Source organism: Vanellus vanellus (genome assembly GCF_965231255.1).
Source record: "Vanellus vanellus genome assembly, chromosome: 12".
NCBI classification, from domain to species: Eukaryota; Metazoa; Chordata; class Aves; order Charadriiformes; family Charadriidae; genus Vanellus; species Vanellus vanellus.
The window spans coordinates 17,620,025-17,764,203 of record NC_138917.1 but is presented as its reverse complement, the minus strand read 5'-3'; the positions used below and the strand labels follow the sequence as shown (position 1 = coordinate 17,764,203).

Sequence of the window (144,179 nt, the reverse complement as noted above, 5' to 3'; positions counted from 1 at the left end):
CGATCACAATGAGAAGCTGGCCCAGGCATGCCAGTCTGTGAACGTGCATCTGCATCACGACTTGCAACACCAGCTCAGCCTTCCATTTTGCTGTATTTATCAATTCTACCAGTTGGCTGATGTTGGTTTCTGACAGCCCTCCCTGTTAACACCGTGAAAAGGGAGTACATGGACCAAAAAATAGAGCCCCGGCAGCTCTACGAGTGCAGTAGGTAGAGTTAACCGTTATCGCAATAAGGTTATTGGGGAGACAAGTTCGCTGCAGCACAAAGGGCACAGTTACATTGACGTGTTCCCTGAATCATTAGGGAGGTTAAGTGACTTCCTGACAATTACTTCAATGTTGCATTGAAAAATACTATTCTGTTTAAGCTGAGTGATCCTGTAATGATCTACAGTGTTTTGAGGCCAGAGAAGCAGACAAAAATAATAGCAGTAAAAAGAAATTAAGAGCTTTCTTTTGGAAAGTCATAATTTTACTTCATAATTCTGCTTTTACAATAGATACAGTGTGACAGATAATTTTAAAATGCTGCGGGAAGGGATAGATATTTAAAATGTCCTAATAGTACCGAAGCAAAAAGTGTAGAAAAGATATTTTCCAGACTGTGCCCCTTTCTCTTAAAATCCACAAAGAGCATCACTGTTAGAATGGAAAATGAGTATTTACTTTGGAAAATTGCTTGCTCTTTAAATAAGTCATGTTGCACAGGGTAGAATGGAATAACACACATCATAAATTAATGCTGTTAAAATGAATACTTGATATGAATCCTGGGAAACGTTCTTTGCCATCAGTGTTTGAAAAAAAAGTAGGAGCTGTGCAGAAGCCAAACCAATTTGCATTGCTTGAAAACATGTAGGTTTCCCACTACTGATGAATTAGCAAACACTTTGGATCAGCTCCATCTTGTAGTGTTGTTAGTGTTTACCTAAAAAGCAATAGTGCAAGAAGGTACAGTATGTGATTTGGAAGTCAATCAATACTGAAGTTCAATAAAGAATTGTAAGTTAGAAGAGCAAAAAGAAATTAAATTCTGTGGACCTAAACACCTGATGTGTATCCTATCACAGGCCAACAACGGTTGTCTAATACCTGGTTTCCGTGCGCTTGTGAGAAGACATTTCTTTTATTTCATAAAAGTTCTTTATACCTGCTAGGCCAAACTGTCAAATACAGGATCTCCTCTCCAGTTTTGGATCTGTTCTCATTATTGTCAGCTGTTTTCTTTTTTTCTTCTTCTCCTGATTCCATTCCATTTATTTCTCATGCTATTGTCTCGCCATTGTCCCCACGAATGGCTGAGTTTTTAGTACCCGAAATACTCAGATTTAAAAATTTTTATACTTTGTGATAAATTGATCAAGGGCTACTTTCTGCCTTTTCTATATGAGTTAGTGTTTTATTTTTCCACTAAGAAAAAAAGTGCTCTTTATGCTAACCAATGTAAATTGTGCATATTTGGTTTGAATGGCCCACTTGAGCCCCACTGCCACTGAAAAAGAGAAACATCCAATGACATTCCTGGGCCATGTGACTTCAACATTTAGGAAAGAAATGTAACAGACCTTTGCTTTTTTTATGCGTAGGATCACATTTTCCCAGGTTTTTAACTAAGCAATTCCTGTACTGTCTAGCACGATAATTGCCACATTGGAATGTTTCATGATCAGCATTTAAAAATTGGTCTGATGACAGTAAAAGTAGCTGGTAAAGATGGAGGAGACAAAAAAATCTCTGCAGGTTTCTTCCATAGAATCTTTCCAGGGCTGTGGTGTATGTGGCTGGAAACCTCAAACAGGAGAAACTGGGAAGCCCCTTAGTTCACTCCCCAAGTTATCCCCTTCCCCTCCACTCCGTGACCCTAAACTTGTCTTTATCTGCCCGGCAGCCTAAACTCACGCCTTCAGCTTTACAGCCATGACGAGTAATGTTTGAAACATAAGTACCTGGGAATTACTATACTGAAGGAGAGCTCTGGTATGGCTTAGTCCAATGTTCTGACTAATAGGGGTCATTTGTGAAGTGCTCATTAAGGTTGTCTTAATAGCTGAAACATGGAGATTTAAATCACTTCAAGTAATTCTTTGTCAACATTAAGTAAAATTCCTAGTTTCAACCACTGTGTATCTCAAGAATTTATCTGTGTGAAATCTAATCCCTCTGTGAATCTTGTTAAATTTATGGCCTTAGCAAAATGCCGTGGCAAGAAGTTCCAAAATCTAATTATGTGTTGTGTGAGAAAAATTATTTTCCTTTTATCAGTTCGTAATTTGCCCCATTTCAATTTAATAACTACCTCATTTTATTGTATTATGGAAGAGAAGAAGAAAAGCTCCCAGTTGACCTTCTTTATAGCTTTCATTACTCCTTAATACACTTTTTGTCATGCCTGTTCCTATTTGTCTTCTTTTCAAGAAAATAAACAAATTAAGAGTTTAAAAAGCAATTTATCCTTATCTAAGAGTTTTTCTTTGCTTCCATCATATTTGTCTGCTTCTGTGAACCCCATTTCTTCGATATTCCTTATGAGGTGCAGAAAATCTATAGGGCGTGTAATCCACATTATTTCATTCTTTTCCTTATATAGTAAAACTTTTTTTTTTTCTTTTTTCAAGCTCTTGTTCCAGCTACAGGCCATTTTTCAGGTCTTCACAATGTTGGTTAGGTGCCTTTCCCGTAATATATCGGCTCAGAACATGCTAAGATGAATGACTAATTTCCATTATCTCCACAATGTACATTAATTTTCATTTATCAGTATTGAATTTTTTCTGCAGTGGCTTTGACCTAGATTATTAAGCCATTTGAAAGATACTTATAGTTATCTCAGGACTTAAGAAACCTAAATAACTTTTTTCTCTGTAAATTTTACTGCCTTGTTTATTTTTAATTCATTAAGTATACCAAACACCAGATTTTGTCATCCTTGGGCATCATGACTGTTTTGTCAAAACAAGAAGTCCGAACAGATTTGGAGCTTGATAGAATTGTGAAAAAATCTACATTCTTTCATAACCGTTTAACTGAAGCACAGAATAAATTCTTTTCTAGTATTTGGAGACGTGCATTTTGGGACTAAATGAAGGAACTGGCTCTGGCATTATACTGACAAGATCCCAAGATGGACTTTCCAACCTGGTTTGGCTGACCAGGAGTGGACTCAAGATTTGTTAGCAGTCATCCACTGCCACGATCTCTTTTATCAGGATTGCACTGAAATGGCCTTAGAGTGGACTCTACCTCTGAGCTATATGTAAAGTAAATGAGCCAGTACAACTTAGTGATTTATTGTACGTTCTGCCAAATTTATTTGTCCACCCCCACCCACCCCCCTCTCCCAAATTTCTGGCAGATTTTATTCAAAACCCTTAGGAAACAGAACTGGAAATTTTGTGTTGAGCTTTGAGTGTATCCTGATTAAGGGCCCTTTCTGAGTTCAAGATCCTTTGCAGTTGTTTCTATATTCTGCCTTTGAAATGCCAGGGAAAGGATGCCAGGGTGTCTTCATCATCCCGATGGTAGAAATTCACTATAGCTCAGCAAAAAGGCACTGAACTGCTTACCGGGACTCCGAGAGAGCCCTTTCCTTGGTCATATTTCATGCGACACATAGATTACCTTCTTGACTTCTTATATTTCCTAAGTCTAAATGGTGTGCTATTTGTCCGATGTGCATCTTAGTCAGGATTCAGCATATTTCTTATGAATTGATTTAACAATTTTTGTCATCTGTTTATAGGATTTAAGGGGTCTAAATCTATCTGTCACTGAGCTGCACTGTTCCTTACCACTTAGTGCTACTTTTTCTTCCCCTTCTTTGGCTCTCTAGTGTGGCTGGTACATCTTTGGCACTAAATCTGGCCCTGCTGCTCCCTCGACAGCCTCATTAACTTTATCCTGAGGTGTGGATTTTTGTCAGTAGCCTTTTCTGAACCCAATCTCATCAGCAGATCAATTGTAATTGTGCTCTGAAATGCTCCTTGTTGCCATTATTAAAGCTACGGTATTTATCCATTTGGTTTTTGGTACTTGGGTGCAAATCGTACTTGTTCCTCCTGCTTTACAACCTCCTGACATAAGCGGTTATTTTTAGGCGTGTAACTTAGGTTGTGAGCACCTGATGTATAAGAACTGCTTACAGAGCAGGAGCGTGTCATTACAGAGTGTGTACCTGCAGTATATGAGCGTTCCCATGAATTCCTCATTTTATTCTTCACTGACACTGTATATGCTTAGTTTCAAGGGCATCTCAGAGTGGCAGTGGGGGTGGGATGTAGAAGGCAGCTTGCTGCTGACAACTCTGGCATAAGCATTCTTTGTAACGTACATAATTTGGATACCAGGCTGAATTTTCAATGGTAATTAACAGGTTGAGTAACCTCAGCAGTTGTTTATAAAGTATCTGCAGAAGTTGTTCTCTAGGGGGTGGGCATTTTAGTATTGAGCAATTTATACTCTGGCAGATACACTCTGTAAGCAGCGTTTTACCTAGATGCAAATTCACATTAAATTAATATTGAGTTAGGTACAGGCAGGTTCCTCATAAAAGCATTAGAAGTGGAATTATTACAAAAGAGAACTCTGTGATAAATTTGGAACAAAATGAGAACTCTAAAAATAACAGGTTTAATATTTCACATATGCATTTTCTGGGGAAAAATATTGGTAAAAATATTTGTAATTAATGCTCCTATGTTCCAGCAAAAGTGGACCTATTGCAGAAGAGAAGTGCACAGAAAGCATGTTTTGAATACATAATACTAGATCCACTGAGCTTCAAAATATGCCAACATTTGGCGTGTTTCTAAGGGAATTATGTGAGCATTTGTATATGTAAATCATGTAAAATGACTACTGCAATAATTTTTTCTCTTTTTTTTTTTTTTTTTTTTTTTTTTTTCAGAAACTCTTGAAGTTGGCTTGGTAGAATTAGTGGCAAAATAATGTTTCTGCACACAAAATGGTCAGAAAGTTGTTAGTGTATTTAGGCCAGAGAGTGAAATACAGTCGTAGCCAGTTTGTGAAGTCTTGTAGCTTTAAATGGTGATCAAAATTGCCTCCAAACATAACGACCCAGGACTAATGAAATGTATACCATAAGCCACAGTCTCAGAGGCATCTTCTTCAAACCTGCTAAATAGGTGTGAGGACCATAGGGTTTGGGTTCTGTTTCAGGCTTGGAGGAAAACTCTGTGTGTTCTGGAATAATTTAATGCAACATAATTGTAATTTACTTCTCTGACTCACTTGGCTGTTTGGAAGACTCTGTAAGCAGAGAGAAAGTCTCCCTACAGCGAAGACCCAGAAACAAAACCTCACAGTGGCTGCCTGTGTTGCTATTGACACCTGCATCTGGCCTCTGCGGATGGTTTGTTTCAGATTTGAAGCTAAAAGAGCTAAATCAGCTGGCCAGTTTCAACAAGGGAGAAACCAGCTAGGTACAACCCTGTTTTGAAATGCTAATAATAACCTTTAATAGATTTCAACTAACAATTGGTATAATTTAGACAAAGTGCTGCTGCGGAGGTAAGAAGAGCTGACCAAGTTACAGCAAATCAGGCACCATGATGTGTTTCAAAAGCACTTGCATCAAACTATCTAGATTCAAGCAGATATCACTATTGATTATCACTTATTCTACTGTGAGTACTAAAGAAGATAGCAAAATGCTCCAACATATACCAAAAAGCATCATAGATTTTCTCTTTCGGGTTTTTGTGACTGGGAATAAAATGTACTTCAGTGTGTTTGTATGGAAACGTATAAAAGAAAGGAAATGGAGCAGGCTGGATTTATTCTCAGGGGAAAAAAGCTTAGGAGGTGCAGCCTAATAATGTCTCTTAAAATGTCTTAAGGTATAATAAAGAGGGGTTGAAAAAAGTCAGAGGTATTAAAACAAAGAGTTTTCATACGCATGTATTCAGCAGTACAGAAGTAATAACGTGAGTATGCTATGAGTCTTTAAATCCAATGGCATTACTGGACAAAATACTACACAAGATGAAAAAACTGAAGTTTAGATTTTCAGTTTGATCTATTGTGTTGCGATATCCTACAATGATGCTACATTGACAGAGATGTCCTTTTTGTACAGGTAAACAAGTATCACTTGCGTGGTATCCGTATTAAAAAATTTTGTGCTGTGTGAGGTTGTTGAAGTTTTACTGGGATAAAATACTAAGCATTTAGACCTAGAGCAGTTATCTATTTCTTGTTGTTCTTGGGAATAAAGGGGAACATATCTGTGTCCTGCCTTAGGTGTCTAGGGGTGTACCTGTTAGAATTATGAAAAGTCTCCATGGTGGTTTGAAAACAGCTAGATTATAATCACAGCCTTGTTTATGCTGGCTACCAGAAGGGCAAAAAGAGGCTACAGTTAAGAGAGTATTTAGCAATGAGTTGAGAATGTGAATGGATACTTTTGTGTGATTTTGTTGGTGTGCAGTGGGCTGACAGGGAAGGATGCAGCGTCTGTCCGTCTGCCAAGAAATATGCATTCTCAGGTCTTGGTATAACTCCTGTCTCCTTGGTCCATTGTTATTTTTATATTCTACTGCTACGCTTTATGGCTTCATGCAGCACGTGTGCTATAGGGGACCAAAGAATGTGGTTTCATACTGAAGTACAACATGGTATTATCTGATGTGATCTGTTTTTTCTTGCGATTCAAGCCCATTTAAAGACGATGTGTAATACTGCCAAGCTTGAATTGACTGCTGTCACTCATGGATATTTATCATGCCACTGCTTTGGTTTCTTGTATTGTATTCCACATAGCTAATCTGGTCAGCAGCAATATTACGGCAGTGGTGGTGTTGGGAGGACAAAATTAAATAAAGACCAAATTCTAGATTTCAGACCAGATCTTAAAAATTGCCTATGCTTGCTTCCATTTTGGGAAATCTGGGAGGCCTGAAATGATAGCCGTGAAGTACAAACGTAACTTAGTGCAGAAGGGGACTATTGTGGAAGTCCATATATTCTCAAGCAGTATAGAAAAGAGGAATAAGAAGCAGTTATTTTCTGAACTACGCTGTTGCCCCATGACACTGATCAAGTGGCAAGTTTAACAGAAATCAGAGGAAGTGCTCACTCCTTTTATGCTGAATAATCCACTTGTAGAACTCATTAAGATAAGATATTGTGGAAGCCAACGGTATAAATGAATTCATAAAGATGTAACACAGATTCATGGAATTAAGTCCAGCTGTTATTAAATGCGGTGGTCCACATGGAAACTCCAGCTCAGAAAGTTTTACTTGGGAGGTATACCTTGGCGAGGACCCCTCCAGAGAGCCCCTGGTTCCTGGGCTTCAGTTATCCCCTTGGTCAATGTCATCGCCAAGAATTTTACTCTGATTCAGTGTAGCCATTCGAATCTCTGTACAATATCATATACTGTAAACAGTATCCTAGTTTGCAACTATAAAGATACCATCTTTGGGTTCTACGTGGCTCTTTTACGCGCGTGAAGTTACAAATTTGATAAGTCCTTCTGCAGTCGCTGAATTCCATACTCGCCGCGCCCTTTCTATTGTTTCAGAGTGTGTTAGCCACGCATCTATTGTACAGATGCAATATGTACATTATCTCCCTTAAACATAGGTGCAGAAGCTTATAAACTGCCATTCTGATGTTCCTGACTGGGAAACTTGCCCTCCAATACACACATTTGGTACTCATACATTATCTTTTGGCTTCCTATCCACATGCCCATCTGTTCCGATGGCATTGTGCCTGCTCACAAGATGGTGTGCCAGCTTCACTAGACAATGATGCCAATCAAATAAGAGTTGCTGCAAGTGCTTTCTCTTCTAAAAGTAGCCCCTCTCAAGTGAAAGCAATGCTATAATGGTGCCACTTGTCTCCTTTTTCCTGTTTACACCTGCTGACACTTATCCTCCAAGATAGCGTTAGAATAGCAAAAGAGAGGAAGAAATGCCATGTGGGGTGACTCTGGATTGTCAGAAAATACAGGCAGAATCACAGGAACAACTTCAGAAAGCCATTTTAAACACACTAACCACGTTGACCATGATGCAGATCCAAAAGAAGGCAGAAAGAAGTATTTAACTGGAAAAAAGTGTTTGCGAATAAGTGTATTCCTGGCAAAAAAAAAAATCATACTAACAAAAAAAAAATAACAAACCACCAAACCTTTATATATATATTACTTATATATGTACAAGTTTGGAACAGTAACCTATAAAGCTGAAAGGTCCAAGTGTAGGTAAACCTCTTTATTCTGTTGCCTGTCAGCGGAGGGTACCTGCTCCACTCAGAAGAAAGTGAGAACCGTACCTCAGCAAAATCTGACATACAAGTCAAATTGTCTGACAGTTTGTTATAAGATGTATAACCGGCTGGGACTGGAAAGAACCCACTTTCTTCCTTTCCATTTGTTATATTAGCAAAAATATGAGTTCAGTATTTCACATCTGAATGTCTAGTGCCACTTCCCATGTTTTCTGCTTTCTTTTGAAAGGATATCAACTCTGAGAGCACAAGCTCAGACAGAATATATAGGTATGTCTATATAGTCTGCAAAGTTCTCAAAGGAGTTAGTATCCAGAAATTAGTCTGAGAACAAAACAATGATAAACCAAGACTTGAGATGACAAATATTTTGTGCATTTGTGCTATTTTAAAATGATTATGGAATATAACTGAATACTTGCTAAAGTAATTATGAAAACTCTGATCAAATCAAGACTCTTTTCAAGAATATCGTGTAATTGTTTCCTTCAGAACGTTTGCTCAACTCGGTATTTTCCCCGTCCCTAAATGGACGTAGTAGTACCTTATTTTTAAACTGTGAAGTCAAGAGCTAATTATTGAATTTGCATAGCATATGGTAAGAAACCATGAAGCAGTTCCTGAGGTGCACAAACCTTGCATTATTAATCCACAGAATTACTGGGGAAAAATTAATCTTACACAGAAATAAAGAATAGCTCTCAGTTCTTGCTTACGACGATCATCTTGATACTTGAAAGCCCCTTAATAGCCCATTAGCAACCCATTATAGTGATCTTTCTGCTAAGGTGACCATCTCCTATAATGACAGACGTGATTAAAAAGAATACAGCTTCATAGCTTTCAGATTGATTAGCAGTCAATACGGAATGCGGGCATTCAAATGGCAGAAAGAGAAGGAACTTGGATTATTGTTTCTAAGAACAAGCTGGGGAGAAAGAAAATAAAAGCTGACTAAAGGCCAAGTAACTTTTCGCTATTCATGTATAGTGCAGCCCATAGAGCCACGTGGTTTCAAATTCTCAAATGTGCGTGTAAAATACTGCAACAGAAGCGGGACTCTTGTTACCATTAAACAGCAACTGAAGATATCAGTCTCTGCACGGGGTCCTCATAACTTTTCAAATTATTTTTATCGTTATTTATTTTCTAGTGGAATACTGATGCTGCAGAACAAAACAGGAGAGGTATGTATATGGAAAAGGACAGTTTCTGCGCTCTTACAGTCAACACAGACAGTAAGAAGGGCTAGAGATTAAACAGTCACTGAAGGTGAAGTGAGCTGCCTAAAGTGTCCAGAAAATTAAATATCAGATCTAGAAATACAATCTGGCTTCTGAGTTCCTGCCATATGTCCAATCTGGGTCAAACCATTACCTTTTGGGGGCAATAGGTGGGATAATGTCTAATTAGCTAATATTTTGAAGTGATTGGACCTGGGTAACTAGTGACAGGACCCAACACCTATACAGAGATAAAAAGGTCCATGAACTCCGACTGGCTCTGCAAGAGAAATACAAAGTTTTATGTTCACAGTTGAAATTTATCTAGGAGAGTATCTGATATTATATAAACACACTGTTCACAAGTAAAGGTGTTTCACAATTTAAGAGTCCTCTTTAGTCATAGAAAATGCTTAAAATCTCTATTATATGAAAAATCCTGAAAGCCAACTTTTAAATTTCACTCTACAGAGAGCAATAAAAGTCAATCATTGACCCAGAAAAGATCAAATAAAGCTTTACTTATAATTTACATTCAAACAACTTGCATCAAACGTTTTCTGAAGGGGAGAGATGTGAATGACTCATTGGAAAGTGTAATCTAGAATAACCCTTGACCTTCTGTGCTCTCATTCAGGCTGCTGCTACCCGCGGCTGTTCATTTTGTGCGAACGCAGCTCCGTTCTTCTAAGGCAGGCTGGAATCCGTTGCGTACGAGCATTATTGGGACGTGGGATTAACACACTGTAAACAAGATTTATCTCATCGCAACTCGTAGCAACAGACTGCTACCTAGAACTGTAAATTGTCACGAAGCTGTCTCCTTAATCCTTTCTGCATTCATTTTTATTAGATTTCTTACCGCTTCCTTCACTCATGTTTGCAGATTATTAAAAGTAAGAGTTTGGGAAAATGCAGTCTTTTGAGCTGTCAACTCTGACACTGCTGCATAGACAGAATACGTATAAATAAAACCCCTCCTAATATTTGCTTTAGTATTTTCTAGCATAGTATTGTGTGTAATTGTGCTGTTAGCTGCAGGTCCCCAGGTGAGATTGGAAGTGATTTTGTCTCCCTTATCATGGTTTGATGACTTTCATAATACCAAAGGAACACTTGTTTATTGGAATGGCAGGCTGGGAAAACTACCAGGTTGATGTTGAAATCACTTTGGTTTGTTAAACTCTTACCTTCATTTCCATTTTAACTCTTCAGGCTTTCTGAGTTTGTCAGCAATAAAGCACCTACAGCAATAAAAATGAAGTAATGGGAAGAACAAGGGAATCCTGTTCAGGGCAGGGGAGGAGCAGGAAGTTTGTCCACTCCATAGAGAGATAAGGGAGAGACGCACAGCATATCCTGCTATAATCAGAGTTCTTCTGTAGCTGTGTAGCAGCTTGGAGAAGTCTTGCCCCGGAAGGAGAACACTCCCCCTACTCCAGCTTTTGCTTTGGGATAATCTTTCCATCATTCTTTTAGGATAAGATAGCAACCCTTTCTCATTGCAATTTCTCTGCCACTTATGCCAGGAATTCCTCTCTAGAATATTTGATCCTTTCATCAGATGGCCGAAGTGCCTTCATAGCGCCCATTTCCCACAGCAGGTAACTGACAAAGGTAACAAAAATTTTTGTTTCTAGCTCCTGCACAGCTTTTCTTCTCTAGAAAGCAACAGCACCCCAGCCCGAAAAAAAAAAAAAAAAAAAGGTATTTCTTCTTGCTTGCTGGGTTTTTATGGGTTTCCCATTCCTGATTCACAGCTGTCTTTCCTCCAGGGTAGAAGACCACCCCTGTAAATGGCTTTGCCTGCTGTGACTCCTTAGGGAATTGTTACAGGCTGTATTTCTTCTAAGCCCCATCAAGGGACTTATATAAACCTCCTTACACTGCAAGTAGTTAGTGTATCATTTGTAGTAAGCTGTTAGGAATAACGCACCACTGCTTCAACCCAAAATCTAATTAATCACAGAAGTGAGAACAAGTGAGCAATTGAATGGAGATGAAAAGCATAATTTACACAAATGCCTAATTATTGTCAGATTATCACAAATTTCAAAATCTCTTATGTATCTAAGTCACTTTTGAAAGTGGGAATGCAGCTCCTATGTCACTTACATACTTTTGGAAAAGTTATATACCAGTTCCTATTTCTTCCATTGAATCTATTACGTGTTGAATGGTTTATTCGCAGCTATCCGAAATAGTACAGACTGGCACAGCACAGGGTCATTAAATGTTAGGCCAATGTTGAACTGGACCAACTGAAATGCATGTTCTTGCCTGAGAAGGGAGAAAAGGAGGTTTTACTGTGCTTTGCACATGTATGTTTTATGATAAATGATATTCACATGATTTACGTTAATTTATGAGAGACCCAGTGTGTCTAGTGGTGTCAGGATAATTAGACAGAAATATGGTATGGTTTACAATGAACAGACTTCTGTATTCTTTTAGGAGCGAGGCTGGATACGAAAAGGTAAATGATCAGATTCATTATATGTGGCTTTACACGTCTTTGAATTCTGACTGAATTTGCAAAACGGAAAGGGCAACATCATGTCTTGGGGTGCACTAAAATAAGCAAAGCTTTGGAAATACGCATCTTTACCGGCTTCGGGGAGTTCTGAAGAGCGAAAGAGCTAGGCGGCTGGCTAGTCTTCCTCAAAGGGGCGTTTTTCCAACGGTGTGCTACCTTAATTTTTACTTGCGGTTTGATGAAGGTTTTGAGATACAAAATTGCTTTATTGCCTGATTGCCTTGCAAGGGGGTAACTCCACTGAGGTCGGTAGCAAGGGTAGGCTAAAGCTGGCATAGCCGTAGCAGAGCCCAGGTAGCATTTCCTTGTGTTTGCCCACGGGCTTGAAGGCTGGTGCCATATTGGACAGAAGAACACATCAGAGGGACGGGGCAGGAACTGGAGCGGGATGTTCTCATCAGCCAGTTAGTCCATGCTTCTGGGAAAACTTCGCAGGGATCTTGGACACATGAGCAGACCCTGGAGCAGAGCAGGTCTCTAGAAGAGTTGAGGCACATATTTGTCTCATTCTACTTCTGCCCGCGCTAGCGCTGCACAGGCTTTAGCCCCAATTGCTCCATGGTCAGATTTAGGCTCCGTGCTAACGCCTTCTCAGTGACACCGCATGAAGCACATTTGGGAAACTAATCTAAACGGAAGTTATGTAATTATGGAATAGTTTGCAAACGTCCTTACTGGTCTGTGTTTGCTGTTGCAGTCGGGCATGCTGGGCTGGATATGCTATGGGCAGTTTAATGTATCATTAATTCTACTGTTGAACAAAGAGGAATTAAAGTAATAAGGCAAAGAGACTAGCGGTTAGGTTCCTCTGCAGTCTAAAAGAAGAAATAATGATGCCAAAGACATTAAATTGTAATACCTTTTAAAGAATGCAAATTTTAAGAAGGAAGGAGCCATGGTCTTCGAGGTGGCAGTGGATGGAATGAGAGGACTCAGTGGCAAAACAAATTTTTAAATGAAAAAACTGTTTCCAGTTTTTTCCATTCTTGTTGTCATGCTTAGAAGATATTACAGAGCTGGAAGAGGGCCTAAAAAGAGCAATCTGAAACAGTTCTCAGGGATTTGAGGAACTTAATTACAGAAAGGGAAATCAGGAAAACTAAATCCATGAAAAAAAGAAAATAAAAGGTGACTCTACTGGTGTATTTAAAATCCTGAAGGAACAGAAAGCATTGACGTTAGAAGATACTTTCTAATTGTGGCAAATACAGGTAGTTGGGGATGGGAATCACTGCTGGAAAAAGGTCAGTATGAAAGAATCAGGGACAAATTTATTCACATGTGGAACATAATGAAAAAAGAACAAATAAATAGAAGGATCTGACAGTGCTAACAGTTGTGTGGTAACTGGAAAAGGAATAGGAAAGCATATATAGACATTCCTGTCGCATTTTTCAGCCTTTTTTTTTCCACAGCAGATAAAGCGTAGAAGTAAACTCTCTCTTTTTAATGTGAGAAAATGAGTGTGTTCAGTGGGTAGGGCATTCTTGTTTCCTATGTTATATTTCTGATTCTGCCATGGCCCTGCAGGATGATTTGGATCAGCAGTTTTCCTGTACATACGTGCTTTGCAAAGTAGGTTGAAAGTTGTGGGTTTGGGATACTAGAGACCAATCACATTATAGGGTTATCCGGATCCAGAAGATTTTCTTGTGTCGCAAATTCCTGGTGGGCGTATTTCCTGTTTTCTCGTGTACCCCGAGGAACCACAAGAAACACTGGGTAGTCTGTACTCTCATCTCTCTTAATGCTTGGCAACATTCCTCAGCCACTCTGTATATCTATGAGCATAATGCATTGCTTAGCCTTTACCTCTGTTATGTTTATATAATCATTATCCTGGCTTTCAGTAGAAGTTTATGCCAGTGCTCCACTTGCATGGAAGCATTTTCTTCATTTAATGTCATTTCTTTTCTAAAATAATTAATTTTGAAAATGAGGTCCGTATTTTATATTTCCTGGTCAGTTCTTGCTCAGCCCTGGAACACACACTTTCCCTCCCAGTGACCAGTGTAGTTGTGTTTTGCTTTCTGTAGCCTGGGAAGAAGTTTGGAACAGTATCCATTCCTCCAAGTATTTTTCTTTAAGTTTTTGCTCTGAGTTGGTCTTTTCTTAGTTTGCCTTAAATGTAACAATTAGCACCTCTCAATAAGAGAGAGTTTCAACGAATACCAATATGATTCAGTAATACTAACTTTATTTTCCATTTCTCACCCTTATCAAACAGTAGAGCTTCAATTTTTGTTACTAACTACTTAAGTTTCTATAGATTGCAAGGAACCTATAAATCATCTTTGAACCTGTTGCTCTAAATCGCCAATATTATTGGTGAGGGGAGGGCTTTGCTTTCAAAAAGCTTTTGTTCTCACTCTCAGTGAAATTGCTCATAGCATTTTAAATGTGAACTACAAACTAACAGAGTTTCTCCTTAGCAACTGCTGTTTCTGCCAGTGTACGAGCTGTATTCTGAGATTTGAATATGCAAAATGACTAGGTCAGGCTGTCTTGAGGATATAAAAAATATTGGATGAAGTTAAATTTTGCCTGAAATGAAATTTGCAGAAAATCAAATATCTGTTGTTTAGTTCTAAGCAGATGTTGAAGAGGTTTTCCTGGATGCCGTCCTTATTGATAGTATGTCTTTTGATCTGAAGCCAAATAAGAAATCTGGATGTTAGTCTGGATTTGGAAATTTTCTTTAAATAAACGTATTAGTTAAGTATGTAAATCTGCTTATCATCACTTAAGGAACGTTGCCAGAGTAAGAAACATCTGGAGCACAATATCAGCTAACTTATTAATTCCCATTTTTAGTATGTTTCATCCAGAGTATTGTAGGAGTCTGTTATCTCAATTGCTTAAGTCAGCTTTATCTAAAAGGCAATTAGTTGTAAGTTCTGTTGTTTACATTTAGACTCATACGAAATCCAGGGAGTATGGTTTTATAGGCCTAGTTACTTAGCTTTCCGGATCCGCTCGGAAGTAGGCCAATACACACCGTGGTACGAGTAAATCAGAGCTGAAATAATCGTGGCTTTGAAACACCAGTGCTTTCTTTCACAGGAGACAGATTCTGAAAATTAATTGTTACCGTTAAGGATTATGAATTACATGGTCCGCTTTATTTATCTGAACTCATCACCGTGTAATTCCAAGAAAGGATTATTTGACCTGTTCTTGATAAGGACATAAGTACAGATATCAATACAGCCTTCTGCCGTAAAGCTTCCTCAGTTTCATGACCGAGTTTCCCCTTGAGCTTAAAAAAGGTTCTCAGTCTAGTTCAAGTTTGAAATCTACAGCAAAGCATTTGAATGTTAGCATTTCCAAAACTGTCAGATGCTGAGTGTGTTACAGTGCACTTTTGCTAGCACAGATGATAGGTTTTATTAACCCCTGACACGTGCCTTGTAGTCATTGAAGTCAGAATGGCTGAGGGTTGAACCTTTGTATGTGCAAAGCCTAGTAAATTAAGGAAACCTTGCTTAAGGAAATGTTACGTGTTGGTGGTGAGAAATTAGCATAAATATCTACACACAAAACCCCCATGTTGAAACTACGAGTCAAAGCCTTAGCACTGCACAAGCAAGCACGGAATTTGCACTCCTCCATAATTACCATGGAACATACCTAGTGCGCATACTGTGTTCGGCTGTGCGGTTACGATGGCTATGGGGGGGAAAAAGTGCATAAATTTCTCTGTGTGTGAATTGCATGCACATAATTCTGAAGCCCAGGTAGCAAGACTTATTTTAAGAATATAAATATCCCTCTGTTTCATTTTTTTTGGAGTGAAGTTTGATGGTAATGGTGTTGATAAAACTTTGCAGACCTGCTGGAATTTAGGAAATGTATGAGCTGCGACTAATATCCTAAACAGATCCAGCCCTTTCTAGGAACTTGCTAACAATGTAAGGTAGTTCAGGTATTCGTACCTTAAAATTAAAGACTGTTTTAGCTGCGTGCTGCTGCACGAGGATGTTTGTTTCGCCTTTACTCCGAGAGAAGAGGGGTTAGGCCCGTACCAGAGCGCTGTGGGAACGCCCTTTTCTCAAGCGCTCTTCAATGTCCGGTGGAGTCCCAGTCCGCTCTGGTGTCCTTGGGCAGACTGCGTAACAATTTGTGATTACATAGTGCTCGGTGTGGCATCTGCTGATCGATTTAAATGCAGTCTTACAGACAGACCATCATGATCAGTACCACTATTTTTAATAACTTGATTATATGTAACGGCTTTGGAGCCGGGATTGCTTTGCTGTCGGTTGTACTTGTCATTGTGGAAGGGAATACTGGTTCAGAGTTTGAATTCCTTGGTGCTGCCATAAAATGAAAGCTAAATAATAATATTCATCATAGCTTGGAAATATGTCGGGTGATGACTTTGTTTTTAAAGGTGATTTTCTGTCTAATTCTTGCTGCTTCTCTGACTATGGAAAGTTACATCAGGGAAAAAAAAAGAGTTGACCAGTTTTTGATATATACCAGGAAAAACTGAAATATCTTACGGTGAATCCATGAAAGAATTTTAATATTAACTGAGCAAACAAAGCTCGTGGGTATGAGCCTCTGTTACTGTTTAAATGATCGTTATGTTTCAGTATTTTAATAAGTGGAAGTCGCTTCCCAATGTACCTACTGTGTGAGTTAAGCTGTTCCGAGTCTTTTTCCTGACTCAAATCAATTAAGTACATAGTGTGTCTGGATATCATTGTTTGTGTATTTATACAGTTGCAATCTCCCTCTAGAGAGTGTATACGTTAGAAGAGACTGTTTCTCAAAGGAACAGACAAAATAGAACTGGAGGGCAAGAAATTACTAGCACAGTGTTGAAAAAGCATTTCCTACCTGAAAGGTAGAAAGTGTCTTAATTTGTATCATATCCAGTAATTATATATTGTGTTACTCAGCATGTCATGTACTTGTTTTATTTCCTTATAATAAGTTACGTTTCTATATAATAGATTATCATTTTTTACCGGTAAAGTTGAAAAAACAAGGGGAGTATAATAATATATACAAAACAAAAGTATTATTTATTCATACAGAAATGTTTCCAATCACTTATTTTTTAAAGGAATCTCAGTGTTCGAGTGAGAGAAACCTCTCATATTATTTTAAAAACCTTCTCACGTGCATCTCTGCATTGGAAAAGAGCAGCGGAGTCAAAGTAATCTTTAAACTGGCTTTCTTATATACAGGTAAAATATATTTAACAGGGAACGTTACTGCTATTTTCTGTTGTGATTTTATTTAATTAATGTTATTTCATCTGTGTAGAGATGACATGCTGGGTTGGGTTTATAATGCATCTGTTATGGTGAATCCATAACTTCAGGTGAGATACAGCAGTAGACACAAGCTGAAACCTGTTCTTTGAATCAGATTACACCCATGTGTAGGCTTATTTGTAGTTATGTTAGTTTGGACCCTCTCCTCCTTCTCCTGTATTCCCTTTCTTTAAAAAGCAAAGCAGCTTACCCAAATCATAGGGGAAAGCTAATAAATATTATGTAAAGAAACAGTTATCTGAAAAGAAAGAAATCTGTGATACGGTTAATAGTTTTTCATCTACTTTGGGTGAAAGACGTGAACTTGGCTGGTGTTCTCCTTGCCTTATTTGTTCTGGAAGAAGCATAATAGGAGGTGGTGAGTCATTAGTGTGTTATAGGAAAAATGCAGCTCGGTAGTGCACTCTATTTGTGAAGCAGATTTGCTGAAATGTGTACTGTTAGGAAAATACCATGGCATAGGCAGTGAAAGGTCTAAGAATACTTTTCCAACCCCTAAATGATCATTTGTGCGTGTGTAAACGATCACCAATGTAGCTTTTAGGCTGAAAAGTTTTGACAGGAGCGTTCAAACAACTTCCATGGAGCACTGCAAAGACAAATACTCTTTCTAATGTCATTGGGGGTTACAGATTGTTATTTGCTGAATGAAAATGAAAACGCTTTCACTCACACAGACCACAGAATTTCATCACATTCTTGTATCTCGAATAAGCTGTTGAAAAGGAAGATACTTACTGGAATTCAGAAAGAATTTTCTTGAGTTCTTATGGTGGTTATAGGCCCTCTTTCTCTGCTGCATCTCTCAGCAGGTGTCAGCACTGAAAATGCGGACCTAACATTTTCACGTGGAGTTTTCTCTGTTATATTATTATTTTTTAAGAATAATAAGTAGTGTTTTTTGTTGAATCCAAGGAAGAAATTTGTTGTGACTGTAGAATGTGATTCTGTAGAGGAACAATGTATAGTAGCAAATAGCCAACGAATCATACTTTCCAAACAAAAACTAGCATATAAAAAAGATCAAGGTTTATTATGCCTCACTTACTATCAAAGAAAAATGCACTGGCAGATGCAGCGTTAGCAAATTCATGGTGCACTGTTCACTTTTCCACAGCAGATGAATGACTGTCATTGATAGACTGGTCAGACAGGCTAGAACAAAATAACATTTATCTTTTACAGATCGAGGATTCACCTGTTTTTTTTTCCAAGAAAAACATGAAAGCTGGAATGAAGCTTTATTGGAAGTGATGCACCTTCATTGTCAATAGCAGGAAAATGGCTAGTGGAGTGACAGAAGGTAAGCTCAATGTTCATGTTTGATATTTTATTGCTAAAAGGCATGGAATTCTTTTGAGTCATTCTTACTTTTAAGAGCAAGATTGAGCAAGACTCAGTGTTCAGTACCAAGTGACGAGGCCAAATGATTTTTCAAAATTTACTGCCTGGAACAAAATCATTTAACTGCTCGGTATATCTCAGGGTGTGTGCCATTGGACTCAGCAATGTGGAAAATAACCATGAGGTCTTTCTTTTACCATCTTTTCTCCTTCTAGATGGATGGTATTTTTCCTTACGGTATACCTAATGACTCTTTATGTTTGAGGGACATTCCTCAGTATGGTTAAAATATTCTTAAAAACCACAGGTTATCTCTGTACTTTAGAAAGAGCCCATCCACATTGGTAGAAAACATCTTTGATCCACATGCCTCCTCCCACAGTTAGACTGTACCTTTTAAGTTCAGGAGGAATGCCATAGTAAAATTTTAGTGTAAGGATAGGTTTTGTGGACTTTGGTTGTCTTCCAATCTCTCAATTTTCTTGACATAAAAAGTACCCTGCCTATATAATGCACTACTGTAAATTCAGAAACAAGGTAATTCCTAAAAAATAAATTTGAGCGATAAGTGCCTGCTTTGGTCTGATTGCAGAAAAAGTTGAAAAAAATCTTTGCCTTTGAGTTCCTACTGTGCAGACTAACTCATCTCGTTGTTCACATTAGTGCATTTCTTTTGTAATACTAAATGTAAATCGGGGTTGGAGAATTTGATCCAGTGATAGCTCCAATGGGTACTCACTAAATTTATAGTAGGAAGAGGCAATAACATAAAACTATATGAAACAAGCAGAAGATGAAGTTGGTGGTCTTATAAATCTAATCTTATCCAAAGAATTCCAAATCAAACAAGGACTTGCAGAAAAAAACCAACCCTCTTTACATAAATATCTATTATTCTAAAAAAAAAAAAAATAGGGCACTTAAAAAAAAATTAAGGGAAAAATTTTGTTTGCTGCCATGCTTTTTAAAGTGTATGGCCTTTGCAGTGAAGAAATCCAGTATAGAAAGCAACTTTTGTGCTGAGAGCTGAATAAACAGTGAGCTAATTGTGTTTCACTTACAAACTATTAAATTTGTGATAACCCTATTTAAACACCACGATTCTCTACTGTATTATCTGATATAATTCTTTATTTGCGGTATGGCCACGTCCTTTTAACGTATGTTGTCACATCTCTGATAAAATGGAATTGAGAGCGATGACAAAACCAGAAACATCTGGGAAAGGAAACCAGAAAAACTAAGTGTCAGATAGCAATCAATGGACCACTTACGGCAATTATGCTTGGGAAATGAAAGTAGTTGGTATGATGTAATTTGCAGATGATCGGGCTGGTGAAGGGAGTCAATGCTGCTTGCCTTAGGCTGTTACGGAGATGTCTGTCCCAGAAATGCCACACATTCAGGGGAAGCTGTCAGCTCCCTGAGGTACCACCCGCTTCAGAGGAGACAGAAGAGGGCGTACGCCCTGTGGCAGCGCCGTCCATTAGAGCAGTCTGTGTAAGCTGCACTGTAAAGAAATGAGCAAACTGGAACAGAATGAAATCTGAATTGTAAAGCACGGAGAAGTTCTCCTTCCTGTCAGTTTAAGCTTCCTGGCTCAGTCCAATCTCGACACCTCTCCGGCGACAGATAACTGACTCTGTTTCGCCAGGTCTGTCCTTTCCCATTTGTCCAAGTTTACTTTTTTTGTCATTTCAACTTAGCCCGTTTTCCTTCTTTATGTTTTCTAGTGCAATTAACTTAGTGATTTTGCTCTCTTCCTTTTCACATCATATCAACTAATCACTTGCCTCTATTTCTGCTGCCTCACTTTGGCTCACGTTTCTCCTATGCAAAAATACAGCTTTATGCTTCCCCTCCTCTTAGAGCCCCCCCCCCCCTTATTATTTATTAATGGATTGCACAACTCTTCACCAAGAACCTTGACATATCTTAAAGACATTCAATAATTAAGCCCCACAATGGGCATCCCTATAAAGGATGCAATTATATTATCTGTTTGCCAGATGGCTAACCAGGAGCAGACATAAGCTAGGTAAATTGCCTTGGGTTAAAAGTTGGGGAAAGGCAGCACTGGGAATAGAATCCAGAGTCAGCTGAGTTTCTTTGCCAAAAGCTTGTAGTACTATGAAGTACATATACCAGCTGTTGGGGAATCGCTGTGCTGGCCCAGAATTGTCCTGTTCTAGCTTAAAGCTTAAGATCTATTATTGAATAGGCTTTCAAACTCAGTCCTTGCCCTTTTCTTTCCTAAGGGGACAACAGAAACATCTGAACTTGTAAACTTAAAATAAAAGTCTGCCTATGTTTTCAGGTCTCTCCTGTACGAGTTCTGTACGTTAGTGAGGTCTATGCATAGCTGGATGTTTTTATTCTAAACTGCGTATTACTAGCAAAACTGTTTCAAGAAGAGAAGGTCATTGTCTGTCTGTCTATCTGTCAATCTATCTGCCTGTCTTAGAGTGAGCCAGTCAGACAGCCTGTCCATAGCATCAAAAAGCCAGGCTAGATTTGTTATCTGTGCGACCATCTGGACTACATACTGAATTCTCTGTCACCATTAAACAGATGAATCACACTTTGTAAATAGTGACTTTAAGGGTTTTGGGGTTTTTTTTTTTGCTAGAGCTACTTGTTTTGTGAGGCTGGAAAATTCTTCAGCAGTCCTTGTAAGATTAGGTCTCAATGTCCATGTTCATCCCATTATCATGTGCATGACCCTCTTCGGTATGTAGAATATTGAACAGAATCCAACCTGTAGAACATTCGAGATGCAGGGTTTGCCGCACATTTATGGAAGTGTTAACGTGGCGCTCTTAGGATTTTCATAAAATATGTTAGGATCATTTTAAGCCTTTGGGGGGTGGGACAGTGTGACATTGCAGACTCATAGTCATTCCACGATCAATTAATACACTGTGATCTTGAAATCTCATTTTTGAGTAGACATTCTCAATTTTGATGCTGGGAATTAATCTACAATGGATAATTCTTATGATGGACAAAAGTACCGATTCTCTGCTGCAAGAGCTACAGGCCAAAGCGTGGTCACTTCTACGAGGTTGGTCCCATCACCAGGCATTGTGTCCCTGCTCTCACTGTCCTAAACTGCACCGCGCCTGTGGAGGGAGAGCTGGTGTGCAAAATATGTCATTATTCAGCCGTAAACATGAAGAAATGCCTTTTGATCATTTTGCCTTTTGTTTTCTGGTGCCTGCCTTGAAATATTTGTGGGTTCCTGGAGGCTTTCTAGTATGAACACTGAGGCAGTAGTCTCCAAGTGTTTGGTACTCTCAGCACATTTCCAAATCTTCAGGAATTAGTGCGTTGCAGTGCCCGAGGTGGTGCCTTGCAGTAGGGCTAGCTGCAGTATCTTGCATAAACTCAGTGGAGTTGCAGATCTTTAGAGGGGCCATTTGAGGTTTTGGCATGAGAAGGATTGAATGCTGAAATATAGATTGTCTTTCTATTTTGTGGAGAAAAAAAAAAGCCCGTCCATATGAAATTGTGCTCATTACCGAGGAAAATAAATTCTTGTCTGTCAAGCAAATGGCCAGCCTTTAGAAGTGGTTAGACTTGCACATCAATTACAGGGGAAAAACAACACCTGTGTACACTAATTATTTCTTTAATGGAAGGCTTTTCAGATATAGGGTCAAATTCTCCACTTGCATCAATTGTATGCCAGAAAAATTCCATTGTTGTCAGTGGAATAACTACTGATTTACACTGGTAGGTGTTAGAGTAAATTAGGTGAATAGTATGTTACGGAGCACAACAGGAGTGTCATCGTAATAGGTGACAGCTTTAACTTTTAAATAGATACTTTATATATTCTTACATGATCAATGTCCCTTTAAATACTGTTTGAGTTGAGTAGAGTTTTGTTTCTTGTCTTTATCTCATGTTTGTTGACTTTCTACTCTCTTTACTACTGTCAAAAACATTTTGATGCTATAAATAAGAGCATGGATTAAATACATTCTTTGTGACAAGCAATGTGCGATGTATTCACTTCTTTCTTCTAGAAGATATATTATCTTTTTTATTGTTTTGAATCTGCACTCTTCCATTCTGAAGATCAGAAGTACATCTGAGACCCAGTTATGAAAAAATGATGTGTCTGTGTGTGTATATATATACACACATATACATGTATATATATTCTGCTCGTGACAGATATATGCTTGCACCTGAAAATATCCACATTCATACAAACTACAATTGTAAGGAAGTTTCAGACTCTGTGTTGTTGTTTTTCATGAACTAGAGGGGTTCTGTATGACATTGTGATACAAGATCTTGTGTTATGATGAGATTGCATACGATTAACAGGATAAATCAATCAGGCTTTAAGTATTCGTTCTGGCTAAAGAGTTAGGTGTACAAAGGATCAAAACCGGAGAGGTCATCACGCTGTGGTTGTACCTCCCTGTGCCCAGGCACTCGAGGAGTTGCGTCCCAGTTGCCACCGCAGCCAAGCTCTCTGCAACACGTCTGATGTTCTGGCAGGGCTGTTTGATTTATACAGATATGGCAAAGTCTTTTGCAAGTGTGAGTTGACTTGAGTGAAACTACGTCTCTTTGCATTAAAGGAAAACTTCACCTATGATGTGCATTATACCCATCGCATGGGGAGACCGACACTTTGTGAAAATCTGACCTCTTCGCTCCCTGTGGTGCACAGTACAGTAGGAATTCACTTTAAATAAAACGAGGATACACACAGGGGGAAGCATCAAGGGCAGTTAGGGTATACATTTTAGGTGCAGACAGCAGACTGTCATATTTTCAAGTCGTACATTTTCACCAAATACCATATTAGGCCAGTGATTTGCAGGCAGGAGACAGACAGACAGAGAGGCCCTGTGTAATTGTCCTGAGGCTTGCAAAGTCCAGTGACTGCGAGGTCTAGTCTCATCTCCGGCAGTTCTATTTTATATTTGTCCTCATTATTGAGCATGCTTCATATTCTCTTCCTCAGCTCACTGCAGTTTCATTTCTTCATTTTATGTATCAGGAAGCCGGACAAAGTCAGCTCAACTGGCAGCAGAATTCAGACTTTTATTAAGTCAGATAGAAATCATGTCACTCAGTCATCTGGAAAGATGGTGAGAATTTGTGGGTTTGGCATGATGGTCTTTTTTAATTGCTGTGGATTTCTGATCTTCTACATTTCCCTGCAGTTTAGCATATAGTTGTGAACAGGCAACACGAGTGTCAAACTCCCCTCTAGTGGTTGCTCTACACAGAATAAACATTAATTTAGCTTGATGACAAGTATTTAACTCTGGATTAAAAAAGATGACAATTCATGTGAGATTCCGATGATTGTACATAGCAAAATATATTTTTTGTCTTTCTTCCTCTTTTAATGATTTAGTTACTTCACATGTTGAAATACTGTAATTAAAACATGAATCATTGTCAAAACAAACAAAAACAAAGAAAAAAAAGAATTATGGCACTATACTCTGCAAAATGTGAATGTGCCACCTATTGGTGATGGCTTTGCGCTTCTTGATCGCTCGTGCCAACAGGTCAGCAGCAATGTCACGATGAACACTGTCTTTTGCCCCACACAACACAATAGAGCCACACGCAGCGCTCTGCATAGTTGTATTAATGCAGTGCTAGTGCTGCAATAATATAAAAGCAAGAATTGAGCAATAAGTGTGAAATAAAGAACTGAGTGTTAAAAATGTGCAAAGAATAGAGTGACTCATTAAGTGTCATTAAGATTAAAGAGTTCCATTTCTTGCTAACAGAGTTCTCAGCAGCAGATTGTGAAACCAGAAATACACTCTACAAGGCAGAAGTTTTTTGCTATGTGTGAAGAGGAAAGATATGGTGAACTTGTATGTTTCTCAGCCATCTGAGCTGTAAATTTGCACCTCTACAATCCTCTCAGAGAATCTGTTAATAACTTTTTGGAAGCTATTCTGCTCGAATCTTACAAGGCAGTAAGATTGGACCCTGCCTGCACAGGGTCCGTGCCTGGAAGGGAAAAAGCCTAGGGACATGTGACTTTGCAAACTCTTTTGTGAAGGTTTTATTTCCCAGTTTTCAAAAAGAGCCTTCATTCATCCTTTACGCGTATTCAGAATTATATTTCTGTTGCTTATGTGTTTTACACAGGTACCTCTGGTCTTCTGTAAGTGCCAGTAATTACACTTGCGCGTGCAGACGTGGAGACTATATTTTAAAACTGCAGTTCTTCAGATTTAATTTTCTTACGGTTTATATGGCAGTTACCAATTTTGCCTACTCTCCAGGATAATAGCTGGTCACTGGTTATGGTAGAGTACCACCTCTGCTGTTTAGTAAAAATTTTTGAAACGTGTTTTTGCTCATAATCTTGCTGTTTCCTTGCAGCTTAGTTTTGATGGTGGTTTGTGTTTTTTTTGTTTGTGTTTTTTTTTTTTTTTTTTTTTTTTGTGAGTGGCTCAGCTTAGTAAAAGGACAGAGTCAACCCTGACTGGCTGCAATAAGCTAAGCACTGGTGTGTGACATTAAATGTACACACTAGAATGTAAGATGTCAATGAAAACAAACCCAGTTCTGGAGAGATAAGGTAATAACGATAGCTAGCACACAGCAAGCACGATTAAAATATATCACAGTATAATATTTGACTAATCATCTAAAAATATTGTTTTTCCTTAAACTCGAGATTTGTCAGAATAACAAAACAACCCAGCAACCTAGATAAAACTTGGAATGAAGAACCAAAAAAGCACATTTGCAAATATGGGGTATGTTGTCGTACCCATAAACATTGTAAAGCAATAGCTGTGTCAGGTCCTCTTAAAAATAATATGCTTTCATCTTATGTCTTAATGTAAGACCGTCTTTTATAGCAGATGTTCTGGGAGCGCTCCCTCCCTTACGCAATGACAGAAGCATACCAATGCTCCTAGAGAGGTTTACCTTTCAGAACTGACAAGTGTTAAAAGAAAAGGGGGGTGAGAACAGGTTTATAATCTACATCACGGATATGTGGGAAAGGGTTTTAAAATATACTGTGTAAGGGAGAGGAGAAAAATCCGACACATTAAATAAAACCTGTATAAATAGTAACAGTGAAGTCATACAATGATCTTTAGCAAAATAAGCCCTGCTGAAGCAGACCATGAGCAGTGAGAGCCTGCTATTTCTTATGGGAAGCAGTGATAAAGAAATTACATACTTATTTGAGAGGAACATAAATAAAGATTAATAGGTTAATGAGTTATTTTCCTTTCATTACTATACTATTGTACTTTATTATAATTGCTTTGCACTCATTTAATTAAATTTGAACTAGGGCCAACACAAGATAATTTGTTTTCCCTGTACTAAACAATGAGTATGCAGATTGGAAGTACTGAAGCAGTAATCAGCGCTCTGTTTGCAACACTTTTCTACTCTGAGTAGACATTATAATTGATAATTTGATTGTTGCAGCACTCCGTGCAATATATTTTAAAGCAACATTAACATAATGGAAATTATGTTGTGTGCCTAATCCTAGCTTTTCACTGTGTAAGTATACGAATCCCATTCTGTAATGAATTAGGGCTCTATCCACCAAACATTTGTACAACCTTTCCATGCCTCATTTTGGAACAGAGCTATCTGCTTCTAGTCTCCATTCAATGTCTTCCCTATCAAGTTATATCACTTAAGTTGTACGCAAAAAGAGCAAGAGTCACAAGCTAAGATAGCTAAGCTAAGCATTTCAGTAAAACCTGATTTGTTCTGACATAAATCTGTCATTAAAATTAAGTAGTTTTTGTATAGTCCCTGTACAATTCTTGCATTGTTTCAAAGAAAGATGCTTATCCAGTCCATTAGGATTTATCTTTCCATTGTCTTTTTCCAGCTTCTGAGAAACCTGCTAGCAATTGACCCGAGTAGCAAAAACATGACGTGACTCAGATATCAAGGTAGGACTTTTCAATGTCTCTGATATAAACAAAGTCGCCTCAGGCTCCCTTTTTTCCATTTTTATATATATTGGACTTATTTAAGAAATGGAGAGTATCATCTGTGCATGTTCCACAGGAATAAAAAGAAAGGCTGGGCTTCTGTTTGATCTTCTCTTTTATCCCAGTCACATGCCCAACATGCACTTTTAATATTTAGCTTTGTGTTGTCCCCAGTACCTGCTGCGGAGTTAGCCTCTATATGTCCTGACCGAATGAAGTCCTGAGAGCTATGGGACAATCCTGAGCAGTTGTGTGTGACCTCAGCCGTCACCAAGGTTACCTTGCCTTTCAAGTTTGGGTCATGCAAAAGCAGTGGAAAAACAAAGTGAAGTGTGATGGCTTATAAAACTCTGCCAACGTTGAACTTTATTTGTTTTCTGACAAAATAAGAGTGGCTTTGCTTGCGTAAATGTTTGAGTCACCTCATTTAATATTTGCCTATTTACTTTTATGTCCTGAAGTGTCCCTGTATTAAAAAGGTGAGTTGTGGGTTTGCAAAATAAGTTCAACTTGTTCGAGAAAAGTGTTGTAGAGTATTTCACTTACTGTCTTTTAGGACTGAGCTTGCGGAGTCTCCTATGATCTTTCTTGTGCAAGGAATCCTACTGAAGAATAATCAGGATTAGCATTTTAGAGAAGAAGTCATGATGACGTTAAACGCACCTATCGGTCTGGTTGGAGAACAGTGCCAGTGAGTGTGGAGTGGTCCAGGTTGCCTGCGGAGACTTCTTTTGTTCTCGACCATGTTTCCAAAGGAAGTTTTTGAAGGAGACAGGAGGTCTGACTGACAGGCTTGACTTCATTATTTAGGTTTTTTTTGGTTCTAGTGTGTCATTCTTTTTTCTTTTGCTAATGATTATTTAACATCATTATAAAGCCCAGTATGTTAGGAGAGATGCCAGTATAATAATCCTGGAGCTGAGAGAAAATTAGAATTGGGACAGGAGAAATAAACAGCGTTACATGTACTTAAAAAGGTGTCAGAGAATGCTCCCTGCATCACCACCTGGCTCTAAACCCACCGATCCTCTGAGAGGTTTTCTCTCTCCCTTGCTGTGGTCTGAGACTATGTGCCACACTTTGATCCTTTTGGAACTTCTGCAATTTTCCAGCCAGGGTACGTACTGGAGGAATCCTGCCCCAGATAGTCTCTCTCTCACATACTGGGTTTTCACTAATTTCGGTCCTCAAGTTCTCTTTAAAGTCCAGAAGGAATGAGGTGGTCTTTGTGTCAGTAAAATGAGATGGAGCTGACCGCCAGTGGTGGTGAGGCACCGTGCGCTGGGAAGGAGCCTGGAAACCAGGCCCCCTTCTGTACGTTAGGACATAGGGAGCTCCTCTTCCTCATTCAAAGCCTGTAGGCAGGTTTCTTTCCCACAGCTAATAGCACAAAGCACAGAAGCCTTTGTAACTTGTCTACTGCTAGGCCTAACCAAAAAGTAAGACTCTCCTGAGTCTTAATAAAGGTTGCAAACATCCTCAGTACGGTTCAGTTTTGCATTTCAGCAGCTTTTGAGTTTCCCAGAGACAGGCTTTGCCAGAGCAAGGAGACATGGAAGACACAGCATCGTTCAGTCTTCACCTCCAGGAGTGGTGGGATTTTTCCCTATTGCTTTAGAATTTGTTGCAGTGGGTTACGCCTTCAGAAAAACTAATTTATATGTCTCAAGTAGAAAGTGGATCATAAGTGCTCTCTCTTTTTATACAAAGCCACTGCTATCAGCCCACAAGGCAAATCCAGGGAGGTTTCTGTTTTCCATTTACCGTACTTTTCAATTGATTGGTCAGTGGTGTGTATCCTTTTTCAGTTTCTTTATTCCCTCTCTTTCAGACTTGGAATATCATTGCCTGAAATCCTGAGGGTAACATTATAGATTTCTTTTTCTTTCACACAGAGACCTTTAAACACACAACATACCCGAATTGCCCCTCCATCTAGCTTTAATTCAGTCTGGGTGCGTAGTCCAAATCACAGACTGAACACTATAATATTGCTTCTTTACACAATTTAAAAGGTTGGACTAAAAAGGGAACAATCCTTTTCATAGGTGTGCATAATAAATACACCATAAGTGGAGACATAAGAATGGGAGAATATCTTGATATGAGATGTTATAACCAAGTTAGGTTTATAATTAAATGAAAAAGTGCATGAAGTAAGAAAAGCTCTAAAAAGCATGAGGATCATGGAAAGGTACGATGGAAAATAAACCAGGAGATTTTCAAAGCTGAAGTTTTGTAGCTAGAGAATTATACCTGCCATCCAGTGTGGATATTTACTTGGGATAAATTAAATAGCAGTTGAGACTGCTGAAATGCATATATCAATCATCTGTAAGATAAAGCTGGTGGGGAAGATTGAAAGATTACAGAACAAAGGGATGAGTGTAAGCAAAAGGACAAAATAAAATAAGTTTGCGCAAAGGGCTAAGATAAATAAGAGATTTTCTGAATACAAAAGAAACGAGGTCACTGGAGAAAGTAGAGTTTAAGACGTTGCAAAGTTGAGAGAAATGTATTTTTCAGTTGTTAAATGTTTTGACTCGGTTTTCTCAATGAAGATAAGGATCATACAAATAAAAAAGACCCAGAAACAGACTCTGAATACTGACAAAATCCAGGACTTCAAAAAATCAACCCAGGTTTTTGGGAGAAGTTAAAACACACAGGAGAAGACATGAAGATGCTGAACACGTCATGGGAAATAGTGGCTGGCTGGAAATGCCTGATGACTTGAAGTATAGTTAAAGAGTTTTTAATTCTTGGCAGATTTTAAGTCTTGACAGATGTTTTGGATAGTCTGTGGTTACAAGAGAATAGTTTTGCACATAGCAGTTTCCATTATCCTTGGGTACTATGTGCTTTTTCCTAGTTTGCTGTAGAGAGAAGGGCGCCAAAATGGGACCAAGGTGGGGCTGGTGCAGAGGAGCAGCGACGAGAGGCCACATCCTCGTTCTATTTGAGTAGGGTATTTAATGGGAAATTTAACAAGTAGAGCAGTTGAAGAGGAGAAAGAATCTGCCAAAGCAAGGTCTCCCAGTGCTTTGCTAGTGCTTGTGTTCATCATACCGTATATAATCTAGCCCAAATTCTTCTATTATAAATACAGTAAGAAAAATTAGACATACGGAGTTTCTGTACAGGCAATTTTGGGCTGTATATACTCTTATCCTATTCATCATCATCTCGTATAGTTCCAAACACTAGGTATATGTAAATCCTCCCTAGAAGGAGAAAACACAAAGATATATAATGACATTTTCAGGTGGAAGAAGGGGTAATTTTCAGAAGCTGACTTAAAAATCTGAGAAGACACACTTAGAAGAATAGAAAAGACCATAAGCTTGTGGTCAAGTAAAGAATGTATAAAATATGCTTTCAAAGACAGCGCTAACCAATGGACACCAGTAAGGCTGAAGAGTTTTCAACAACAAAAAAAGAACAAAGAGAAGTGTATCTAAGGTTTAAGACATATAGACATTTAACATTAGCATTTACAGTGAGCTGTTTTCTTTGCAAATAATTATGTGTAATATTTCGCAAGGCAGCTCTGATTTAATAAACAGTAAAATAAGGCAGAAAAACTTTGAAATAGAAATTTGAATTTAGAGGTGGTCATGATTCTGGTTATTGGAAATTTTTCTGCAGTGATTCCCCCAGCAGCAGAAGTGTGTTGTATGGAAAGAAGGAGTAAAAATTACTTCACTAAATATATTTTTGTGTCTACCATTTACCCTGTTTGAAAACATGTATAGCAGAAGGATTTGTGTGATGTACGGGTCATCAGAGGAGTTATTTGTTTCTTTAAAAAAAAAATAAATTAATTTTACATGTGTGCAGAGGAGTACACAAATGCACACATCAACTGAAACACATCAGGACTTTGCCTGTTGTAGCTCTGAAGAAAAATGGTGAGAGCACTTCAGGGATGTGTGCTTCCCAAGACTCCCCTTGTTTAACCAGCAGCTCCCCTTACGCTTGGTCCCCTCCTGTAGCACAGCCCTTAGAAAATGCCAACTGAAATGTGACGTAAACGGGCTGCGTATGGGAATTTTTTACCAGAGACAAACTCCTGTTTAAATGGCAAAACGGAGAATTCTGTCTGTAGGTTACCGCAGAGTAATATGTGCTGTGTTTGTTGTTGTGATTAGGGGTCACTCAGAAGCTCAGATGAGGCTGTAGCATCTGGAACTGGGAGCCTTTCCACCAGAGTGATGATGGATTGTCAGAGTCGCTCTATCAGATAGAAATCTTAATCTTGAATAACTGAAGCTCAGGTATCATGCAAGACCACTTCTATTCATCCAAAGATGACCGTCTGTATAGAAGTTGTCAGCAGAGGTCCCTATGGTCTGCCGAAACCTGGATCTTCCCTTTTTTCTTCGAGGGTATGAAGGTGAGCAAAAATGTAAGCTAATAGTCAATGACGAAGCAAACTGAAGAGTGGAGAGTGGCTTATGATTGAATATTGAATTGTTGTATATTAAAGCAGTTAGGAACATTGATTACTGGGGATTTTAAATATGGGGGGGGGGAGGGGGGGAAGGGCATCCACTATCCAGGACATGTGCTTCTAGTGTGTGTGCTTGAGAAACTGAAATATATGTGCATAACCCCAAAAAACCCTATAGACTTAGAACCCTATAGACTTAGAACTTAGCTTCACTAAGCTCATAGAAAAGATAGGAATCTCCCTCTTCCTTCTCAGGCAAAGCGGGTTCCAAATTGGTTCAAATCCGGGTAATCCAGCCTGAAGAAGGAAATATTCCTGAACAGAGGGGGTACGCTGTCTGCAGTACAGATCTATGCCGGGGCTGCCGCTCTTACAGGCACATCCAAGCCGGTTTGAAATTAGGTTGCTCAGCCAGTAATGTAGCCACAGCAGCACAGAGCCGGCATAGGGCAAGCTGTTTACCCAGTTTTTCAGCCACGGAACAACATTCACATTAGTGAATGCAGTGGAGACATACCCAGAATAAGAATGTGATTTATTCTTTCAATGTGAGAAGCAGCTATATGTTCAACAAAGGCTCTCCTTAGACTAATGGCCAAAGTAGGCCCCAGTGCAGCTCCTCTATAGACCGAGAAGAAAGGATTGTTTGTCGAGGCCCAACTGTCCCCAAAAACCAGTCTGCTGAGTGGATTCCGTCATGTATGAGTTCTCTGCTCACTTCATTGTCACGGGTGTTTCCGCAAGCCTGCCACGCACAGCATAACTGGGGAATTTACTGCAGCAGTTGCTGATAGAGCAAATAATTCAAAGTCCTGTCACATCTTGAAAAGAACAGATGACTACTATAAACCAGTTTAATATATATAAGATATTCTTTACCGCTGGAATACAGGACAATGTGATTTTCCACTGAACCTCTCATTCTCAAGGAATGGCGAAGCATTTAATGAAGGAATGAGTTAGAGTTGTGGTTGTTCAGTCCAGAGCATGGCTGGTTTAGCTTTTCAATGCAAAATCGTTATGTGCTCAGCAGTAGCTCGTAGGGCCGTGGCCAGTAAGGGCTGTCGCGCTGAGACGGGGGACACCGGCCCTGACGCTGTCTCTGTCCTCTTGAACTGTTTGTGGTATTGCTTACCCTCTCCTTGGATGGCAACCAGAGGAAGAAAGAAGGAAACTTTTGTTAATTCTTAGCATTTCCCGGGTGCTAGCAACAATAACTTTGACCGCGTGGCATCTCTAACAGTTAATTGTAAGGGCTGCAATTAGGTGAGCCCTAGTTTGCGTGTAGGAATTCTGTTCTCCACAACTATTTTCTTGGTCAGCATACGCATCCTGTATTCTTGTGAAATAACTATGTGCTCTCCTGTCGCAGTGTGGGCAGCCACCCTTCCGGAATAGTTGAAACAGCCGAGGAGTAAAAAGTACACCGTTTGCTTTCCAGGGTGACTTGACTTCAGCTGAATTTGAAAGCCATTTATGCATCTAATTCATGTAAACTAATGCTCCGGAAAATTGCTGCTTTTTAAACCCAGTTTATAAGATCGCTCATTTTGGATGCTACTCACTTCCAGGCTTTTGGAATACTGTTTTTATTTCCATATCTTCAGCAATGATTCTTGGATGTAACACTGCTGCGTTCTTTGCCTTTCCTTGTATTCGGCTCAGGTTATCATTACAGAAAAGCAAGACCACTCTTCCCAGCAACGTGGTGTATCTCACCAATGTAACGCAAGGACATTCAAGCATGTGATGTGGAGCAAACGGGTGTGCTTGTGCAACCAGCTTGCGTGCTTGAACTGAACATTATCATGGTTTTGGTGCTTGTGCAATTTGCAGTAAACTTGGCTGGAAGCGTAGGATGGGAGTAATTGCTTGAAAATAATGGTGATCAGCTGAAGGAGGCAGCCTAAGTCTGGGAAGGGAAGCAATGCATGTATGCATTGTGTTAGGTGAAGCTCGGTTATAAACCACATGTTAGAGCAGAGACTGGTCCAAAAGGGGCTAGAACTGCTGAGCCAGAAGATCACACTGCTCACGTGACATAGAAAGTGATTTTGCTCTGTTCTGCTGCCTGCCATCTCTAAATAGCCCATGCAAGTTTTCCATTAGTGGGCAAAATTTTTTGAGTTGGACTAATGTTAATCATCTTTTATCTGAAAATACTACCAAGGTGGCATTGAAATTACAGCTTTTTAACCTTGGAGATCTATATGGCCTGAAAACAACGGAAATCGCTTTTGTCCTATGGTGCTGTCAGCAGGGGCACTCAAAGGGCTCTCCTTAGCCTGCAGCAGGCAGTATAGTTTTTATAATACCCGGGGAACCTGAACCACAGTGTGGGTTAAACAAAGCCTACCAAAGCTTGCTAAGCAGATGCACAGCCTTGGACATTGCAGGCAGTGTGGCTCATCTCGGAGTCGCGAGCGCATCCTGAGTTTAGCTCTGTGGCAAATGAGGCAGAACTCCAGGAGCAGTGTATCTGCCCACGGTTGGCCACACGGTAGCCCTGTATGGGCACTTTGGCTTTCTGGTAGCAGCGTGCTGTAGGTAGGTGAATGTTGGGTGTCTGATGGAGGAAGGTGGAGGCAGAGTTTCATTCCAGAATGCCCTGCTGTTTCTCTCGGCGTGCAGCTCTCAGCGCAGGCTGATACCCAGCCTTTGTGAGATCCCGACTTGTTTTTTGTCACGCGTGATATACTATGCAGGCACTGGCAATGTGCAGCTGGCAGGACACAAAGATGCCCTGGCCCTGGGGGCAGAAATGGCTGGAATATGATGGCAAAATACAAAAAATCTGGAAAGACCCGACAGGAGGATTCCTCAAGGGACAAGAAAGAGTTTATGGAAGTCAGTAGCTACCTACAGTAACTGGTTTGGAGCTGCTGGGGTCTTAGTGCATTACTAATGAGGGGCACCGAGTGCCTTTCTTCAGTGTCAGTTTTCTGATAATTATTTAAATACAAATTAAAAAAAAAAAAGAGGAAAATTTTCCATTCCAATTTTTCTAATATTTCCACTCACTGATTGTTCAGGCGTCTCACAGGTGTCTGGGTGATTTGTCTTGAATAAATACCTAACAATAGAATATTTGCAGTAGTGTTTTCCCCATTTAAGACATCATATATTGAGGTCGTAATAAAGCAAATGTGGGGGAGCTAATAGACTTTTCCTGAGAGCCCTGAATTTGCTCTGCCTGCAATGATACGCTTTTTAAGCTGAATTACCACAAATCCTTCAATGAGTGAGTTTCAGGACAAATATTAAACATGTGAATTTTAAGTTACTTGTTGGAGAATATTCATCTAGAATTTATTCTGAATGGATAAACCCGAGATTTTGCAGAAGATGATCAATTATTTCCACTTATCCCTCATAAAGAAGAACTATACATGCTGACTGCTGAAGCCAGGAAACGCCAACAAAAGAAACCCAGTCTAGGCATTTCACAATAGAGATTCACATAAATATTCACAATTTATCGGCCAGTAAGGTCTCGTGCTCGGAGCATGAGACACTCTAATGAATCCCCGGCTTTGCTCTCCCTGTTCCAGCACTTGCATATGGCGCGATGGTGGCTCGGCCCAGAACCGCAGCCCCTCTCCAGCCCGGGTGTTTGCTGGCCCACACGTGGTGTGTGGAGCACCGGAGAAGGACAGAGATCACGACTTCATGCTCCACAAAAGCAGAATTTCTTCTGGTTGGGCTCAGCGCTCAGCAGGTTGTTTGTTGTGCAGGTCTTCCTCAAATGTGGCGTGTCATACGGAGCCTCACACATCAGTACTTAGAAGTGTGAGTGATCTGGTTTCAGTCTGTGTGAACAAACACAGATTTATTGAGAAGACAGGACTCTGAAGGGCTTGAATTCAATCAAACACTTAAGCATATCCCTACCTTCAGCCATGGGCTATTTGGTTTTAGCGTTTTTCCACCTTTGGAAAAAACACAAGCTGTTCACGACACTGCATGAACAGAAAGGGGTGCTGTGTTCATCAACCTTTTTTCTGCTGAAAATTATTCATTCAGGTCACCCTTTTATTGTAAAAATATGGGAGCGGGACTGAGTCGTGCCGAGTCTTTAAAGGGTGGAGTTGCTCCATTCCATACAGGAGGTTGAAGAATGGGTGAGAGGGTGGGGAGGAAAAGAGCTGCTGCCCCCTCATGCTCCTGATCCCCATCTGTCACAGGTCCTCCGTGTGTGGCACGGGCTCTGCACACACGTGCTCCCGTGGCTGGCCCAGCCCTGATGCCTCCCGTGCAAGACACAGACGTCACAGTCCCTCTCCATGACTGTTTTGCCTGCCTTCCCTCCTCTGTCCCATGGCTTTGGTGGCCCTCGGCGTCACAGGGGATGTGCTCTCCACACTGTGGGCACTGCAAGTAGAGCTGCCCCCGCCGTCCCCTGGGTCCCCCTCCATTCACTGTGTGCCCAAGAGAAACTTGCGGAGCCTTGATTGGCGTGAAGGGCCTTGCAGTTACCTCAGCAGCTGGACTGATCTCATTGGAGGGGAGAGAAGGGGGGAAAAAACCCTCCAAATCAAGTTAAGTTTTGGAAAAATCCTTCTCAAACGATACCTGTTGTAGGAACTGCTTTCAGCGAGACACAAACGTGTTATCCTTTCATTTCTGCAACAGTTCTGAGTTGCTTCGTTAATAGCAGACTTGTTTTGGAGAGTGACGAGGTAGGAACCGGCACTGTAATTACACACTGCTCTTTTTGTGAGATCTGCCATAAAAACAACTGCGTGTTCTCATTACCTCCAAAGACAAGCGGCAAAACGAATTTCTAACACCTTGCCCTCCATTACAGCTGGACACTGCTCCAGGATGACGCGAATCATTCAAAAGTGAAAATGTAACCCATAGAAACGTTACTCGGTAGGCCTCGTACAAAAGAAAGCATTTCTACTTGCCTAATTAATGGATAATGAAAAAACATTGTATATTTTTGGCATTAGTTATGGAAGTTCGCAGCTTTTTTCTCCAAAGTCAGATCATCGTAGCACAAACAATTTACAAAAGAAGAATGTTTCCTTTTCCTGGACTTGGGTAATTAAAAACTTTCTCCCTCATCAATTCACTGAACACCGAAGGAGACATTCCGTGGCTCTTTAGTACCTGGAATTCTTTTTTTTTTTTTTCAGTGGGAAAACTGTAGTATAGTGAACTAATATACACACGGCTTACCTGTGCTCTTTCAATAAAGCGACGATAATCTTTGTCATTGCTCTCTTGACTTTCTTTCAACATGCTTTTTAATGCAAATTTCCTAATCTAACTTGTAAAACATTTAATATTTAGAATATACTCCTTTAAGATCCATCAAAAGAGGCAAAGCTGCATAACAATGCCTGGTGCTGGAGCATTGTGAGCCTGCTACAAAGGAATGAGGTGATTCTTTCTTTCAGGTCAGAAGGTCAGGCTTCACTGCATTAATTTTGCTGAGTCTCTTTGTTATTTATAACAAACAAGGTCATTTATTTTCATTTCCTTGTTTCTAATTGCATGCATCTCCTTTGGAGTATGAACTCAGTAAACAGGTGGCTGAAATGCTGGGGAAAATGCTTGAAGCCGTTCCAGAAAAAAGGGCATGTCCCACACTGGTAAAGCAATTTGATGAGTTAGAGATTTAGTCATAGCAGGATGTGCACCTGCTTGAAAGCAAACACGCTTCTCTTTGGCACACACAGATACATGCAAATTAAAAGAGATTATTTCACTCTGAATGCTGGGTTGATATTTGATCAAATTTAACATTGTATATTTTAAATAAAGCCTTGGTGTATATTAGTGAAATACAATCTCTTTTCAGCCGCTTTTGATTTTTTTACCGCTTCTCTTTGATGAGTGTTACAAATGAATGACATTTCTTCGCTAGCTGAGCCTACAAAAAGAGTGTATCTCTGGAGGAGAACTTTATCAGAGAATCTTTATGATGAGAACTACCTCCATGCGCTGAAAAAAATGGAATAATGAAAAGCTAGGATGTTTGACTGACAAGGAATAAACCAGATCTTAAATTTTTAATTCTAAAATGAATTCCCATGAATTGAAGGGCATTCATTGGAGTGACTGTAGTATGTCTTTCTGATCCAGTAAGACCCACGTTTCCAGGCAGCCCAAACGGAACTCCTAAATATATTCGTGGGCAGCTTTTGCATAGATAGTTATTGAATTTGCATTTGAAAATACAGACAGTGTATGGCTAAATCTGTGGCTGCTTTGTTCTGAAAGATGAGATACATTATGGACTACCTTGATTTTAGGGGCAGTTCAGAATATAGCAGGAAGCAGTAATTGTCTGGCACGACCGAGCTTTTGTTGTTGATAGTTGAGAAGGGGTCTGGGGCTGAATCCATAAGGGAAAGAGAGGGAGCTTTTTTAGCAAGATCCTCTATTTCCCCAAAGAATGGGAGGCACCATCTCCTATGTCCAGGGGCTCTGTGGAGAGCTCGGGGGCTTAAGAAACTGTCTCCGAGCAAGGGGAAAATGTGGGAGGAAAGCTGGAGAGATGGACGTGCCATTCCAAGGGACGATTGTTTTGTCCGTTTTCTAAGATTGGGCATACGGGGGGCGTTTGGAGGAGGCTCTGCAAGGTCACGAATCCCCCTGCTCTCCCTGTCATTTGTCTGCAGATTATTTCCTAAGAGTGGGGCAGGGAAGGCAATTTGGTTGTAAGGATTATGCTACAGCCTTCATTGTTTAGGATGCATACTGTAGCCTTTCTATGAGAAGATTACTGTCCTGGGCTTCTCTTTCCATGCATATGAAAATACACTTTGTAATTTCAGGGAGAAAATAACTTTAAATGGTATGTTGGAGGAAAGAAAATATTTTGTATCTCTAAAAAAGATAAAAATCCAAAACCTTTCTGTAGGAAAATATTTGTTTCTTGAATGTAATTATAAATGTCATTGTACATTCTTCCCGACTTCAATGCTTATCTTGAAGAGTTCAGTGAAAATAAATTGTTTTCATGAAAGCAGAGAAGCCATTTGATAAACACACTGTCTCAGAAAATTGTTCCTGAAGCAGAGGTCGTTCTCTCACTTTAAAAGAAAGAGAATATGTTTGAGAAAACAAGCCAGGCAGCAGAAATAAGCATTTTTTGTTTCAGTCAATTCATTTTAAAAAGCAATGTGTAAATCACATGGAAAATTCTGCATTGATTATTTTGACTGCTGTAGAACCCTGGAATAAATGGAGTTGAAATAGACTTATATCAAAGAACATTGCATTTAGGAGCAAGTCGGAGTGTTATTTTAGTACTGATTTTTTAGATTTGGTTTTGTGATCAGATGTTTTATTAAATATTAGCCATTCATGGAAACGAGGGCTGATTCTTTAAGAACTGCTTGGCACATAGTGTTTATGAGCTCGGGGAAACAGTCTAGAGAACTGGATGAAATCTGTCTTCAGCTTTTCAGTGTTGAAAACCCGGCCCATTGAAGCATCAAAAAAGAGAGCTCAACTCTATACGCTGAACGTAAGTCTCCTGAACGAAAGTACAGCAGTTCGTTTTGGAGATGTCATTGTGTTCCCTAGATCGCACTTCCAGAAATCTGTTTGTTAATTTTTAATCTGATGAATTTATGTATGTATCTCTTACTAAGTCCTAAATGCTATTGTACAAGTACTTATAAAAAAGTGCTTTATTTTTTTAATTCTCAGCTAGAATTATGCTGCTATTAATACTGGAGTTATTAATATTCTCTCAGAAGACTACATCATTAATTAGGAGACCTAAAGGATAACTAATGAGTCCTTTGGAAGACTACTTCCAGTTATTGTATGGATCTGATCTATCCAAATAAAGCTGTATGTCTACAGTCCTATCAAATGTGCATATTTTTTTAATATCTTCACCTATTGTCTAGCATTGGTCACTAATTATTCTATGTTATAACCTGTGCTAGTAGAAGGTGATGGCAATACCACGATAAGGCTCTGTACCGTTTGAAAGGGACATGAGAACAGCAGCAGCGTTCTTAGATAATGATTTTTATTTCTAAGGCATAACTGTAAAACTATACATGGCTTCTTACCTTAAATCTTGGCAGTGTCTCATCAAGTCCTTCAGTGGCTTCCAAGAGATGACCGAACGCCCGTCCCTTCCACACCCACCAACAAAAGATGTCCGTTGCAGTCACCGAGAGTCTATACGACCACTTCCATGGCTTCCGGGGACAGCCAGGGCACTGCTGCTCCCATCTCCCCAGGGTACCACGCAGGCTCTCATGGGTAAGTGTGCCCTCTCTTTGGGCAAATACAGTATTATTGCGTTAAACCCACAAAATCACAGAAAGATATTTTCTTGATTAATCCAGGAACATCACCACATTCTTGTTTAGATGTTTCATAACGAAATGTGTGCACCTGAAGTGTGTCAGAGGTCATATAGCTATATGCTGTATATTTCAAAGAATTACCTTACAGAACTTTGGATGAAATTAAAACTGAAAAACACGTGTGAATGAATCTGGTGCAGATACGAGGATTAAATGTAACCTTTCTTGCCTGGAAATACTCTTCACCATATCTCACTAAGATTTTTCAGATACCTTTCATTAAAATAATTCTTTCAGTAATTAGATTTGATTCTACTGTACAATGAAAGTTTCTGCCTGACATTCCTCTAAACCAATACAGAAATTTAAAGAAGAATTTGTGTTGCTCACGATGAGCATGTTTTTCTTTCTGTAGACATTATCCTTGTAAATTTCCTTTAAAAAGTAGATGCCAGCAGCTTTTTTCCTCCCTCTTTTAATAATTTTTTTAGTTTAAATTAAAAAAAAATGTATGAATGTGGAGAGGGCCGGAGGGGGAGAAACAAACAAACAGAAACATACCACACATCTTCCACAGCTTTATATCAACAGATGATATAAATGCAATATATACATATATGTACACACAAAGAGCCATCTCTAACCAAGTTTTCCTGTCTTGCTTATAAATGGCATCCCTGGAAGAAAGGAATATGCTGCAACAGTTTCTTAGTTTCAGTTAAGGCTTTTATTCTTTAATGCTAATCTAGAAATGACACTGTTCCAGTCATTGTTCTCTTAAAGAAGTTAATTTTTATATTACTGGACAGTTCCTTTTCTGTTTTCAGTACTGCAATCAGTTTGTTTTTCAACGTAGTCTTTATCTCACAATAACTGTATACTGGTATGTCAGGATACTGTAACACTGCAGTCAATAGCAACAGGATATGCACTCTGCCAAAAAGTAATCCTATATTGTCCATTACACACAGGTTATTTTGGAGGGTTGTGGAATACTTTCTTTAAAGCGGCAGAAACCTTTTTCTTGTGACGGTTCAACAGTATTAGCGGTTTTCTCTGCTCCGTAGACAACTCATATACTTGTTTTTCTGCTCGAATATGGTTAAAATTGTCATATGTGAGTTAAGGTGGTAAAATACTTCAGGCAAAATAAGAGGCTTCAGCAATCCACAGAAATGTCAAAGCAGACACGTCTAAATGTTTGAAAAGTTTAATAATTTTCTATTCCCCAGGTTCACAAAGTAATGGATTTCCTGACTTGCGCCTGAAAGAAATAGAATTTTCACAAACCAAAAACTTTCAGTTGTGTTTTTTTTTTTTTTCCTGCAACACTCCATACTTGTATTTTGAAATAATGATATGTATTTTTAAGGAATAACTATTAAAAATACTTAAAAAAAAATAATCCTTTGATCTGTAGTTTTCTAGATGCAGCAGCTGAGACAAAGAGAAGGTAAACGATCATCTGGCAGACAAGCACTAGACTCCAGCTCCCCCGATTATTTGGCTGCTCCCATCAGCTGGCTGACGTTCCCTCCTTTACTGCAGGAAACATGGTCAGTGACTAATAAGTGTTTATTGATCTCTGCTTGAGACATTTGCTGAGAAATGTAGATATCAATGAATATTTGATCTGAATTAATGCTAAGAACAAAAGTTTTTTCTTTACTGCCTCATTTATATAGGATATTCATTCCTGCGCGCTCACTTATAAACGCCAGCTGGCTCTACAAGCTGATGAGAAGGGAACTTCAGTGAGATAAACTCTAATGAATTAATATGCTGTTAATTGTACTTTTTCTTAGTCAAAAGTTACCAGTGTAGTTGTTGTTTCTGAGGGGAAAGTCAAAATATTATCGATTCTTAGCAGCTGTACTTGATAAGTAGAATATAGGTCTAATTCAAAGCCCATTGCAATCAATTAAAGGGACTTCCTATTGATTGTAGGAGGCTTTAGATTATTTTCTAAAGCAGGCCTGGTTGGCGCTCTATCTTCCTTTTCTCCTCCTGTATTCCATCCTTTTTGTTTTGTGCCCTTTCATCCTCCACATGTGCTCTGGGGAGAAGGGGCTAAGACACGGTTCCTTAACAGGTGACATCGGGGACGTGGTGTTCTCCCACCCCCTCTTTGTTCCTCCCGTTTCGTATAGGAGCCAACAGACACGGACCCTGCACTGTGCAAATGAATGTCAGGTCTTTTTTTAACTTTGATTCTGCGCTGTGAAACTGGAGTGAAGAGTCTCGGTGCAGTCTTGGTTCATCCCACCCCTTCTTTCCTTATTCCTCATTTTCCTGCCCCCTCCCACGTTTGTCGTCTTTGCCAGCGAGGGAGGGGACTGTCGTGCCAGAGGCATGGGGACTGTTGAGATGCGGTACTTGTGGAAGGCTTGGATGACTATCGGAACGTTTGGACATTAGGGAGCTGGTGAGTCTGCTCTGATCTTGGAGGGTTCTTCCCAACTCTGTTGGAGGAAATCTCCCAGCGCCTTTCACTTTTGTATAGTAAAAAGAAAGAAAATGTTACTGAACCTCTGGTACCGTATCCATGTTATGGAATGGGAGACTGACACAGGCTTTGCAAAGCAGTTTGCAGAGGCAAAAAAAATAACCTGATAAAGCAAATAAGCCATAACCATTAACCGTGTGCCCTTGCTGTGGCCTGGTACAAAGAAAAGGACTCGCCAGGCTCGTGCGGGCATCAGCTAGCCCTGCAACGTTAGTATTTACCTGTGCAAGCGGGGAGGTTTCTGGGCAGCAGGGAGAATTTGTGCATGCACACTTTCGAGTTTGTATATGACTGATTCACTCCAATACAATTTCTGCTCTTACATCAGAAAAGCAGTTTGAGTGTTCTTAATGGCTTTTAAAATTGAATTGTGATGATGAGTCAGAAGAAAGTATAGCTGAAGATGGAACAAAGTCACAGTTTGTGTGTTACTGCCTGAATCATAATTGTTGGCATCGACAGGCATACATTCCAATCTTTATGGAATAGTGCTTTTCAAAAAGTTTCTTCAAAATCAAGGCTACCCAGGACCAGGGAAACCACCAGAGCATTCCACTTACTGTAGGTAGATGCTTACTTTTATTAAAGCAGCAATGAAGAAGGGAATACTTACTCAAAATGGCAAATACTTTGTACTTCCAACTGGTCTGAAAGAACAAGAAAATTAAAAGTAAAATTCCAAAGGCATAGTTTTACTGAAGGACCTTAAAGAGAATAGCTTGAGAGAAGAATTTGTTGGATTTCTTTCAAGCGATATGTAAAGAAAGATATAAATACTTTGGCTCACATTCCATCTTTAATGTACTCCTGAAATAAATACATTGTTAGTAACAAGCAGATTTGACATCATGTATACGGATTTAAAGTGTAGCAGAGATTACTCAGGTTCACCTATTTAATAAACTACGTTGCAGAGGTATTGAGAAAGGGAAACAGACACTTGCCTAATGTTTCCGTTTCTAAAGTTCTCTCTGGCACAGTATCACATAAAAGCGAATATTTTGTTTAAAAAGAAAAACAAATTAGCATATACATCCCAGTTTCTCTTCTGTTTTTCTTTAAATGACTCATTAATTTCACTGCAGTCTTATTAGTTCTGCAAAAGACTTAATTTGGGCACTTGGTAGAGGTGTCAAAGCTAGATTATAGTCAGAAACCGGAATCGTTTTGGTTGGAAATATCACCAAATTTCTATATTCTAATTTCACAATTGTATAAATAGACAGAATTTCAAAACTTTTCACCAAATAGTGTTTTGGGGATAAGTGTTTTGCCTATCTGGATTTTTTTTTTAATTTCTCACTTATTTTGTTTCAATTTTATAGTATCTTCCTGTGCCAGTGACATCAAGGTGCAATATATTTTGGGGTTTTCCTGTTGTGTCTGTTCTTTTATTTTCAGAAGAAACTATGTCAGAAACAGTATATTCCAACAGTTTAGGTTGGAAAGGACCTTTAAACATCACCCAGTTCCACCCCCCCGCCATGGGCAGGGACACCTCCCACCAGCTCAGGTTGCTCAAAGCCCCATCCAATCTGACCTCGAACACCTCCAGGGATGGGGCAGCCACAGCTTCTCTGGGCATGGGGCTCACCACCCTCACAGGAAAGAATTTCTTCCTAATATGTAATCTAAATCTGCCCTCTTCCAGTTACTGTTACCCCTCATCCCATCGCTACACTCCCTGACAGAGTCCTTCCCCAGCTCTCCTGTAGGGCCCTTTAGGTCCTGGAAAGCTGCTATAAGGTCTCCCAGGAGCCTTCTCTTCTCCAGGCTGAACAACCCCAACTCTCTCAGACTGTCTTCATAGCAGAGGTGCCCCGGCTCTCTGATCATCTTTGTGGCCTCCTCTGGATGTGCTCCAACAGGTCCATGTCCTCCTTATGTTGGGGGCTCCAGAGCTGGACACAATATTCCAGGTGGGGGTCTCACGAGAGCAGAGCAGAGGGAGAGAATCATCTCCTGCAACCTGCTGGCCATGCTGCTTTTGATGCAGACCAGGATACAGTTGGCTTTCTGGGCCTCGCATTGAGCTTATTCCATCAGAATACTTACAATCATTATTTACATCACCATTATTTGCTTAGCTTCTGAATTCAAGACTTCTCACCCAGAGGCGGTAGTTGCCTGCCCACCACAGCACCTTATGAGCTTCCCACCTGCCACTTCCAGCTCTGTAGGCTCATGTTCCTGGCTCTGCAGCAGAGGCTGCTGCCAAGGCGGTGGGACGGGAGAGGTGAGTTGGGCTGGCCAGCCTGGGTGAGCCCTGTCGGGCAGCCCCTCGCCAGCCGAGGCAGGAATCATGCAGCAGGCAAAGCGCTTCATAGGCCGTACCCTGCCCAGAAGCCATAAACTGTATAGGTCTGCAGCCTTTCAGAGCCTCCTTTCAGTATGACAATAGGACCGAATCCTAAACTTGGAATCGTTTGCCGTTTATTCCTCGCTGAAGCAATTTCCCTCTGAATTCAATGGGAGTATGCTTTCAGATTTCATTAAAAGTGTAGAGAACCAGAGCAAGGCGGTCTGGAAATATCTGTATTTATATAGCAGAGCACCTCAGAACTTGGTGCCAATGACCTGTTCCTACATCTGAGAACCTGTTTGTTCTAACTTTTACACTGGGGTTTACAGAACTGTTTGTCACCCAGTGAATAAAACAATGCAGGTATTACTTTATGAACCTCAGTTGAAATGAGTTTGCGGTGCCTATATGCTACCACTTCTCCATCGCTACTTTGGGGGAATGCTCTAATGCAATGTTGCATTCTGAAACAGATTCAACGTCTTTTTACTTCTGAACGATCTGTTTCTCTCAGGAGTATAAATAATTTTTGCTGTAAGTGTGGGGTGTGGCTATGTGAATGCTCTGCGCTGTATGTTCCTCTACCATTTCCCTTCTAGCAACAGAGCAGATTTTGTGGTATTTTCCCTTTGGTTAAAAATGGTTGACACAATGAATATGAAATTGGATTAAGTATTTGATTAAATATTCTTATTTTCTTTTCTACCGAGGCATTTACCGGTTCTTATACATTTTTTTCTAGAAAATTAAATTCTAAATACTCCATATAAAAACTGATGTATATCTGCGCTACGTTTAATTGTGCTCTTTGTGCAAAGCACCACTTTAGAGATCTTTCTTTGCTTCAAACTGTGACACTTCACCCTTATTCAGCATATTGATCCTGATCTGCTGTCTCCCGTGCTAGCGGGAGCTGCTTGTGGCACCATAAATATTGAAAATAAGATTTCTAGGAATGGAGTTGGGGACATGTTCCTTTTCTACGTGTTGTAGCTCTTGACTGTTGTACGGTTTGCTCCCAATCGATCTAGGCAGTGCCAAATCATGCCTGGACACGAAGTGTGAGGCATTAAGGCCCTGAGGTGCTGGCTTCGGTCAGAATTGGGACTGCGGTGTAGGGCCTGGGTACCCGTCCTTGCCAGCCACAGCAGAGGTGCACAGACCTTGAGAGAAGGTGTTAATGGTGGTGCACAGCTAAACCTTGTATGCTTGTGTTGTCATTGCTGTTTTGCAACCAAATGGAGTAAACTAAAGACGGTCTGGGGTGTATTTCCAGTTGTGTTATAACTGCACAGGACTCTGCCCTGGAATTCTTTCCCTGTCACGGAAGCCTTGAGTGAGGGGCACATTTTCAACCTCCTTCTTTCATACGCCTTGTCTGCAGGGCACAAGTCATGAGGTTAAATGGCCTTTATACCGCTTTAGCGTTTCATCCAAAAGTTCTGGACCAAGATTTTGGGTCAGGAGAGCTCCGCGCCGGGTAGCAGGTACGGCCGTGCAGCATGTATGGCTGGCTAAACAAATCCGGATTAATAGTGCATTGCTTTGAATCGGCACCAGTGACTTCGAGGGTTCAAGAAGGTTTCTGTGGGGCAGGCTAATGTGGTTTGAAGTCCCGCTCTTGACAGTACGTTAGAAAAATCTCTTTTCTTCTGCCACCAACCCGGTGGCACGCAAGAAAGCGCATTACTGAAAAAAAAAAAAAAAAAAGAAGGGCAGAAAACCGGTGGAAGCGGTGAAAGTTACTACTCACCGAGAACCTTCCCGACCAGAGGACGACACGGGCAGCGCCGGCGAGCGGCCCGGCGAGCGGCCCGGGCGAGCGGCGGCGCGGCCCCGCGGCGGCGGCGGGGGGCGGCAGCGGGCGGCGGGAGGGGCGGCGGCGGGGCGGGGAGGGGCGCGGGGCCCGCTCGCTCCTCCCGGGGCGCGGTGCCAGCGCGGCGCCGGCTCTTTCGGCACTTGGCCCCGGCCGGCGCAGCCCTGGTGCACCAACTCCGGGGCAGCCGCCCCCCTCCCCGGCAGCCGCGGGGCGGCCGTGACACGCCGGTGTCCCGCTCCACCCCCCCCCCCCCTCCGCCGGCCTTTGTCGGCGGCGCGGACAGGCTGCGGCGGTCCGTCCGTCCGTCCGTCCGCGCCGGGCGCGTGGCTCCTTTGTGTACAGCAGCTGCTCTTGAATGCGGAGGCAAAGCCCGGGGCTTGGCACCGAGCTTTTAAAAAACAACAGCCCTCCCTCCCTCCCTCCGCCTCTCCCTCCCTCCCTCCTGCCCTCCCCTCCTCCCGCCGAGGCGGACCGGCACCCACCTGGGCTCCGCCGCCCACCTCTCCTCTCCTCGCCGCTCCTCTCCTCTCCTTTCCTCCTTGTTTACCTGCACTTTTCCGCCGCCCCTTTGCCTCGCTGCTCCCCCCCCCCCCCCCGCCGCCCCTCCATCGTCCCCGCTCCCGGGGAAGGCTCGGCGCCCCGCAGCTCCGGTCCCTCGGCGGCTTGCCCGCGCCCCAGCCCCGGGGAAGGCACCTGAAGGTGGATCTATTAAACCTCCCGGCGGTTCCTCCAAGTGCACTTCTTGGACCAAAGCACCGGCATGGATGTAAGATTTTACCCGGCTGCGGCGGGCAGCTCGCTTCCCGGAGACCCCTCCAACCTGGACTTTGCCCAGTGTTTGGGTTACTACAACTACAACAAGGTGATTATTCCCGCGTGTGGCAATTCCTCCCGCCGGGGCCGGTTCCCCGAGAGCCGGACTTGGGGCTCCGTCGGGGCGGGGAGGCGCGGGGATGCCCGAAAGCCCCCGGTTCGCCCGCGGGTCCCTGCGGGGCCGTGGGACGCCCGGCCACGGAAAGTTGGAGGCGGCGGGTGTCCGCCGGGCCGCCTCCCTCCTCCTCCTCCTCCGGCGGTGGGGCTCGCCCCGGGGACGGCCGCTCGCCAGGCCGCGGTGGCCGCTGCCTCGGCCCGGCGCTCGGGCGTTCCGGTCCGGTGCGACGCCCGCACGGAGCCGCCGGTACCGTCGGGGTGCGCGTCCCGCTGCCCCGCGGCCGGGGAACAAAAGGCGGCTCTGCCGAGCGCGCAGCCGCGGGGGGCTCCGGCCGGGACTTGCCGAACTTCTCCCCGGGCTGGAGCCGCTGCGGGGGTCGGGCAGCGCCGCGATGGGGCTCGGGCATCCCTGCGAGGGACGGGGCGGGACGGGACGGGACGGGACGGGACGCCTCCCTGCGCGCTGCGCTGCGGGGGGATCCCGATCCCGGCTGTATCGCGGCCGGTCTCTAACTCGAGGGTTGTAGCAAAGGGGAGGATTATCTAAAAGTGCATCAGCTGCTAGCAGGGGAAGGTACCGAACGCTTTGATTTGACGAGGGCTGTCAGAGAAGTTGCAGTCCCGCTTCTATCTATTCACGCCTTCCCTGCGGCGTGTGTAGTTTATGGAGTAAACGCTCCAGTCAGGAGCAAGAGTCATCTCCCTGTGGCTACCTTCGTTTACAAAAATATGTTTTAATAACACGGGGATGATTTGTTTCACAAATTACCCAAATCTGGGAAAGGCAAAGTTAAGAATGACACTTGTGACTCATGCTATTTTGAAAAAGGCTTTGCTGTTTGCACTGTGATGTGTCAATAGCACATGGAGCTATTAGCGCTGGGCCCTCACGCGCGCACATAAAGATCCCTTTCACACTGTGTTTTTCCTGGTGCTGTGTTTGTCCAACCTCTGGGGCCTTTTGTGAGGCGCTGTATGAGATGCTGGGGAAAAGAAGGGTGCTGCACAAAGTCTAAACTCGTGTTAAAACCTGGGTTTTGTTTAGAATCCTTTGCAAATGAGTGGATAAAGTTTGCTGAATTACGAAGGGAGAAGTAAGGTGGGCTCAAGTAAGGCGGTTCGGTAGCTGACGAAAACTTTCTCCTAGAGAGACCGCTTCTAAACAGCTCTCCGGAGCGTGCTTTTCTCTCGCTCTGTACGATCGTCTCCGTCTGAGCTGCCGCGACGTCCGGGTTTGTCAGCGCTGGTTTGGTGGCCGCCCGCCGTGTGGAACGGCACCGATCGGCTTTCGCTGGAGACGCAGAGCGGCGATCCCCGGGCGCGCACGGCCCCTGCCTCGCGCATGCGCTCTGCGCCCGGGCTATTAGCGTGCTGCTTTGTTAGTAGTTAATACAGAGAGACACAGGAGCATGAATTAAAGATGAAATGTCAGCCCTAACTTTGAATGCTGCTAAGGACTTCAAGAGCTCTCAAATGCATAGGAAACGTTCACCGTTGTCTGATATACCAACTAATTTTGGAAACTTGCAAGGCGTACTGACAGGCAGCATGCTTACTGGAAATTGCACTTATTCGGTAACTTTATTGTGTTACGCATGGTATGCATTTTTTTGCAGGCTCTGTTACAGGTTACTGTACGTGTTCTTTCTAATTTTTTTTTTTTTTTACGTCCAAAATCTTGAATGGCTTCTGAAAACCAGTAGTTTATTGTGTCCGTTAAGTTGCTGCAAATGCACAGTTATATATAACCTTTTGACTGTCTTTCCCTTCATCGTGCAATGAGAACAGAGCACACATTCAGAAAAAGTCAAAAGTAACTAACTTTTGACCTATTCAAAATCACATTTCAGTTGCTGTGCCCCTGAACATAATTTTGGCAAGATCTTGTAGGCCAGGCTTCCAATCTGCAGCAGAAAATATTTTAATTAGCAGAGTACAGCTCATGATGCATGCGTCTTATAATAGATATCTTTGTATGCAAAGGCCTGATCTGGCGCAGACGGACACAGGCGAAGCTGTGTTGCCGTGAGCTCTTCTTTGGCTCGGCCGGGAAAGCAGCAACGCGGTGTACAGGTGTTTCAAGGACACAGGAGGAATTTGTGAATGAGTTCCTAGAAAGGAGGATCTTAACTGTGTTAATCTAATCTCATTTTCTGCATTTCTTATAGTCTATAGCTGCAGGAATCACTGCAAGGTTTTTTTGGTGTTGATGTTTTTGGTTTTGGTTGTTTTTTTTTTTTTTTTTTTTTTTAATTATTCTGGAAAGAGTACATTTATTTTGAAATCTTTCCTCCCTCCCTCGCTTGCTATCTGTTCTGTCCTTTTCCCAGTGTTCCTAAGGAAAATAAATGATTACTCTGTTAGGCACTGAGATGACCAGAAGGCATAGAAAAAAAAAGAGTTGAAATATTTACTCTGCTGAAGTAAATGGGAGAACTGTTATTGATTTCACTGGGGACAGTATTTCACCTCAAGTCTTTCTGAAACTCATTTGAGTATCCTGCCCACTCACCCGTGCCTGCTTCATTGTTAGGAGCCGAATCCATATTCTCCTTGTGACGGTGACATTGCCTGTGACAACTGCCAGGAAGCAGGAAGTGCGATGGCAAGAGTAAACAACGCTGCGTGGTTGTATGTATGTGCAGATGCAGAATTATTTGTGTGAAAATATTCTCAGGGTCATTAAGACATAGGGGTGATGGCATATGGCCTACCCTGTGGAAAACTGTATCTTGTATCGCAAAGTCTAAACATATTGGACGTGAGGCCTTCCAGTGCCGATGCATGGCACCCTGCGAGACGACGCCCTCTCCCACCTGCGTGCTTTAAGCAGGTTTTCCCAGGACTGTACAGTGATTTCCCTGCCGTGGGTACAGCACTGGCAGACTGGCCCGTGAATCCCCAGGCAGGGCTTGGCGGCTCGTTGCCCTGTGACTAGCGGTGGGAGGGGAAGCGCAGGCTGAGCCCGGGGCCTGTAACCCCCCGTGCCTGGGAGCGGTCCTGCCCCAGGCCTGCGGGTACCCGTCAGCTGCTGTCCTCCTCCGCAGCTGCTTTTCAAGAGCAATATCGTGCTTTCGAAATTGGTTGTCAATACTGGATAAGTAGACCTAAGGGTAAAGGATGTCACCTTGGGGTTTTTTGGGGGTGAGCATTGGTTTTGAGTATATGACCGGTGTTTCAAAAGGGACTAAAGTACGAAAGTTTCCCTGCCATTATTTGTAGTACAGCAGTTTCCAGATTGGGATTATTTCTGTGGAGAATGGTGTGCAACATGGTAAACCCGTGTAAAGGGCAAAAGAGGAAATAAAGACACAGAAAACGGTGATTTGCCCAAGGTTACGCAGTCGGTCACCGACATAATGAGGGCCACAACCAAGGTATTCTGAGATTCAGTCCAGTGGTTTATGCTGAATCTCATTTACTCTAATAGGATTACTTACGTGTTTAAAGTAAAGCATGTGCTTAAGTGCTTTGCTGGATCAGGGCCATATTTGATAAGTTTTCAGTGCTGGTGTGAGAGTACATAACTTGACCCTGCATGTGTCTGGCCTGGCAGTGGTTCGGGATAACAGCGATCCACCACTGCTTCATGGAACTGCATGAGTCAAATCATGCTCTGCCTGTTTCTGGAAGAGTCCTGCTGTGATGTGCTAAAAAAAATTTGCCACAAAATAGCTATAAAAATTACAGAAAGTTGAGAGAGACCAGCTGTTGTAAAACATTCTGCTTCTGTTTTGAGCCCTTTTATGGTTCTGCAGATGGAGAATGATTTTTGGACATTTGCTATAGTCGAGTAGTTTTTTCTAAACAAACTTTTTCACTTATTGAAATTACATGTCTTGTACTAAAAATATTTAGGGAACTACTATTCATCATAGCAAATACTTTTTTTTTTTTTTTTTTTTATTGCTAAAGGAACCATAATTCTTATAATGCAATTTGGAAAAGGGAAAACTCCAAAACCTAAACATGTACAGCTCAGTGCTTGACTTATCATTGCATTAAATTCCAGATTCCTTACTTCATTATTTAGCTGTCTACATTTTATAATGTTTATCTCTTCTACACAGATTGTCCTTGAAGGGTACAAATTTCAAACATACATACCTTAATTTAGGCACTAGCATACATATGTGAATGTCAGAGCTCGATGTTTTTGGCTGAAATATTTTGCATTTTACAAAGGAAGCTCAGGAAGGTTATCTTGTTCTTCCAGAGGTAAAGCGAAGACAGCAGTAGTTTAGTAGCACGCTAAACTGGGGCTATAAGTCATTCCTATTAGTGTGTGTCATTAGGAAAAAATGGATTACAGTTATGCAAATGATTGAAAATTACTCTTCTTGCGAATTTAGTATGGCTGTAGATGCATAGGTTTTTCTTTCACCTAGCAGATGGTGAGAGACAATGGGTGCATGTATGCTGTTGAGATAGAAAGCTGTATGCTCACTCATCGTCTGCCCCGCATCTAGGCTGGTTTACACCTGGGCTCTGCTCCGATGCAGGCGGGGAAGTCTCTGGCGACTGGGAGCGGACGTGTGGTGTGGTCATGCACGTACCTACAGTCTGACCATGACAGAGGTGGCCCCAGATGATGGGAGAGTGCCAGAAGGCACCAAGAAGCTCCCACAAAGTAGAGAGTAGAGGTGCATAAGCAGAGACGCAAGTAACGGGTCTTGCTGGAGACAATGTAAGTAAGGGATTGGGGACTTTCTGTTGCAATATCAACTCAGTGAATGCCATTTTGTCTTCGGTATTTCCCACTGACCTTCTGGCACATGTGGCAAGTGTGCCGAACTGCTGCTTTCCCAGAACAGCCCTGCCCTGCCTCTGATATCTCAAAATCTCAGGGCTGTGCAGGCAACTACTGCCGGGGACCAAAAAAGCTCCCAAAATATTTGGCTGTCCAATCCAGCACTAAAAACGTGGCTATATGATTCCCAGTGCTTGGAAGAGGAAGTGCAACGATCGGATGAGTATGTCCACGAGAATACACATTTGTATCACCGCCAGGGGTTGGGTTATGCAGTTTTTGAGGAGTGCTCATGCCGCAGATTTGGTGACATAGCTGAAGAGCTCGCTGTGAAAGGAAACCCCTCCGTGCCTGAGCCAGCCACTGTGCAACACCCGCCGTGCCCAGAATGAGCATCTGTAGCGGTGATACTAATTAGACTGTGCACTATACAATTTTTCTGTTGCTCACGTAATGCAGCTCCTATACTGAATGTACCGTTCCTTATCAAGACATAAGGAGTTGGTTGTATACAAAGTATACTTAGTAGAAGTTGACTTTTAACAATATTTTTTTAGATGTTTTCGTTACAATGGGTTGCAATTGCACTAGTAAGATACTTGCAATAATGTACAGTTATATATGACGAATTTGAGTTTAATGCTTAGATGTAATCTGGAATACTGATGGTGTGTGTGGAAATGACTAGCGGGTGCGTTTTAAAATAATGATAATTTGTTGCAATCACAACTCTGCTGTGTGCATGCCACGGGCAGGGACACCCACTCACGCGTCTGGTTCTAGAGTGAGGAAATGGTGACTAAATCCACCGGGATGAGAAGAGCCTCATTCCCATAGCATCGCCCTCATCAAACGTTGCGCTTCATGCAGAGGTACCGAGTCCGGCCTAACCCTGTAATGAATTATTATGAATTTCTAATAAAATCTAAAATAGAAGCACGGGAAATAACAGCTCGTATTCTTTGGCAGATAGTTGAGGTGAGAATAGCTTGCGTCGACTGTAAGTTGTGTGCCCCATTTGTTGCGGTTTGGCGCAGTGTTTGGCAAAGCGGGGCCAATCCAACTGTGACCTTTGCATCGTGCTGCAGGCTTTTATTAAATTTACAGTTAATACATGCCTATATATAATTTGTTGAATTCTGACACTCCCTAAAAACCTAACTAATGCTATTGAATGATGATAATCTCATTTAAGAGGAGAAGAATTTGTACAGCGCTAATCCTACCTTTTTATCTGTAATCACATTTCTACTGCCGTAAAATTGAGTACTGTTGCACAGCCCTAATAGCAGGGTTGAATTTTCAAATGCTTCAAACTCTTATCTGATAGCCGTCTTCTATACTGTTGCCTGTCTGTGTGATGTATTTATAGAGTGCCAGTCACCATAGTATCTTTGCGATGATTGCTACCAAAATTGAGAACTCTGAGGTGAAAATCTAATCAGGCCTTTAGATAACAATGTCACACAAGAGCCTTCTGGTCTTCGCCACTATGCTCTGTTCAGATGAAGACTTTGATGAGATCATGCTTGCTGCCGGGGTATTCATTATTTATTTTTGTAACAAGATTTCTATTTCATATCTTTTCCACTGCATGTTAGCACCTGTCAAACCAATCCAAATTCTGTTTTGAATGTATTCTCTCTGTTTGCACCTGAAACAATATATGGGAAAATACAGGCGTTGCAGGGCTGCTGAACTAGCAAAACCAAAAGGGGCGACTGTTGTTATACAGCTGCCTCTGCCACAGGTGCCTCGGGTAGCCGAACAGTCGTTTTCATGAACTTCTTCAGACACTTCACGGTAATGGGCGGGCAGGCTGAAAATACTGTTTTCGTCACCTTAAAAATGACTGAGTTTTATGAGCAGGGTGCTGGAGATGTGACTGACCAGTGCTGCAGACTCAATTCTGTTGGAAAAGGCGTGCTACTAAAACTAGATAATATTAGTTTATTATTGAAAATGAAAAATGTTTTAAAAAAACCCAGTTCACTTAGTTTTCAGTCTGTTTGTATGGTCCATGTGCCAGCTATTGGCGTCAGTGTTCTCCGTTTACTCCTGCACGGCCAGTTTGCCCAGCAGCCCGCTTCTTGTTGAAAAGCCCCGTATCGAGTATCAAGAGGGAAAAGCAAAGCTGTCCATTCTCAAAAACTGCCAGTTGAAAGTATCCCTTAGTAACCCTTTAAGCTTGATTAAAAAAAAAGAAAAATCACGGTTAGAAACCTACTTTTATTTTCTTTTCCCCTGGCGCCCCTATCTCAGCTTTGTTTATGCTCATTGGAAACTGATTCAATGTGGGCATCTTTCACTTACTTATATGGGCATTAGATCAGGCCTGCCCTTGGCATTGCACGGCAGAAATTGTTATCAATTCAATGTTGGGTTTTTTTGCTGTTGTAAAGTCATAGCCCTTCTTACTGTCTGGGTCACTACGACCATATATTACCATTCCTGGCCAAAGACTTGTGAGAGCTAAGACTGGGTCTTATGGAAAAGAGTGGGCTGTGACATAGTGAAGTTAAAAGTGAAGGGTGTGCTGGGATGAAATGCTGGGTTTCGGACTGGCAACCTCTGAAGTATAAGGGGTCTGTTTGTCTTCTGCTTTTTTTAAATTGTTTTACTTTTGGGTTATTATTGGCCTGACCTTATCCCCTACTGACTGGGGTGGGAGCTGCAGAGGCAATAGCATGGGTGTCTCCTCACTTTCCTCATCTGCTTTACGGAGTATGTACTTGATGATTATGTAAAATCATTCTGTTAGAGCAGAATATTGCTTGAACAGACATATTTACATTTAGATTTTATTTTCTCTATATTTAATATTCTGAAGAGTTTTGATCAACTGCGCAACCTAACAAAAGGTTGGAAGGGTTTGTGGAAAATTAAGTCTACGTGTAGATGTTTTTGGTTACTTGAAGTGAGTTGTCTTCATCTCTCCATTTGGTTTTCTTAAGAAACTTTTCAAGAGAAACTCTTCTGTGTTGAGCACTCAAAGTGGATATAGTTTACATTGTAATTTTGTAAACAGTTAACATGAGAGAAATTAGAGAGGGATCTAAAAACTAAATAGTTTTAGATATGCAAATTATTAATAAAGTATTTTTTTGTTGGTTTGGGATGTTTCTTTGTTTGGTTTGGTTGGGTTTTTTTGTTTGTTTTGCAAGAAATCCATGCATGGAAACAACCTGAGGTGTATGAATCATCCTTTCTATCCCAATGGAACAACTCCAGTGTTTAAAGTCACTGAATTATATAAAGGTTTGTAGGTTCAGGACATATTTAAACACCTCAGTATTGATTAACTGTCTAATTTTGATATGAAAAATTGTGTTAAAACCATGCAAAAATCAATTGCTGCGTAGTGGAATAGCTTATTTTCAGAGCAGATCATATTTATCTGCTGTTCTTTTCATGCTACTCTCTTTATAGTCATATGGCTCATACAAATAGTTGAATTTTGAATAGTTTAGGATACTGTATTTCAGTATTACTTTGTTATTAATAAAAGTGCTTTTGTTCGACTGTACTTTTATCAGTAAACTTTTACTAATAGAGGATTAGCAGTCCTCTATTTTTTTAAGCTGTTTGCTTGCTTAAATAAATAAGAATTTGAACAGGCATAGGAAAATAGTCATTCTGTTTGCTTTAGTAGGTTAATGCTGTTACTTTTGTGGGTTCTTAGTAAGCATGTGGATGAAATTATGATAATAATAGGCGGTCATGTAAATATAGGGATATCGTGGTATTGATTTGTTCTAGTGGAAAACTTGATAGTTTGTGGTTTCCTACCACAACCCAACATGGTTCCTTTTTCTCCTATTGTTTTGCTTGATATGGGTTGAAATACATTAACCTTACATGAAAAAAAAAAAAGCCTAATCTATACATGGGGCAAAATAAACAGAATTTTTCAATGCATCTTCTGCTCTTTTACACAGCAGAACTGTTACGTAAAAACGAGACTGATCTCAAGACTACGCTGGGCATACCGCAAATGTAAATGCATTGTGAGGTGCAAACACGAGAGCTTAATTTAGATTTTCACTACAAAGTAATCATTAAAGTAAATAATATGTTTGTACCTATGTGACTTTCTGTGGTTTTCTGAGACTTTCCAGTAACTGTATTTCAAATGATAAAATGACGTAATTTGTATCAATTTATTTTGTCCTGCCAAATAATTTACAAGTTCAAGATATTATTAAAGGGATTTAACAGATGCTTCTGCTGCCCTTTCCTTCTGACATTTTTAAAACCTACGTAAAGTTATCTTTCTGCTCCCACGGTGGTGCAGCCGAGACCCAAGGAGTGCGTGTGGAGCGGTAAATCAGACGTTGTGTCCTTCAAGGCAGCCTGGCCTCCGAAACGGCCGCTTGCCTCGTTGCTGCCATGGGAGCGACCTACCTGTTGTTTATGGCAAAGCAGAAGGGCTGGTCAGGAAAGCCACCTTTTTGTTCTTGTACCTTTGTCTAAGCCTTTTTTTAACATGATAGATTTGCGCTGGGGTCTTGGATGCTGCTTGTAAGGTGCATAGGGTATTGTATGGCTTGTTGAAAATATGCGATTGTTGTTTCAAGGCTTTGACAAGCCGTACATACGCGCGTTCTCAGTTCTGATGGTTGTCTTATCTTGGCCTTTTTAAAGGAAAGTTTGAATCAGACGTGTGCATCAGTGGCTTCAGTGAAGTGTTTCCTTTACCCCGTGCTCTCCCAGTCCTAGTGCCTTACTGGGACGATGACTTGCTTCTGAGATTTTTGCCTTTGTGGAGTCAGCTTTTTGGGTGCCTTTTCTGTGAGAGGACCCTTGGAGCGTGCTCTGCGTCAGCACATTCCTTGGGTGGCTTTCTCACGTCCCCTTGGCTCTGCTGCCTGCCTTGGCTTGGGCTCGCTGGCTGAGAGCGCACAGCAAAAACCTGAAGTTCTTGGAGCCACCCACAGCTGGGACAGAATTTCAGTTGACGTGCAGCCCTGACTGAACAAGGTGAAAGGCAGGCGGTGTAATCTAGGGCTAAATACAGCTCAGAGAGATGAATCAAAGACCATACGAAAGGAAAACTTAGTAGTTCCATTCATTAGATGCCAACTCAAGTAGGCAAACCAGCAGCACTCCAGTATTTTGCATACACAGATTTGTGGAATGTCCAGTGTACAGCCTAGGGATGGATCTTGTTCTTCTACCTGTAACTCTTCTCAAAAACCAGCTGTAAGACTGTATTGTGAGCTTCTATGTTTATTTTGCCTCACTCTGCAATAATAGCTTGCCCAGTTTAAGTAGAAAACTGTTTTTCTAAATTTATTCCGCAATTGACTTGTGATAGGATAGCAGCCTTTTTCTGTCTGCTCTGTTAGAAAGTGTTTGAGTAAGGATGGCGAAGATTGGCTTTGACTTCTATCAGCACAAATATATTGCTGGTGATAACATATCATACGAGCGTGCTGCCTATCTGCCTGTATCCTTGTCTCTAGTAAATAGCAGTTTTTCAAGGAAGGTCTCAGAATTTGCCCTTTTGTTAATAGTCTGGCGGAGAGTTTACATACCAGAAAAGAATCCCGATTCTTCACTTGATAACGTATTAAAGGGTTTTTTTTGAGCTTTGCGTCGGTTTTTACAAAGAAAATTGGCAGCTATTACTTGTAATACATGTAACTAATAAAAGTTGAATCGAAAACGTGACTCCTGTACAGTCACACATTTTTAAAGCACAGACAATGTGTATTCGTCTGTATCAGTTCTAACAATCTTCCACTGCTTGGAAGATGTGGGGGGAGGCTATTTGCTGCTGTACAGGATACATACATCAGGGTACATCCATCTTCTTTGGAGATCACAGGGCTCCTGATCATTGCTTGTAACTTTTGGTTTGCTAATTAACTGAATTCCACGATAGCTCTCTGCATCATATTCCACATTATTTGTGTGTTTATGCAGAATTATTTATAAACAAAAGTTTTTAAGCTTATTCCATTTTGAGGCATAAGTGAGAGCGATGGTAGCGAGCTTGATTCATATTGTGACTAACTGCAGGTGAACATTATGTTATGCCTCATTCTCAGTGTGTCTGTGACTCAAAAATGATAATAAACTCCATTAAAGTACCATGACATCAATAGAGTGAGTATTTAAAATTCATGTGAGAGGATAAAGTCTAGAAATCATAAGAACATAATAGCTATCCATATAATTTTAGACTATATAAAGTATTTGTAGATCTCCTGAGTTTCATTTGTTCTCTGCATGGGTGAGAACTGATACCAAGCATACAGCTTGCTTTCTGCCCCCCAGATGTAGCCTTTTTCTCTTAAAATAAATGGGAAAGTAAAGAAGAAGGAACAATTTCCATGGAGCAAAATCAATTCTGGTCCTTCAGAAGCATGAACTCAGATTGATACTTTGCAGCTGCAGTGAGTAAAAGCAACGCACCGCACATCTAGCACAGAATTTTGACAGTGAGACATCTTTGATCTCCTACTTCTTTTTAACTAAGTTTTTTCCATTTCTTCTTATTTTGTTGAGTCTTACTGTTTTATTGCATCTTCCATACTGCTGTGGTAGGAACCAGTCACTGCATTCTCTGCGGCCAAAGGAAATGGCCATTTGCTGATACAGAAAAAGGATAGAGAAATGGCTGTGAAGCACCTTAATGAGCAAGAGGGAATGGTGGCTAGGGATCGAGTTCTGGGTGGTGTTTGGTTTGTGTTGTGGGTGGGTTTTTTTTTTTTGGGGGGGGGGGGGTGTAGAGGGAGAAGAGGGGGAAAATACATGTTATTCGCATTTAAAGTTTTTCTATGCATATTGGAGAACTGGTCTTTGGTTCTAGTTTGATCAAAAGAAAGAGACAGGTTCGTCTTGTCTTCTCTGTTCGGTTGGTTTATGGCACCCGAGCAAAGGAGCTCCTGTCTGCAGCTTTTTTCTGAAACTCTAGTTGCCAGGGATCTTTGAATGAGAAATAAGAAATAACAAGATTTTAGATGATGAATCTCAGTGTGTATGCTAGAGCAAGGCCAGTTGCTTTATTGATCCCAACTACTGAAGTTTTCCCTGTGAAGGTGATTTATGTTTATCTTAAAAAAAACCACCCAAACAATCAATGAGAGAAACAAACTGAATTTCGTGTAAGAGCTGATTAAAAACATACTCAACTTTCTCTTTCTCATCCTTACTTTCTAAAATCTTCTATGGATTCAAAAGAAAGGGGTGCAATCCTGCTCTTGCGCATAGGAATATACCCTCTTTGAAGAAGAGAGATGTTTCTCTTTGAATTGAGCTTCATAAACTTGCTGGAAAAAATTCAGCTCGGAGGATGTATTTTGAAGTAGTAGTTTCTTGGGCACTGAACCGTTCATTTCCTAAAAGGATAAAGCCACTTCTTTGTACCCGCTGACAAAACAAAGGAGTCAGTACTGATAATATGTTACGTGGGGACAGGCTGTAATGTTGGTAAGCGCTACTCTGGCTGCTGAAAAGCACCAGTTCTATCTGGCCTCTCGTCCTTACCAGAAGCAACACGGCTGCCTCACTGGAAAGCATAAAAATGGTCTCCACTTGGTTTTGTCTGCACTCTTACTAAATAAATGAATCATGATTATGTTTTCTCCAGCTTAGATACCAAACGAAAGTGAAGCAAAATGCTATATTCAGCTGCTTCAAGTTGGGAAGGTCTAGATAATCTTCATCTCTGAAGTGTGAAAGAACTGACACATAAAATTGCAGGTCTGGCAGCAAGTTGTGTGTTTTTTGGTTTTGTTTTTTTTTTTTTTTTTTAATAAGTACCTTGAAGTTGGAGAATTTATTTTTTCATAAGAAAAGAAGACATAAGAAACCTGAAGTATCTGTGCTTTAACGGTAATACTGGAAACAGCAGGGTGAGAGAGAAGACAGTGTTGTTCCGAGCGTGGCTGTATAAACACTGGCTATGAGCTTAGACTGGGAATGAGAAGAAAACCTTTGTCTTCCAGAGGAGTAAGGTGCTGAGGCAGCCTTCCCCTAGCAAAGGAGCGGTAGTCACTTTTACGGCTCTGACTTTATGCTAAATATTGGCTGAAACAGGGACAGTGGGGTTGATTGTCATTTTAATCTTGTTTAATGTGGTTCTTTTAGGCTTCATGTTTACATTCCTAAACATGTGATACTGAAGTTGTGTTATGCACTCTCTGATCCCACGTGAGTCTCTGATTTGGACAAGGCAACCGGAGATGTGATAGTTACTGGCAGACTCAACAACGATTTTGGAGTTATGCATAACAGCTAGTAAAGAAAATTCACGTCTGAAGGCTAATTTTATAGTGGAAAACTTATAAATGAGATTTATAGATGCTGGGGAGTTACCTAGTGTCTGTGAACACGGAGAGACTACTTAGTTCTTCTTCCAGAAATGGCGTGCGTTTCCTTGGTGGGGGGGGTTCGGGCCTTTAAGTGTCTGAAAGAGGTGATGGAAAAATCCACATCTAGAAGTCTGACAGTCTGTAGAAGCATGGTATCGAATGATTAGACAGTTTGTCTTGGTGTGGGCGTTTTGAGAGCGCATATCAGATAATCATGTGCTTCCTTACCTCCGTGCTCTGCTAACTGGGAACTGCCTCACTTCCAAGGTTCTAAAAATATTCTGCTCTTGCGGATCTGAACGAGCACTTCACTTTCAAAAAGCTTTTGGACAGTGGAACTAAGCAGCGCTTCAGAGAGGTATATGATACGCTCGCAGAAATTTGCAGCCCATCTTAATATCCATTTGTGTTCTTGAGCCATGCAAGTCTGTTTCTCTTCTCTAGAGGTCATAAAGGTTGAAAATGATGGTAGTGCATATCTTTATTTTGCCTTTAATCTGTGAAGGCAGAGTATGTAGTCTTGTTTGTGTAAAAAGTTCCATCTGCCAGCACCGTTGTAAATATCCCAGCCTAGGAAGGAGCAGCTACTGCACCCATGTGCTTCTTTGCAGATAGACTCCTCCACCCCAAGTTTGGACACTTAATTACTCATAGCCTGTTTGTGTGGCAAAAGGAAAACTCTGACTGCCTCATGCAGTTGGTATTTTCTGCCACGTAGAACGTAGCCTCTTCATTTTTAGATTTAAGCAAAGCTGGTGACAGTAGCAATTGTTTTTATATATACAATAGAAGTGGAATTACAGTGGAGTAAATGAAGGATTAAATTATGGATTACTAGTTAATGTCAAAGGTACATAGGTACAGCATAATTCCATTCTTTCAATCTTTCCTTGAAAAGTCCAGTTTATAATCCTATTTAGGTGGCAAATTGATGAATTTTATACAACTCCTTATATCATTTTATAGAGTATTTGGGCTTGTAGACATAGTGATGAAATACTATGGCTAGAGTTGCAAAGATACTTCTATCTTAACTTTACTAATTCCGTAAATTAATTTAAAAGGAATTCAGTTATAAAAGAGCTCTTGTATCAATTTTCTGTAAGCAGATTAGAAGTTCTCGAGAATGCAGCATTCCCAGGATATGCTTTATGCTGTATACTGTGATGTTCAGTTGTATATGTTTTTAGTCCAGTATACAAACATAACAACGTAATTTCTTCGCCACTCATACAGGGAAATTTCTGCTGTCCTCTGTGATTATTATTATCTCTTTCTAATTGCTCTTATGACTTTTTTTTTCTGGTATATTTCCTTTTCCTAGTGTATTATATGATACAAAAATGTAGGTGGCATGTTTTTCACAGGAAGAGTGGTCGGGCATTGGAATAGACTGCCCAGGGAGGTGGTTGAGTCACCATCCCTGGATGTGTTTAAGAGACGTTTAGATGTGGTGTTGGGGGATATGGTGTAGGGGAGAACTTTGTAGAGTAGGGTAGATGGTTGGACTTGATGATCCCAAGGGTCTCTTCCAACCTAGACAATTCTATGATTCTATGTGTGTTCATTTTAAACAAAGATTATCTGGTGACTTCCTGAGGCGGTCCTCTGGTTGGAGCATATAAAGTTGAAACTTCCTCCAATTAATTTTTTTTTTTTAAAGTTGCATTAAATAAGGCTAAAACTGAGCAGAAGTTGTATGTCAACAAACAGTATCTTGAGAATTCTTCAACTGGGGTGGAATCAGTTTAGTTACTGTTTACAAAAGACATGGCCCCAAATATGCGTACAATAGTCCAAGACCTGGTAAATCACAGATTGTTTTGAAAGCCTCTCATTTGTAGCACTGAACATGGTAGGCTGATGGTTTTGGAAGCCATCACTTGGTTGGACTGGTTTTGAGTCTCAGACTAAAGAAGTCTGTAGATTAATTTTGGAAGTCCATAAAAATTTTAAAAGTAGCAAATATCTGCTAGTTCTGATTTTTTAAGAGTTGGATGGCTCTGTCTGGACACCAGTAGCCTCACTTTAGAGGTCTGCTTCTTTGCGTTTGCGGCATGATTTCCTGCGAATTACTGAACTCTGAAATGTACTGTGAAGATTTGCTGCTTGGGGATAAGGCGGTTTGAGCGCAAAGATCTTATTGTCAAGATTCATTGCTGCTATTTCTTACCATGTCTTGGAACAGGTACATAACTTTGTGCAACTGAAGTGTGATTAAAAACCAGTATACAATGTTTTAGGGGGTTCTAGCTTTGTCTGTTTTTGCAGTGTGGGTTCACTCCTTGGAGTTAAACTTTGAAGCAGGTGGCTGGAGCCGATGTAAAAAATTTTCTTCAAAGCCTCAATTATCCAAAGTAATGATTCTTCCTACTTCAGCTGCTTAATACTAACAATAGGATTTTATTTGTTTATGCTCATGCAACAAATTGGCAATTAAGTATTTTATCTGGATGAAAAAATGAAGAATAAATGTTTTCTTTTTCTCGTAAAGGGGACTTTAAAAAAGGGTCTGGGAGATCTGTGAGGCTCTTTTCGCATCGCAGAACCCTGGAGCTCAGCGTCAGGTGCATTTATCCTCGGCCTGATGTATCAAAAACTTTTTAAGGTGTACTGGTTTGAGAGAGATGGGCTGGGGTCTGACTGGCTGGGCAGCGGGTCCTGGTGGGTAGTAACATAAATCAATAACCAGGAGCGAGTTCAGGGAGGGCCAGCAAGATGGTCAGTCCCTGGTGAACTTGCCTTGTGAGTTTAGAGAGCGGGAGCTTGTCCAGCCTGGAGAAGTGAAGACTTCAGGGGACCTGAGAGCAGCCCCACTACCTGTGAGGAGATGGAGCCGGGCTCCTCGCCTGGGGTACGTGGCGGCGGGATGAGAGGCAACAGGCAAAAATTGAAATTAGAGGTTCAAACTGCATATAAGGGGGGAAAAAATCACTTTGAGGGTAATGGGGTATTGGAACAGGTTGCCCCAAAGGGTTCTCTCTATTCCTTGATGGTTTTTAAGACCTGACTGAAGAAAAGCCTCGTGCAACCAGTTCCTGAATTCAGTGTGCTGTGAGCAGAGGTTGGATTAGAGATCTCCTGATGCCCCTTCCAACCTGGACGATCCTGTGATTGCACAAGGTGAATAGGTAGCAAAGATTACTTTGATCCTCCCTGTACTCTTTCAGAAAAACATGGATCTGGAAGAGTGGCATTGTTTCACCCTTTGCCTGGAAAGTCTGTGCAGTGGGAGAACCGAACGCTTGTTTCGTATTTCGGCTAGCTCTCTTAGCGCTGTTGGTGAAGAGTTTGCTTTCAAGTTGAAGAACTAGGATGGGAATCCCAGTCCTGCAGGGTGTGCCTGTGCGTGCTGGTGTGAGTGAGCTGATGGTTGTGACCTGTCTAGAGCATATGGATTTAATACAGCTGGCTGGATACCTCTGCCTTTGTAGTGGCGTGTTAGCTCATGACATCCTAAAAGAATTTTGTTTAGCACCATATACCCTTGCTGTAAGGGGTTGGTAGTTAGAGCCCATCAGTTTGGTTTGGCAGATGTAACAGTGTAGAAAATAAGTGTGCAAAGACTGTTCCTTTCAAAATCCAGTCTGGAATATGTGTCGCGGGTACCTGTTAGCTTTTTATATATGTGACTGGGCTGCTGGTTCTATAATTCAGTTTTAGAGTTTCTTCTTTCATTCTTTCTTCAGAATTATAGTCATGTGATATTTCGATTTTTATTCTCTTTACTTTTTAGAAAAAGAATTTCCTCTAAACCCCGTTACTTTTGACGTATAGAAAAACAAATCACATTAGTTTAGCACAAATTTGGAAGTGTAAAGTAGTTTTCCGAGCAAATAAAACTCTGTTGCGCACAACATTCATGGAAGAATGTTTCTTGAAGGACGCTGTTAACTTAAGTAGGCGTTAAATACTGCATTCTTCATTTCTTCTTCCTCTCTAGTTTGATGCCAGTTGCTGCTGGAGTGGAGGCTAAAGTGCCCATGTATGAGAGGAATGGGGAATATGGTGAACTTTAAAATCATAGATGGAATAATTTGGTACTTTTTAAAGTCCTAGTTCCAGCCTAAATGCTCGTGGTATGTAATGGTACCCAAAATGTTTGCGTGCAGTAGGGTATTTTGGATTCTGCATTTAAGACGCTAGAAAAGTGTCTGATTTTCAGAGGATGGGTATTACGGTTATGAAGACGAAGCCCTTTAAAATGTCACACGTCCATGTCCAAACCCCTCCCCCTAATCACCATCTGTATTGTAATAAATTAGGCATTGACTGTTTAGTGTGATCTGAGAATAGGAAGTGTGAGAATCACCACGGTAGTGATTCACATCATCACGACAAGAGAGCAGCCTAAGCAAATTGCTTTGTTGGGGGGTGGGGATGACGGGGGGACGGGACCCCAACACTGAAATTGAAAAGAACTCGTGATTGTCTTTCAAAACCGAAGATTTCACTGTCATTGAGGTCTACTGCGAACACTGAAAGGAGTAGTAGGTTGAAAAGAAAGTATCACCACTTTTAATATCTTAGTACATTTCAAAGCAGCCGTATCCTTACTAAAGTATTTTATAATTGCATCAATTTATTAATCAGAAATAATTAGCTTTTCCAGGTTTAGAGATATTAATCACAGAAGTCGTAGAGAATACGGACCAGGATTTCCTACATCTGGCAAAAACATGGTGCGACCTTTCTGGAAATGGAGCTTTCCCTGTGTTCTTTTGTATGAGTTAATAGAAACCCTCCTTGAAGAAGGATACTCATCAAAGAATGTTTTATGAAACTACGAAACAGAAAAACAGTACTCATAAACTCTGTTGGATTCCAAGAGTTATTACATTTTACATCATATACAGTTTATTTTTCCAGATGCCACAGTTCAAAATAATGTATTTTTAATACTACTTGTAGAATTCTACAGATTCATAATAGCACGTGACATGTTAATATCCTCGATGACATCCTACTGGTCATATCCAACTGTGATAAACAGTTGTATATGCTATTTAAGTGACATCTATTATAAAAATAAGGATAATGCAAGAGGATGCAAACAATCCCTTAAATTTGTAAAGACTGTTACAAATCTTGAATGTTAATTTGAAGGAAAAAGTACACGCTAATGCTAAGTTTATGCCTTCAGTTAATAGTCCTTTATTCCTTCAGGAAAAAAAATCAAGCAGCTATACTTTAAATGAATTTAATGAACTGCAAAGAGTGACATTTTCACTATAAAAGTCACACTTCATTTAATGAAGTAGTTAAATATTGATGCTATATTAAAATACAGGCTGAATAAAAATGGCAATATGGTTTTCAAAATAGAAATTTGAGCTGTTTTTTTTCTTGTTATATTGAAAATTTCATGAACTGAGAAAAGGGAAATACAGCAGAATATCTCCATAATAAACACAAAGCGCTTTGTTGAAATAACATTAAAGTTGAAAGACACAACCCCGTAAAAGCAAGGAAATTAAGTCCCTACTCTTAACTCAGCCTCTTTGTGCTTAAGCACTGAATCTCTTAAACGAATGGATCCAATGTTATCAGCATTCAACGTGCAGTATTTTCTAAAATTCTTGGAAACCGAGACAGATTGTAACCTTGTGCCACAGGTGGCACATAAAAGACCTAGGCATGTGTTTACCCAGGATGAATGGCTGTGTCATGATACTGTTTGATCTTAATTCAAAGTAATTGTGTTTTAAGTGCTATGATTTCGATGTCAATGTTCTGGCAAAGCTGTGTTGCCTGTGTTGTGCTTCCACACACTTCTGTTGATATCATTTGAATTTTCAATTTCATTTTTATATCTGCACTTTCACCATAACAACATAATATTGACAGTGGATAAAGGAATACTGCTGACAAAAATGGCTGAGGTTTTTCCCAGCTCCAACGCCTACATGATGGTAAAGGGAAAAGAAAACAAGAATGAATCTTACCATAGATGGGAGTGGGAACAATGATTGAGTGATGATATGATTGGCTTCACTTTGATGGATTGAATTATGTTGTACTGTACTTCCTAAAGCTGTACTGATTCTGACATCAGGCTTCTCTGTGTATTAAATACTGAGGATGACATCTTTGGCCCATGGAAGTCAATGGCAAAACTCCCGTTAATTTCAGCTGTCTGTGATTTCATTCGCAGTGGCTGACTTGTAAAACAATGGCAAATTGATTTAGTACTTTTTTTTTTCCCCTTGGGAAAGATCTGTAGTCCATGTAAAATGATTTGTCTTTTGACTTTCATGCTCTTACTCTGCAAATATGAATTCTAATTCAGGATAAATATAGTCTCATTTCTTTCCCTTAACTATTATCATATAAACATCAAAGATGACGGAAGAAAGTGGAGCTCGTTTGAAAGTGCTAGGTTGTATACACAGTTACATATGGAATTACTAATAGAAATCACTGATAAGGAATGCAGCTTTCCTACGGAAGACTGATATATCATTTCTGTGACTAGCTGCTGTCAGGTGTGGTCTCTACATGTGTTGGTGGAAATGTGGTTTAGATGTTTGGGTTCTTTTCCCCCGTATATGCAAACAGTTTTCCTTTATAACAACAACAAAAAAGAAAACATTGGTACCTGAAGAACCAATTATGGAAGTGTATTTGTATTTGGAAGACATGCGGTATTTGTGTTTATGATAGTGATCCTCAGAATTCTTCCTAAGGTGCTAGGTCCGGATCTGTTTGTGTAGTTTGGTCTCCTGGTATTTTGCCACAGCAAGCACTGAAGCCATGTACTTAATAGAACATAAAATTTTGTAAGGTAATATATAAAATCACCAAGATTTACCTTGAATTAACAGAGCATTGAAGAATTTCTCCCTCTTCCAGACGTCCTGCCAGTAAAAGGAAGAAAATGGTTGTCGAATAAAAGTTCATGCTGTTCATTGTCCTAAACTCATTCAGGTTCAGCTATAGTTGCGGCTCTTGGTTGCTGATCTGCTTCCTCCTTAAGGCAGTGGTCCCACTGAATAGAAAAAGATAAGGCATAACCCAAAGACAAACACTTGGAGACGTGTTTAGCAATCTCTGTCTTTATGTAGGTAAAGCTTTAAAGAAAGAATTGCAAAAAGTACCTGAAAAGGTATTTCTATACTGCAGAGATTCAATAGTTACGTATTAGAATGCTAATATTAAAACTGCAGCAGTACTGCTGCCTTTAACAGTAGTATAGGGAAAAATGTTTTATTAAAGACTAATTTCACTAGTTATTTAAGAAGTAGCTGGCTTTGCACACATTAATCTCTCTTTCTTTTTAATTCAAGGTTGATGGTCTAGGTCTTACACATTGTATTTGTGAATAGGGCACTCAATAACTATGCAAAATATCTATTTCTCCCATGGGAATCTGTGCTTTGATATATTCTGATCCTTATTAAATTTAAACAGGATCAAATTTATACAGCTTTGGCAGAGATTTATTAAAATACACTGAGTGGACAGCTTGTGGGAGTGCAGTGTGCTGTAATAACATATGCCTCTTACCAGAGAATAGTAATTATTGAGAATCAAATAAATCTGTAGGAGGTTAAGTATATATGGAAAAGATATCAATTGTAGTTTCCTACAACCAGACAGAAGTACTGTCTGAAGATTTGTTGCTGTATAAAGAAATGAACCGGCCTTATAAACCCCTAAATATTTGAAATGTCATTTACCAACAAAGCTAATATTCATCCAGTCTTCAAAAAATGTTAATGACATTTGCTCAGTACCATTAAATTAGTTGTTTAGTGCTCTTCATCTGCATAAGCAGCTATTCACATTTCTACCAAAGATTTATTAAATGTAATTGAAAACAAAGTTTTGTAAATGTCTTTTCTTAATCAGGATCATTGTGTCCTTGGAAAGGAAATCCAAAACAATGGTTGCAGATTAAGCAAATAATTTTTTTAAAGTTAAAAATATATTATATGACATTTGTCATTCATCCAAAGTTCAGCAATGGTCTGTTTAAGATTAGATGCTTTAACCTTTTAAATTGTTGTATGTGGTAATTCCACTAGCATAAGCACTGGAAAATTGATAGGTGGGTCAGTAAAAGCGGTAACTTCTGGCATAGTTGTGGTTCGAGTGAAGCTTCTGTATTTTGTGAGACAATTATTTGGAATTTCAAAGCTTGAGACATGCAAAAATGGTAATTTTGTCACTAAACATGGAAAAAAAGACAAACAAACCATCCGTGGGTAGGTGGGAGGGCAACAACATATATCCTGTCCCTGTCTTCACTGCTCCTGGCAAAAAGAGCCACGGTTGCATGTAAAGACAGGAGGATTTGGAGGAATGCATTCAAGTTTGTGAATCCTGGGGAGGGTGTCCTGTGCGCTCAGGGAACGTAGCAGAGACGGTTGGGTGGTTCTGGGTCTTTCGTGGTTTGGATCTGCCAAACAGATTTTTCTCTGGAAGGCCAAAAAAAGAGGTCTCTGCCCACTCCACACTGGTTCCTTCAGTTACTTATGGAGTTCTCTACCTTGTTTTCCAGCAGTCGTCTTTACCGATTATTTCAATCTGAAATAGATTTGGTTTTGAAGCTGTAGTTAAAAATCTGTAACTTTTGTGCCGTAGTCATTTGTACTAAGCCGTTACCGTGATTTCTATGGGTTAGGGATGTTGGAAAGTTAGCAGTATCCAAATGGACTATCTGTTATATACGTGCGGGAGCGGGATTCCGCACTAATGTGGCCTTTGGACTCTGGGCTGTGCTAGAGATGGTTTAAGGAGTAGGACGCCATTCGGACTATTCTACTTGTGTTTCTCCCTGTGGCATGACAGGAATGGAGTCATTTCAGCGGGAAATGTATTTCTCGGGGGTTATTGTATTAAGAAAGTGACTTTTTAACGAAAATGCATTTAGATCGAACTTCTATTTTATTTAAAACTAGTACCATCAGAATACCTCTGCATTTTATTATGAACAGCTAGTGAAAGCTGCTTAGTTTCTTGCTGTGAAATGTAAAAGATATTAGTTTTGGTAAAAATCTTTATGCTTAAACAATTACATCCTTTTCAAAAATTTCACTGATTTACATTGATGTAGATGTGATAGAAATCTAGTTCACTCCTTATCAAATTGCTGGCGGTTCTTTTATTAGTCTTTTGTCCTGTTAGTCGTCCTCCTCCTGTGGTTCCAAACATAGTTCAAGATTTTTCTAAATAAACTAATGAAACCTGATTACTTTGAGCTAGCAAGTGTATTCTCTTAAAATAACGTTTGTGCTGTTTCTGTCCTTTGTTATAGGAGAAGAAATGCTGTGTATTTGTTAAAATAAAAGTCAGGGCATTTGGTTCCAATCCTGTTTCGGTTATTACATCCCTGTACGACCTTGGGCAAGCTGTTTATTGTGCCTGTCCCTCACTGACTTTTTCTATGAAAATAGAGATGATAATATATAGGCACCTCCTGGTAGTGCTCTGAAGCTTAATTCACTGCTATCTGGGAGGGCTGAGCCCTGCCTTGGCACTGCTGCAGGCATTTCTAGACATTCATGCATATTATGACTGTGCATAATATATGTTGTTCTATATTAAGTATATATGTATATATAACGTGTATCAGCATGTTTGACTACCGTCCTGTATAATTATAATTTATATTAATGAGTCATCTTGTGACACTACTGACATTTTTGTTTCCATTTATGATTATAGTAGAATAAAGATGTAAAAGTAGGAGCAAATTCTTTTTCTGAAATCCACAGGTGTTTTGACTTAGAATGTCTATTTCTGTGGGTTCCAGAACTTTCTTTTTTTTTTTTAAAGTAGGTATGCTGTAGCAATATACACATGGAATTTAATTTATATGGGGTTAATACAAACAGAAGAGTTATGCTAAAAAGAGGAAATGCGAAGTGAAATAACTAGAATAGCCATCTGCATACATCATTATGCAGATAGCAATACCGTATGGTGGGTAGCTGTCCAATTATCCTATATTTTGGTGTTCAAGCTGTATGGGATCAAATGATTGTGGAATAAAACTGGAATCTGATGTGCTGCAGTTCTCAGAAAATCTTCATCTCATCTGTTAAATATTTCTAGGTCATGCTTTTCATTTTCTAAGCGAATTAAAGAAAACACAATGTTTTGCAACTGATTCCTGTTGTGTTTTCTTGGGAATATACTGATTTCCTTTCGTGCATTATAGATTAAGGAGTACTTTGCTTATAAACAGACATAAGACAGTTTATAGTTTAACCACAGGAAATTTATTATTCAAAAAGATAGTTTTTTTTGTTGATAGAGACGAGCCACATTATGTTGGTTTGTGTTTACTTTTATTAAATCTGATATGTGATAGAAAAATTGTAAATCTTTTGGGGGTTTAAAGTGTTTTATAAGGATAATAATCTCTTAAAATGATTTCCTCTTTTAATGGCTCAAATAAAATGTATTGCAATAAGCTATTAGGCTATGAATTTATTCATAGAATCAGAATGGTTTTTAGGTTGGAAGGGACCTTTAAACATCACCCAGTTCCACCCCCCCGCCATGGGCAGGGACACCTCCCCCCAGCCCAGGTTGCTCCAAGCCCCGTCCAACCTGGCCTCGAACACCTCCAGGGATGGGGCAGCCACAGCTTCTCGGGGCAACCTGGGCCTGGGGCTCACCGCCCTCACAGGAAAGAATTTCTTCCTAATATGTAATCTAAATCTGCCCTCTTCCAGTTTAAAACTGTTACCCTTCATCCCATCGCTACACTCCCTGACAGAGTCCTTCCCCAGCTCTCCTGTAGGGCCCTTTAGGTCCTGGAAAGCTGCTATAAGGTCTCCCAGGAGCCTTCTCTTCTCCAGGCTGAACAACCCCAACCCTCTCAGACTGTCTTCATAGCAGAGGTGCCCCGGCCCTCTGATCATCTTTGTGGCCTCCTCTGGATGTGCTCCAACAGGTCCATGTCCTCCTTATGTTGGGACCCCCCGAGCTGGAGGCAGCACTGCAGGGGGTTCTCCCCAGAGCAGAGCAGAGCAGAGCAGAGGGGCAGAATGCCCCCCCTCGCCTGCTGGCCACGCTGCTGGGGATGCAGCCCCGGGGTGCCAGTGCCTTTCTGGGCTGTTGAGCGCACATTTCCAGGTCATGTTGAGCTTCTCATCAACCAACACCCCCAAGTCCCTCTCATTCATCACAGTAAATAAAGTTGGCACAGTGACTTATAAAAGATCAATGTCTCTGTTGGTATCTTCAGGGTCAAACAGTCATCGCTTTTTACTTTGAGTTGGTGCTACTGTCTATATGCTTTACTACGGGCCCTCATAGAGGGGGATATTCTTGACTGTATTGAGGGGATTATGAAGGATTTAATTTTCTTTTTTACTAAAATTTTCTCTTGTCCACAGTATTTGGACATTTTGGATAATGCAACAATAAAATTTGTTTGCAGATGTAAACCAGTATGTAATAATTATGTCGCGGTTTTTGTGCATGTTCGAGGAAGACAGCATAAGCTAAAGGTAATAGCCTGGCAGTATTTGAAGACAGCTAAATAGTTGTTCTAAGATGTCAGTTGCTGTGGCATTCCCAAAACACTGACTTTGTCTTGAATGATGTCTATTTCCTCTTAGAATCACATTGTTTAATTAATAATGCTCAGGTAGTAAAAGTTTTAATTTGATGATAACATATGAAGTACAAGATATTAATTGCACCAGACATAACATGCTAATTAAAAGGTTCATGCACAGTTGTCTAAGGTTAGCAGCGTGCATTGAAATACTTGGAATAAAAACCTCATTATAATCTAGTATCTGGATGCTGTATTTTTGCAAAGGTAGCATCTGTTGTGCTCTCTGACTTTGTTTTTCTGGGGAAGAATTGTTTGTGCAACGTTTCTTTTACAGTGAAGGTAGTTTGGTAAGAAAACGGTCATTGTAAACTAGTGATTTAGAGCAGTAGAAATAGTTCTGCATTGAGTGTTAGTTCCAAATGCAGTTGCAAAGGTTGTGTCAAAACAAATGTATTTGAAGTCACAGTTTAGGAGAGAAACAAAATGCAAACCTCTCACATCTTAAAAACAAGGAAGTTGTTTGTACTTGCTAGGTGCTTCATTTTTAGCTAGAGGGATGATGCCCAGTGTTAGCCAGGCAATTGATAAAAGTCTGTAATATTAGTGCCTACAGTTTATGTGGCGATCTGGAGTCTGTCTCCTGGGCCAACCTCCGTCTCATTCTCTTAGCAAAAACGGAAAGGAGAAAAATGCAGCTTCTGTGGCTCTCCTATGATTTGTTCTATTGCAGTGCAATTTTCCAGCACAGCAGTTTCTACTTCCTCTGTCCTCAGCAACCTTTCGGAAGTTTCACTGTCACCTTATCTGGCTCACAGGAGTGAAGCAAAAGCTTCGAGCTCTGGAAAGCGTCGGCTTTCATCTAGGGGAAGGCTGCATCTCAGCGCTGGCTTCAGGCTCGGTGGGAGCGCTCGGCCACTTGTGCCATAAGTAATAAGTAATATAAATAAATAGCATATACAATGCAAGTGTCATAGTTTAAGATACAAAGATTATCTCACGTTGAACATCCGTGACTTCTTATGCATTCTCCCTGCAGGGCTATGCGGTGGAGTGTAGACTAAAATGAAACCAACTGCTTCACACCAAAATAAAACTAGATTAAATGGTAGTGAAGTGGGTTCTGAATTCTTACCTGCATGAAGAGATGGCTCTGGACATTGACTGTGATCTCACACCAGTGTTACCATTCGTTATTTCTTGGCTCGGAGGGAGCAGCCATTCTTAGGCTCTATAAACGGTTTATAAAATTCACTAACTCAAAGTGCGGAGGCAGTATCACTTATATTTTAAATCACCATGGTGAATAATGGAAGAAAGTCTCCGCGCAAGAGAATTAAGCAAACATTTAAAGAGCATAAATCTTCAGTCTTGGCTTTCTCAGGTGCTACAGTAGGCAGCAGCAGCAGTTGCTGCTCTGTACAGTTCTGTGCGTGTGTAGGGGGAGGTATTGAGTCGCACATGAATACTACATGTACAGCTGAAATAGCTTCATATCACTAATATTCTGCACTGTACAGTCATCCTTGTACGAAGGGGAAAAAAAAAAGTCTTAAATTATTTGAGTCAGCCAGATGACTTTCCAGAATAAAATCCATCAGTCACTTGTTACGGGTGATTGTTTCAGTCTGTAATTCTGTAGTGCCAAGAACTAATTCACCAAATAATATTTCTGTCATTTAGAAACCTAAAGGGTTTAGAAGTTTATAGCCGAGTGTGTAGGGCTGAGGTCTAGACAGAAATTGTCTAAATCCAAAAGTATGAGCTTTAAAAATCTCTGCTTCAGTGTTCTTTTCCCGAACGCCCGTAGGAACCTGTGGCTTTTTTCAGAAGTGTTTGTACCTAGAAAAAGTTCCCGTGTTTCTACAGGTAGCCCACAACGCCCTCATTTTGCAGAAAGCCTGGTGAAGAGAAGACCACGGCTTCATAAGACCTAAGATCAAAGAGAGGCTTTGTGGCTGTGAATCCTGCTTCCGTTCGGGGCTGCAGCCTCTCTTGTGGGACTCGGATGCCTACAAGTTACGTGCAGGCAAGAATCAAAGGACAGTGTTTTGCAGATCTCGCTCTAAGCCAGCGGAAGGGGACTTTGTGTGTTAAATGTGGCGCTGTTACACTCAAGGAGCAAACAAATGGCAGGGCGTCTCCAAAGAAAGACCACTACATCTTAACTCAGCCCGTGAGCATGCAGCTTTCTGTTGTTGTTTTTAGTTGTCTAACAAATGTTGCATCACCAAAGTAGAAGCAGATATAAAGAATTTATTTTCTAATCAAGTTTCTGTAAATAGAGGCTGTATGAATATTACCACTTTTTTTGCCTCCTTAATTTGATACCTACCTGGATATTAACATTTGACCTGGTGATTAATTTTTGGAGCCTGACTTATCCTTTATCCTTATAGATTTTAGTGCTTTAGGCTTATTTTCTTTGCCTTCGGAGCAATAGTCCTTTAAGTTTTCCTACTTACATTTTAGTGTTACCTAAAATCTATACCCTGTGATGTTTGTTTATTATTTTCATTAAACACTGAGGACCAAGAGTTACAGAGAAGTAACTTATCATAGAATCAGAGAATTGCTGAGGTTGGAAGGGACCTTTAAGATCATCAAGTCCAACCATTAACCTACCCTGACAAAACCACATCTAAACCATGTCCCCAAGTACCACATCTACCCTTTTTTTAAACACCTCCAGGGATGGCGAATCCCCCCCCTCCCTGGGCAGCCTGTTCCAATGTTTGATAAGCCTTTCAGTGAAAAAAATCGACTTGCTCAAGGTCATGCAGATTCAGGTGGCAGAATTAGGAACCGTACATGTCTTTTCTTAGCTGTAATTCCATCCTTCATTTCCTTGTAAGATGCAGAAACCTATAGGTAACTCCCTTGAGACTGTTACGTGTGAATCAGTGGCTTCCAGGGAAGAAATTAAAAAGCTGCATTGGACTGTCATCAGTAGAAGTCCCCAGGCTGGTTACAGTTCCCTGGGCTGAGGAGATTGCACTGTAGCATTAAAACCGTTTCCCCCTGGCCCTTGGCACAGGTTGGGTTTTCCTGGGTTACCCCATTTGCGTGTCTGAGGCCTCTCTAACTCTTGAGGGAATCATGTTCAAGAAATAAATAAAAGAATCTGTCTTCCAAGAGCAGTGATTCCAAATCAGCCCTAACAGATGTGAGAATAACTTCTTGTGCCAGAAAAATAAAAAATTCACAGGAATATGTTCCTGTTGGTTATTGCTCAGGGATAGAGACACTTTCAGATTTCATTCTAACTTAAATGACACATACCATTGTTTAAAAAAAGCTCAAAATGAGCATACATAGACATACAGATTTAAGTTAGCAAAGTTACGTACAGTTTTTCATAGGGTAGTTGTACTTTTAGTAAAGTGCTTTTACTTGAACTAGATATTGTTTAGGTGCTCTTAATTTTCTTTGTCTCTTCTGCTTTCAAGAACAGACCTTACCATCCAACAAGGCGCACATTGGTTTCCTCCAAAATAAAGAGATATCTGAAGTACCAGCTACTTGCTTAAGCAGTAAAAAAGATGTTACCCTTTGCAAATCAAATCTTCTGCTTATGTTTTTTTTTCTTATGTAGACTTCAGAATACACTAAGCCCTAGTAAAAAAAAGTAACATTTATGAATGTTTTCCTGAAAAATACCGAAGTATGTGTTCTGCATCACATTGCATTACATTCTTTTCTTGGCGTTCAAAATACTGCTTTTTTTCAAGGCAGCTTATTTGTAGCATCTGGATTTTTGAAAATAGAGAATCCACATTTGATAGTCAATGACATCTCAGGCCTTTTCAGCCTGTAGATGTCTGGGTGACAAAAACTTGGTACGGTTGGTGCTTCAGTTCAGTGAGTGCCAGAATTCTCCATTGCTCATGATTTTGACATAGTGTGGTTCCATGTCAGAAGGTGCTCTTCTGTAGGCAGTACTTACCATCTTCACTACAGAACTGAGTTTAACGTTCTTTGGAGCAGAATCCTGAAAGCGCTTATTTGAATGGAATGGGTTGAATTGGGCTATCCCATCGAGCAAGTGATGGTTAGTACGTTGCCCAGTGATGCGACAACTTTCAGCCTTTGAATATAGAGCCTTTAGGGCAGTTTATCTAACTGCGGTAACGGCAGAAGTTAGGACAGTTATATAAAAGCTCGGTCTTTCAGTATTTCACAGGGATTATTATTTTGGAGTCATTATTATTATCCCAGAGATCGTTATTTCATTGTAACAGAGGTTCACATCAGAAGATCTGGAAGATGGCGCTTCAAGGAGTTACTGTCTTGGCAAGTCATAAACAGATGTTTCGGTTCAAAGCTGGTGAGTGTGCTGCGTGGAGACAGCAGTCAAATTCCATGTTAACAGAATAGTCAAGGGACAAAGGACCTTTTCTAGCATCTTTTGATCAGCTCCCTCTAAAGAGGAGTGCTGTTATGAGTATTACTGAAAACAGTATGTCAGTGGCACCGTCCTGGAAATGATCATCAGCAACTCCTAGTGCAGCACGTTAAGTCAGAAATATTATAGCCAGCGTAATAGGTGTTTGGTAGAAAAAAAAAAAGTCTATCTGAGCACAGTTTAAACAAGCTGTAACAAGAACTAAGGCAGATTAAGCTACTATGCTAAATGAGGAAGAGATGCTTAAGGAAATGATACCCTGAGGGCATGTGTCAGATGCTAATATATTACTGCCTCGAAAGGAAAGCAGTGTGTGAGGTTTTTTTAAATTTTGTTTAAGTGTAATAAACAGTTGGTATAACTAACTGGTTTGACGATTCAGGGCTGATTATTGGGGAGAAAAAAAAGGAACTCGAATTTTAAAGTATCATAGTTGGAACTCAGCTGTGTAGATGGCATACAGAACCATCGCTTCTCTTGGGGAGCGCAGCAATGCCCGCCTGCCAGTAGTTGAACTACTGGTGAAAGCTGGTGAGGGGTCTGGAGCGCAAGTCTTATAAGGAGCGGCTGAGGGAACTGGGGATGTTCAGCCTGGAGAAGAGGAGGCTGAGGGGAGACCTTATCCCTCTCTACAACTACCTGAAAGGAGGGTGTAGCGAGGGGGGAATCGGTCTCTTCTCCCAAGTAACAGGTGATAGAATGAGAGGAAATGGCCTCAAGTTGTGCCAGGGGAGGTTTAGATGGGATATTGGGAAAAATCTCTTCACAGAAAGGGTTGTGAAGCATTGGACCGGGCTGCCCAGGGAACGGTTGAATCACCATCCCTGGAGATATTTAAAAGACTGTAGATGTGGTGCTGAGACATGATTTAGCGGTGGTTTTAGCCGTGTTAGGTTGATGGTTGGACTCGATGGTCTTAAAGGTCCCTTCCCACTTAGACAACTCCGTGATTCTATAATTAATGGACAAACAATTGTCAAAATCTGGGCTTCTCTTAAGCCATACCTGTGCATGAGCTGATGCAGACCACTGAAATCACTCTTCCCCGTAGCCCAAATTGTTGCGAGCATGCTGAACTGAACTTGGAAAGAATTCTTGCCTTTGCAGACAGTGGAAACATGCTAGGTAAAGCTCTCATGAAAGTCAGTGACTTTCGAGGCACGATGCTATGAAGTGCTTAAATTTTGAACTCGGGCACTGAAGTCTTTCCTTGCAAGCTTTTCTTGTTGATGCACATTTCATAACTGACTGGGTGCAGTATCACAATGCAGTGTCACTGTGTGTGCTAAAAGAATCGATGTGTAGACGTCCAGTTTTGAGCAAGGGAAGGCTGTAGCGGTGCGTACATAATGATTGGAAAGTCCGAGAGTCCGAGCCTGCGTTGTATGTGCAGTCTGTTCTGACAGCAAGCGTTATTGTTCACGAGGTGATTAGTTGGCCTTCTACCTTGAATGTAGTACTTATTCTTTTTAATGTTATAGTTACTATTAAATGCTCTCCTAATCACTATTTCTGATGCTCTGCTAGTATAGCAAGCAGCTCTGTAGGCCACTTAAAATATAAATTGAGTTTTCTGTGTGTTTTCTCCTTGGTGTCAGCTCGTGTATCATAATGAAAGAGAGAAAGGGAAAAGCCATGAGAGCTTAAATTTTCTACTACTTCGTACTGAACGGTGCTTAAAAAGTTTTACAGAAGGGACAAGAAAATTTACAAAGCCTTTACGAGAACTTACTCCTTTCTTTGTACTTGATTTTTCTACTGGAATAGCTGCGTTGGGCGGGGAGTTCAAGGGTCTTAATTTTTAATGTCTTCTCCAATAGTAAGAATGTATCTCTGAATTTTGTGGAATTATTTTAACAACTTCACACCTTATATAAAATTTCAGATTTTTGCCATCGTTATAACCTCTGCTAATGAAAATGCCTATTAAAGTGCCACGAATATTTTAAATACATATTCATGCTGTGCTTGAAATCCTGCACATCGTTTTCCAAACTAAGCCATTAGCGTTGATAGATACTGTTATTTTGCAAATCTTCGCTTCAGCAATTTGTACGTGTCAAATTTAAGCACTGCACAATACCTATAAAGAGTAATAAAACCATCAGAGTTTAGTGCTGTCTATACTCCCAGCTCTCGGTATCTCTTTTGACGGTTGATAACAATCGTGCTGCTAGATATGTTTTTCACTGTATAATGCAGAACACGGGTCACTATTGGTAAACCTACTCTAATCATGGCTTCTCAGAACACAAATCCATTAACCTGTAGCGATAACCCTGCTGCAAAGACTCGACACAAACAATGCTGCGCTATAAATGATAGAGTTCATGGCTGAACTGCATTTGAAAGGGCATTCTGAATAAAGTTAAGAAAGTAAAGCGGAAGAAAAGTTAATGAAATTTAAGATGAATTGCCTGCTGTCAAGGTACGACTGCTTACTAAAATTTTTACTCAGAGAAAGGCTAATTCCAACTAGAATATTGCACCAATGTATGCATAGCCGAACTCGAGCAATATGGAATACTTTCGCTGCTTTTTTTCTGAAGGTGTTTAGCAAATACTTTTACAGGTTGCTTCAGTGTCACTCAGTCTTGAAGAATTGAAGAGCCACTTCATCATCAAGAGCTGGAGAATAATTCTGGCGTGACAGATGATGGTGATGGTAAAGCTGACATTATCATAACACATCGTCATCACTTTTGATGAAACATTCCACAGCAAACATCAGCTAGCTGAGGTGAAAATCTGCTTCGCTTCTTGTTCGACTCCGCTGCTTGGAATATCTGTTGTTTGCCTGGGTTTTTTTCCCCCTCTTAACACTAGCTTATAGGGATTCTGCCTATACATCTGTGTCTTGGAAGCAGATGAAATGGTTGCTTTTTCCCCTTAATCAGGTCTTCTGATACCTAAGGGGAGTTTCTCTGACACACCTCCTTAGACTTTCACGTAACGTTGTTATCTCATGCTGTACATAGGATCACCTTTTGGGGCTCTGCTGAGATCTCTCTCTCACTTTTGGTTTTTTTTTCAACAAGCTCCTTGAAAACTGCCTCAGGCCTCTCTTTTTCATTGGTTATTGTTTTGATTTTTCTAGTTCCCAACCTTGGCAAAACAATTGTTTTAATCTTGTTGGAATCAGGCTTCATTCAGGAACTGAATTCAGTAAAATACTGAAAAGTCATTGTCATCTTGTAACCAGAGACTCCGTTTAAAGCAGTTTGTTCCATTGTTAACTGATCTTAATCTTTTGGAAGAAGTCACCTCAGACAAAGAGAACTGGGTCGGTAATGGACATGTGGCTGATTTTGAGAACAACTGAATCTACAAGCTGATCTTTCCAAGTTGCTTCATGTTGAGAATGAACTGTCTGCAGCAGCCACAGACTGAACCACAAGTGAAAACCACTTGTGAAGTTGTTTAATCTGTCATTGCAGAGACATTCGTTCGTTTTTGAGAAGAATCTGTTCATAGAACGAAAATGGGCAAGGCCTATGTCGTCAGGGACAGAAACGTGACAAGCTTTGGACTCGGGATCAGTGCAGAGGGCCTGAAATCTTCAGCATCTCAGACAAGCAAAGAAGAAAGAACCCATTTTGTTCCTTTCAAAGAGAGGCTCAGTGGTACCAGTAAAGGCATTTGCAGGCACAGGTACTAATGCAGATGTACAGATAGTAATGCAAATAATACTAATACAGCATAATACTGGTTTGGCTCAGGTGAAACCTAATGCCACCGATGGCTTTCTTGTGAATTGTCCATTGTCTTGTAAAAGCCTGATGAAAATGTTGCCAGGGGTTGTTGTGCGATTGCTCTAATGCTGATGTGAGAACATATAATTGTGATTAAAAAGAAGCTCAGGTCGGCGTTCCAGCGCGTAGACGAGCATCCCTTGTGTTGTGCAGGGAAGTGCACCATCTTCTCAGCCATTGCTTAGGTACTACCTGTAGTGCGTTCTCCAGTCAAGAAATTAATGTACCTACCATAAATACACCTGTGCCAGGCCTCGATTTTAAATTTTGCACATCTGTTAATAATTATTCTTGTCCACGCTTTTGGAAATGTTATCAGTATTTCAGCATACCGGTAGAACCCTGCACAATAAGGACAGAAAATAAGATGTTCTGTGTTTTCCCTTGAAGTCAGATACGGTTTGAATGCTTTTAAGAAGAAAAGTAGAAATTTTAGTGCTATAAACCCAACTCAGCATGACTGAAGTATCTGTTGATGAAAGGACTCTATTTAGTTTGTGCATAAGAAGTCTCTGGTCATTTTCTGGTGATCCCAGTGAAATCCATCTTACCTCGGTATCATAGGTTCGTATTTTCTGTTTGATTCTGCAGTCCTTACTTGCATTCAGCAATGTTTTCCTGGATGAGTAAGTCCCTGGTGTGCTTAGCAGCTGTACGGAACCACTCGTGCAAGACCTGATCAACATGAAAAAGGATTGAAGAACTTACTGCCTAAAAGGAATCTATGTGGGTGTATTTTAATTGCTGCATTACCATGACAGTCTACAATATTTATAATTCTAAAGACTTCTTTGAAAAAAGAAAGATAAGCGGCTTGTGTGCAACAGAAAAGCAGAGTCAATACATCAGATGTTTGTCAGATAAACCGGGTAGATCTACCCTAACGGAGGTATTGCAATTGCGTGAATCTCTGAGATAGGTTTAATGTCAAGAGCTTAACGCCTTTCGGTGCCTTCAGCCTTTCTGATTTCCCTAAGTGATCATAAAGTTATAAACAGTCTTTCTAGGAGGTCTCTGAGAATCCTGTTAGGAGCTTTTTATTATATGGGCAAATTCATACTGAATTGGTATTCATTTTCACTATTACAGAATAATCAAATCAGTACTGTTATTATTATACTGTTGAAACAGAAAATAATGGGGCTGTAATGTAAAACTGCTAATGTGATGAAGCGCTCTTATTACGTTAGGTTAAGAACGCTACGGCTGCTTGTTCCAGCTCGCTTCAAGCAGGGATCGAGGGAGGAAGTGGAGGGCGTTTCATTTGGGGCCAGAGGTTACGTACATTCTCATTTGAATGCGTAATTGTCTTTTGACGGCCGAAAGGGTGACTGCTTTGCCCACTTGCGCTTTCTGCCAGGCTGTGTTGTTGGATCTGGACTGTAAGAACACTACTGTTCCTACTGTCACAATACGGAGCTGCCATCTCCCTTTTTAATCCTGACTAGCGTCGCACGGTTCCCTCTCCAGAAGAAATGACTCATATATTCTTTTATGTTCATCTGAGCTTTTTTCCAAAAGGGAATAGAGCTTTTTGGAGTACATTGTTAGGAAGTACAACAAGCCCCCTGAAGGTTCAAATTTGACAGGGATGTTAGGAGGCAGGTCAAGTGACTGCCTAATGAAGATGAATGGAGAAAATTGCTGGTACAAGAGTCACGTGGTGGGCGCTTCGCCCAGGTTGCTGAAAGTGTGATGGAATCTCACGGCTTCATTTATCAGTGTCATATTTGGGCTAAAAGTGAGCAGTATTGTTCTCATTTCTTCCAGATGGATAGGTCAACTTTAATATTTATTGCTCTTGTAGAACATTTGTTTGATGTATTTCCATTAGCTAGGCAATAATAGAAAAGCAGTGGAGAGAAACATAAAACAGCTCCCTTCCTCTTCAGCTGAAATATGGCATACAGTAATGTGTAAATATTTCTAAGACTGCCACTGATTTTTTTATTTTTTTTTTCTTTGATGACATGATCGTATATATTAAGGAGTTTTAGAAAAATAAGGGAAAAAACGCATCAAGGAAATATAAAATATTTGACTGTTGGTGCGTGATTGTTAATCTTTCAACTTTTCGTGAGCTTATAGTGCCTTTCAGGAGTGCTTTTTGCTTAAGAATGTCAACTTTATGTATGTATATATATAGAGAGAAGACACAATAACGCTGTATTTGAATGACTGTTTTAAGACTGGAATTATTTTAGCAAAATCAACTTACAATTTTGGATTTCTTAAATGGAATATAAAGATGTTTGTTCCTGTCATCTTTTTTCTTCATTTCTGTCACCGTTAATTACTTTTTCTATGATGGGAAAAGACCACTTAATCCGGGTTGATGTAAAATTTTAAATAAACGAGGGATCTAACTGTTACAAAATGGTGGCTCGTAGCTAATAGTGGTAACCCTTGGTTACTGTTTAACTGCTTTTCCCCCCATTTATAGGAGTCAGGTTCAAGGTGTTTGACATATATTATTTTATACTGTGGATGGAAACTTAGCTGTTTGTGAAGCAGGTGTTGTGTTAAGTGCAGTGCAAACATCCCGGCCATATGTTTCTATAATTTAAATTAATTTGGTACAGTCATACTGTTAATCTTTAGTGACTTGTTGATTGGCATTTTGCAGACATATTTCTGGAAGGCACCCAATACCATTTTCTGTAGCCTTTCTGGCAGTAGCAGAGAGTAACATTTCCACAAATTGGAATCTTGTACAGCTCTGGGAAGGGAGCCAAGATTTAAATTAGACAATAACCTCTGCTCTGTATATAGCTTCTATTCTTCAGCTGTAGGGAAAGTGATTTGTTTAATACAGTCAGCTCTGTAGCATATAATAGACTGATATATGAGTCACTCCTTGGCAATGTGTGTTTCTCAAATTTATATAGATTGAACAACTAGTTGGTAATGTACTTAGTTACAGTTGTGCAAACAATAACTATTAGCAGAGCTGAACAGACCTAGAAAAAATTGCGTGTGGTTGGTGTTTGCTAAGGATTCGGCAGAACTGTTGGATTGGCGAACGATCCCGCTCTTCAGGTGCAGAGGAAACAATTTCATAAACATGAGTATTGTTCGAGCTTTGGAAAATCAATAATAAAGCTTTTATATCATAGTTTAATGTCTCTTACGTTTTGTACATGAACGTGTGTACCCAGTGTGCCTTAAAAATTCGACTGCGCATCGGTCTGTGTTGTAGCTACATAATTGGGTTGCAGCTCTTTTTGTTTCGCCCTTGTATATTTTTTTTCCTCTCTTCGTGTTAAAATCTGTTGCTGTCAATTGGTATCTGTGAATGCAAAGAATTCTTTTCTTTCCAAACAGCAAGGATCTTTTCTTAAAAGGAGAGCTCTTTACACCATTCGGTTCATGTTTATTTAAAAGCTTAAAATCATTAGACCAAATCTCACTTTTTGTCCAACAGAAAATTGATTTTGCTAACAAAAATGGTGCGGGCCTGAAAGAGAATATTCAGAAATATGCAAATAAGTAGAGATAGAAATCTGTTTGAGCAGCTGAACAAAGCAATCAAATTTTTCCCATTGAAAGTTTATTTAGCTTCATTGTGAACATTTTTGAACAAAATTATAAACTGCTGTTAGCGAAATACTCCTTTTTATAGGGAAGAGGGGATTCTTTTTAAGCAGAACTATTTTTAATACTCTACATTTTTCTGCCAGGTCTTGTATTTACCAAATAAAGCACATTGTAAATATTGAACAATACACAGATATATTTCTTAACAGTTTATAGTATGCTGCATATTCTGGGTGGGTTCCAAGCGGTAGTTAGTATAAATGATATGCCAATCAAAATTATTTTTGCAACTATAACCTGTTATAAGGCAGTCACTTATCTGAAGCGTCAACTTGATATAAGCCAGATCTCTTTTCTCGAGCTTTAACTCTTACAAGTGTAATTTCCCTTGTCTTGAACTAATCCTGCTTCTGTCCCGTAAGCTTCTCGGCAGTGCACGATAGCAAAGCATAATTTATCTGCTGCTTATATAAATCTTAATCATCACTGCTTCCATTAGGTCATGCGCGTTTTATTCCTTAGTCAGGAGTGAATTGTGTGAAGAATATCTGACGTACTTCAGCGAGATGTCCAACGTGCCCCTTCCGGGCCAGTTCTGTAATAATCCAGCTTCTGTGTAAAAGCTGATTTTTTCAAAACAGTTGCCCGTAGCCAGCAAGAGTACTGGAAATTTGACCGTTTCTGTTGGTAAATACATGTGTGGTTTCATAATGTGCCAGGTTTGTCATTACAGATAGCTCGAGGAGTTCCGTCCTCAGCTCTTCACTCTCGCCCCCTGTGAGAAAGAAACTTTATTGCATTTACCTCCCCAAATCCTACTGAGTTCAGTGGTTCTTTGTTTTGCAGTGGGACCTCAAAAACTGTTATATCGGCATAAGCAAAGGGAGTACTGCATTATAGAGCGAATAACTAAAGAAACAAGCGTGTGGAGGTTTGAAGCGCGATGCACAATGAGATGTTCTCTGGAACCTGAGGTCGCTGAGCGCCGTGGCTGCAGGTGGCAGTGCGGGCATCGCCACTGCGAGTCCCTGCAGTGTCCTTTAGCTTGGTGCCCACTGCTGCTGATAGCTGAAATTGAATCCTGCATGTAACCGTTTTGTGGAAGACGGAGATGCTGTAAATCTCCTTCATTGCCGTTGATGCTCATTCTAAAGGTCGACGACTCTGTTTAGATGACCTGGGAACTTCTGGTGTGAGGGGAGTGTGTGAAATTGCCATTTTTAGATTCTGATAATAAAAACATCCATTCATGAGGTTGAAGCACTGTGATGTTCACAAGCTGAACACCATTCTTTATCTCTGAAGGAGACAGAGGTTACTGAGCCACAGCATGGGTTGTGCTTCAGAGGGGATGAAGGGACCAGAAAGGGGCCCGACTTTCCCCAAATTTATGTTTATGGAGCAAAACGTAGGAGAAGTGAACACAGTAGAAAGAGAATTTGCATTTGAGAATGGTGAAGGATTTATAGAGGAAATGTAAGACTTGCCATATGTACAGAGACTGGGTATTCTTTCGATTTAGTATTCTTTTTCTGAAGCATTTAGTGCATCCGTCTCTGTAAGGAATGTAATCAGTGTGTGCACCCTCACTCACTCCTTGTCCCCCTTTCACACGTGCATGGTTAAGTATTACAACATGGCAGAAACTTTTTTCTTATCTCAGAAGTTGATATATGTTGACATGAAAATTGATCGCCTTTTTGTTTTTTTTTATAGTAGCTAGTTTACCTGCAGATGTTACTGCAGTTACTGGGATCCACCACACCACCACAGTCTGACTTATGTCGGCAAATAACCCTTCGCTGTTTTTCTCCCCGGTGCGTACCATTGCAGATTTTTGGTTTTCCTGGAAGACCCTTACACAAATTATTGTTTGCATTTTGATTTTATGAGAGATGTGGGAGTTCTGCATTTAGATGTATGTATACGTACATAGAAGTGGAGGTGTTTCTTATAACCAGTGGTTTGTATATATGGTTGGATGAAGGTGAGATTGTAGCACTGGAAGAGGTTCCTGTGTCACATATAATCTGTCGTGCTTGGTTTCGGTGGTGGTAAGGAAGGTCCTGCACAGAGATGTGTGAAGGATCATCACGGGTGTGTTCCTCAGAGTTTCTCGTGGGCATAGACAACTGTTCCACGCTGTTGGGAAGGTAAAAACATAAGATTATATGGGAGACAAAGGAAAAAGAGCTTTTTCTCTAAAACTATTAGTGCTCTGGAATTATGAGATTAATTTAAATTTCATCTGCAATGTTACAAGATGTCCATTTTTTCAAAATATGACAAAAAGTCATTCATATGAAAGTGTATGTAAATTTATATGATTTGAATTACTTCCAGATGCTCTCAAAATCATGTTTTGCAAGATATCAGACTTCCAAATCTTAATTCTTTTAATTTTGAATGCCTCTCCTTTGCATTAATCTTTCCTCAAAGTTTATTTTCATCCCTTTTCTCTTACCAGTTTTCAGTTTATCTTTTCCTTACCTATCTGATTAGCTAATTTTTATTATCCTGCTCTGATAATCATTGTCATATTGTACCGTTCTGTGGGCCTTTCTTCCACCCTTTCTCTGCCTCCTACTACCCAGCACTTGTACATCATTCTATAGCCTTCGTATATCAATGTATTCCTCTCAAAACCAGACTATGTATATCGTATTTGACAACTCATTTCTCCCATTAAAATACATTATATTTTTTACGTTGTTCTTAACAAGTTTTGAAAATACCATTGAGCAACCTTGTTTTGATTAGCAAAGGAAATCTCTTTCACTGGGAAACTGTTGTAATAATTCCAGGGCAGATCAGGCAAGCAATTGCAGGCAAAACCATTATCTTGAGGGTGGTTGTTGGGGTTTTTTAAGTCTAAAAATCACTGGACCATAAAACGTTATCAGAAATTCTTCTAGATGCTTATACAAATGAAGAGAAAGTCATGATTTATAGTATCATTTAGTTTTTACTGTGACCAATTAGTTTTTTCTCCACCCTTGGTTGGTATTTTCCTGTTTTGGTGGCCAGAGAGCTGCCAGAACATCATGTGCTCTTCCTCTGTTCCTGCCTTCTTCGTTGTGTTCACACTAACAGTGTGCAGTGTCTCCCGACTGAGGTAAAAAAAATTACTGAGAAATTTTATGGTAGAACAAAATCTGCCCTGTTTTGCAGACAGTGAAGCCACCAACCTTGTGGATTTTCTGTGATTTGGTCTTACTATGAACGCATAAAGCAATTTTCATGTTTTGTGCTCTCTGGCATGGTTTTGCGTCCTTTCACTTTCTCACCAGAACTGGATGTGGGATTAGAAGCTCTCAACTCTTGTGCAATTTTTCTATCACAGAAACGTAATCTGTCTGTGTCGTAAAACTTGGCGAAAGTTATTGTGTGATCCAAAATACAGTACAGTAATGAGACAGCTTTAGCCCTGGGTATTTGGAAAAAACCCAAACCTGAATATATAGGATTTTCTGAGAGTGCACCGGGTCCAGGGTTCTACGCAAAGATTTCTGATCTCTGGGAAATTTTCTGTTCTAAAAGTGGGATGGAATGATAAGGTTCAAGATATAAAATAAAAACGAGAGAACTCCCAGTAGTCGGCAGCGAGGCGTGGCAGGCGTCTGCCTGCTAGAAGCACATGGTTATGGTACGACGTGTTATTTGGTTCGATCAGAATGGTTTCTGTATCAAAAATACTGTCTCAGAGAAACCTGAAGAAATGTTTGTGTGGAGCTCAGATCTCCATCATGACATCAGCGGATAAGGAAAACCGGCGTGCTACATGAATATAAGCTTGTGACTTTTCCCATTTGACCTCCAGTTATTAACCTGGCTTGCAATTAACAGGTATTCCTAGCAATATCTTGCATAGTTTCTGAACATTCAGACAAAGAAAGTTCATGAAGAGATTACAGCTAATTCATACATCTAGTTTGAATTCATGCTAAAGCTAAATCTGGTTATTTTAAATTCTGCTAAGAAGTATTCAACTTCTTGCGCATCTTTGGTGTGAATAGCATAAGACACTGAATTGTCTCGGTCCACTAAATTGGGAGAGTATTTTCAGAGCGTGAGTGTGAGCTGTGAAATGTCACTGGTGTCTCTTATACTTCGATAAAAGAAAGTCAAGAATTTGCATGTATCAAAGCTCAGGCTTGCTTACATCAGGACGTGAGGAATTGTACTTGACTATTCAAGAGAGCTTTTATTACCATTTTTAGGCATATATTAAAAACCATTTGGTCTTTTTCTATGGCATCTTAAAATTATGAGGAGAAATTACATTACTGAAATGCCTGGTGTGCTTTTTAATATGCACTTAATTCGAACGCTAATTAGTCGTTAGTATTTTGAACCACCAGTGCTGAAGATCACCTGAAGACTTGAGAGGCCTGGTTTTCATGGGGTGCTGGACCTTCCCAGCCCTACCTTGGTGAGGCTATTGGTCAGGTTGCATTTGAAATAAGATTATAAACAGAGCAACCAGATTTTTCTTGACCAGCATTAATTTGTTTAATGTAAGTTTTCAATATTTTAACATTGGGCTTTTCATGTTGGTGGTTTTTTTTTTTTTTTTTTTATTTTATTACCGGGAGTGAAGGTTTTGAGTGAAACTTTATTCATTTCACTCGTCATAAATGGAATTTGCCGTGTACCCTTTGAGTGCCCTCGACTCTCGGCAGAACCTCCGGGGCTGCAATCAATATCAGAAGTAATTTCTGTGCCCACTTACAAGAAGAAATACACTGACCCAATTAAGTGAAGAAAATGCTAGACTGTAGTAATGGATGAAAATGCAATTAAAGTAGGTTACTCACCTACAAAATAAGGTTGCCGCTGCCCAAAACGTTGCCTTTAGGTTGGAATAAAACAGTGGGAAGCTAAAGATAGATAAATTAAGCCTGATTAGTCTCAGCGGCATAAATTAGGAATACAAGCTAGCATGAGGGATTATTCCACTCTTAAATTTAATTCTCCTCTACTGTTATTGCAGAGCATTGCATCCAATTCAATCTTGCATGTTTAAATAAAGTTAGTTGCTGCTGAAGACTCTCCAGAGGCCTCCCTGCTGTGGGATTTGTTATCCGGCCCCAACTAAAAATAGTGGAGAAATCCTCCAGGTTTAAGGTTGATGTAAGATGAAGAAACAGGAGGAAGCGGTGAGTTATATGCCTGTTTCCAACATGCATCTATAAACTCTATTACACATTATGCCGCACGTAATTTTTCCAAATTGGAGAATGTCTTCAGCTGAGCAAAATTCCCAAATCTTGTGCCTGTCAGTCAGTTTCTTGTACAAGCCCTGTTCTTACAAGGTTAGCGTATGAAATCCCCGAGCCTCAGCTGGGCTTTCCCGTTCTTCCCACATGGAATAGCAGGGCGTTGCGTATTGCTTTGGTCGAGGGTAACCATCACTGACTCTAGCGCTGCAGTGGGTGTATTTCTGGGTGGCTTTTCTCTATTTCTTATTCGGACACGGGTGTCGGAAGAGCAGATTACATCCTACGGACTGTCTTTGCAATAGATGGCTTGCTTTGTACCGCCTTGCATATAATGAAGTAGAGTTAATACAGACTTTAAAAAAAATGCTATTTTTCTATTTGATTATGATTAGTATTTCTAAAGTGGAAAGTATTTAATTTCAGAAAAAAAAAATCGCAGGAACCCGCGGCATCGACATGACTGAGAGTTGAGATATTTCAGATTTCATGCATGTACTGATTTTAGCCTGAAAGTGTCTCGACTAATCCTCCATTATGATTATTATAAAATGTCTACATCTGCTTCACCCTTTCTCTATCAATTTTATATTTAAAACTTGATATAATTTGCTAGTGTAGTAGAGCTGAATCACAGTCTAGAATGGAATTTACGATTTTTGCTGGAGTGAGGGAAATTTGATATAAGATTCTAAGAAAAGCTACTTACAGCCCAATTGCAGTATAATCACATCACTTTAAATTCGTGTGAGAAAATGTTACAGTAATCTTGAATATAGTGATATAAAACTATTTCTTGGGATTCTAAGAATAAAATGCTGTCATTATGTTAAGAAATGCTTAGGTTCAATGCTTAGACAGCTTATATAAAATAAATATGGAGGGGGGAGACATGATTAACACCTCGGTTGTGTGAACTTAATGCCTCAAAGAGGAAGGTAAAAGAGAAATGTTCATATGGCAAAACCAGCTCTGTATTTATGCATCCCCCCCTCCCCCCCCCTCAGAAAAAACTGTTAAAATACCCGTTACGGCAGTTAAAAAACAAACCGCTGGGGGCAAAAAGGGTACTCCAGTGGAGGTGCAGAATTAGTTGTCTTATACCCGTGCTGAGGGGGAGTTGAAGAAGGGCCCTTAATACTGACCTTGGTGCGTCAGGGCAGGAGGGGCATGGTGCTGCTCTGCCTCGGGCCCTCGCTAGCTTGCCGGACCCCGTGGGCCAGAGGACGCCTGTCCCTGAGCGGGGCACGAGCTCGCGGCCTCCAGCGATGGCCCCAGGAGCTGGCCCCCGCGCTCCCCTCCCAGCCCTGAGGTGCGTGGGGAAGCAGGTTGGAGGGGCAGCCCCAGAGTCAGCTCCGCAGATGGGGCCTGGGGTCTTTCTTGGGAGTTATTTTGCAGTGCCACCCGTACGTGCTGAGGCCGTTCTGAGGGGCTGCTGATCTTGGTAGATGTCACGGAGAGCAGAGATGTTTCCACCCTCTCGCAGGGCCGTGGAAAGGGAGCAATTGTGCTTTACCCTTACTTCGGTTCTTTAGAGCTGTTGTGGAAGAAGGCATAATTTAACGGCCATCTGTCCCCTGGTCTCATCAGAAACAAGATCTTATGTATAACGTGAGCTGGTTAGATAAATGTAACTCGTAAATACATTCATACGTTGGACGGATGCTGTGAAACTGCGTATTTGATAAGACCTTTCTCATGTGGCATCTAAGTTCCTACAGAGTTGTAGAAAAATATATATATAAACAAGAGATCAGGCCATATAAGTAAGTTCTTTTGCATTTTAGCAATGTATTCCTTCCATGACATTTATGTCTAACCTGGTTTATTCCAGCAACAAGTACGTGCTCATGAGAGTGATCACACAAGTAATTTCGTAGTTCATCACCGCAAACAACTCTAGGTTAAAAAGCAAAGAAAGAAAACATGTTCTTTAAATATTCATGTATTTTTAAACAAATACTCAAACTACAGTGGCCTCTCCTTGGCTTTGTTAGTGAATGTGTTTATCCTAACATTTGGTCTCTGCCTGTATTTTATGCTTCAGGCAACAACAGGGTGTGATGACGGTGAACGTCCGCTTTGAAGTAACATCTGTAGGTCTTGTGGAGGCTTTTTATGTGAAACTTGGTGGGTTGGTCTAGGTTTGATATTTGTATTAGCCTTCTACAGAGGAAAACTAGTCTCAGTATATGTAGGTGGATGCAGAGGTATACCCAGAATCCATGTTTGAGTTTTACTGCCTTTGAAGCCAAGGTGGGCAGAGTGGAAAAATCCATTCTTGCCTACAAAGAGCCCAAATGGTAAATTGAAACTCTTTGAACATATGACAGCAAAACGTTTGGTCCGTTTGTCTTGGAGACAGCTCTCAAGATTCAGACTTATTTTGTAGCACCTTAATCTTGTATAAAGATTAGGACCAGGGCTGCACTTTGGACCACCTTTTAATAGTCATGCGTTTAAGTATGGAATAAGTAACATTAAAAATCTGGCGCATATTGAATTGCCTTCGCTGTCAGTCAACAGAATAATAATACTGCGCATATTCATACAAAGTTACTTCTTGCATATAAAAACTTTTATAGACTGTATTCTTCTTAAGAGATCTGAAAATGTCTAACATGAGACCATTAAATATTCCTTTCATTACTGTTCCTAAGACTCGCACAGTATCACACTTGGCAAAATATCATTCAGTTACTGCTTTTGGCCATGGAATTCACTGAAGGAGTTCATATTAAAGAGTTTGGCTGGAATTAGGGAGATTAAGTCAGTGCTTTTTATTGTTATTGTCGAAGTTTTTATTTGCTGGCTGAAAGCTTCTAAAGTAACTTCAAATATTTTCATTCTAATTGCTTTCCTAAGACTTTTAAGTCTGTACTATCTGCAAACAGTGTGTCTGATGGAGATTTGAGGATATAATAAAATATAAATGTCTGTTTTTCTTTAGGATCTTGCTCAAGTATTTTATCCCACAGATTTTTTTTGTCTCTAAGCAAAGAGTAGAGAATGTGTGTGTAGACATATATACGTGCATAGACACAGATATATAAACATACATATAACAATTAGTGTGGCAGATGTTTAATAATCAAAAATAGGAATCTGAACAGTCCCCTGAATTAAAGGCTTTTAAGATTTTAAATATCAAAAGACTGTCAAATGTGTGGCTGTACAGACACTTATGTACGGATTCAATAATTAACGAACCGCTAATGAGATTATTCGTTTGCCTAAAATTCAGCGTGGGGGATGCGACTGCAAAACTGGGTGCTTAAATACATTTATTTTAATGGTTTGTGCTCCTGTCTGGTTTTGGGTAGTTGCTCATCAGCGACACGTTCTTAAGCAAATTAAGCTTTCTGGTGCGCAGTTCCCTATAGGAACGCCTTTTGTTTTCAACGGGGCCTGCATTTCCTCCTGATGATTGCGGGGTTCTGATACGGTGTGTTAGAGAATCCTGATGTGGAAGAAACAGAGAGAAAGAACTGTCGTGTAGTAAGTTCTGGTGGCTGAAGTCACTAAGACTTAACACTTCCCGGGTAGTTTTTCACACGTACACGAAGATCTTTCCTAGAGAATTTGTAGGCAGAGCCTAGCAGGAAATGAACCTGCTTCCAGAAGATGTTATCTACTGAAAAGAAGAATAATACTGTGATATGTCTCAGAAAGCCGATTGCTATTGTACTATCCTACAATGATCACTAATCGTAAATTTGCTGTAAGAATACGAATGGAAAGGCTCAAGTGTGAACTTGGCACGTATAATACCTGTTACCTGGTGGTCCAGCACTTCATGAAATTCCTCAAAAATTGTATCTTTTGCCGACAAAAGCATTGTCTCTGTGCACGTATCCATACCCCTGTGCACGCAATCACGTGGCAGTTTGATGTAACGGGGATGCATTACCTGCTTACTGACATTTGGTCAAAGGCTGACCCAAATGGACAGCCTTTTCACGGCATCTCGTCCAACTCTCCTTCTCCGTTATACTCAGTGACTCAATCCTCAGCCTCCAATAGCTGCGTGTTGCCTATGGGAAATAGTACTTCTTACGTCTGGCAGCGCCTGCTATTTCTTCCAAAATGTGAGCGTCCTGTCAGAGGAGTACCTGAAATTTCTACGCGGAGCTGTGTAGTGTCAAAATCAAGGATGCCATTTTGCATTCATTCTGAGATAAAATTACTTCTTTCTTTACAAGGTTTTAAAATTCCTGTTTTAAAAGATGCTTCATTCACTTATAACGATATAAATCCCTAACAACTAAGGGCAACTAAGATGATTAAGGGAGTGGAGCATCTCCCTTATGAGGAAAGACTGAGGGAGCTGGGTCTCTTTAGTTTGGAGAAGAGGAGACTGAGGGGTGATCTTATTAGTGTTTATAAATATATAAAGGGGGAATGTCATGAGGATGGAGCCAGGCTCTTCTCAGTAGCAACCAATGATAGGACAAGGGGTAATGGATTCAAGCTGGAACACAAGAGGTTCCACTTAAATTTGAGAAGAAACTTCTCAGTGAGGGTGACAGAGCACTGGAACAGGCTGCCCAGGGAGGTTGTGGAGTCTCCTTCTCTGGAGACATTCAAAACTCGCCTGGACGCCTTCCTGTGCAACCTCATCTAGGTGTTCCTGCTCCGACAGGGGGATTGGACTAGATGATCTTTTGAGGTCCCTTCCAATCCCTAGCATACTGTGATACTGTGAACTTCAGTGGTATTGCATCAGTGAAGCAGCTACTAAGATCTGCCTTGTTGTTTCTAGTAGAAAAAAATAAAATAGAATACTTGTATTTTATAAAATAATATGACTACCACCTACTGCTTCTGAAGTATTGAAACTGTCATGAAGGACCTGCTCTTCCAGAAAAGAGCACTCTGCTCCTGCTATGAACACATCGTACTTAAAAGTGAAGCCTCTACGGAGATTAGCTGGATATCCATCTAGAACACACATGGTTGGAGTATTCTCATCTGTTATTTGTATGTTCTTTGAGAAAATAAATTGTGTTGTCCTGATGAGTAAAAAACAATGTTTAATTTAATACATCTGATGAGAACACTGCTGTTCATAGATGGTGATAGTTGATACTACCTAAAAAAAAAAAAAAACCAAGAAAAAGCCCCCTCTCCCAACCCTCCTCCCACTCCATCTACTTCTGTTGCCAGAATAATTTTAGTGTATATTGTTTTGTTTGGAGTAATCAGGCTGAAGTAGCATTAGTCCAGCTTCTCATCTTTTAATTACAGACAGTTTATTGTCTATGCTGTCCCACTTTCTGCATGGTTCCCCACCAGCCAGCTAGACTTAGCGATCTCCATTAATTTAATTTGGCATTTCATTCAATCAGACAGGCTGTGAACATGATGAATTTTTTTTTTTTTTTAAATAACACAATGCTCATTCTTAATTGATGGCCTTATCAGACATTGTATTTGCCAGAGCTGTAATTATTGGTCAGGCAGCAAAATCAAATCTGCCCAAATGCAGTGAAGATGTTCTCCGGTGAAATTATTAAGATACAGTACTTAGACCTGCAAAGTAATTTAGTTTTGGTCTGTAATTACATCTTTTGGGATCGTTATCTTTCTTTTTACTCATAAGGATAGTGTAACCTCGGAGGAATTAATTTACCAAATATGAAGATAGAACTGAGATCCTTGCCATAATATATATCTGCGCAAGTAGATATTATTCTATATAAAAAATATGAGCATGCTCGCACCGTAATAAATGATTTTATTAATGGCCATATTTTTAAAAATATGGCTGCTGATTTTATTGCAGAAATACTGGAAGGCGTGATCAGTTGAGGCTGCCATTTTCCATAAGCAATAAATTGGCATCAGAACTGATAGAATTTGGATGTGTAACTGTCTAAAATACATACGCAAGGGGATGTGTAGTGCTGCGAGAGAGGTAGCTGAGAGCCAGTTCTGCAGGCAGGAGTTCCGCATCAAGCCAGTGAGAATTTTGTCTGGAGATACTCTCCTGACAGACTTTGAATGTGTGTTTTGACTAAACATGAACTAATAATTGTGAAAGGACTGTTGGTGCCATCGTAACTAAGTCTGAATTTTGTTTGGCAGTAAGGGTTGGGATAGGTCTTTCTTTAATAAAAAAAAAGGGGGGGGGGAGTGGATTCTGTAACAACTCTTAATTTTTTTTATTTATTCTCAGAAATATGATGAGTAGTCTTTGAGGACAGAATTGCAATCATTCCTTTTAAGCAAAATGTAAGTCTCTGAAGATGACAAAACGAGTTTCATTCCTGTTTTGGATACATATATTGGTTGAATTTTTCATTTGGGACCTTTATTCACATTCCCTGGTTTTGATGGTAATCTGTGCTGGAACAATAACCCTTCCGCTGGTTTCTTCTTCCTTGTGGTTGCACTATTCAATTAAGCAGCAATATTATAAAAAGAATTATTTAGAAAATCTGCTGTATTTGCTTGATGAATCTAATGTTACTGTGGAGCATTAACGTACTGGTATTTTAAAAATTCATTTTTGTTCCATTGAGAAGCTCAGATAAATATCTGGGCTCCTCTATGTCTGGTTTTAAGATACTTATGTATTTCTGTATTTGTGCTTTTTAGAAAATGAATAGTGGGTGTGATTTCTAATGTTTTTCAGATTAGAGTTGCACCATAATTGAGCTGATTTAAAGACAGAAATGTAGAAAGTTGTAATAAATACCAATGACAATGTTTTATGTAAAATAATTTCTAGATTAAAATCAGTAGCAAAATTCCCATTAACTTACAGAGGTTCAAAATGTTATTCTGTGTGTCCGTAACACTTTCAAAATTTGTTATTGGGTTTACTTTGTATGCTTTTTAAAATATTTGGGTTTTGTGGTGTAAACTTCTCTTTTGCTTGTTTCATTTCTTGCTGTGGCTTTTGACTCATCACAGTTGCGAAAGAAGAGCCCAGACAGTCGCCACCGTTTAACCTTTTGAGATGTTCTGAAGATTTTTTTTCAGTAGGAATTCAGACTCTGGACGTTTAATCACTGATTTTTATCCTGAGCTGCCGAGGTTTTCTGTGGCGTTCATCGTATCAGACTTCTTACTTAAAACAACCGTTCACGAGTCTCAGCTTTCATAACCAACCTCTCGCATTACAGTCTTCACGTGGGTTCTTGCGGGTGTCAGCAGGGCCAAGGTCCAAGTGTCCTCGCAGCATAAAAGAGTAGAGGACTGAACCGTCATGGTTTTAATGCGGCGATTTGCATGAAGAATGAAAGCCGTGAGTCACAACAAGTTCAGAAGAGGTTTTGTTTGTTTGCAGTCCATTTTGGGAAATCAGCATACGCGTGTGGTTTCCGTTGGTTTGCTGTGGCAGTAAGCTGTGGTACTCGTGCTTAATATATTTATCAGAACTTAAGACGGAGTTTGTTGAACTCAAGAAGTCAAAGGAAGCCGATAGTAGTTTGTAACGCAATGGTATGTGTTGCCAAAGGAAGCTGACACACTTTATTCTTTGGTAGTTACAGAGCGGGGGTGCTCCGAGATCTTCAGATGCAAAAGTTTGTGCAAAACCTGCTCCGTGCTATGGCTACGTAACTTGTGCAAAGCGTGCCTACTCCAGCACGAAACAAGGAGACAGCTGGGCCAGGGGCTGCATCGTTCTCGCTCTCTGTCCCGGGGAAACCCACGAGGTGGGACCCCGCAGGAGTGTAGCCGGGCAGGGCCAGTGGCCGGATCTCGCCCTGAACCGCAATGCCTGCCCTCAGCTGTAGGAGTGCTCCGAGGTGTTTGAGGCCTCCGAGCAAGGGATCCTTCAGAAAATAAAGGGAGAAAGACGTTGACTGCAACAAGAGTCATTTCCCAAAAAACATCTTTCCCAAATTATTTTACTAAAATAGACGAGAACCCCTTGTTCTATTTAGAATGATTTATAACTGTTCCCAGCTGATCACAAAGTGTTTCTAAATTAAAAGCCATTAATTATAGCCTTATATAGATACAGAGATACGCAAGAAGTGCTTTGTAATTCCAGCTCTGCACTTCAGGTGAGAGCTTTTTAAATGACTTGGACCATTGGAGCCACCTGCTTGACTAAATGCTGAGGGCCCCCTGTTTCAGTACTCATCAGTGCATTGCAGTGTTAACATTGTTACTGATTTTTCTCATTTCTCCAGGGCAAATACTAATTAATGGATACAATTCACAGCTGATTAGCTGTAGTTTCTTCAGTAATTACATTCGCAGACTAACTGTTCAGAAGAGGATTTCTAACCCAGTTCTTATTTCACTCTAAGCTTAATTTGTTTTTTGAATTGTTTAGGTCCTTAAGATAATAACCATTTTATTTTCTTTTGTTGTTATGGGTGCCATTAGATAATAAGGAAGTTTAATCTTAGAAATACTCGCTGATAATTGTTGTGTACCTTCAATGGATTTCTAATTCAGAGGCAAAAAATAAATTTAAATAATATTAGTTATGATCCATACTGCCAAAAGCCTAAGCGTGCCAGGTTCTGACACCGGTGCCTGAGTCACGCGCAATAGGCCCTTAAATATTGTGGCTCGAGAACAGAATGAATCTAAGGATAGGTACTGGTAACTTTTAGCTTTGACGTTCCTCATCCCGTCATTTGCTCCCACAGCCTTAATAAAACGGAAAATTATCTTGTCACTTTCCCCTTTGTTTTACTTTAATAAAGCAAAAAGGAAGAAAAGCACTTGACAGTCAGAACGGCAGTAGCTGTGATGTGAAGAGTACACGTAGATCAAACAATGTAGAATTTTACTCTTCAAGGTAAAAATCAGCTGCATTTCCATTTGGAGGCACCGGAGCCCCTAGGATGCTAAGCTCATTAGAATGGGATGGGGTTTGTTCCCGCTTATTTATCCCACGTTAGAGCTCTACTTGCCTACTGTACCTTTGCGCTTAGGTATAATTTGAAAACCTGATTTCATGTTTTTTGTCACTGTAGACAGAGCAGCTCTATTGGAGCTATTTGAGTTCTTGATGTAAATCCTTCTTAGTTTGCCTCTAACTGACATGAAAAAAATCTATCCTGTTGATCTCACTGTTGAGCTGAAGTACTGTGTCTTTGTACAACAAAGCCACACACACATATCCTTATGTGCCAAAACAGTAATTTGAATGTGCAATTTTCTTTGAATTTTTTAATCGCCAAACATGGGTGACATCTGGGCTTTTAAAAAATGGATGACATTACTTGAGTATCTGCATAGCTGGGGATAACAGAGTTTTAATAGCTATGAGGCAGCCTACATATTGTGTTAAGGCCTCTGTTGCTAAACATGTGTTATAGGTTGAAAGATTCAGCATGTTAAATACGCAAACGGAATTTCATACTTCAGAATGAGGAATCTCATCTCATAGTCCTTCCTCCCCACGATTGTCTTCCGATTTTGTTGATGTCCTGTTTTGTCAATCAAACAATTCATCAGGTACCTGAGGCTCCAGTCCTTTGTGTCCATCTTCCTTTTTTCATCCTCTATCACTATACTTTCCTCCTCCTTTTTTTTGTTTTTGTTTTTTTTTTTTTTTTTACCTCCTTTAAACTTTTGGTCTTATTTTCAGAAATGGATTTTGGAGTTTTCAGGGAAAGAGCCTTTCTTGAAAGGATCGTTCGGGCTCCTCCGCTGCTCTAGGACGCTGGAGGAACTGGAGAGAGTCAGGCTCTGAAACGCTTCCCTGCTAAGAACAGTCAGGCACCAAGACTGAGCTGGAGCAAAGTGGTTTTCCTTTCGGGACAGGATCAACTACTCTGAAGGCACAGCACTTTCTTGGAAAGAACAATCTGTGCAAGTGTACGGTCGCCCATCCTCCTGCGCTTGTTGCGCAGCTTGTGCTGTGCTGGTGGTGGTGGCTCTTGTGGTTTGGGGGGGTGGGGGGAGCAGGTCCGCCAAGATCTGGCACGGTAAAACAAAGCCTTCCTGAAGAAATTTGCGTCGCAGAACTCTTAAATGGGAGTTGAGGGAAGCATGGTTAGCGTGGCTTCAGCAGCAGTGGTGCGGCAGGGCATTGCGGGGACAGCACGGGGACGTTTCTCTCCTTTGATACTCTCTGCGGTGTGTGCGGTGCCTGATCATAGAAACGTGAAGGTCTGTGGTTTAGTGTTTTAGCGGTAGCTGCGTGACATGCGTGGTGTCTGCTCCTTGAAGAGGCCTGCCTGCTCCAGGAACACATGCAGAAATAGTTGCCAGACTACCCGCCTTTGGAAGTGCTCTTTAAGGGAACGAGGCACACTAAGTGCCGGTCAACCCAATGCTGGTAGTCTCTTGCTTTTCTATGCTCAGTCTTCAAAAGAAAAAGTACTTATCTTCTTCAACAAATGTTCACAGTTGAGAATTTGGAGGAAACGACTCTGGCACCTGAGAGGATCCTTTCAGATCACTCGGGTGTGAGAGGAGTTGCAGCTCGGTGGGAGCAAGCGGGCGCTCGGCCCACTCCACCCCGGGTAGATCTCAAGGTCTCAGCGTGATACAGTTTCTCTGATTTGCAAAATCTGCTGCTGTTAACGTTTACCGGGGGAGCGGGAGCTCAACTGGAATGACGGATAGACAAAGGGGGGGATTGTTTGGCTTTTTGATTCTGTGGAAAGAAGGGGATTTTAAGAACAACGCTGCAGATTCTCATTCTTCCCCTTATTGACCTTCATCTCCTTAAAACGAGGTCTACTTGGAATAGTACTACGCCAGCTACTTCTAGCTGCAGCAATCCTCCGCATCAGGATCGTCTGCAGAAATATTATAATAACGTATATCAGGAAAGATGTAGTGTAGTCTAAATGTCTTTTCTGGGGAATAGTCTCTTTCTAATGGACACTTAATTTCCAAAGTCACCTCTAGGTTGTGGGGTGGCTTTGCTGCATGGACAAAGACAGTTGAAGGGCTACGCTTGGATGTGTTCCACGTACAGACCTGGGGATGCAGAGTATGTAATGACAGCAATGTTGAATCCAATCTAGTTCTGACTTCAAAGAACATCTGCAAAATTACATCTTATCTGTTTATGTTTTGGTTTTGTTGGGTTTTTTTTTTTTTCAACTTTTTCTATGCCAGTGATGGGCTGAAGAAGAGTTTATCGTGGCATGCATTAAAATCCAAATATTTATTTTTCTTTCAGTTTGGAAACAATAACAACTACATGAACATGGCAGAGGCAAACAATGCATTTCTTGCTGCAAATGAGGTAGATGTTTTTTCTTTTTTATCTATGCTCCTATTCTGCTGTTTGCTGTGATAATTTAACAGAGTTTGAATGGATGAAGAGTGAAGTGCCGAATTTCTGTGTGTTTTATGGAGCACAAAATAAAGACTTTAATGAGAAAGAAAATAACCTGACAGCTCTCCATTACTAGTCAATTTAGCTGTCCATAAGGCTGTTACTTACGTAGCATGTCAATAGAAATAAATCTGCTTTATGTATGAAAAAAACTTATAAGCAGAAGGAAACAAATAAAAAGCACAGTAGGTGCACACTTTGAAAGCAAGCTTAGTAATAGTCGTTACTAGCTAACGTGCTAATTTCTGTTCTGGATACAAACATTTTAATTTGGCTTCTTAATACTCATAGAAGTTAGAAAACCAAAATCGGCTTTGTTGCCCGGACTGGCAGCCCAGGGGCCGGGCTGCTGGGGGCCGGCTGGGTTGTGGAGGTGGCGTATTTGGTCACCGCCTTTGGGAATGGAAAGAGGAGAAAGGTATGGCAACGACAGGCGCCGTGTATTCGGTACAGTGGTGCCGCCTTACAGCAGTTAATAGACTGTCAACATGCTAATACTGACCCCCGCTCCAGGCAGAAACACCTTTTGCTCATCACCAAAACCCAACGGCCCTTATTCCAAAGGGACGGATGGAAAGCGCAAGGTGCACCGTCTAGTAACGTGCATAGCAATATGGAGACGAAGCACTAAGTATTTATATAGGGCGCATGCCATAAATGATCTTCTTCACGTGAGGAAAGGTTAGAAAACCGGGCAGCCGGGGCTTTAGACGTTGTCAAGCGGTGATTCAGTGGCAGATGTTCTGGTGCGCTTTTTAAAAAGTGATCTTGGAGAAAATAAGCAGAAAGGTGTAACAATAAATGTGAAGGTTAGAATTAAGAGTCGTATTTTACGATCATTTGTACAATGGTCACCATCTCTTTTTACCCAGCAAGACTGCTTAGATAAGGGAATATTGTTTGGCACTAGCTCCAGTGTTATTTGTGATAATGAACACAAACCCCATCTGTAATGACAACATGATGTTTCTTTCTGTAGGATTTCTTTCCTACATTTGAATCAAACATTGATGAAAGCTCTGCTGCCAGCAGCTGTTCAGAGACAATTTAATTCCAGCTGTGATAATTCACCGTGTCAGACATTGGCTGTTATATGTTGATACAACAGTTCTCCAGATTTGCATTTTTATCAAAAGGAACAAATGTTTTGAACATTTCAGTACAGATGGCATTTAACCATGCACACATTTTTTTTTTAAAACGTGTAAGATATAAATATTTGAAAAGTTAATAACTTGGAAAAATGTGATTGGTAAGATAAATCCCACGAATGTTATCCCATCTTTTGGTCATAACAGCACCTTTCTGCTATCCCAAATTGCATACTATTCAGGCCCTTTGTACAGGCTGAATAGGCCAGTGATTGGATTTAAGACTACTTCACTAAGGGGCTTGCTTTCTTCCTAGATTACATCTATTTTTTCCTCAATCTTAGGTCCGTTATATGTTTTTAAAAAAAGATTTATACATATTTGGACATGTTATATCGCGAGAATTAAAATCACATATAAAAACCGTTAAGGTATTCATCGATTTGCTCTTTCGTTTGTAGTAAGCTGTAAGTATTAAGAGGAGTGCTACTGTTTTAAGTAAAATACTGTATTATTATCTAGCTGTGTTATATACGTATACAGCTGTCCGAGAGTTACTCTGTTAGACGGGGAGAAAAGATTCAGTTCTTATGATTACCACTACCTCACAAATACGCCAAGTAAAGAGAGGTTCAAAGGTGCTGTAATGATACTGATTTCACTGAACCTTTTTGCTTGAGCGAGGAATAGAAAATACGATTAAGCGCTAGTGTTTGCATTAAAGCCTGAACCTAGCTTTGCAATTACTGCATTACAATGTATTTAATTATAGTGTTTTTACGTTAAGGTGACTGCGGCTTTCTCGCTCCGACTGTGGGCCCGCGCAGCGCTGCGCTAGAAGCCCTTTGTATTCCTGTAAATAATGCCTCAAGAGTGTCATCCTAGAGCGCACGCAGGCTTAGAAACCACACATTTGCTCCGTGCTTTCTGCCTCTATGTCATGATTACTGCGACCCATTTTAAAGCACCTTAAATATTTATTGAAATAATATTTCAAGTGTTAATTACAGTGGTAATGAAAACAGCCAAATGCCACATATCAAGAATGAGTGTTTATTCGTATTGTTAATGTGATATGTTAGATTTCATTAAGCAGTAATGGGGTAGCAAATGAGTCACAAATTACAGTTGCATCTGTTACTAGACCGCATTAGTGCCAAAATAACTGCAAATGCAGCCACAGGGTTATGTTCATTAGCCAACCGCTTCTCCTGGCCAATCCATCCTTTGTGTTTGTGAACGGAGGGGTCCGCAGGAAGATAAATTCACACCTTTTGTAATGTAGCAGCGGGGAAGTCAAACGTCTCCCTAATCCGGGCCCGGCTTTCACATCCCGAATTAAGTTACAGCCTTGCGGATGGAGCGAGATGGGCAGAGTCTCAGCAGACCCTGACGGTACTGCAGACTGCAGCAGTCTGGGACCTCATCATTTCTGGTGAGAGACCCGTAATGACAGCTGACAGGTTCTATATGCAGGCAAAGGTTTTTCTTGTGCTTCAGTTTCCATCTTCTCTCAAGCGGTTATTAATTTATATCATCATTAACAGTTTGAAGGATGACAATTTGCAGCAGTTAATGAGATCTTTCACTGAACATATCATTTTTAAATTAACTGGCATTAAGTCACTCTTTCAAACAATGTAAATAATACATAAAACAATTGCCACCCCCGCCCCCCAACTCGAATCCTGAACTAATGCAAACAAACAAATCCCAGAGCAGCCTCGCACGTCCGGAACAAGGCAAGAGCGCCTATTTTGGGATTGCCAACTGCCCGATTTGATCAAGGCAGTCCTGATCTGGGTACGTTTAAAATGGCCTCATTTCAAGCACTGAATTTCTATTATTAAGTAGCAGCGGACCTGAAATAATAGATGAAAGTTCATTTGACTCGCAAGACATTTGAATAAGCGGAGCTCGTTTGTTTCCCAAATAAAAGTCAGCAACGTTGAAGCCGGATATAGACTCTACTTGAATAAAGATTATCTTTGACAGACACGTGCACCCGTGCAAACACGCGCAAACCCTGAAGGTAGCTGGCAGGAGATGTTTTGCTCACGGCATCTTAACAGGTGTTTCGTTCGTAACAAACCTACTGTTCAAAGCAAGCTGGCCTGCTTCCGAAGCCCTGGAAGCTGCTGTGAGCCCCCTCGCTCTTTAATACGTGTCCCTCCTCCAAATTACAGCCCTGGTATCAAAGGGCGCATAAGAAGAAACGGGAAATAAAGACCAGAATTATAATAGTTCGTGTTTATTAGCGGATAAAAAGGAAAGAAAAGATGTGGAATGGTCAGTGCTGAATTAATGGGGGGGGTGTGCCACAAAATTGTCAGTATTTTATGAAGCATGAGAATGGCGTAAGCTGTTTGTGCTATTTTACTAACATATCAATAAAGTGGCAATTTGTTATACAGCCAAATCCAATGTAGCTGATATGCAGACTAACAACAAAGACAGATGTTGCTAATTAAGTACGCATTAAAAAACTGTTAATACTGATACTCCATTAAAGCCATATGATAATGAGACTTAAATCTTTAATCAGGATGATCCACAAACCCCTTCAGTATATGAAACTTAAAAAATGTGTTGCGTATAGAGTTTGCCTTTGAGAACTAAACCAGGTTTGGACCGCAGGTCCGGAGGTGGTTGCTGAGAGCGGTGCGCCTTAACGTGGCATGCCTTGTCCTGTCCTTTTCCAGCAGACCTTCCATACGCCGAGCCTCGGGGACGAGGAGTTCGAAATCCCACCCATTACCCCCCCGCCCGAGTCGGACCCTGCGCTGGGGATGGCAGATATACTGCTGCCCTTTCAGGGCCTCGGTGACCAGCTGCCTGCACAAGGAAATGAATTTACGCCTCAGTTTCCCCCCCAGAGCTTGGATCTTCCCTCTATTACAATATCCCGAAATCTCGTGGAGCAAGACGGCGTCATCCACAGCAACGGATTGCACATGGTAGGTGCGGGTCTGTTGTCTGTCAAAGCATAGTAATGTGGATTGGTGTCATCTATCAGTTTTAACTGATCTCTCAGAAGATCTGTGTGATTTCTCGGTGTTGTAGCCTGACGAAGCGTTTGCCAGTGTTCTGTATCACGTGCAGGCGTGTTCTGTACGAACGATGACACGTGGTGTCCGTGTTACGCAGCAAACAATAATATGCTATTACGCAGTTCCCGAAGGCAGCTGGCAAATGGTTAAGGGTTTAATATTGGTGGATTCAGGAAGATAAAGGTGGTTGTTAATGTACAGTGCAATGCTATTCTGCGTGTGAACAGATCTCTCGTGAAGAAGCAGTCGGGTTTTATAAACACAGAATTTTAATTTTGGGAATGGACTCGGAAGCCCCTATCCATTGGCATCACGTGCATCCCAAGCGCTGCCGAAGTTCAAAAATGTGTTATACAGTTGACAGTGGCATCAAGAGTTGAAAGACCATTGTGTTGGCCAGGGTGAACTACGGCATTTAGAAGGACTTGCTTGTCTGTACTTCAAGTGTAGGACCCACATCTGACAGCCGTCAGGCTATTCTGAGAGTGCAGTATTGAGAGTGGCTCGGAAAGGGAGCCAGACACAGTACGCCAGCAGTAAAAACCCATATAGTTCCCTATATTCTGTATGTTCCACAGGCTAAATCTTTATAAATGAAAATTGATTTTTTTTTTTTTTTTTTTTATTTTAAATTCATAATAGAAGCGATAGGGATGTATTACCTTGACCATACTCAGAAATACAGGGCCATAAAGAGACTTTGTTCTGTCCAGTGCTCTTGTTGACCGTAGCGGATGGGGCAGGTCGGGCCCGTTCTCCTGTTCCCGGGGCTGTTTCCCAGCCCTCTGGAACGGGGAGGGAACGATCCGGGTGTGGGGAAGGACTGCGTGATGGGGACTGTTAGGCTAATTCCAGTGATCGTTCCTGTTAATTAGAACAATCAAAACCGAGGAGTGTTCCCCAGAATCTGTAGGCACTGTGTGGCCGTGATCTCAGCGGGAGGGTATCCGGGGCAGTTTCCCCTTTTTGTTGTATTTCCCTTTCAGCTTTGGGGGACCTCCCTGCCTGGCTTTCTCCAGGCTTTGTGCAGCAACAGCCATACTGGCAGTGGTGAGACACAGCTGTGAGTCACTTCAGCATGCTTAGCATTTTAAACTCAGTGGTTACAATTAGAATTAGTTTCTGTATTGCGTACTGAAGACAGAGTGAATGTTTAGCTTGAACAGATATCTTACATCGACTATATCTTTTCTGATTAGCTGTTTTATATAGGGCCTTTTGCTAAACTGGGTGTAGTGAAAACACAGATTTACTGCTGGACTGCAATAAAGGTCATCGTGGTGTCTCATTATGATTTCATGTAAATCTTTTTTTCTTTTTTTTTATTATTCTGGCAAGTGAAAATTAATTACAGATTTACCAATGAACACGCACCAAACATTTCTCTGGAATTCTGTGGGCTGCTGGCTTCGCTACAAATGTTAATACTTCCTTGGAGGTCATGAAGAGTAGCTAGCACTAATACAGAATTAAGCACAAACCGTTTGCTATTTAGGAGGTGCAGAATTCAGTAATTCCTTGGATACAAAGCAGGGACTGTCTAAAACAGGCCTTGAAGGATATGGTACTTCTTTTCAGATCCCATTTTGCGTGGGATTTTGTATGCGCTGACATGTGGGGTGACTACTAAAGAAAGGTCAGACTAATAAAACCTGAGTCAGGGGCGTTATGCCTGAAAACTAAAGTAATGGTGTGTGTGTGTGTACACTGAAAACAATGAAACTTGCCCAGAAATATGTAATAAATATCATGGGCTGGGTCAGCGTTGTGGTACGTGTATGAGCATCGCCGCGATGCTCTCAAGCGGTTTGTTAACCTGACCCAGTTTTGCCTTGTAATTTTGCATCCTTTCCTTGAATGTGATTCTTCGGTGAGTAAACGCCATCACCTTAACAGTTCCAACCAGAAGAGGCCTCCTGGTTAGATATCTCTTCTCTCGCCTCTTCTTCCGCTGGATGAGAGCCTTTACATCTTTCCCTTTTTTTTCTAGCCTGCAACGTAGAAACTAATGGTATAGCTTACGTTGACTTCAGCGGTAAGAATTTGTTTCTGTGTAGGTCAAAGAGAAGATCAAGAGAAGCTCATGTCCTCTTACCCCAGTAGTCCAGTGGTGTTTTCGAGGGTGATCGCCAGTTCAAAGCTGCGGGTTGGGAACTTGTGTGTAGTTTTGCTGCAGAGAACTGATGAGGAATCGTGTGATTTGATATGGAGGAGCCACATAGGGAGGTTCGTGTGTCGGACACTTGCCCACACCTGCTTGATTTGTTTTATACTGTGAGATGGAGTGGCCCCTGCCGTAGTATTTTAGTCAGTCGTCTTTTCCTCTTCTGCTCATAAATGCTGGGTAGCTTCGGGAAGTTTAAAAACGTTTACAGAGGGTCCTTGCATAGGTTTCCCCTGAACTCACATAGCTCTCTTTAGTACTCAAATTTTCCAGCAGTTAATCTGTATTTCAAAAATAGAAAATGCAAACATTATATCATATTTTATGTGAAAAATGTGCACTTTATTAAACTGGTAAATATTTATTAATAATATTAGAATTCATCTTTAAATTAGACATTTCATGAATTACCTTGCCTTGGAGCTATAAAAACTTTATTGCAGCAATAAAAAAAATGTAAAGGAGGCATTTTGACTATGAAATTTCATTTCATGGTCAATTGAATTTACTATATCTGAAAGAACTAAAGATGGGGTTGTAAAACAATTATGATGTTCGTATACACTTACAGAACAATGTTCTTATCCGGCGATACTAGGAGAGTCTTATTTAAAGGCTGTATTAACAGTGTATTGCTAATCACTAAAGCTTCTTTAGCTGAATACAAACTTAAATTATTTTAATATGAACTGCATTGAGTTTATCGGTTATCTTGTGAGGCATTAGAGAGCTTTACTGTAAGCAATATTTAATTTAGATAAATGTAGCCCTACCCTGTTGAAAAGTCCGGTAGAAGAATTTCACCTTGAAGAAATGTCACGAGATTTTAAATCACAAACGTTGAAAAAATAAAATGGGCTTGGACAGAATTATGATTAATACTGTGTGTCTTTGGCTTTTTTCTATGTACTACCTGACACGTTCACCTATAAACGTGAATGCAGAATCGCCAGAGGCATGGTTAAAAATAGGTTATGTCAAGGTTTTCCTATGTCTCCCTTAGGGTATGGAGTTGGCCGGCTACTTCGTAATACTTCGGCAAGTGTCTCACGTATTTCCCACAGGAAGACCGGAGAAAAAAGAGAAGAAATCATTCTCTTTTTAACATATTCTTTATGTACTATCATATTGAAAAAATCACTCGCGGTGCAAGAAAGATATTTATTCTCACCATAAATGTGACCTAGCAATTATTAAAAGATCATTTTGATGAGTTACCGTTTGTTCATACTATTAAGATACACATACTATGGAAAGAGTGATTATTTGTCACAAAGCTGATTAGCTTCATTATTATTGGCGACAAACGCAACACGTTTGTCTTACTTAACAGCATTTTTCTGCATTTAAAAACAGACAACAAAAGAGAAGATAACATGGAGGCACTTTTATTGTTTTTAATATTTTAATAATATGCAAATAAAATCTGGTGCTCAAAAATGAGTCACTGAAAAACGGAGTGCGGATGTACATTTGACTTCAAAGAACACATGGATTTACATGATGCAAATCTTATCCCCATAAATACTTGAATATAAATAAGTGGAAATCAACAGCGATATCCTCATTAAAAATCAACCCCCGATATTTTACATTAAAGCTGTTTTCTCTTGAGTTGCCCATGGAAAAATTATTTTAATCTGCAAACTGTGGCAATTGTGTAAAACTACAACTTGTGCTCCTCAGGGTTCCTTTTTTTAACACCTCTCTATAATCTGCCCAGCCTGCTGAGTAGCATTGACATCAGTAGTACATCAATTTCAGAAAGTGGATTATTTTTACTAGACAGCTATTGTGACATATTGGGTCAGTCATAAATGAAAGATATTCATGCAAGCATGCAATACTTGTAATGAAGTCTCACTCTGACCTTCTGTATGATTGATTCTGTAATTTAGTTTTCTCAGGCAGTGCCTGAAATGAAATGAAATCATGTTGAACAAGTTTTGAATACCCACAGTGCACCAGGAGAAGAAAAATCTGCAGCCCCTGAGGCTTGAGAGAGAGCAGCTGAACGATTTATCTCCATGCTATTATAGCCTTTGCCAGCATTCAACATTTCTTTTTTTTTTTTTTTTTTCTTATTTGGCTTAAGTACTTAATTCTGCAGGTAGCTGTAAATGGGAAAATAAAATGCTGTTCAGATTTAAAATGACAGGACAGGAGTATGTGCAGGGGACTGATAAAATATCTTGAATAGAACTGACCTTTCATGTAGCTGAAAGTTACTGGGGGATTCATCCTCATAATTACCATATAGATTATTTTTATTTCTTTCCTGCAATGAAACATTTCAGAGAGCAGTAGTGCTGATTGAATGAAAATTGAACTTGTTAACATTCTTTTCAGCTTAGCCTGTTGTACATAACAGAAGGTTAGCTTTGATGAATTTCAAAATTCTCTTTCTGATATCTAAGAAACAGACAGTAAAATAATTGTCTCTTTTCAGCCTGATTTTTTTCTTTTATTCAAAAAAGTACAGATGTTACAAAACCAGACTGATAATTTTACATATATTGCTCCCTATATTACTTATGCTGCTAGAGAAAACGCCTTTCCTATTTAATGAGGATTTGAGCCTGTTTATATTTTATAATTGTTGCAGTGCTGTCAGTGCATTCAGGATTCCGCACAGATAAGGCTAATTCAGAGCGGAATACGCTCATCTTTAATTACATTACTGCTTAGGAGTGGCACTGCGCTCAAATCAAAGACATGATGGTGACTATTGCTTTTCTTTCAAGAAGAGACTTTTTAAATAAACAGCTCAATGATGTGGCTTTAAAGAGCTGAGTTGCAAATTTCAGCTTATTAAAGGCTGCATAAAACAGAAATATTATTCATGTTTCAGAACAGCGGTGCCTTTTACTTAAAGGTCTACATCTTTTTTAGTAATTTAAACTCCCAAATTACTAATTGCATCTAAATGAATAGGTTAACAGGAGCTTGCGAGAATAAAAGCTTAAAAACTTGCTTGAAAATTGGCAAAAGACAGTTATTTCACTACTCACCTGACTGCGTGCCTCTAATTTGTATGTTTAATTTTCCTTCACAAAGAAACTTATTTGTAAATCTCTCTTTTAATACCCAGCCTGTAATCTCCTATCTATAGAGAATGGAGTAGGTTTCAATTAATACAATGTTATAACAACATTGTTTAATGTGTTGCAGATGAAACAGTTATTTCATGGGTCATTAATGTGTTTAACGCCTGGAACGGTCTATTAAAACAAGCCCTTGTTATTGTTATGAACGTGTTTATTGTCATCTTTAATACAAAACACAGAACTGATTCCGGAAGGTTATAATTACTCTTTTAGAGGAGTAGCAACTGTTCTTGCTAGGAAGAGAGATTATCTTCAGGTTTTCTTATTTCTGTTTTTGCTTTGATTACTGTGGTGGATTACTGAACTCAGGTTTTTTAGATCAACGCCGTTAGTCTGGTTTATATTGGACTTTCCCAGCAGGAAGGGTAGCGGTCATCGCCACTGTTTGTAACCATTTGTGGTACCAAGAAAAATTAATCTCTACTTCTTATCCCAGTAGCGCAGTGGGACAAAATTAAGTAATATCAAATTAAATGGTGCTCTGGTGGCCCGGATCGGTGATGTTTGGCCGTATATGGAACCTTTCAAATGGTGGCTGACGCTTTGTGAAATTCGACCTTTTTGGACTCAGTTGGGATGTCGCAGCTCTGGTGGCCGCTACCAGCTCAGCCCGGTGGCAGTCTGGTCCTGCCCGCAGATCTGAGCTCTGGGCCTTGCTGATGAGCTTCCGAGTCTTTGCGGAGGCCTTTCTGTTTGATTGGTGTATAGTTAAATCCTTTATTCTACATCTGATGACATATTTGTGCATTTTTTAGTTACCTTGCAGTGAGCATGTGCGCGCAGCTCGGGGGGGCCTCGGAGAAGGCGGACAATGGGCTGGAAACCCTGGAGGCAACACACAGCAGTGGCTTCTGCACAGAAGCTACGTGCTACGGCTTTAACACGATACGAAGGCGGTGCTGACCTGGTGACGTACTAAATAATAGGGTCTTAATAGTGTGTAGATTTTCATGTTCTCTGTGACATTGTGATACTTGGTGTGGATAATATAGTCACTTTTCTGAGAGACGTGCGCTTCCCTCCTTTCTCATGGGTACAGGCACGACGGGCCAGCTGTTAATGAGCTGTTGTGGTTGGAGAAGGAAACGTATTTTGGTGTTCTTTTCAAAAACAGGCAACTCATAGTAACTGCAAGAAAGGGCCTGTCCACAGGAAACAAAATGGAAGCGGTTGCCAAAGACACCTGTCTGAATAGCAGGTGCTGCTGCTGCTGCAAAAAAATAATTAAAAAACAGTGCAAGTAGGTTATTACCTATCGACATACATGAGGGACTTCCGCACGAAGGAAGAGAGACATGGTAACGTTGGCAGAACAGTCTGGGAAAAATGATTGTGACTGTTGTATATTAATAGTGCCTAAATGAAGATCCATCAGCTCCAGAAAATATTGTGAGGTGACATATGAATACGTGGAAAATGATACACCCCTCTGGGAAAGCTGTCGGGAACTGGAGCGGAAGCTGAATCCCTGGTATTCCTAAGAACCGAGCTCAGAAGGAACGCGGACGTACATGACCGTCGACGCCAGCTGTGCGTTAAGCCTGGACCGTGGCTTTAAACTATTCGGCCTCCTGAGTTTAAACTCCATAATCAGGTGCCGCTTTCTTACGCCAGCCAAATGAGGCAGATGCTGCAGCTCGTCTGGATGTGTTGTACCTGGCCAAAGGCTTTGTTGGGTCCAGCCGCCCTCCTTCTTGGGTCATTTGAAAACTCCCTCTGAAATTCCTGCTATTCTCTGCTGTTACCACCGGTATTTCCCTTTGGACGCCTTACCCGATGCTCAGCTTCCACTTCAAGTTCTCAGGCTATAAAGAAATGCGAAGTCGCTTGTGGAATAATTACTAAAATGATCGAAAATACAGCATGGTTCGCACATTAAGGAGAGGTAGAAAATCAAAAGGTTTCTAGGGTAGAATACAGCCGCAGCTGGTATGCGAAGAATCCACTACATCTGCGATTCCCGGTACAATATTGGTTGCAAAGCAACACGGGGAGTGGAGCGGGGTGGAGATTCCACGGCTAAGCCCCGTGATAATACAGCAGATGTGGGAACGAGATGGCCCTATGGAACTGATAAGCTGCATACTTACTACCCTGAGCCAACCGTTTGTCAAATTTTGATGAAATGCTGTCCTTTGTGCGAACTTTGCTCATTATAATGTCATTATAATGACATTATGACATTATTATTATAATGACAATATACCTAAACACGCCTCCATCCCAAAGGCTACCCGCCTCCAAGGTGCGACCGCTCCTCCTTGAGTCTGCGCCCGGAATTTTTCGTAAACTATACCTTTACATGTGAGGTGAGAGAATTTTACACCAATCATAATAAAGGTATTTATAACTGGAGTCACTCAAACTCCACCTTGAAGGTAAAAAATAGTATAAAAATAGCCCAAGAAAGGGGGAACATCAGGGAAGACACCATCGTGAACAAGTCAAGGAGGACTCCATCAACGACTGCCTTTGACTTCTGGGATCTGAGCCTCTCTTCCCCCCCATAGGGTCGCCTTTGGGTAAGACTTAGACTATACCGCGTGCTTCCTCGGGAAACTTAGAAATCTCTCTAGAGAGCCTCTTTCCTACATTTATAGCCAGGCTGTATTGTTTATAACTTTGTTGCGCGTTTTGTATAATTACCAATACTTTTATTTGCACGTGCATTGCAGACAGTGTATTTATCACCGGCAATCCCGTAAGAACCTATATATCTGTTGCTTAAACAAACCGCACTGTTTAAGTAGCTAGTCCTTTGGGTTTCTCATTGCACGCGACCAAAGCGTGGCCGCGCTAGTTCATGAGCACCACTCGACTGAAGGTGCAGTCTGCTATTAGCGTATCCGGAATCATAAGTTTTTTATTATATTTATTTATATTAAAAGCGCCCGGGCTGATAGCGGTGAATTGGGCATCACTCAGAATTTAAAGCTAGCTGCACCCAGCCTCCCACCTCCCTGAGGAGTGTTAGAACACAAGGGGGGTTATTTTCTGCCAAAACTACTTTGCCTCTTAAAGCAACAGCCGCTGTAGAGTTTTAAATTATTCTACGTTGTCAGGTGGCTGGAGAAAAAAAATACCTGGGTCTGGTAATACAAAAGATAATGAGACCTCCTTTTCTGGTTTGCTTTAAAAGCCAACAACAAACGAACAAAGGAAACCCAAACAAAAACAGCCTCCCCCCAACTCCAAAGAAAAATACACCCCCCCCCCTCAAACACAGCTATCAACACTTGTAGCAATTTTTAAACAAACGAATGCCACATAAGCCCCAAGTTTGCGTGTCCCCCCCCCCCCGCAATTCTGTGCACAATTTTTGTTACCTTTGATAGCGTTTGTTAGTTGTCATGCTTCCTTGCAGTCTCCCCCCGCGTTGCGTACTGCAGAATACGGGCCTTTGAAGTCTGCCTTTGATTCGGTAGCTGAAGCACCTGAAGTTGCGGAGGTTGTAACAAAACTGCTAACAGCGTTTATCTGACACTCACTCTGGGGCTTAATTTCACCTCTCCAGGGTTTGTTTGCAGTGTGCCTTCGCTGTTTGCACACACTGGACCTGAGCCTGTACTGCTCATTTGGAGAGGAGCTCCTCGTGCTCAGAGAGACTCGTGAGGTCCGAGCCCAGACCTGTGACGTGTCACACCCGCGTTGGGATCCTGCTGTTGGGTACCCTGTCCAAAGGCAATGTGCTTCAATATGCTTTAAAGCATGGTGGGCGTTTGGGGAGAAAAGAGGGGAGAATCTGTTTTTTAATGCCTCCGCAAAATGGCGTAAAGATTAAATTATCAAAAAGTTGTGAATTAGGCGATGATGCTAAAGCATCGGTAGCAGCTGCTGTGGATGGCGGAGGGCTATAGCAAGCCTACGGTGCCGTCCACCTGCAAGAGCAGAAGCCTTTCCAGAGCAGGAGGACTCGGTTGCAATGGAGGCGAGCGAGAAGCATCACCCCTTCAGCCCGCTTTGGGGACCGTGGGGGGAACCCACAGGGTCACAGGAAAATAAATGGGTAAGAACGAAGTTCCCAAGCAGCAAATGCTCCGTGCTAGGGTGGTGGGGCATCTTGGGTAAGAATTACAAGCATTTCAGAAAAAAAAGCCCGTGCCTCTTAGTTTGGTAGTTGTGTGATTTTGGCACTGCTGTGAGCTTTTAGTATTTCTTCTCCGTGAAAGGCAGCGTTTTGTTAGAGGTAGCTGAGCATGCTGTGGAAGAGCCGGTACCAGGAGAGGCAGTGTCACAGAGGTGTCTAGTCCTGGGACCTAGAGAGGTCGGTCTGGCAGGTGCCTGGGCTGGTTGGCCCTGTCCCTTGGCACCTTCTCGCTTGGAATCGCGTCTCTGAGGTGGTGCCGCCCTGCCCGGCCTCGCTGTGCTCCTGCTGCCTGATGCCCGAATGTGGTTCCGTGGCAGAAATGGTTTTAACCCGTAGTTTGGGGGTCTCACAGCACTCTTGCCACCCCCTGTGACAGGCTCTGCCCCCCGCCCCCCCACTCTGAAGGAAGCTCTGCGCTGCGCAGGGGAGCGTGAGGAACACCGGCCATGCGAGGGGTCACTGCACAGGTGGTGGCAGATCAGACCCCAAAGGAAAGCAAGGGGCAGTAAATCAGAAAGATTCCAATAAACCACGTTAAACTAACTTGGAGGGGGCTGCCATATGAAAAATTTCTGTCATATGGCAGGAGATAAATTTTTAGAGACACCTGAGATTGCCAGACCAAAAGGAGATAGTTGCTCAGTTTTGAGGAATACATCGGTGGGCACTCACGCTTGTTGGGTTGGGTTTGGCGTGGGTTTTTTTCTCTTCATGTCCCTTCTCTGAGCTTATGTGCTCTGTGTGAACAGAAAAGAGTAATTTCTGATGTAGTGGGAGTGGGGGAGCACACAGACCAAGAAGTTGCATGTTCTTCATGTTCTTCAGGCAGCAGAGTGCGCAAAAGCCTCCTGTCACCAACCGATCCAGCTGCAGACATCATTTTTTGTTCCAAACCAACACGTATTGTTTGTTGTAGCCTTTACTTGGGCATTAAATTAGGTAAGGTTTACTCTTCTGCAGAGACGTGAAGCAGAACATGGGAGTTTTCTCATTGCCAGAGAAAAGAAGCTGCAGAGAAAAGTAGCGCATCTTCTGATAACTGCAGTTTGACAGATCTGTTACTGATGGCATTATCCGAGGAGGGGAGAGGAAGGACGCTTCTTCAGTGGTGGCAGTACCGAGTGCCACTGTTTTGTATTTTATTAAGTATGGGTTTAATCTCTGACAGAGAAAAGCGGCCTGTTCATTTGATTTGTTTTGATTGGCAGTGAATTCCAATCTTGTAAAAATTTAGATTAATGGATTCTTTTATCTGTACTTTACTTGTGGAGAAAAAGAGTACTGAGGATTTCTGCTAGAGATATGCTGACTTGCCCAAAAGGAAAGGGAGTAATTTACAGACAGGCACAACCAAGGATCTCAGTCTTTACATTGCAGTGCATTTGCTTCAACTTAAAGATATCCTTTGAAATATTACATCAGCTTACGTTGCATTGACAGTGACGAATTCCTAAGGCAATAGAAGATGTACTGTTTTAAGTCAACTTTTGAAACCGGGGCACAGTGAGCGTAACCATAAATGTTGGGGTTTGCACAGTTATTTTTGTTGCCAGATTTCTCGCTGTCCTTAAAAGACGAGCTCAGGCAGCGCAGGGTCAGATCCCAGCCCCATGTCCTCCTGGAGGCACTTCCATGGGCTCGGGCCTGACGTGGCTTCAAAGCGTCTTACTGGGGGTGTTGCCTGTTGACATGATTGGGGGCTGCGGACATCGATTTTAATCAAGACTTCAGTATTACTCAAAATGTTCTAAAAAAGTAATTTCCTAGTTATGTTTCTAAATAGCATGTTGAATGCTCCTAGAGATTAAAATTATGTCAGGGTAGGAATCCAGGATAAAACTACTGTAGGTAAATGAGTCTCCAGTGCAGGGCAAGTAGAAGTTAGGGCATCTCTCGGTGTATCGGCTGGATGCACTTATCTGTCAAAAACTAGCTGTATTCCTAGCTGTATTAACTACTGGATGCTTAATGACTTGCTAACAGAAGAATGAACTCTTTTTTATTACTTTGATTTTTCCCTTAGTTCTCCATGGTATGTCTCACTTTCACTGGCTCAGGTACAGCGATTGTTGAAAACCACCTTTGATAATACTGTGCAAATTGAAACGTGGGAGTTCACACATTCCTTTTGGTTTTCTAAATTTCATTACTCTATTGCTTGCTTTCCAGTGGCTGTTGAGGAATTGATATTTTACCAATTTTTGAGAACTTACGCTTTTACAAATCAAAGTAAAATAAGCTATATACTTGGCATATGCCATGTGACTTTTGGCAGTATGACTAAATATGACTTCTTGGGCATGACTGTCTAAATAGATTAGAATAGTTGAGAGTAGGACAGTCTGACGGACAGATATCCCTCAGTTTCCTTTGATGAAGCCTTTTCTGCGTCTGATGCCGAATGTCTTTCTAATGTGCGCTATCTAAAGGGTGGGTTGAAGAAGGATGGAGCCAGGCTCTTTTCATTGGTTCCAAGTGACAGGACGAGGGGCAATGGGCACAAGTTAGAACACAGGAAGTTCCGTTCAAATACACGGAAACAGTTCTTTACGGTTCGGGTGACAGAGCACTGGAACAGGCTGCCCAGGGAGGTTGTGGAGTCCCCTTCCCTGGAGATTTTCAAGACCCGCCTGGATGCAGTCCTGAGAAATGTGCTCTAGGCAATCCTGCTTTAGCAGGAGAGTTGGACTAGATGATCTCTAGAGGTCCCTTCCAACTCTGATAATTCTGTGATTCTGTGATTCTGTGATACTGGAGCTGTGCAAGAGAGCGGTGGCAGAAAGCCAACGTGCCTAGATACAGTCACCATAAAGTTGTTTTGAGAAGGGGGAAACGTTGTGGGCCACATTTTGCTTTTCCTATCCGTGTGTGTAATTGAAGAGACCAGAGGGGTGGCTGGCATTCCCCTCAGCAAACGTCTGTATACCTTAGGTGGTTTTTCGGTAGCACTCCTGTAGGATAACAGCAGATCTGAGATCTGAGACAGAGCCCTTTTGGTCTGCAGAGGAGTCACACAAGTTATTTCTCTTTGGTTTTCCGTTTCACACATTACCTCCTTGTTTGATTGTCACGTGGAGGAAACCAGTGGTTGAGTTTTGCCTGACCGGTGTGAAAATGACCAAGTTTTGCCTAGCTTCAGTCCAAGACTGTAAAGCCCATCAGGCTCAATCGACGCTTGACTCTGCCCGCTTGAGAAGGTCATGAATTTTTGTCAGAACTGATCTGTCATTTTTGCATCATGTTACAAAAATCCTGAATGCTCATAATACTCGAGTATCACTTTTACTTCTGGTTCAGTTTATGTAAAATAGCTTGTGGTAGTCTCCCAAATTGTCACAGTATTCTCAGTGGATTATTTTGAATACATGAGCTTTTCAGTTTTCATCTAGTGTTGTAATTAGGATGTCATGTGGGTGTTTCAGAGCACTTGTATTTCCACGCGTGCTTCTGATATAAGATGATTTTCGTTGTTAAAACATTTCAAAATCCAAATGCTACTGATCCTTTTAGTTCAGTATCGGTCTTTGTAGTATAAAGGAGAAAAAAAGAGTTAAGCTAATCGATGGAAATTTTGTTTTCTTGATTATAGATTCCTCCTTAGAAGATTTTGTTTGCTCAAGAGCCATGTGCAGATGCTGTGAACTTTAATGGTGCTGCTGACTAGTTCCCCTACCTCCTTGCTACTTGCCAAACCACAGTGCGAACATAACAAAGGGCTTATGCTTCCTTGTCTGAAAGCTCTTCTGTAGGTTCCAGAGGTGGTTGAGGCCCACAACACTGTACCACAAAGTAAAAAATGAAATTCTCAGTCCTTTCTTTGTGATTTTTTTTTTTAATATTGATTAGCCATATAACTTAAATTCAAAGTGCAGAAAATACAGTTTGTCATTATATGCGCTTATGATGTAAATGATAAGAGATTGGAAATGATACAAAATACTTTCTTTTATATAATACGTCTTATCTGTTTGGTGGTAGATAGCCAGTTGTAAAATACTGTTGTTTCAACTTCTAGCTTTTACTGTAGTTTTTAAGATTAAAAAAAAAAAAAAGCAGCTTAAAAATTAGGAAAAGATACAGAAAAGAAAAACTGGAATTAAATAAGTGGATGTAAAAAACCACACAAGCATCACATAGCGCCAGAAAAAGGGACGGTTAAGAATTCATGGGCTTGTGTATAAAATTAGATTCTGGGTCAGTGCAAGTCAAGAGAATTTAGTCTCAATAAAATCATAGATGCAACCGAAATGACAAGACTTGGAGTAAATGGTTTGTAACTCGTGTCATCGCATTTTGTTGCCTAGGTGTAAAGGCCAGAGAGGGCTGTGCTGTGTACCAACAGAGAGAGAACAAAAGCCACGCTTTTAGGTGTAGAACACCTCCAAGAAAGTACTGCCCGCAAAATAATGAAGAAAGTTAATTTCTATGAGAGAAGGTCATTCAGATGAACTCCACCTTTGCTTTACCAGCAGAGTTTTTCTTCATGCAATAAAGTAATGTCTGTAAACTAAAATGAATGGAGTAATATGCAGAAAGGGATATCCTTTTACAAAGGACTTTGAATGACTTCCAGATGCCGCTGCCAATGCAAGTCACAATCAAAATGACCCTATAGTTAACGGTAGTAAATTTTCACAGAAAGGTGCCCTGAAGCAAACGAGTATTTCAGCCAATGTGTCTGATGTTTTGATCTTTCTGTATCAAGTGCTCCGCTTTTGGCACGTGCATTCATCTCCAAGGGGCTGCACTCCTTTACTGCAAATATCAAAAGAATTGAAGAAGTAGGAGAAGCAGCGCGGTGCGGTGTGGCTGCTGAGCCCAGCTGGCCGTGGCTCGGAAGGCACGGGGAAGGTGAGGGTGACCCCTCCTGTGTAAGATCTGGATCGTGGGCTTGTGGGGTTAGCTTCACCCGTACCCGGTCCAGGTGCAACACTGCAAGTACTTTTATCCTAAGAAGCATTTCTTTTTTCTATATAGGCTTCAGCAGAAAGATACGTGAATGCCAAATTTGGAATTAATATGGTTTATTGCTATAGGGGAGCATTGTGCTGCAGCACTCGTACGTAGGACGGATGAGGCAGGGTTTGCATCTTCTCTAACAAGTGAATTGCTGCTTTGTACGGCTGCGCTTGTCCCATCCAAGAAAAGGTTTCCAGGAGCACAGAAGCACTGCCTCTGCTGGGGGAAGAGTTGAGAAAAGTGAAAGTCACTTGGGCTAAACTTTCCTCAGTGCTGACACAGATTTTTTGAAAACTGGTTTGGGCTTTTCCACACTTAATAAGAGAGCACAGGGAAGGTCACACTCGGTTGTGGAAGCCTGGTGGACTGTCCGCTGGGCTCCCAGCTTGGCTGTTTTGTTCTGTGTCATTTCATTAAGGATCATTGCACCTGCTGCTAATTGCGATGTGGGTTATTAATAATGGAGGAGTTTGCAAAATCTAATTTATTTCTCATGTTTCTGTGCATTCAAACAATGGCTATGGATTAATCAGATTGCTGGAATCAATTTGTGAGCTATTTATTCTCTTCATTTATTAACTGTTTAAAAAATCTTCTTTTCTGTTTAAATCTCCGTTCATTGTCTATTGATCCATGTGTGGTTAAAAATAACAAAACCGAGTTGTTCGAAGGCAGATTCCAGTTGAGTTTACCTTCGGGGTCTCGCTTCTTTTTATTTACAAATGTGGTAAGCGTTGTGCAGGTGTAGAAGAAGACACAGTTTGTGCCCTCGAGAAACAGGAGGCGCAAAACCATGCCAGCGCTTGAGTTTGAGACGTGAAGTACAAGAAAAATAAAGTCGGTGATTGGTACCTACCTAGCTTGCTACTTCCACATGTGTTTGATTGTTGGATTAAAGATAAAAGTGTGTAGTTTTGCGTGGTACTTGCGAACAAGGATTTTTAGGAGCGATTAGGGTTGCTGGAAGGGTTCTCCAGCACGCTGCAGCGTCGGCCCGCGAGACCTGGCAGGGCAGCGTGCTCCGTTTAAAACAACTTTCAAATCCCGCTCAGACAGGGTTGCTTTGTACCTACTACTGCTGCTAGTAACAGCTAAGGATAATTGAATGTCAGTAAAGGAAGATGGTTTTCTCTCTCTCTCTCTCTCTATATATATATAGATATATCCCCCCCGCCCTGGTTTTGTTTATGTTCTGCATTTGACAGCAGTTTGTGGGTTCTCAGTTGCGGTGTTTTCCCGGTGCCGTCAGTCAGGCTGTTTCCCTGTTGTTTATGTGGGTATTTCACACCGCATCAAGAGAAGAAATGTTTGAAAACGGGGAAATGCACTTTTCATTCCGCAAAAGAACCCTGCGCACAAGCCCGGGAGAAGTGAAGTCCGGGGCAGGTGTGGTAACTGTTGCTGCATTTGATTTATTAAAAATGCATTTTTAATTCACTAAAAAGCAAGGAAGCAAACTGCGGGTTGACAGTGTCAGTTCTGTAAGCCTGCGGAAAGACCTCTGCCTGCTAATGCTATATGGTCTCTGCTAACCACTAAATACCGTTTCAATCTCTTTCAGGACCAGAGTCATGCCCAGGTTTCCCAGTATCGCCAGGATCACTCCCTGATTATGAGATCCATTGTCCACATGACTGATGCTGCTCATTCGGGAATTATGCCTCCTTCTCAGCTAACCACCATTAACCAGTCTCAGCTAAGCGCGCAGCTGGGGCTAAACTTAGGAGGCACTAATTTGCCGCACACTTCGCCCTCCCCTCCTGCAAGCAAATCAGCCACCCCTTCCCCATCCAGCTCTATAAATGAAGAAGACGCAGACGAATCAAACCGAGTAAGTTATTCGGTGCACTGCAGTGAGGAAGCTTGACGTGGCGATGTGCTGCATTTTCATGAACGTGGCCGTGTCGTCTCAGCTGCGATGTGGCCATATAAAATACAAATGTTACAGTATAGGGGAATACGGTTCCTTTGCTGTTTAGTTTCTTTGCTTAAGAAGTTTCCGTAATAGCTCCATAATAATAAGTGTAAGAATACACATGTATGTATTTGGTCTAATACATTCATAATTCATTTCAGATTTTATAGATCTGGCGAATCTCTTTACTCGTCAACTTTGGACAGTTTTGTCATTTGGGTATTCTCTGGAGTCATATAAAATATAGACGCGTTTAGATAGAAGTAAAATAAGCTTTCTTCTACCTGAAAGTTTAGTTAATTTACATTTTGCTTTAAATAAATCTGTTATAAAAGGAAAATTTTATCAAAAAACCAGAGCACAAATGTTATTATAGCAGTATATTTAAAAGGCCTAATTTAGACTGTTCCGTGAAAGACTCTCATTAAGTTAATGGAAAGATCATTGTACAGGATCCTCGAAATATCAAAGCAAAATGACTATCACAGAGGTATATTTAGAGCCACTTTATCGCCTTGCGGCACTAATCTGTGCATAGTTCACAGTAGAGGGGACGGGACGGGAGAAGCACACCGGGACCAGAGTTACCTGTGTTCCGGGGAGCGCTGCTCCGGGGGTCCCCCATCCCCGGGGCCGGAGGGAGGTGTCGGTGCAGGGCTGGTCCCTCGCCGTAACGCAGAGCCTCCAGCGCCGCTGCGCGGGCACCCGACTGCCCGGGGAGGGAGGTGGGTGGTGGGTGATGGACACAGAGAGTGTTCGCTGCAGGTGGATAGGAACTGCGGAGTGGCTACTGCTTTTTGCCTGAAGGGTGGGTTTTTCAGCCCCTGACCCACGTCTGAGTCTGGGGCTCAGGAAATGCCTCCAGGCTCTTGTCTTTTGAGTCTCTACTGCTGAAATCACATCTTAATGGAAGAACATAGATCGCCTATTCAAAATACACCATAGATTTAATCTTAATTAGCGTTGGGGTGTACTTTTTTAGGTCAAGCTCGGGGGGGGGGGTTGACTCTCTGAGCCGTGCTTACAATGAATAGTAATTATTCAGGCATTTAGTTCCAGTAGATCTGATGAGATTAAGCTGAGACTAAGTACTGTTGGGTAGGAGAAAGGCTTGCACAACAGGACTCTCCAAAATGTTGCCTATAGGGTAGCTTTATCCATGTATTATTAAGCCAGCCTGTTAATAATAATTTTGGACTTAATCTGATTTATTTCATGCATATATTGACTGTTCTTGTTATTACTGTTTCTCAGGCTGCTGGAGAAAAAAGAGCTGCCCCGGATTCTGGCAAGAAGCCCAAGACTCCAAAGAAGAAGAAAAAGAAAGATCCCAATGAGCCACAAAAGCCGGTGTCAGCATATGCCCTTTTCTTCAGGGATACACAGGCTGCAATTAAAGGGCAGAACCCAAATGCGACGTTTGGAGAGGTTTCAAAAATAGTGGCATCTATGTGGGACAGTCTAGGAGAAGAACAAAAACAGGTAAAAAATTGATGCAGAGTTGTCTCACAAGAAGTAACATAGTAATCCTTGCAAAAATCCTCCTACCTCTGCTCTGAGTGGACCACTCTCCTCGCCGATGTCGGCCTCTTACTGTGTAGAGCTACATTGATTTTTGAACTTGCTGAAGACCTGGCATCTAAAAAGCATTTTGTTATGAGAGCCAGCAGGTAGTGTTAAATGGCTGTATTAGTCTTTAAATTTTAAAGGGCAGTTTGTAAAAAAGCTCAGGTGATACTGTCCTAGAGTCCTGTTAAGACCATCTTTTGATGATTCCTATTTCAAAGCTCTTGTTTCCTATTAATCAGAAGTTAGAAGAGAAAAGGGGAAGGTACAGCACATTTACCATTTCCCTTTGATCTGCCTTATGAATTTGTTACAAAGCGTGTTGATTTCCAACCTTTGAAGCCAATCCTCTGTGCCTCGTTACACTGTTGTGTGTGAAATGTTATCTCCAGCTCAAACTTGGTACAGAATGATGAGTTTTGTTCTTCCTTGAGGGTTGTTATTCTTTCTATACACATGTAACTCCTACACACGGATTGAAGGGGGAGAAAAAAAAAATAAAAAAATCCTCTGAGGCTGTTTGCCTGTTGATACTCCGTGCAGCTCCCAGTAACAGCGAATGGAAGCTGCGATGGAAGAGTAGATTCCCGTATAGATTCCCTTCTGGCAAGATATGAGTGATTCTTGTTTGTGAAATACATTTGGAAACTTTTAGTCTGATCTAACAGATGATGGTGAACATGATTTAAAAGTGAGCTTTAAATTTACTGGTGATTAAAAATGCAGAGTAATTCATTTTTGCCTACCCTTCTTTAACTCAATGGGATTCTCTCCTACTGGGTTTGGGGAAAGTGCATTGTCCAAGCTCTCTGAACCGCCTTGTCTAAAGGTATTTATTTTTGAATATTCGTTTAAAAAGAAATGCCTAGGCTTATTTTTGCTATTTTATACTACTTCAGATACTTTTTAACGCCTGAAATACTCAGTGTTCTAATATCCCTGTTGCTTAGGCATTAAAACGTCATTTCCTGGGGAGGTAAAGTGTGCATAGGCAGTCTTGTCCAACAGTTGGCTGCTCTAGCAGCTTTTTTTATTCACGATAAATCAACATAAATTGTGGTGCACGTCCAGCGAGTAGACCTGAAAGCCTGTAAGCACCTGCAAGAATATTTAGATCTTTCAGGGAAGAAAAAGCACATAGAACAGCAGAGTGCTTTCAGGATTTTTGGTCTGTGGGTTTTTTGTTTCTTTGCAAGTGATTTTGAGAGCATTCTGGCAGAAATCTTCAGTAACTGAAGTTGGTGAAATTGTGGTCTCTTTTAATAGGTATATAAAAGAAAAACTGAAGCTGCCAAAAAGGAATACCTGAAGGCACTCGCAGCCTATAGAGCCAGCCTTGTTTCGAAGGTAAGCCTAATAACGCCTTCAGTGTAATGCAAGTTAGCTTTTACCAATAGGGTTTAAATATTGGGGGGGTGTTACGCAGAATAAGAGTAGACTCCTAGGATTCCTGTAATAAAGCTCTACAAGGTGGTGTGCTGCTGCTTGAACCCTGCTTAGTCTCTGCAAAAAGGAAAATTCATCTCCCTGATGGCACAGTCATGATTACCAAACAATAACTTTGTAAATGTACATCTTCCATTATCCACGGAGGCAAAATAATGCGCTTCACGACAAAAGTAAAATTCAGTCATGAAAAATATACCGACCTTTTGACACTAACGTTTGCAAGCTATTCGCAGAGCTTTGTTTTTCCTCAAGTGCTACTTCTGGAAAGACAGACTTGCTTTGCGTGGAGCTGGAGAGCAGTTATTGTGTGACAAAGCTTAAGTATTTCTTGCAGCTGAGGGGAAAAAAATGCATCGTGGCTCTGAATTTGGAGAGTACTTACAAATGGACTCGCTGGCAGTGAGCCACGGGGAGTATTTTAGTGGACCCTGAGTTAAAACTCATGAAGACAACAAAGCTGTGCTGTCTTATTTGAGAATTTACCTTTTAACCGGCAGCACTACACCGGTTGTAGACCTGTTGCGTCTAAATAATATAAAAAGAAATATGCTTATGGCCACCTAAAATATGGGTAAAAATTAATCAAGGTGATTATTTCTCTCATAATATTTTATAAGGATCAATTATGAAAATATCTTCCATCACAAGAAAGCAACAGAAAAGGCGATGTTATCTAACTCCTGAGAATATTTATTTGAATGTACATCTGCAGAGCATTAGTAAATCACACAGAAAGTTGCTGTGTGTTTTAATTAGCGATTAAAAATACAACAGTAGAAATTATACACGGGCGTTCTTGAAAGCTGGAAGACTTCTTCTGGTGTTGAGAAGCTGTGCTGTTCTGTTGACTCCAGGACTTAGATGATATTCTCAAAGCCTTTAGTATCACAACGCTAAGTTCGATGGCAGCTGGAATCCGAAATACCTTTGAGGGAATTTATTTTGTCGGTTCTAAGCTCCCTTTTCAAAAACATCAGAAATCGTATTTTCTCCCCAAATCCATGGGACCTGGACTGCCGCGTAACCTGTGGGAAGACTGCGAGTGGCAATTACGCTCCAAGTCCAGTATTCGTCTCACCTGCTCTAACTTGAGACATCCATGCTGTAGCTCTGTCGTCCGAGGGGGTTGCTGAGAGTAGGGATGGAGTAGATGTTTCTGCAGCACAATTTGACACGTTCTAAGGTGAATGTCTAAAACGTGTCAGTTAATTGTGCTGGAGAAGACCTTTTATTTTTGTTGCCTTTATAGAGGGATTCTAGGCAACTATTCTACGTGTCACGTACAATGCAGATGCGTGGAACTGCGAAAGCTGAATCCTACCTTTGGTGCTTAAATATATCTAATTTAAGCATACACGATATTTAGAAATATACCTAAAAAAACTATGCCTTCAAAGGCACCAGAATGCCTCATTTATTGCAGTAGGCCAGTAGTTCTCCCACAGGTTTGCCTCATCAGAAACCTGCAGGACCCTGAAGCGGGCAGGATTCCCTAAGCAGGGCACCCCCCGATGCAGCTGGACCCCTTCCAGTGAATTCAGCCGGGTGCTGTGACAACGAGCCCTGGGACTTTAGTCTGCTGTAGATACCTGGGACTTGATGCCTTAGATGCGAAGAACTGCAAAAACCCCAAGTTAAAACAGTTGTCTGAGAAATTTCATTGTTTGTGCGCTACTCTTCTGCCGTGATAACTGGTACCGGGGGGCTATGCCTCTGCTCAGATTTGTCTCCCAGAGAACAGGGGGTTTTGAAAACATATAGGCATAGAAAGCGTTGGGCCCTTTTTAGCTCTTTCAGCCACAAAATGTAGGTGACGTCTGTGACTTTCTGGTGTCGAACGGGGGCACGAGTTAGTTCTTTGTCCAAGTAAGAACAGGAGGTACCGCACAGAGAGGCAGATGAAGAGGTGACGTGGTGGATCGGTGATCTTTTTCAGATTGCTGGTTGATCTTTTCTGACAGGAAACAAAAGATGCAAAAGTCTCCCGGAGTAGCTGTGACTTTTATTTCCATGTAAACAGCAACAATGTTTTTTCTGTTAAAAATATGACGAATTTCTTTTCCAAACACAGGCTGCTGCAGAATCTGCTGAGGCGCAGACAATTCGTTCCGTTCAGCAAACGTTGGCATCCACAAATTTGTCTTCCTCCCTTATTCTGAATACTTCTCTTTCTCAACACGCGACAGTGTCGGCGTCTCCTCAAACTCTTCAACAGTCCCTCCCCAGAGCAATCGCTCCAAAACCTTTAACCATGAGACTGCCGATGAATCAGATTGTGGCTTCTGTTACCATTGCACCAAACATGCCAACAAACATTGCCGCTCCCTTGATAAGCTCTATGGGGACAAATATGGTGGCGACGCCACCTTCCTCTCAAGTCAGTCCCTCGATGCAAAGCCAGCAGCACCAGATACAGCAGCTCCAGCAGCAACAGATGCAGCAGATGCAACAGCAGCAGCTGCACCAGCATCAAATGCATCAGCAAATACAACAGCAAATGCAACAGCAGCATTTTCAGCACCACATGCAACAGCATTTGCAGCAGCAGCAGCAGCAGCATCTTCAGCAGCAGATTAATCAACAGCAAATGCAACAGCAACTGCAGCACATGCAGCTTCAGCAGATGCAGCAGCAGCAAATGCAGCATATGCAACACCAGTCCCAGCCTTCTCCTCAGCAGCACTCTCCGGTAGCCTCCCAGATCACTTCTCCCATCCCCGCCATGGGGAGCCCCCAGCCAGCACCCCAGCAGCACCAGTCACAAATACAATCTCAGACACAGACTCAAGTATTGTCGCAGGTCAGTATTTTCTGAAGGTAAATGATCTCGCACCATGGCTTTGTGTCGGTGGTGGTGGGGGTAGGGATAAACCATATTTGGCTGAAAACTGTAAATTGTTGCTGGTAGTTATGCAGGGATGCATAACAGATCAAGTGATCCTCTAAAGTGTCTATTAGATAGGCAATAAAGAACTACAATGTAGCTGTGTATCATCTTTTAGCCGACTATAAATCATTTTGTTTTAAAAAAAAGAAAAAAAAGCTGTGCTCTTTTTCATGTGATGCCTTTTTAATTTATTTAAGCTTTACCTACAATATGTGAATCAAATGGCCTAATAAATACCTGGACCTTATGACTGCAAAATGGCCTTTCAGAGTTATATGATACAACCCTTCTTTCTCTAAAAGTGAATAATGCACTTCAAGGCAGTAGGAACTCACGAAGCCCTTAAAGCACAGTTGTAACTACCTGTAAAATGATGATTGGATTTCATACAATCATACTTGTATGACATGAGTTAGTCGATGGCATTTTTTTGTCATGAAAAAATAGAGTAAATCACAGATTTTTGCCAAAGCTCTTCATTTTTTTCTCTCCTAAATGTCTTCAGAAAAACAAATGCAAGCAACTGAACTTAAATGTTTGACCCAACTGTTGGGGTTTGGGCAGGTTGGTCCCCCAAGCCGGGACACCCAATGAACCTTTCGCTTCATTTCTCCAAATAAACCTACCATAGTTTGTAAGGAAATATATATTGACATTTACCCTCTTACGTTAATTCCAATTGCAGAACAAATGTGAATATTATATTCTGTGTCAAAGTGATGAGTTTCAGATTTAATACACTGTATTTTTAAAAGGGAAATGCACTTAAATAAAACTGTTATTACAGAAAGCTAAGATGAAAAATGCAAGAGTTTTTAATACGCTGTAAAACCAGTAGAATATTTAAATGAAACTCCACAACCGAATAATCAATGTAAATATTTTCTTTAAAAGTTGTAAGTTTTCATATCATGTGTTGTAAAGTTTTCATAAATGAGGCTTTAATGTAAACACTGGTAACATGAATTATTAATTGCTACATTGCTTATTGTGTTTTTATGCTGTTTTATACTTTTTTATGAGTTATGATAGCAGCAATTAAGTTGTTTGTATTTTGCTTATCTAAAATAAATGCTTTTATCTTGCTATAGAATAAACACATTTCAGTAAAACCGATGGGCATAAGTCTTTGATAGAAAAACCGGAAACGTTTCCGTATGAAAACGCTTTCTTGGGAAATTTATTGAACTTTTTGGATTTTGGTTTTTATCACACACACTGGGTAGATAGGTACCGATGGGAACCGAGCGTGTGATCAGCTCTTGTACCCGTAAAGATGCGCTGCTGAAGAGCCGCGTACAACTTCTCTGAGGCTTCTACGCCTTCCTTCAGGGAGAGAGAGCAGGTGGTGGAGGTACCGAGCGGTGGTGGGACCCCGCGTTACATTGATCCGCAGGAAGGGGACAGCGAACCTGTCTCTCAGCAGCAGCGTTCAGAGATGCAAATAAGCCCAAACGGTGGTTTTCTTTGTATCTTGGAGTTTCAGATGGATACGCCGCTTTGGCCATGGGCTTCCTGTCCACAAGCCCCCGAGGCTGCCGCGGGCTGATCCCGAGTTGTCCGACTTTTATTTTATCGTAAAAGTAGGACGTGATAGAGGGGGGGTGGAGAGGGCAGGTATTTCGTACCAAAGGATTTGGAAACATTCGCATCCGATAGGTTGTCAGGTTACGAGTGGCGTTCGTATATTTTTACTCTTGACAGAGAGGAGAAATCCTTTATTTCCTTCTTTGCCTTCTTTGCCTGCAGTAGCTGTGCTGCGAGTGCAGCCTGACCACTATCCCCAGTTGTCTTGCATGATTAATTACAGCATCTGTCCTGTCAGAAGCTATAATGAAGAGGTCTTGATAAAAATTGCAAATTACCACTGGCAACAATCTTCAACTGCTTATGATAAAATGAAAATTAAAAACAGCAAGTGTCAGACCTGAGCAGAATCCTAATCCTGTTTGAGGCGTTGTCCATGGCTACCACGCGCAGGCCACAACCGAAAAATAATGGACTGTGGATCCCCCAAAAGTTGCAGCCAGACTTGGGGGAAGAGGCACGCTACCGTGTGAGCTTATTAATAATGAATTCAGCTTTCAATATTTCATCATCCTCAGGTACTCTGCTTATTATGTACAAATATTGAACAGCGAGAGACTCTAATTATAAATGTATAGATCTCTTGGAGCAGAAAAAACCATGTCTAAATCGAAGCTTTTCATAATAGGTGTTAGTTGACAGCTACCCATGCTCCTAATAGCCTTGGTATGATATCTAATAATGCCCGGGAGGGCGGAGGTTTGTTGCAGGCGGGAGGAAGCCCGCCTGCCTTCGCGCTGGCACGGCGGAGGCGGGTTGGGAGGGACGTTAGCGTGTGCCGGTTTTAACCAGCGTTACGTAACAAAGGGAACCATTTTATCGTCGTTTCGAAACCTTTAGACAAATGTCTTCAGAAATAATTGCTAAACTGCATGTGACAGTAATTGTGTATTAGTTCTATAATTGTCATTTTGAAGACCTATGAAGTATCGTTGGAAAAATGTCACTAGTGATAAGAGTTAATTACAACTGAAGTCTGTTTTCAACTATTTGCAGCGAGAAGCAGGTGTTATTACACTCATTAAATGATTTCATAAATCCTGGGGTTTATCACATTTGATTAAGAGCTGCTGAACTACTGATGGTCAATTCCAGGAAAAATAGTTTTAATTACTGCAGCTAAACAAAATTAATCGTCGAGCAGGACTGTACATTTTACATATCGAAATTTGAATCTTGAAAAACTGGAGCATCCCTCTGCTCGCTACAAAATTATATTTTGCATTACCCACGATAGCATATTGCAGAACATCTTGTGTTTCAAACTGTGCAAGTCGGTGTTCGTGTTCCCCAAGTCTAAGTGAATAACTTTGCTATCATAGGTCATAAATAAAACCGTTAATTTAAATCGCTTAATATGCAATTTATACAGGAAAAATGCAGTATCCGTATGATTTCGGTGTCGGGCACAGTTTAAAGAATGTTTTCCTTCAGATCGTTTACAAGCACTTAACTGCTCCCTTCTTTTCCCAAGGTTTCAGATGCTTTATCACCCCGGTTAACCACGTTCTACTTTCACATTAACCCAGGTTGACACGTGATGAAAGAACATAAGGAGGTTTAATTTTTAGCTGACACGGGGTCATTAGTTTCTACCTCGGAGAACAAAGGCTTTAAATACCTCCGTGCAACATAATCTCAATTTTATATTATCACCTGACCATTGTGGTTGGCGGGACAGATGGATTAAATATCTCGAGTTTAACCAGAAGCCTTGCACTGACTCCTTTCAATGGGGACCGGCTATTTGAATGGCTCCTTTTCCATTTCTCACTTCATGGAGTATTTTGCAGCACTGGACTTCATTCTAACCTTTCCCTCCCCCCTTTGTTTGGCTTTTGTTTTGCAACAGCTGTTATTATCGTTTTTGGTCAGCTGTGATTGCTGGAGGCAAAATAGGACCAGATGGTGTTTTGCTATGCATGAATGGCGAGTTAGAGGAGTTTAGATTGAATAGGCCAAGTTTGAATGGTGTCTATGCACCACCTGCCCTCTTCAGCAGCAGCGCACACATCACAGGAGCATGATCTGTCTCAGACCTACTAGAATTGGATGGGAATGGAGAGCGCCTCGTTGGATTTTCTCCATATTTATTGATCTTCCATGCACTAACAGCATAATGCAGTACACAGTCAATTTGAGTTAATTGGATATGACACAGCATGTACATGTAATCTATCACTGGAGTCTCCTGGTACACTTGAGGTTTTGCTGCCACAGGAACACGCAGTATTAGCCTGCATTCACAGGCTAAGCGGGTGGAAGCAAACCAGGATCGTTGCAGGGCTCCGTGTACCAAAATACGCTGTAGTTTTAAATCGATGCCCTTCAAAGGGCCAGAGATGTAGTTAAATGGGAACGTTTCGGGTTTGATAGACTGGAGTGAGTATTTTGGCACGGAACAAAACGTACCTCGTTCCCGTACTCTTCTGAGGGGGTTGCCAGTGAAACTGAAATGAACCGTTGACGAAAAGTAGGCAGCAGCGGCAGCGGTGACGAGCCGGAGCCGTTTGCGAAGGGGCGTGGGTTTGTGTGGAGGAATCTACTTCCCAGCAGAAGGGACGTTATATTAAGTAAATTCCGGTTTCCGGCCCTTAAAGCACAGAAATTAAAATTAGGCATCCAGATTGGGTTTAGAGTAGCAAAGGGCTGCTTCGGTATCCTAAAAGTGGTCGCAGGGGTAGAATTGAAATGGTAGAGAAATTTAAGGTCTCTTGTACCCTCCGGTAAGGTTGACTGAAAGACATCGGGTATACCGCAGTTGTGTCTGGACGTTACGGAATAAAATACATATGCTACAACTAGTCAATAAAGTGCATGGGCATAACGTGTAATACGTAAATTGCTTGGCTGCTTGCAGCAGCTGGATGTTTAAAAGCCTACTTACGTATGTAACCGGGGGCCGGGATGGTGCTCTGCCTAAGTTGGCAGGAGCTGCTTATTCCCTGTCTTTGTCTGTGGTGTCAGGTAGCCGAGTGAGCTACTTTATTATGAAAATGGCATGCGGCTGAAAAAATGCTAAATATTTTCAAGCGCCTGTGGGAAAAGCTAGGTTTGTATTAAAGGATTTGGTTCTTAAAGTCACCAAGAAGCTAATGCTTCTCAGGTGCATCTGAGGGAGAGAATTTTCGATTATAATACTAAAATCTTGCAGAAGAGAATGTATTGCTTTGAACGGGCTGTTCTGACGCTTCAATAGGCTACGCCGGAGATTTATAATGTACTCTGTTTATCTCGGGGAAAAAAAAAGAAGTGGTATTTTAAATAGTGGGGTTTGTCCAAATTCTCGGAGCGTTAACATCTTCGGCCCCTACACAAGCCAAAGTAGTGCGGTTTTCTTACGAGGTTTGAAATGGAATATAATTGAATCTTTTAGGTAAAAAAAAGTTGAACTGATGATTATACTTGATGTGGTGTAGCTGTATGGGCACTCCCCACAGGTATCAGTTATTCTTTTTCCCCTCTGGGAATATCTTTATGGATACAGCCACCCTTGGTCTGTTATTTTCTCCGATCTGGAGTTGTTACGTTACTTTAACTCTGCTGCTCTAATTGAAACAGAAAGGCTTTGATCCAGCAAATCACTTAAAATGAGTGGATAATTCACGTATATAAGTAGTAATTTCATTAAAGTGACTTCTCGTATGTTTCGTTATACAGTTGCTCGAGTGCTTTCATAGATCAGGGGTCTAATTGCAAAACATTGTATTTGTTTTCCAAACAATTGCAAGTAGTGATAATAAAAATAATCAGAACCTAAAAGCAACATAACCTAACTTACCTATCCTGCATTTCCTTTTATTAAATTCTATTCTAAACAAGTCACAGGTCTGATTTTCAAGTACAGGTATCTAACCTTTATGCTGGTTCAGTGACTGTGCATCATCATAAATGTGGAAAGAATTAACCAGGTGACCCGTGATTGGTGTACTCAGTCATTCAGATGGGTTTCTGCTGCGCACAGGTCTGAAAAGCTGTCCCTGGATCAGCAGTCACGGCTCTTGATTGAGCAGATGCCTTCTCCAAATATTTGTATTGACAAAACAGAAGTAAATGCAGGCAGGCAAAGCACCATGATACCTACTGGCAATATTTGTAAAACCTAAAGGGTACGGTTACTGCAGGCTGGTTTATTTTTAATGCTATATCCCATAGCGTACTGATAATAAACATACACATTGCATTAGCATAAAGCTCGTAAATAATAAAGCCCATGTGTCATACTTTTCTCACTGGTGGTTATAGGTGTTCCTAATTTTGGAAGTGCTGAAAATCACAGGTCACTTTTGAAAATTCTGCCTTGTCAGCTGTTGATCAGGGGATTCTCGCCGCTGCACCCGTGTATGCGTGTGCCTGTGGGTACGTAAGTCGGTAGCAGTGAGCAAGCCATGTATGTGCGCCATCCTTGCCACCGGAGCGCATTTCCCTGTGTGCCCTTACCCCACAGCGTAGTCAGCGTTTTGCTATTGCCTTCAGTGAGACGCGGCCAAACAGCCGTGGAGCTGCGCTATGGCATCAACCAAATCGTATTCCCCGTTCCTCCCAGCTTCTTCTCGCTTTTCCTATTGTCTCTTTCCACGTTTCTCTCTGCTCCGCTAATCCCAGTAGCAGCCAGGACTTACCTGCCCCACGCCAGCTCTGGTGCCCTGCTCCTACCTGCTCACCACCTATGGAGAGTTCCTCCTGCAGAGCTTCTCCTCTTCCAGACCCTCCTCCTCTTCCTCATCATCACAAGGAGGTGGATAAGTAGTCCAAATACATGACACGTATTTGCTTAAATAAAGAGAAGTCCAGATGCGCGCACTTAATTTTATGTGGAAGATGTCTAAAATACGTGTAAAAATGAGGCGTGCGTTTGGGGACTTTTTGGGTAATATTCTAGGTGCTTTGCCGCGTGGGCTGCCGAAGGATTTGGTTACTGCTTAGCATACTGTGGCGCTGGCAGAATCTAGATGAAGCTAGTGATAATTATCCTTGTAGAAACAGGCTTTCTGCCTTATAATATTGTGGCAGGTAAATCTATAAGTGTTTTGGTCATTTACAGCAGATATAGCGTATTACGGCAGATCTTGAGCTCCTGGTGGAATACACGTAATTCCAAGTGTCAATCTCGAGATACTTGTGTTTCTGTAAGGAATGAGCGGCCTTTCTTTTTTTCTTCCTTTTTTTTTTTTTTTTTTTTTTTTTAATCCCAATGCAAATGAAATCCTTATCCTTCACTTCAGAAAACGGCTGGAGCTTGCTAGCAGACTTGCACAAATTAAACATCTTTGAACAAAAATAGTAATAAAAATGTAATATTCTCACAAGCACTACTGTTGAAGCCTGCTGAAGCCATGCTTGGCTTTAAACCCGGGGCCGAGTTTGTTCTGATTATTTCTTTCCGTTTTCAAAGCTACTGATTAGCAAAAATGAATGGGTAGATGATTCTGCAGCTCTGCCAGTTGAGCAGCCGAACGGGCAGACCCCCGCTGGGAGGGGGTGCCGGGCCCGGTGCCGCAGCCCAGCTGATGGGCAGGGCGGGCAGCCGCTGCCAGGCCGTCGGCGCAGGCGCCGTCCTCCTCTCATTTCACGTCGTATCAGCGTTAAAGGTCAACGCAAGATGAAACCGATAATTTCAAAGGGAGGGAATGTCAGCCGGTCATGGGCCACTGCGTCTCCTCAGCCCTGTCGCGATGGGTTGTGTCACTGCGGTTGCTTTAGTAGGGCAGGACATCGCTTCTGTGCCATTAGGCCAAATTCTCCATGTAAGCAACTCCACTGAGCACCGCGCCTATCAAAAATTGAACCCATCTTTGCGGTGTACTCAGGGCTGAGCAAGAGGTCGTGAAGGCAGTAGAAACAATGCCAGCGATTCCAGGGGACTTTGGGTCAGGGCTCAGCAGAGGATGGGCGCAAGAATGCAGCCGTTATGAGCACGCTTGTCATTTTTTCAAATGATGCAGGAATAATTCTTGCAGAAAGAGAGAGAATTTGAAGGAGAGGGAGGAACGGCAATTTTCCTCCTGAATTGAGAAAATGAAAACTGTTGGGTATGTGTTGCTATCGCAGCAAAGTGTTTCTATCCAGGCTCAATGCTTCAGCATGTAAACAACTTCCACGGAAGTCTGCAAAGTGACTCTGCAGAGCATCTGGGAAAATATTCATGATTTAAATGCATTAAGCAAAATGATAATGTTATTTGACTTTGGTTAATCAATAACAGAGGAGAAATGTAACACTTTAGTTTGATTAACCTTCTGCCATACAACACAAAGTCAATGAAATCAGAAATACTTTGTTCCTTTTTTTTTTTAAATTTGCATGAATTATAGTGGGGTTTCATTTCTGGGAGCGTTTTGTTTTTTTTTTTTTTTCTGTGCTTATCTGTATATTTTATCTGAAGTTTGTTTGTTGCTTTAGAACAACGCATTTGTCCTCTGTAGACAAAATACACACTTTGTTCAGTTCCTTACTTGAGGTCAAATTCTCTTGAGGAGAACAAGTGAGGGTTGTGTAGCTGTCAAAAGAGGGTTTAGTGCTTGACCCTAAGAAGCATTCAAAGCCCAGATCTCTCTTTTTTATTGCTTTTCATTTTCATTGTTTGTACTTTATACTTAAAAAGGGGCCTCTGCAGAGGGGGAAGCCCCCGCTTTGGTATTTGCAACTGGCAGCCTTCTGCTGAAACACCTCAAAAACTTTTCACGGCGCGAATTTGGAAGCCGCTGCTCCGTGTCAATGGCTGGTGCATAATCACAGCCACGGACGGAGGGGTTGGGGCAGGACGCGGTGGTACGTGCGCCCGAGGGAGCCCAGGGAGGATTGGACGGAGGCGGAGGCGGGGATTCAGGGCATGTGCCTAAATGCTCCTGCAATAAAGAGAAAGTGCTGGAGGCACGTAAGCTGGGATGCAATGGAGCAGGAGTGTGAATCCAAAAGGGTAAGTTGCTGAATTAATGGTTTAGAGGCAGATACAGACAATAGCTGTTTAACTGGATGCTCGCTGAATAGTTGATGATACAGTTTTGTGTATCTGTGCTCAAACAGAAGTTGTCTTACATTTTCTACAGATGGTGTTTATATAGTGTACACAAACTCAGTGTTAGAAATAGCCATAAAAAAGCCTGAGGTTCTGTATAATTATTCACAATTACTATTGTGCAATTGGAAAGTGTAAGTATTATATTACATTTTCTTTTCTAGAACTACAGTGCAATTATACTTGGTAATAGCTGTTAACAGTATGAGGTGCCTTATTTGTAAAAAATGCAAAATACTTGTAGTATTCCTAACTGAACATGAGTTTTGGCTAACATAGCAGTTTAGTAAAGGTGGATTCCAGGTCCTTTCCGTCCCAGCTGGCAAGACTGTTGGCCTTATCTTTTTTATCTCAGGTAGTAACTCTCCGTTCTCCAGGGCCATTCCGAGGGAGCCGGGAGCACAAGAGGACCAAACAAACAGATGGACTGAGATAAGAGGAACCTGAGCAGCGGAGGAAGGTCACCTCTCTGGAGCGTTACACAGTTCTTGTGCGAGCCTGTCCGTGCCAGGGCCATGGCCCTCACGCCGGGCAATTTCGGGTGCTGCCAGGTAGGAGGGTGGGGACTTCCCTCTGCTGGGAAAGGCATGAAGTGGAAGTAATCTTGGGAAAAGGCAATGACTGCTTATCTTCTCACCCATGTATCTTGGGCTAGACTACATATACTACCTATTCTGGGATAATTTGCACCCTTAAGAAACCCTAACAAAGAGCAGTTGCTGCCGTACTTGGAGCAGAGACTCCAAATAAGCATTCGTATGAGGAAGCATCATGGTTTTAATTACCCAGGTCTCCAGCCAACAACCGGGAGCCCAGGCAATGCAAGGGTACACGAGCACTCTGTATCAGCTTCTGGTTCAGCAAACCAGAAGCATTTCACATGGTACCATCTCGACAGAGAACACGGGCAAATAAAAGTTGAATAAGTCAAGAAACCCTACAAAGAAGAAATAAAATAGATTTCGGCTACCAAAAAAATGAAGAATTTTTTCTCTCAAAATTATGGACTGCATGAGCTTTTATGTGCAGCAAAAATTCCCCCAGAATGGTATTTGTCGCTCATAATATTCAAGTGGGAATAACGTGACAGGCTTCAGAGTCCCTGCAGGCCGCAGGACACGTACAGGCACTACCAAAGCTACTGTCTGGAGGGTAAATGTTCCCTTCTGTTTGTTACCGCTGCGGCAGCGCTCTCATTTTCACGCCGCCTTGAGGCCACACCATTAGTCCCCGAAGCCTCTTCTCAGCCGCTAGCAGGTCCCCGCCAGGCAACGCCCATGGTAAAGTGGCTTTCAGAATCATCGTAGGAAGTGGCCGAGAGATGAGGGAACCCTCCCTGTGAAACGTGGCCTGTGGGCTCCTGCTGGCCCCGCTCTGGGTTAAGGGCATTGCGACCGCTGGCTCCTTCAGGCCTGGGGAAATAGGAAGGCCCTTAGAGCTGCACCTGCTGTGTGGGAGGTCATTTCAAGCTCTGCGCTGCCGATTTAAGGTGCTCCTGTAGGTCCTGCCTGAGCAGGGCGTTACAGGAAAGACAAACTTGTCTGAACTGGAAAGCTACGGCTGCTGTGCCGGTGCTCGAGGGTGCTGGTGGCCTCCAGGCCACTGCGGTGGCCGCTGCGGAGTGGGCATGGGCCACAGGCACTGCCGGCAGCCCCAGCGGAGACTGGTGGCAAAGGACTGGACAGTGTGCGAGCTGAGAACCCCGCAGCGGTGCCCACAGAGAAGCAGAAAGAAACAAGCGATAGGCGGTGATTTTTTTTTGCCTTCAAACACCTTCACTAGAGGATGCAGAGCTACAGCCAAAACGACTCTATTGGCAAGGACTAGTGTAATGGCCATGCAGAAAATGTTGCATCTCCCCTGTAAGATTAAAAGCCTGGGGAGGAGAAGGAGGGACAGGAGAGAGATGCTTTCCAGGCTGTAATCCTGCACTTTTGAAAATGCGGATTGTTTGACGTTTTTCTGTTCCTCTTGAGCAAAGCATTAGCTTTTCAATTGCAACGTCCTGGGGTCAAGGATAGGTTGTTCTTGGGATGGTAGATACTGCAGTGTGGCACGGATCTGTCCAGTGGCCTCTCTACGCTTCTGAAAAATAATGGCAACAAGGCAGTGAGGAGAAAGGTGGGATGCGGTGTAATTGATAGGATTTAGGAAACACCTAATTTGTAGGTGTTTACCTACAAAAAGAAAGCAGTTCCAGGGGGCTCACTGCCACCCTCCCTGGCGGCGCCGTTTGGTTAGTGGGAAGAAGAGAGTTACTAAAGGCATGTTCAGCTGGATGGGTTTGTGACGGACGTTGGGACTGGGACTGAGTATGGGACACTGACCCCTAATCGTACTTCGGCCCTTACTCTACAGGCCAAAAGCATGGGTTCCGGCCTAGTGACACTCAGGTGACACTGATTTGGAATGTGGTTAGAAGTAAAAATCTGCTTAAATGTCAAAGATTTTAATTACAGAAAAATTATAAACACTAATGAAAGCCCCGATCAAATCAAACGAGTCTAAGTCTCCCCCAGGCACCAATGTCCTCTGCTGCCCTTTGAGCCTGGAGATAAGCTAATGATATCTGTGGCCTGCTAAGACACTGTTTCTGGTTGCCAGCGTCCTGACTCTACCTTGTTCCTCTTGGATTCAATGACTCTTAAGCACGTGCTTAAAGTTAAGCTCCTTATGAAGTATGTTCCTGAGTAGGAAACATAATTAAGATTTAAGAACAGTAGAAAAGCCTGTAACTGCTCATAATCCATCTCATCTTTCTCCAACCTTGGAAACAGAAATAATGAGAATTCCCAGAGGATTTATGTTTCACTTTTATTTTAGTTTTTTTTGGTTCTGTTAAGGATTTCACTCTACGAAAGCGAAGGGAGAAGAAAAGTTTGTTAGAGAGGTTTTTGTTAAAACTGAAGCAGCAGATTAAATAGGGGACTTTATGAAAAGCTGATCCAGGTTGCTATTATTCTTGGTGATTAATTAAAGTCTGGGATGTTTAAGTGCTGATAACTGCATCTGTTTCTTTAAAACATCCTCCTGGGTTTCCTACGTGGAAACGTGATCGTCGGCAGCTCAGGGCAAATATCGCTGCGACACATTTTCTGGTCAGGTACTGAAAGAAACTGAGTCCTTGGAGCAGAGTAGATAGATGATTCCTCTGTGGATTAAACAGCACTTGAATAAAGATTCATTAACCCATTACAGTACCATATATAGCATTTCCGTCCTATGGTTTTAGTTTCGTGCCAGTGGGGTTTTAGCCATCACTTCTTGAAATCAATTGTAAAGCTCGCAATGGCTTTGGTGCTACTGGACCAAATCTTGACAGAGCAGCTTCAATACTTTTATTAAATAAAAGAATTACTATAAATCAGAGCTGTGCTTAAATGCCGGCTGTAAGTGAGGTGAAGGCCGTTTTCACTCAGAGCCCCGTGCAATCCTGTTTGGCTTTGCAGCACTGCGTGAATGATGGTGAGCAATACTGAGCTTGGCGAAAATTTGGGATGTAGTTGGTTTTTGGAAGACTTGATACTGTTTCCCCTTGAAGTATGATTTGATTGACGTGAGTGCAGCGTCTCGCCTTCCACATCTAGGCAATTAAGCAGGTAGTCATTACCAAAAAAGGTGCTGCCTCCACCGTCCCGATATTTGGTCGCAAAGCAAAATCAGCATTGCTGGGGTTTTTGTCTTCACAGAGCGGTGGGATTAGATTCTCTTCCCTACTCCTTTTCCCACTTTTGGTCCATACACAGCTCTTTAAAGCAATACAGGTTTGCTTAAAAAAAACAACCCAGCAGCATAAACGAAAAACAACAGTGTTCATTGAAGTGTTTTGTACATCATAGCTGCTACTTACCATTTTTATTCATCTTGCGTTTATAGAGAAAGCCTGTCTTGATATCTTGAAGGCACTTTTAATGAGTACACATCATGAATTTTCCAACTGCTTTTAGACTGAAAATGATTTCCTTTCTATTTGACACAGAATGGTGTTATTTTACATTTTAAAAGGTACTTGCACACCTCCCCGGCACCTGGATTGTAAGTGATTATTGGCTATTGTAGTTTGAAAATGAAAGTCAGTAGATTTTACTTCAAGCCTGTTCAGCTAAATAAAAAAGTTAACTTCTGCTTTAAAAAAAAAAAAAAAAAAGAACACAACTGCCACATAGCTACTGTACTCTCAGCCGAAGACATGCTCTGACGTATTCATGAAAAGGGTCAAATCCTGCCCTCCTTGTCTGCAAAGCACCCGTACCGGCCATCCCGTGGCTCTCGCAGAAGGTGTAACCAAACGGTCCGACCCCCCCTCTGTCAGGCTGCTGAACGTTTCTGCGGGTTCAAAGGATGGGCAGGTCACAGGGATCAAGGAAAACCCATTCAGGTTTGTGCAACACCGAGACACCATTTCCGGCTCGGGAAGGCCCCTAGATAAAACATGCTGGAGCCTGGAAGGCAAGCTGGGAGCCTACCGTGTTGTGCGTGTCTTGTGCTTGCCCTCGTCCCACAGCAGCTGGGTTTGGACACTGGAGAACGGGCTGGGTAAACCTTCGCTATGCCTATTTTTAGGTCTTATGTTTAAAGGACTAATTTTAAAACCACTGCAAAGGTTACTCCGGCTTCGGGAAGTTTCAGAATGGGGAAGGCAAAGCTGAGTTTCATGAACAAATCTATAGGCAAAATCTGTGAAAATAGGAGGCTAAGCAAATGGGAAAATTTACTGCATTGAGTTGTTAGTCTCTTCCAAGCGTTAAGCCCAATTGGTGAGCACTGAACAGTAACTGCTAATTTTCTTTTTTAACCAAACTGTAAGTAAATTATGAGTTTTCTCTTATTTTATTTTTCAAATGTTATTAAAATTGAGTACCACTTGGCTTTGACTTACCCCTGCTCTGCCGACCTGTCCGAGTAACTCTCCGTTTCAACGGGAACAGATGGAGGCTCCTGCCTGTAAGTGGCTGCTCTTTGATCACCGCTAATCGGATGACTTTCCTGACCTTCACAATTCAGTGTAAGAAAATAGTGCATATTTTGGTCATAACCCTCTAAAACTTCAGTTTGCATTTTAAAACGTTTGGAGTGAAGAGGAATAATGAACTTTCACTAGCTACGTTAAATAGGTAATTAAGAATATGAATATTAAGAAGCTCACTTTAAAGAGCTACTGATTGATTTGCTGCAAGTCACAGCGAATAAGGTCTGCAAGGAGGAACACAGGTTTACCATTTAAAGATTGCAATTAAATCGTTTAGAATTTGTACCATTTCCCATTCTCGTTACATTTGCAGGAATAAAGGATTTCTGTCGCACAGTTTAGCATTTACCAGGGTAAGAGAGATTTACCTTTTCTGTTAGTTATTTTGACGATCATACAGTCAGTGCCGGAAAGCAGCCAAAACCATCGTTATTTTTGATGTAGGTTGTTGACATGCTTTATTGTCCGGGCAAACAGGGCACCGAGTGGTAAGGACGCTGCCCCATGGATGGCATGAAATGAAAATCTTGCTTCCACGGCTTAACAAAATGCAGCAAAAATTCCGCTGGCGAGCAGCACGCTTCCCACGGGCACCCCTGGAGAGGGCAGAGCCCTCCGGCATCGCAGGGGTGACTTAGTCAAGGGCTGCTGGTTTTCTGCGGTGTGGTTCTCCACACTATGAGCACTTTTCAAGCGTTCCCACTCCGAATCCAGTTGGGCGGGTTTGTGGTCAGACCGCTAATAGCGGCCTTTGAAAGGGTTGCTTGAAACGGGAGGCTGGGCAGGCTCCTGGCGGTTCTCGGGGCTTAGGCGATTTAGTGCTGGTGCTGGTGCCTAGGATCTAACGTACAGTCTGCTCCGTGTTCATACTTAAGGACAAATGTGCCGACAGGGAGCAGAGAAATGACTTGTTTTTTAGCTAGCTATCACATATGGCTGTTCAGTTTTTGTGTGAGGTCTTTACAGAGAGATCTAAGGCTTGTTTTCCAAAACTCACCAGCAGAGAATATGATGGCAGTTCTTATTAGGAAACAAACACAGCTCTATTTATGCAGAAAAGCTGTCTGTTCGTTAATGATCTTACGTAGGCAATAGCTAGCAGTAGTGATGGTAATTCATTGCTTGGAACACATTTACTCAAAATACTTGTATTTATTTTCAGAGAAGATGACATATACTGACTTGTTCAATACAGATATAAAGAAATATCTGTTGTATTTTACAGAACAACTGTCTTTATTCTCGCTTTTCCTTTGTCCCTTGAGCTTTAGAGTATGACTATTTAATTAAAGATTGAATGAGAGACCGAGTTTAATTTTTTCTAAACAATAAACTCCAACATATTCAACAATGTCTCATGCCTTCCTGGCATTTTGACGTACGCCTGCAGCAGAGAGTCTATTGAATTTGGTATGTGACTAAAATCTAACAAAGAACACTGTCTACTGAACTCTAAATCTGCTTGGTTAAATCATTCAATGTGCTGTACAAGTTGTACAGCTGAAACTGAAAATAAGCAGAGCCCTCACAAAACACAGCCAAGAAGCAGCTTAGCTAAAATTCTCAAGACACGACTTAGGAGCTTTGGGGTAGTTTTGACAGTAGAAAAGCCACTGAAATTGCCACTTGATAGGAATTCCTCTTGTTTCTTTTTCTTGTTACTTATTACTAGTCCATTACTACTTAAATTAAAACCGGGAGAAATGTGTTTGGTTGGATCCTTGCAACCAGTTGCCGCAATGATTGTTATTTGGGTAAATACATCATTACAGTAAGAACCCTGTCAGACTGGGACGTGGAATTGGCTCAGCGTTGACATCCATACAGTTAGACAATAAATCCTTCTTCTGCAGGATGTGAAAAAAAAAAAAAAAAAAAAAAAAAGAAGCCTTCTACTGAGAAATAAACTCCTCTTTTGCATCTCCGGTACGTTTGCCTGTCAGACTGTACTCTGCAGGAGACACTTTCATGTATTGGCACATTGTAAGAAATAAAAATTAACAGTAAGATAGTACATTATCACATTTAAATAACAAATAAAGAAAATAGGAGGCAACACCCACGGAACTTTGAGAGATCTATAAAGACTACATTTCATGCTAGACAGGGCCTAGAGGAATGGGCAAAAGAAGATGAGAATACTCTTAGAAATCTGGTGAAATGCTGTTTGTTATAAATCCTGGGCTAAAGATTCATCTTTGGTCAAACTCTGTTGAAAGCAGTGATTGGAAATAAAAAGTGAGGATATTTATGAGCTGTTTAATACAATAATCTGGAGCCATGTTAAATCTAAATGACCTGTTCCACATGGAGATTGCACCCTGGATTATATTGGGGCAGTTATAATGAAAATAGCAGGTGTCCTATTGCTTTTTCGTTAATTACCATAGTTAATGAATGAAGCAATTTTTTTATTACAATTTAATTACCCAAGATTGCTCAGCTCACTTGCAGCATCTGTTTTTCTGCAAGGGCCTACTTTTGAACCCAATTTTTTTACAAGTAGGTCATCTAGAGCACAAAGAGCTCGATCCAGCAGTGTGCGTACGAAGGTCTGTGCCGGCAGGAGAGGAGATGAGCCCCAAGGTCAGGGCCTGCATCCTCTCACGTTTCAGGCTGCAACTAACGCCTCCCCCACAGAGCTGAAGTCTTCCCGCCTCCTCACTTTTTGCCGGAGCCGTGTTTCTCAGCACCATGTTTCTTTCCACCAGTGAATGTGACCACCAGCAGCAGAACGACGGCATTAATATAAATATGGTGTCTGGTGTCAGGCTGTGACTTCTGCACACGTGTAAAGTCAGTTGCCTTAAGGGTTGAAGAAAGAGTTCTTCTCGAGTACTTTCCCGGGATGGCTGTCCTGACCGCTCTTTCTGTCACTGCAGCCCACCCCAAACGCTGGAGCAGTACGATTAGCCTGAGCGCTGCCAGCCTGGCGGGGCCTGGCCCAAACACAAGGGACCCAGCTCTTACAACTGGGATGTCAGGGTACCACAAGCGCGCTTCGCAGCCTTGGCACACTCATTGCAGAATGTCCTTACGGCTCGCTGTGCAGTAAACACGTGGGGTACTGAGATGCACTCCTGCTACCAGAAGACATCAGCTCAATAAATGAATTATTGAGCAAAACTCTGGTCAGACTAGGTAATCACAGTGATCCCTTCTGGCCTTAAAATCTATTACCTTAATTCTCATTTACCCTAAGGCCATTTACCCCCCCTCCAGCAATATAAATGGACCTTAAGGTTTGAATATTTATATCCCCTTTGAGGTATCTTTATGTTGCCAGAGCGATGCCTCAGTAACCTCTGTGTGAATGAGAATGAGGAGCTTCGAGTCCCTCAATTGCCACGTTGGAAGTTGGCTCAGGGGCTGGGGTTTTTGCTCGTTTCTGTGGTTTTCCTTGTCTGATCAATACATGTAGACTGTTGGGGAGTCCTTGTTTTAATATTTTATTAACATTGATTCGTGTAACTTTGCTTATGCCTTTTGTGCTGGGGATTGACTAAGTAGTGACATAACCAGCAGATCCACCTGCCTTTGGCAAAGGGCTCAAATCAAGGTGTACACGTTCCCCAGATGTGATGTGAAATAATACCAACCTGTGGAGAAGTGAAAAGAAACCAAAGAGTAAATGGAAAATAATCTGGGCTATAAGCTTGAAAATGAGTCCTAATGGCCCACAGCTGGACATCAGATGTCTCTGTACTGTTGGTGAATCTCAGCTGGTGCAAATCTGCATGAAAACCTGCAGTAGGATGGCCCTGAAGAGCAACACACACATGCACGCTCTAGTAGCAGCCTCATCTTTCTTGTGGCCTAAACGCGATCTAATAATAAACAAAAATTCATGGTGGCTGCTTGGATTAGATGAACATCTGCTCGCTAATCTGTTTTTAAACTGCACAGTGGCTCTTCCCCGTAAGCTTTTCACTTGGATGAAAAGACAGTAAAGAAAAAAGAAAAGAAAAAAAAAAAAAACAACAAACAAAAGGGAAATTCAGATGCTCCAGATTCCTGCTGGATAAACACTGGCATTCAGCGCTCCCTGGAGCACAGCGCACTGCTCCCTGCGCCGAGCCCTTCGCGCAGCTAACCTCGACCCAAACGCCTCCTACAGAGAGGGGCTCTTTTTGTTTCACTGGGTATTGAATGCAGCGTTACAAGCCATGACTTATGGCAGGAGAAAAGCAGACACCCGAGGACAGATTCCTCTGTTGCATAATTCCACGGCTGAGAAATGTGCCAGGGAATGCAGAATTACGACCGACGCTTTTCCAGCTTTCCTTCTTCTTGTCTTCACAGCCCAGTAGAAAATTGTGACAGCTGGAAGTGAGGGAAAAATGGAGCTTTATTGCTTTCCAGACTAGTCAGATGGCCTTCAGCAAGTGCTGTAAGAAGTGAGAACTGGCCCTCTTAACGGCTCTGTCACAAACCTGTGGACTTGCTCTGCATATCTATTACGATTGTTCTCCTAGTCCCAGAGCGCTCCCGGGGGTCCCTGGATGGCACATGCCTCCGAGATCTTCCCACTTGCACGTCAGCAACCACAGCTACTCCCTGCAAGTGTCCAAACCATCGCCGTGCCTCCTCAGGGCAGGAACAGCGGAGGGGGACAAGCTGAGCTTAAAACTACATGTCTGGTA

General features: G+C 41.2%; 1 protein-coding gene across 1 annotated transcript; it reads left to right on the top strand.

Annotated features, from left to right (window-relative positions):
- Nucleotides 1-46,749: 46,749 nt before the first annotated feature.
- TOX3 (TOX high mobility group box family member 3) lies at nt 46,750-125,890 on the top strand (the record flags this gene model as incomplete). Its single annotated transcript, XM_082489491.1, has 7 exons — nt 46,750-46,851; nt 99,529-99,594; nt 103,481-103,735; nt 119,707-119,976; nt 121,315-121,542; nt 122,893-122,973; nt 125,147-125,890. 7 exons carry the CDS (start codon nt 46,750-46,752, stop codon nt 125,888-125,890), a joined length of 1,746 nt encoding a protein of 581 aa, XP_082345617.1.
- Between the last annotated feature and the right edge of the window lie 18,289 nt (nt 125,891-144,179).